Source organism: Aulonocara sp. 'chitande type north' Nkhata Bay, linkage group LG3 (assembly GCF_057382095.1).
Source record: "Aulonocara sp. 'chitande type north' Nkhata Bay isolate Kocher_YH1m ecotype deep benthic linkage group LG3, A_spYH_male_GT1.1, whole genome shotgun sequence".
NCBI lineage: Eukaryota > Metazoa > Chordata > Actinopteri > Cichliformes > Cichlidae > Aulonocara > Aulonocara sp. 'chitande type north' Nkhata Bay.
Window position 1 is genome coordinate 6203211 of NC_141346.1, and position 120637 is coordinate 6323847.

General features: G+C 41.0%; 3 protein-coding genes and 1 pseudogene across 6 annotated transcripts; all 4 read left to right on the forward strand.

Moving 5' to 3' along the window:
* The first annotated feature begins 4263 nt into the window (after nt 1-4263).
* Nucleotides 4264-14472, forward strand: LOC147333669 (polycystin-1-like). Its single transcript, XM_086285822.1, has 15 exons — nt 4264-4395; nt 4485-4806; nt 4982-5093; nt 5186-5343; nt 5801-6003; nt 8419-8616; nt 8698-8852; nt 9797-9997; nt 10432-10606; nt 10703-10885; nt 10959-11063; nt 11145-11279; nt 11359-11561; nt 13112-13223; nt 13324-14472. The coding sequence occupies exons 1-15, from the start codon at nt 4264-4266 to the stop codon at nt 14200-14202; spliced, it is 3273 nt and encodes a 1090-aa protein (XP_086141948.1). The 3' UTR covers nt 14203-14472.
* Nucleotides 14473-22179: 7707 nt separating this feature from the next.
* LOC147333670 (pepsin A-like) lies at nt 22180-26279 on the forward strand (annotated as a pseudogene).
* A 12247-nt stretch (nt 26280-38526) lies between these two features.
* On the forward strand, nt 38527-43252 carry LOC147333671 (PI-PLC X domain-containing protein 1-like). Of its 4 annotated transcripts, none has more exons than XM_086269299.1 (8): nt 38527-38582; nt 38784-38871; nt 39533-39612; nt 40215-41573; nt 41668-41799; nt 42159-42323; nt 42465-42648; nt 42842-43252. In XM_086269299.1, exons 4-8 carry the CDS (start codon nt 41565-41567, stop codon nt 43069-43071), a joined length of 720 nt encoding a protein of 239 aa, XP_086125425.1. In that variant the 5' UTR covers nt 38527-38582; nt 38784-38871; nt 39533-39612; nt 40215-41564; the 3' UTR covers nt 43072-43252. The 4 variants fall into 4 exon arrangements, with proteins under 4 accessions (XP_086125425.1, XP_086125431.1, XP_086125440.1 ...); XM_086269305.1 differs by having other exon boundaries at nt 41449-41573; XM_086269314.1 differs by lacking the exon at nt 38527-38582 and having other exon boundaries at nt 38591-38871.
* Nucleotides 43253-43708: 456 nt separating this feature from the next.
* Nucleotides 43709-101746, forward strand: LOC147333672 (spermatogenesis-associated protein 20-like). Its single transcript, XM_086268526.1, has 16 exons — nt 43709-43978; nt 44954-45082; nt 45173-45237; nt 45323-45477; nt 45570-45713; nt 45891-46092; nt 46209-46339; nt 47437-47541; nt 48618-48692; nt 50031-50243; nt 50446-50638; nt 54128-54296; nt 63805-64013; nt 72765-72964; nt 76298-76378; nt 98798-101746. The coding sequence occupies exons 1-16, from the start codon at nt 43782-43784 to the stop codon at nt 98999-99001; spliced, it is 2472 nt and encodes an 823-aa protein (XP_086124652.1). The 5' UTR covers nt 43709-43781; the 3' UTR covers nt 99002-101746.
* The last annotated feature ends 18891 nt before the right edge of the window (nt 101747-120637 follow it).

Consider the following 120637-nt stretch of genomic DNA (forward strand, 5'->3'; position numbering starts at 1 on the left):
TCTGTTGATTCCCACTCTCTTTTAACTATTTCCCCACCATCTAAGTGCATCTAAGCACAGCTGGGATTGATCTTTATTTTCACTTCTCTTTAAATGTAACTTTTAATCATAAATATTATAGGATAGATTTAAATTCTAGTTACAAAACTGAAGAAAACAGCAAAAACAACAACAAAAAATCTACTGCCATTCACATGTAATACCTGTACAGCCCACAAGAGGGAGTGATACTCAAATCAAACACAGCAAAGGCTGATGGTGACCAGTGGGAGTTCATTCAGTAACAGAAAGGAACTGAGTGGGTAACACTTCATAATGGCCACTGTTATTTAACTGTGAATTATAGGTGTTAATTTAACTTTACCATACTGTATGATACCATCTTTATTTATAAAGCCCTTTAAAATAAAACCAGGGTTCACAAAATGCTGTACACGCCAGCAAAAAAATGTGTTTTAAGAAGAGTTTAAAACTCAGAAAGAGAAGAAGCCTGCCTAATGTGCAAGGGCAGATCGTTCCACAACTTTGGAGCTGCTACAGCCAAAGCAAATTAATGCTTACTAAGGGAGTGGGAAGGTGTATATGGCTGTTGCATCTCAGAGAGGTGGGGGCAGGCTATAAGAGATTTAAAAACAAATAGAGAACTTTAAGAAGGACCCTAAAATGTACAGGTAGTGTCATGGTCTCCGTGCCTGCCCGGCCGGCCCCACAAGACTGCATGTGGTGTTTGGTTTTCTCTCTCTCTGCCTGGGCGGAGCTCACTGTGGGCTCCCGCCCTTGGCCCACACACCTGACAACAATCAGCTGTCATCACCTGGAGCACTATTTGAGGCTGGAACACAGATCCTCTCATCGCTGGATGATTGTGCTACAGACGTTAGTGATTCTCCCAGCTCCTGTGAACCTGTGCTTGAGTATACCTGTGATTCGTGATTTGTGAGTGACTTCCCTTTCCTCTGCTACAGACTTTCCTCCCCGGACCTCCCTGTCGTGTGAGCGTGTGTGGGTTTGGGCAAGAAGACGTGAGCGAGTGTGAGAGCGCTTCCCTGTGATTCCCTGGAGTTTGGATTTTCCCTTCACTGTATATATCGTGCACTGGTGCTGTAAATAAACTGTTTTTGGAGACGTCACACCGCTCTGCTCTTGAGTTCCTACTACCAGTTTGTGACAGGAAGCCAGTGAGTGAAATTAAAATGGGGGTAATGTGCTCAGACCTTTTTGTTCCAGTTAAAAGATGTGCTTCATAACCTGCAGACGCCTAACAGATGCATCACTAACCCCACTATAAAGTGCGTTACAATAATGGAGTCTAGAAAATTCCCACATGTGGGACTAATAAAGGTACATCTTATCTTAGATGTAACAAAGACATGGATTACTGTCTCAAAAAGCTGCTCTGATAAGATGGGCTTTATTTTTGCCAGTTGTCTCAAATGAAAAAAAGACAGATTTTACAACAGCTCTGACCTGGCTTTCAACTTCATCATCTGCCTCCATTTAAACTCCCAGGTTAGTGGTGATTGGTTTAACAAACTGCGCCAGCAAACCAAGATCCATAGTAGTGGTCTCAGAAGTGCCACCAAAAACCATCACTTCTGTTTTCTGCTCATTAAAATGTAAAAAGTTCAAAGGCACCCAGGCCCTTATTTCATCAAGACATCTGAGCAGAGGGTCTACTGAGAAACCATTTATCTTTTAAGTGGGAAACAAATCTGGGAGTCATCGGCAAAACAGTAGAAAGAAATCCCATGTTTCTTGAAAATATACTCGGGTGGTATCAGATATAAGGAGAAAAGAAGCGGGCCTAAAACTGAACCCTGTGGAACCCCACATTGAAAAGAAGCAGCAGAGGATACAAGCTCACCAAGTTTCACAGAGAAAGTTTGGTCTGCCAATTAGGATCTGAACCACTGCAGTGCAGTACTCCTAACACCCACCACCTGCTCTAAACTGCAAATTAAAATCTTATGATCCACTGTATCAAAGGCAGCTGTTAAATCTAAAAGCACGATCATAACACAGTCATGTGATGCAGTTCCTAAAAAAATTATTAAAAACTCTTAAAAGGGCAGATTCTGTACTATGCAAAGCTTTAAAACCAGATTGAAAAACTTCCGAAATACAACATTCTTCTAAAAATGGATATTCATGGCTTGTAAACTACCTTTTCAAGAATCTTTGAGATAAAACTCAATTTGGAAATAGGTCTGTAATTTGCAGTCATTTCAGGATGTGAATTCCAGTAATACTGTAATATTTGCTGACACCTGAAGTTCATCCTTCTTCCGTTTACGTTCAGCTCTCTACACTTTCTTCTGGCTTCACAGGAGCCTTCAATCAGCCATGGTTCAGATATGGCTTTTACTTATCTAAGATTAAGGAATCCCAACAGCCACTTCATAAATGTATGGCACAGCATAGAAGAGCCACCTCCACAGGACAAGACTCAGCAGTCCATCTGCATCTAAAGGACAAAGGTCACTCCTTTGAGGATGCCAAAGTTCACAAGCACAAGTTCACAATGAACTCATCCAAAAACCTTGGCTGATTGTGACCTACACCCGTTTTCACGCCATTGTCCCTCTTGGGGGGACACTCCCACGGGGCTTAAATCTGGGATTTTCCACGGTTCGACCCTAGAACTGAAGAAGCTTCTCGGATGAAACGTCTTCAAGAAACAGCTGTGAGGACAGAGCAACTCCTTGGTAAATAATGCACTTGATGGTGACTTATGAAGGTCCTTGCAGTCAAGTTGATCTTGCGCACTTCCAGGATCCCTGTGTGAGGCACAGAGTCATAGGCTTTCTTGTAGTAAATGCAGGTGGTGCAGATGTTGGTCAGTGTAGTTTTCCTTTGTGTGCCCCACTCACATATTAATCCTTATTCCTCTTTGTTGCTATGCCTAACAGGAACTTATATGAAGTACCGAGGTATTCTGGTGAGACCACTTGCTTCTTCAATTGAGCTTTTCAGGTCTATCTTTTGTGTGTGTGTGTGTGTGTGTGTGTGTGTGTGTGTGTGTGTGTGTGTGTGTGTGTGTGTGTGTGTGTGTGTGGATGACTGGATATGTAACGCGCTTTGGGGTCCTTAGGGACTAGTAAAGCGCTATATAAATACAGGCCATGCATTAATTTCAAAACATTAGACAGAATACTTGTGCCATCAGAGAGTTGCTGATTAGAGGTTGTGTCAGCTGTGCGTCCATGCTTTGTTTGTTAAACACTCTCACGCACATAGCAAAATCGGTATGGCCCGGATCTGGCCCACACAATGTGCTTACACATGGCCCACATACCGCAAAGAACAATGGCCCTTTGGTGGCCCAGATCTGGTTTGCCAGATATGGCCCACACATGGGCCAGCACAAGGCCAGTTGTAGACACACTGCTGGCCCTGTGCTGGCCTATAACAGTTTCAGCTCTGGCCCCAGATGTCAGCCTAATGTGTACCTTAATCAAGCCATGTAATACCAACATGTGCTGGAACATGATAGTGCAAAAGTAACATGACAAAACTCTGTTCAGACAGTGAATGGACTGATTCTTATATAGTGCTTTTCTACTCTCCCAGATTACTCAAAGTGCTCTATACAACATCCCACATTCACACACTTTCTCTAAGCTGAGTTCTTACTAACTACATTCATACACATTCACACTTATAACATGCAGACAGGGATCAAACCACTAACCTTCCGATCAATAGGTGGCCTGCTCTACCACCTGAGCTACAGTCACCCACTGGCAAAGATGAGTAAACCCTCACTAGATTTTGGATAAAGTGTAAACTCACAAACCTGTCAAACCTGCATTTGAAACGTTGGCTACCATACCAGTATAGTATTGCAACATGGCATTTGGGTCTTCTAACTAAAATAAGAAAATAGGAACATAAATAGTGCCATCATTGCCAGACCTGGTCCACATCTGGTTGACATACATCCTGCCATGACACCAGTCAGTCAGAAGTGCCAGCTTGATACCGGATCCCAGCCAGAGCTGCTTTCTATGGGCCTGGGCCACATGAACCAAACCATAATCGTGCCAGATATGGCATGCCATCACATAGACAGTGCCATCTATGCCAGGCCTGGCCCATATCTGGATGACATACGTCTTATCATGCCAGAAGTCCACCAGCAGTGCCGGCTTGATACCAGATCCGGGCCAGACCTGCTTGCTATCTGGGCACTTGTGTGAGAGTACACTCAGAAATGTTAACGCTGCAGGTGTATGTTTACATGTGACTCAGGTAACTGTGGACATGTCAGTCCCTCCCTCTCCTGTTTGTCACTCTGTGGAGATGGACGTATTCCTTGGCCAATCGGAGTTCTCCTGCCCTACTTTTCTGTCTTTGCCAGATTCCTCTGGCCGAGTCACTGACAGTCCTTCATCCGTAAGGACATGCACATACACAGTATACTTGTTATTTTACTCCTGTCTTTTTCTTAGAATAACTCCAGTTGTTATTCTATCTTTCTCCAGTTGCCGGAGAGTAAGGCCTTAGACTCCAGCATCCTGGACTTCTGGGCTGCCTCTGGTTTGGTGCCCAAGAAGTACGAAGCACATCAAGAAGATGGCATCGTAGCGTGGCCATCATGTGACAGCCTACTCAGTCTACCAGTGGGTTCAAGCCCCTCCAAGCCAACCTTAGCCCCTGACCCCTGCAAGGCTTCATCTGCTCGTCAGCTAAAGCGGAAAAAGGCCTTGATGCAGCTTCACTTGACGCCGCACAAATCCCCAGATATGAACTCCAATCAAGTCCAAGTTCACAGCCACAATCTGACAACACTTCTTACTCTTTCCGGTAAGAAACTGTTAAAGCGTAATTAATTTCTGCTATTGACGTGAATGGTCTCCAGCACTTTGCTTCTTGCTGTTTCTTGCCGACTTTCTTTAAATTAAAATGATTCCAAATCTGTTCTGGGAACACCAAGTTTTCTGAATAACATCTGATTCTGTATTCTTGTGTTTGGTACCAGAGGAGGATTTACTCATGTCTATTGAAGCAGCAGACGACACAGCAGATGCTAAAAACAGCAACTCAGACAGTGGGCGGGATTCTCCGAGAACAACATCCTCAGTCTCAACCATGTAAGGAAAATAAAGATTTATTTTTATGATGTTCTTTATTGACAGGTAACATTCTGTATCACTTCAACTTTTTTTTTTTTTTTTTTTTTTAGGCGGAGCACCTCCTGCAGCAGCTGGTCAGAGCACAGTGAGGATAACTCCCAGTATGGCACTGGACTCTATGAGTGTCCATCCGTAGACTCGATGGCAAGCACCTTCCTGCCAAGCACTTCTCCTGACTCCACATGTTCCTTCTACACGACACGCATAGGTACCATAAAAGGTTTTTCTTGTTAATTGTACCCACAAATGTATTGTCAAATGTACTCCAGTACTCCTTCAATGAGTGGATACTGTTTCAATAAAGTGTTTTGGGATGGCTTAAGAATGGGAAACAGATCTGTGTGGGCACATAATTCCTAATGCAACAGCCCAGTAATGGAGCAGGTCCATAGGGCAGATCCGTATCTGCAATCAGTCGCCCATACTACATATACAAATACAATTCACAATTATCATTTTAGCTAACTATATATAAGTTTAAGGCCTTCTCTATTACAAAGCACTGTACTGGGGAGAAGCTGAATATAAGAAACTGAGGTAGTCATCACTATTTCCATGAGTCCCTTTACAGTTAACCCTGGTTTGGAATCTTTTTGTTAGACTATGAGACAAAAAACATCCTATCTAGAATTTTTTATTCACATTTGGAGATTTTATTTGAACAGGTGTTGCTCGGAGTCAGCCAGGCAGGCTACTTCCTCGCTGGGCGCTGCGTGTCATTTATCCTCTGCTCGCTTTGCTGCTTGGAGCGTGTCTGGCTGTGATGGGACTCTATGGAAGCTGCTTCTCCAGGACAGTAGTACTCATGTGGCTGGTATCAGCTCTTTCTGCCTTTCTCACTTCTGCTCTGCTGCTGGAACCTCTCAAGGTGAGTCAAGCATGTGGTCCAGTTTGTTCACCTCTCAGGGTTTTGGCAGATTATAACTACTTTGACTTGCATGACTTGCATTTGTATAATGTTGAGTTGACGAGACAGTTTTTATCTTTCACGCACTCCTGCAGTCACACACTAATCTACCAATGCTGAAGCTGGATCATGTGCACTCACACAAAGTTCAGACGTTCCAACAGTCATTTCAGTCTAATCAGACTTAGGGTTGCCAACTCCCTGAAAAATAAATAAGGGACACCTCGTGGCCAGGGCCGGGCAACCCAGTTCACCCTTCCCAGTGTGGTGAATTTTGTAGCTCTTTTTTTGTGTGTGAAATTATTTTTTAACCATTTGACTTGAATTTGATTTAAGCAGATGCATATTCTTTGTGATATGACCACATGGGAAACAAATGATCATTTAGCCATTTATTTTTAGCTCACAATGACAACATTAACACAATAAAACAGGTCTCTTTCTTAAACAGAAGCCTGTCATGCTTAACTTTTGAGAATATAAGTAAATCTTTCTTTAAAAGCACTCTGTCCTGCTTAACTTAAAATTATATAAATTAATAGAAAACAATAGAACAAAATCATTCTTGTAACAGTGCACATATAGTGCATTTAGTATAATTGGCTTCAGTTGAGGTATTATTTCAGCTTTTCTAAAGCTAATCAGCTGCTCCTGTTTGTAAACCCGCTTGTTCCCATGATTACGCATCTTAAGTCATCATCATTATTCATCTATGTATTACTTTTATGTATTAGTCATCAATTTGTTGTAATCATCTATCCTTGCAGTTGTTTATTACACAAAATAAATTATATTATCACACTTCTGGCCACATAGCGCTGATATTCACTGCACATGCCCATATTAACCTTAACCAGAGGGTTTAAAAAAAACAAACCAGTGTTTACATACCATATCTGCTTCTGCCGTGGCCTGGTGGACAAGAAATTGGTTAAGGGTTCCCCGAGCTTTCACGCCCCTCGTGTTCTTCATGTGCCCACCATTAGAAGCATGCCTATGGAAAAAGTGCGCCGGCACACAGTGCAGTGCGCTTTATAGGTGTTATCGTGCACTTTTCCAGCCAGGTGTTTCCCTTTTCCCATTCCTCCCTGTACTTTTGCAGCCTTTTTTTTCTTTCTCTGAGGGGAACAAACATTGCTGCTCTGATGCTGGGCTTACACTGTGCGATTTTTGGCATATTTTGAGACGATTTTTGAGTCGTGCAACCGATTTGGTGATCGGCCTGATTTTGGCCTTCATCGTGCATCGTGTAGTATACGTGGGGTAACGAGAAGCGATTAACACCTCACGACCAGCTCCCGATCATCAATCGCTCGTGAGGGTGTCACCACAGCCGCTCACACTGCTCACACGTAAACGTCGGTGAAAAAGACGGCGCAGCACGGCTGTGCAGCGTGTGATCTGGACACAAGCGATGGAGGCACAACTGTAGAACTTTGGAAAGCTCATCCGAGCCTTTTCGATGTGGCATCACAAAATTATCACGACCACAACAATCGTGAAAATAGTTGGATTTACACTGTTGCTCAATCACACCTGCCTGATTAATGTTTTTCATTAGCAATTTAGCAAAGTTGATGGTGGTGGTGTGTCTGTGTGAGTGAAAGACAGAGAGAGCGAGCGACAGATTTTCTGTTATAACCTTCATTTTATGGAGGCACAGTGTGAGCACTCAGGTCGCATCAGAGCATCGGGCCGTATAGTGTGAGACCTGCATCGTGACCTACAAACTTCTAACCCCTGTGAGTCAATCGTGCAGTTTGAAAATCACACAGTGTCTGCCCAGCTTTAGGTGTACTGTCGTCCGAGACTTGCACCGCAGTGACGGCGTTTGTTTCCCTGTTGGCCAGGCTTCTTGTTGTGGTCATCTGTTGTCTTCCGGTATTTTCTCCGTAAGCGACCTTTCCTCGACCAATGAGATGAGCGGTAATCTGACTTGTCATACTCGAATTGTCATAAGTGTGCTGTCAGCTCATCGGTCACAAAGCAGGAGAGGGGCTGGGAATTATGTTTTCAAACAAAGCGTTAATTCCATTAACATTTATAGACTACTTTTGATTCTCACTGTATTACGGGACAAAGTGCGTCCCTTATTAGCTCAATACGGGACGTGTACTTTTGTTTCTAAATACGGGACGATTCCGTTTTTTAAGGGACGGTTGGCAACCCTAATCAGACTTGTCCTTTGATTATCTCTTTGATTATGAATAAAGGCGATGTACTGTTAGCAAACTGGAAAGAGCTGATTAACACTCATTGTTAACACATAAGGGTGGATATTCAGACTTTCTACCCTCTCTCAGATGTCCTGACAGGAAGTTGGGGCAAGGACTTCAATCTCTCTCCATCCAACCTCTCTTGACACCTGTTTTTCAGGTGTGCGTGCTGGCCTTGATCTACACAGTCCTGTGGAGACCTGTGGATCCAGAGGTGGAGGAGCAGCTGGCTCAGGAGGCCACTGTGGTGAGGCCGTTTGGAGAGCAGAGCGGGAAGGTCCGACCGCCATGCGGCTACGGCCTGCTGCAGGCGAAAGAGGAGGCTCGCAAAGTCCAAGCACTGCAGTCAATTATGAGGGTGAGGAGAAAATATTTAAGATTTATTTCTGTCTGGGAATTTTTCTTCCCAGACGTCACACTTTTTTTCTTTTTTTTGCAGCAGTGTGTGTGGCAGCTGTTATTTCTGTTGCTGGTGCTGATGGTGAACTACCAGGATGCAACTGAGCAGGGACAGGCCAGGCTTCTGCACGCCACCATCAAACAACGTCTTCACGCGTCACCCTTGGGGTTTCCCAACCTCACCTCACTCAAAGAGTAAGGGTGACACCAAACGCCACACAAACACAGCACACTGTCGCCACACAGTGTAAAATGTGGGGACAAATCTCGAGTTCTTTAAATTCAAAAGGTCAGAAAACATTTAGATGTTTAATGATTGCTGAGCTAATCGACAGAGGGGCAGATTTACTTAAGAGGGCAAAATAGCATGTGAGGGCAATCCCCAAATAGCGCTAATAAATGTGGTCAGTTTTACAGGTGAAATACAAAATTGGTGCTGTTTTTCTAAACAGTTCATTTGAATAACAAGCGAAACAAAAGACGTTTCTTTTTCAGCGTCAATTATTGGCACAATCAGCAGTAAATTGTGCATTTCACACATTAGAAAATCTGTTTGCACGCTTGATTTAAATTTCCTGTTATTTGTGGCTTAAGAAATCTCTGTGTTTCCACCATTTATATGCACTTTTGTAACTGCACTTTTTTATGCAAGTTTGCACTAGAGTAACGTGTTTGCAATTCTGGTCCCAACTCGCTGAAAGAACTGTGTCAGATTTATGCTGTTTATATCAGACATGATAAGAGCTGATTGTTGTGAACTTTGACCTTCTGTGGAGCTCTCAGCCACACTGCTATGTAGCTCCCCGACGACGTTAGGTCAGCTCCAGGTGTGTGTGATGATCCAGTTGGCAGGGCCACACCCACCATGCCTAAAGATGCCCGACACAGCCGCACCCTTACACATGCACACCTACATACGCCTATATATAGAAACAAAGGACAGCAGCACAATACAAGGACACCGTACCCAATATATTATGTAAGTCCATAATTGCTCACCTTAAATTTACTGCCTGGTAATTTTGCTGGGGACTACTTTCATTTATGTGTCAATACACGTTTGGTGGACTGCATGAAACAGTGTTTGTGTTGCCTCCGGAGTGCAACTGTTCAGCTTATTCTACTCTTTCTTCTTGCAGCTGGTTTGACACAGAGCTGTGGATCAATCACACCTTGGTGCCACATCTCCACCAAAACCCCTCACTGCGACTCGTGGGCTTAACGCAGCTGCAGTACACACATGCGCTCGGTAGCCAGGCGGTTCACCTTCAGTCAAACAACAGTGGAACGATACCCGAGCTCCTCACTGCCCTTCACACGGCAGGAAGAAGCAGGAAACAGTAAGTGGAATTGTCAGAGCAACATGAGTGCTTCTCTCAGACATGCTGAGTGTGTTCATCAATACTGTTGAATTGACTCTTTTGCAAATAATGAGGCATGTGAGCCCATTAGAAGTTGCCAAAAAGCAAAACAATGGAACGTTGTTTTTCTTCTGAAATCAAATGGAGCATTAACACGCAAACGACCAAAAACTGTGGTGCACATTTTGTCTGTGGTGTCCAATCATCTTCTAATGTCGTTATTTATCTGTTTGTTTATGGCCCACAGATTCTTGCATAACATTTACCCTCCATCGTAATGATGAACTCAAAGCTTTTATTTACGCATGGGTCACGCTTATCGAATTGCATTCATTTACATATTCAGTCGACAAAAAAAGGACAAAAATAAAAAGGTGAGTTTTTATTTGATGATTTCTTTTCCTTCGCTCCAGGTTTGAAGCTCTTTCTATAGAGTTCACTCAGTACCACAGAGAGTCTGCTTTATTTCTGTGCGTGTACGTAAAACTTGAGCAGACTCGGACACAAGCCATCACATCCTGTCTCTCTATCCATCCACTCCTCATCCCTTTATCCGTGTCAGGACTGGACCTGCAGACGGCACTTCCGGTAACAAATCCTGCAGTCTTTCAAATGAAAATCTTTCACCATAATCTGGTATTTAGAGCTTAATAGTTAATAGAAAGTACTTCTATTGTACCGCAGATTCTTCTGCTCATCTCTGCTCTCCTGACTGTACTTGGGGAGCTGTGGTCTGTGGCCACTGAGCGCACCCAGTATCTGCATCAATGCCATCACTGGTTCCAGCTGCTCCTTGCCTTCTTGTTGCTGACAACAGCTATCCTGCAGCTCCGCTTCCTGTCTTGTGCGTCGTCATGTGTTTCCCAGGTAAAGAATAACATTTTAAAAATCCTCCAAGCAAAACAAAATTAGTATTCAACAACCTTTATGTGCTATTTAGCTGCGGTCCCAACCAGACAACTTCATCAACTTCCACAGTGCTGCCCTTCTGTCACAAAGGTCCTCTCAGTGTGCAGCCACCCTGCTCACTCTGCTTGTTTTAAAGGTGAAGTATTGTCTAACACATGTCCACAGATATTTCACTTTGATTTAAAAACAAAAAAACCCAACTCATTCCCATTTCCAGCTGCTGGGAACCTTACGGTTTGTGCAGAGGTGGGCTGCGATAGGCAGAGTGTTGCACAGAGCCTGGAGGGAGCTGCTGGCTCTGGCTGTCCTACTACTGCTGCTGATGCTGCTCTGCACTCACCTTGGGAATGTGGTATGAGCAGAAAAACATCAGCTTAAGCAAAGATATTTAAAAAGGCGAGATGAAAGATATTTGATATGGTTTGTTTCAGCTTTTTTCACAATCAGTAGAAGGTTTCCTGTCAGTACAAGACACCAGTGTCTCAGTCTTGTCCTTTCTTCATGGTCGGATCGTCCTGCAAAAAATCTGCCAGGTCCACCCCATCCTGGGCCCTCTCTATGGGCTGCTTCTCATGGGAGGAGGTGTTTGGGTTTTGGCTAGACTCTGTGGAGCTGTTCTTATCCATACTTACAGGTACACAACATTACCTTTCTTTAGATGCTATGTTTGCTTTAACCAAAGTTAGGTTTTGTTCTTTTTTCAAAGACAACAGAGTTTTGTAGACTGTCGAAGTTGTTAGCCCTTGAGAAACTGTGTTTTAAAGACAGAAATAGCCCTTTAAGCCCTTATAGGCCTTAAACAAGTTTATAATCTTGCCATACTGACATCTGATGTTTGGCAATTTGTAGCTGTGAAAGTCTTCTAGGTGTCTGGTTACCTAGAAATTCCATCTTAAGATAGAAAGATAATGTCACAGTTCTGGGTCCTTTTGACCCAGCATTTTGAGTTTTGTGTTCTAGTAATATTTTGTATTACGGGTTATGTTCAGCTCATTTGATTATAATTGTTAGATTATAATATTATTTTATGCCATGTTAGACCCCTAATTAAAGATTGTGAATTATTATGTAGTTTTAGTTTGCATTATTCTCCTGAATTAGAAGAAGCTGATAACTATTGCATTAGTTAAACTGATTTGCATTACATTAGACTGCTGATTTATTGTGAATGAATGATATTGTTTATGATGCATTATACTGCTGAGTTATAAGAAATACTGTTCGCAGAAAGTCATCGCCTTATTTGTCTGATTAGAAGAGAACAGAATATACTGGAGAGGTTTTCTGCCCAATCTCAGCAGGAGCAGATAAACAGGGAGCCAAGGTCGTAGCTTAGGCGCTGTGTGAGAGAAAGTATGTGAATGTTTAGGCTTTTTATGATAAGGTGGAGGCACCAGAGGCTATAAGAGTTTGATCAATGCTCCACCATTTTGAGATCTGAGGCTGTCTGCATACGGTGTCCATCTCCCACGCGTGTGTTCATTAAAATCATCGTTTGACTTAACCCGGCCGGACCAGTGTTGTTATTGTGGTTTTTTTCTCTTGTCTCCATCCCCAATATTTTGAACCTTAACATAATGTAAATGGGGAAAAAAAAAAAAGGAAGATGATCTGTAAATCTTTTAAACATCCCAAAGTCAGCAATACCCATGAGATCAGAGATGCAGGCTTTTGAGTGCTGATAGCAAGCCAAACTTTCTTTTTCGATTACGTTATAGATGTCCTGATATCTTTGTTTGAAAATTCTTGGCAGACCTCATAATTCATGGCTTTGTATATGATGTTATGTTATCTTGGCCTAAACTCAGCAAAAGCGCTACCAAACCGTGATGGTACCAACCCCGTGTTTCACAAATGGATAAAGTTCTTTGGCGATGGCAAAAATAAAACCTCTTTCATTGCAAAGAAGTTGCACTTTGTAACCCTGCACAGTATTACACACCTTACTGTTGAAGTGATCTTTGAATTTCTATTACTTTTGTGATAATAGAGTAATGTTTTCAGTAAGAATTTCTGTATTTCCACAAAAATATAAGTGGTTGACAAAATTTTGAGTGCCACATTGTATCATAGGAAGTTTTGTTAAATGGCATGTTGTTTTGAATGTTTTGCTGAAATTTACTGAAGATAGAGCCACAGAGGGATCTTAAGTTTTAATAAACCATCTTCTTTCGTCTTCTAAAGGGCAGAGCAGGCTGAGTTGTTTCATCCAACCATTAAACCTCAGGACTATCAAATGGTGGAGTTCTTCATCAAAAGGCTCAAGCTATGGATGGGACTCACTAAGGCTAAACAGGTGAATAGACTGCTAAATGTGAAGCATTCCATCAGGAAGGCTGAGTAACTAAAAATTGTAGCTGTTGTTGCTGATTCTGCACATTTGTTCCCCTTTCTAGTTCAGACACAGGGTGAAGTTCAAAGGCATGGGCATCCCTCCTTCCAGGTTTTCACAGGAATCTTGTCTCTCCACCTTGTCTTCAACCGTTTCTTATTCCCGCTCCCCTTCTTCGCCCTCCGCATTCTCGTCCCCACGTCCTCTATCCTCGGCTCTCTCCAATGGGTCTAAGGACTCGTCAGTGTCTGAGCTTGGTTTTGAAGTCCAGCAGTACCTAGACAGTCTGCTGCCCCGTGTTACTGCTCTGTTATCTCGTTTTGATCGGGTCAACCAGATAAGTAAGGACATTTACAACCTAGAAATTAAACTCGATGAGGTTCAGACCAGGAGAAGGAAGACATGGATGAATTATGAGAAGAAAAGTGAAAGAATCTTTGGAGAGTTAGGAATACCAACAGGCGCAGATGAAGGAAGGATAACAGGAGAAGTTACTCACAGGAAGACCAGTCTCCATCATCCCAAGCTACCAGTCTCCCTGCCATCTACACTCCAGTCCTCTGTCCCTTCAGTGTACATGTTTCCCAATACATATATCTCCTATTCCGAGTTTGAGTCAGTAGCAGTTCAACCTCAGCCAGCTAGTGTTGTGCACTCTTGCGAAGTTGCCGACCCTACACCTGGAATCAGTGTATTGTATTCAAAAGCTTCTCAGTTTGAAAAGTTCCCCAGAAGAAGAGCGTGGCATTCTGGGAGCTCTCATTCAGCTGATGCTGCTCAGAGGACATTCCAATTGTTGGAAGTTTCTCCATGTGGAAACGGAGAAGAAAATTCTGCTTTTAATCCCAGACCCAAAAGTGAAGAAGGCTTAAGAAGATCTATCGGGGATGGGATTCCAGTAAAGAGGAAAGCTTGGATCTCTGAAGGACCAGAGACTGAGTGAGAAACCTCACAATAGAAGAAAAATGTCTGTGTCTGGAAAACAGAATCATTTGAAAAAAATGACCAAAATGAAGACACACGTTTTTGCTGTTGTCCATTTTATGAACATTTTACTGTACTTTACAACATTCTATAACTCTAAGTGGTAAAGACACTGTGCTGTAGATATTCTGCTCTGCAGATGAATAAAGGCATGACCATTTGATTCAGACATTGCAATATGTTTGAAATCCACTCCAGGAACAAGCAAAAGTCCCTCAGATAGCAATATTAAATTATAAACCAAGAAATTGTTTGGCAAGAAGCAGGAGCAGCAGCAGGTCAGCTTATACATAAAAAAAATTCCAAATAGCAAAGAGCAGGAAACTAGAAAACATCCCTAATTAACAGAATGTTACAGTTTAATTGGACTTTATGCTCCACATCTTTGAACAGAGAAAGTGTTCCCTCATAACATTATGTGTGTACTTCTGTGTGTTTGCTTTAAGTGTTAACATAGCCTAGGACTATTTTACATACACATGTTATATTGTTACCTAACCGAAGGAATAGAGATAATTTAAGGAACAACACATTCTGACATGTAAGTGCTGGAGTGACAAACCCAGTCAGTGGAACCAATGCTGGATAAATGGGGATAGTTCCATTAGGAAGAGCATCTGGCATAAAATCTTAGTCAAAACAAACTTTCAAATTCTGGTTCATAAAGAATAAAATTTCCATACCAGATTAATAGGGGCCAGGTTAACAATGACCGCCTCCGGTACTGTTGGCCAAGAGTGTGCTGGTGGAAACTGTGCTACTGCTGGCAGAAGACAAAGGAAGAAGAAAGGGGGGGGCATGTTAGGAGGGAGCCAGAGAGAAGGAAAGGCAGGAGTTTTTATGTAAGAGTAGGGACTTTAAGTCTAAAAGAGAGAGAGAGCTGACTTCTACCATGGTGTAGATATGAACAGAAATGGAGGATGGGTGATCTTAAAAGAAGATTATGTGAATAGTGAGTATTAGGCATTTAACATCATTTATATTCTGCTAAAGTTTCGTTGTTAATATAAATGCAAATATAATACAAATAAGCCTACAGTTTAACAACCCCTTTATAAAAAACTTACATATAACAGAATAACTTATTGTTAACCTCACTGACCTATTACAGTGTTCATAGAGCTCCACTGTATCTCTCCTCCAATCTGCATATCGTACAATAAACCTGTAGCCTAAGACAAATGAACAACACCGAGTAACACAACTAAAGTTATGAAACAGCAACTACTTTGTCCCAGCACATAAGCAACAGTCACCTGTGTGTGTGAGGAATAAAAGAGGAACTGTCTTATTCTTTTACAAATGAAGTCATTAGTTATAAATCACAGCCTTACTTATTTGTGTACAGGATACTCTCTCAAGTCATCTGGTTTGACCAGTTTTCTAGCCCACGGTGAACAATGTTTGTTGACTTATGACTCAGCTAAATTTGTGCTAATTATATATCTTGTGTTTTAGCATTCATAGTTTCCCTATTGACAAAGGTTTTTTACTCAATTTGAAGATTTAATAATGGGCCCTTTGACCCTGTTCACAGTCAGGTCTGCTGTTCTAGTTTTCATTTTGTCCCACCTTCACATTTGTTACAGTAGTCTTCATCTTTTGATTAAACTGTCCTATTGGTGAACCCAGTGCATGCCATGCTATGAGGCTATCTGAAAGACTTGTTTATGCTTGGTTAAGAAGTTAGATGAAAATTAGTGAGATGCAGTATGGCTTCATGCCAAGAAAGAGTACTACAGTGCAAACATGATGTTTTCTATGAGAGCAAACATCATATGCTTTATCTGCTTTATCTACCAATAAAAAAAGATGGCACACACCAATTTGTTAGACTGCAAAAAAACCCCTCTAATTTTCTGCTTCTAACTTCAGATAAAACTGAGATAAAACCTATTGTAATTTGACATAAAAACAGGTTATCAAGCCAGATAGTTACTCTGGAAGACATTATCTTGGCCTCCAGTCACACTGTGAGGAATCTCACAGCCATTTCAATCAGGCTCGTTTCCTCGGTGAATATTAAACATCCATCCATTCGCTTCCGCTTATCCTTTTCAGGGTCGCGGGAGCCTATCCCAGCTGTCATAGGGCGAAAGGCGGGGTACACCCTGGACAGGTCGCCACTCGCCAGTCTGTCGCAGGGCTAACACATAGGGACAGACAACCATTCACACCTAGTGGCAATTTGGATTATCCAATTAACCTATCCCCACAAGCTGCATGTCTTTGGACGGTGGGAGGAAGCCGGAGTACCTGGAGAGAACCCACGCAAACACGGGGAGAACATGCAAACTCCACACAGAAAGACCCCGGCCTGATGGTGGAATTGAACTCAGGACCTTCTTGCTGTGCGGCAACAGTGCTAACCACCGTGCCGCCCTGGGAATATTAAACAAACGCGTTTAAATGCTTTCTTGCATTTGTGTAGTATCGCTAAGGTTAGAAACACCCTGTCTCAAAGTAAGGCTAAAAAACTAGTTTGTGCATTCATTACTGTGGAATGCTGTCCAAGCATGTGGGATATTCACTCTTCCATGTTTCTTTCCTAATTAAATGTGTATTTTTTAACTTCTCATGTTCCTTAAAGCTGGAGTTCTTCTGCTACATCTCCCTCCTAGTCTCAGTACCATGACTGCCTCACTGGCTTCAGTGTTGGAGGTCACAGCCTGGAGAACCTGGTGATGTCATCAGACAATATTATTCCATCTTTAAAAGAGACCAGACTGTAGTGGGTTTTACCAAAGCTATATAATTACTCTGAAATCACCCTGTCCTTCAAGAACCTGTACATGTTTGTGTTACCATTAATCTGTAGCCTACAACACAATGAACAGCACAGAACAACACAGCTGAAGCTGTGATGCAGCAAATACTTTGGTCACATGTGTCAATGGGGAAACTATAAATGCTAAAAAAAAGACATTTACAAAGCATAATTTCAGCTGAGTCATAAAATCAACAAACTTTGTTCACCGTATACGTTAGACTCGTCAAACCTGATGGCTTAAGAGTATAACAGAGAACGATCTTGATGTACTGATTACAGATGTCATTTATTATCTGTTCACTTTGTCAAGAATGAGAAAATTCCCTCTTTTACAACATCAAAGATTTGCAAGCGTAGGAATTTATCAAAGAGAACATAACTTTATACACAAACACACACACAGAAATATATATATAACATATAACAGCTCAGGTTAAGCAGTTTGGAGACAAAGTTAGAGGCAAAGCTGAGATGCAGACAAATTATAGTGGATATATGGATGAGATGGGGGCAGACGGTGACCCTAAAGCGAGCGGTTGAAAGTAGAAGACATTTGTTGGGATTTTTGTTTGTATGTTCTTTTTTTTTCATCTGCGTGACTTATTTTATCTCACCTGAAAGGGATTTCATGTTCCAAACCCCTTTTCCTGTTTTTCCCATGAAACTCAAATGAAGTCTATGCGCGTTCACAAGACAGTTTAACCTGAGTACACTCAGCCTATGGTGGGGATATGGAAGCGTTGAGCCAATGAAGATGAATTAGTTGTACCACTTTATACTCTTGTATTCTAGGATTGACTCTAGTATTGGCTTTCACTAAAAGCTAGGAAGGCGTTCATCTTGGATGATTTCATACTGAAAACCAAAGTCAGGCTTGCATCTGTAATTACAGTGAAAAGGGGATTACATTTACTGGTATTTATGTAGTACTTTTATACTAAATTCTAGAACTTAAAGTGCTTTCTTTACTGCAAGGCTCATTCACAAACATTCATACAAGTGATTTTTTTTCTACGCCTAAGCACGTTTAACCTAATACTCACACACTCTGACTCCAGGGGAAACACGTGAAACGATTCAGGGATCAGTTTAGTGCCCAGGGATACTTTAGCATTAAGTTAGTGATCACTGATCTGATTGGTAGATGGCCCACTCCCTACCTACTGAGCTACAGCCGCCCTGGAGGATGCACTGCTCTTACACATGTGCAGGAACAATGCTGAACAAACGTCTGCTTGCATTTATGCTTATTGTATGTATTTAAAAACTGAATTCAGCTTTTTCATCACTCTCTTTGTGTATATGGCCTTTATTTATTTGTGCATTTATTTTTACATCAGCCAAGAAAACAAACTGGGACCACCTCTGAGCATTACAAACTCACAAACACACTCCATGTCCCTCATTTGGGATGTATTAATGTGGTTATCCTAGGGAGGCTGCCGATAATAAAGTGAAAAATATTAAGTGACATTAAAGTATTTTAATGCTTTGGAGACTTACATATATAAAATCTATTAAGAGTAAAATCCAGTTTGGATAGTTTTTAATTGTTAATAAACTCTGAAGAGGGGAATTCCAGAAAAATATGAGAACCTCTGTTTTCATCCACATCGGTCTGAGAGGTAAAGATGTGGCAAAATAACGACAATAGCACTAAAAGTTAGTTTAAGGGGATCACTTTTTTACACTTGCTGCAACAGTGAGTTTTATGTTAAGAAACTGATGATATACTGTCCATTTTTATTCTCTGTCTCTTAAGCAGTAAGTGGTTCTTTGTTGTTTGGCTGGTGGCACTGAAACAGGAAAATCCAGCTGTCAGCTGTAATGTTTGGTTTGATAAAGCAGTTTGTAAATGAAGGCTATGTGGAGGAGACCCTGTGTGAGTCAGATGACAGACCAACAAGCTCAAGTCAGAGACTCTGCGTGGCGCAGTCGGCTGGTGCAATCAGCACCGCGTCAAGCGACAAAATAATCATTTTTTACCCAAGCACATCAAAACAGTTTCTACATGCACATCACATCACACCACGAACATAAACAATTTTCTTACTGAAGCACGATCAGGAATCCCATCAGTATGTCCGCAGGGAAAACAGGTCGATGTCTGTGATGGGCCAAAAAGGGGACAAGATGACTCCAAGGGCGAGATGACGCACTTTTTAGAGCCTTTTCTTTTTCTATACTGAAACAAGAAGGCGGTAAACATGTTCTGAAACTTGAAGTGCTTATTTCTTAGAACCAGCAACATCTACGTCAGCTTTTTGGAGCAGGTCTCCATGGTGTGAATTAGGATTTATAGTTCTCTCATGAATGTCACCAAAACTTAACCTCCTCCATTCTCCACACTCTTACAGAACGTAGCCCACAAATTTCAGCTGAAAATCAGAAGCACTGGCTGTCTTTACACTGCGACTCAGAGTCAAGTTGGCCCCACCTTCAAATCCAACAAAAGTGGTGTCACACGTTTGTGCTGTAAAAATCGTTGTTTGTGCTGCTATCATTTAAAAGATATTAATAAAAGTTTCTAGAGGTCATCAGAGGTCAACCAGCTCCCCCCACATTAACGGAAACAAACAAAACTGGTGTCAATCAACTGTGCTATGTTTGTGCTGCTTCAACTTCCCTCTGATCAAGAGTATTTTGTACTCGGGAAGTTGCTGCCACGTGAAAGAATATTTCATTATGATTTGTAGTTTTCTCTTCATAACCTTTTGTTGAGAGGGAAATCCATGTTTGTGTCTTTTTGTGTCTCCCTCTCATGCAGACGAGGGGTTTTCGCACCTCTCCCTCTTCTCACTGATTGTGGTTGCCATAGCAACATAGCTTTTTGGCTATGCCACCCTTTCTTTTTCAGGCTAAAACTCATCAAGGCCGATTCTGTGAGTGTTTAAGAGGGTCAGTGTGCCCTCTGTTTATCAGGACCATTCAAACACAGCTATTATTCATCACAAAAAACATGCTCACATCTTCAAGCCAATACTTCATTATATGACTGTCATTCAAAGTTTTGAGGGCTTACAGGTTTTAAAGGAAGTGGATTAGATATTCAAAATAAAAGCTCCTAAAAACCAAAGCTACTTATCACTGGCCTTTTATCATGCTCCATTTTATCAGAATCAGAATCAGAATCAGAATCAGAATGGGGTTTATTGCCAAATGTTGAGCAGGTTTACAACATTAGGAAATTGCTGCGGTGCTTCAGTGCAAACATAGTGTCATAAATAGCACTTAAATAGACATGAAAAAATAAAAGTAGGGATAAGAATTAAAAGTGCTACGTAGAAAGATATGTGCATGAGATATACATGAGATATATACATGAGAATAAGAATTAAGAGTGCTACGTAGAAAGATATATACATGAGTGCAGGTGGTGATCAGTGCAAACATGGAATGATGCAGTGACACAGCGTAGGATCATGTGTTAGTGGTGGGAACAGTCATACGGTTATTGTTCATGTGTCCAACAGCAGAGGGGAAGAAACTGTTCTTATGGCGAGAGGTTCTGGTGCGAATGGACCGGAGCCTCCTGCCTGAGGGGAGCAGGTCAAACAGACTGTGTCCAGGGTGAGAAGGGTCAGCTGAGATCCGAGCTGCACGCCCCAGTGTCCTGGAGGTGTACAGGTCCTGCAGAGATGGGAGTCTGCAGCCAATCACCTTCTCAGCAGAGCGCACAACACACTGCAGTCTCTGTTTGTCCCTGATAGTGGCTCCAGCGTACCACACGGTGATGGAGGAGGTGAGGATGGACTCGATGATTGCAGTGTAGAACTGCATCATCGTCCGTGTTGGCAGGTTGAATTTCTTCAGCTGCCTCAGGAAGTACATCCTCTGCTGGGCTTTCTTAATGACGGAGGTGATGGTGGGCTCCCACTTCAGGTCCTGGGTGATGGTGGTACCCAGGAAGCGGAATGAGTCCACAGAGGTGATGGGGGTGTCAGTCAGGATGATGGGGGGGAGTGGGGCTGTGTGCTTCCTGAAGTCCACAATAATCTCCACTGTCTTCTGGGCATTCAGCACCAGGTTGTTGTGGCTGCACCAGGACACCAGACGTTCAACCTCCCTCCTGTAGGCAGACTCATCCCCGTCAGAGATGAGCCCAATAACGGTGGTGTCATCTGCAAACTTGATTAGCTTGACAGACTGGTGGGTGGAGGTGCAGCAGTTGGTGTACAGGGAGAAGAGCAGAGGAGAAAGAACACAGTCCGGGAGTCCGAGACATTCTTTCCCAGCCTCACATGCTGCTTCCTGTCCGTCAGGAAGTCAGTGATCCACCGGCAGATGGGATCAGGCACATTCATCTGGGAAAGCTTGCCTCGGAGATGGTCTGGAAGGATGGTGTTGAAGGCAGAGCTGAAGTCCACAAACAGGATCCTGGCGTAGGTTCCTGGGGAGTCCTATTCCTATGGACTTCAGAACAATGATGATGACCTTTAAAAAAAAGGATTGGCTATCGCTTTCACAGAGACTTGGTGAGACTTGGTGCACACATACATATGTAGACTTTGTTTCACTTTTTAAATAAATGTAGTAAATAAAAGCGCTATATATTATGAGATTTATTTATTTTTTAATTATTTTATTGGATTACATAAAAATATCATTCTACCTGTATGAAAATATATGCCACTCATGCTTTAGAGTCTACAGATAGGTCCTTCCACAAAGTTGTACATTTACTATTTTAGTAAAGTTTTCTGGTCTGATATGCATCGTTTTCTACTGCAGTTGAGGGCAGAGTCAAAACAATGAAGTGGGCCTTTGCTGTGTTTGCCATGGTATCACTCTCCAAGTGCCTCGTTCAGTAAGTCAGACTATAAATCATCCATTTACAGCCTTCTCTTAAACAGTTACAGACATATATGACACACTGTCAGGTCCGCTAAAATAAAAGAAGCATAAATAGTAAAACTTTTAAGAGGTTGCTGATATGAAAAAACACCTCTTTACATTTCAATAGAAAGTTTTAGGATTTAGCCTAATGTGAAAAATATGGGTTAGGGTTATGCAGAGTGCATCTCTGTGCAATCATGCTTTAGAGTCTACATACACGTCCATTAACAGGGTTGTACACCTAATATTTGACTACAGGAGTAAAGTGTTCTGTTGTTCTTATATACATTATCTTCTATTGCAGTAGACGGTAGAGTTGAAACAATAAAGTGGGCCTTTGCTGTGTTTGCCATGGTGGCACTGTCTGATTGCCTCGTTCAGTAAGTCAGCCAAACTATATTTCATTCATTTCATTCTTCTTTTTATTTATTTTTTACTTTTACTATTTGAAATAAAAATAGTAATAGATCGACATGGCCATCTATCATATGCAATATAAGATACGTATAGTATAAAATATTTATATATGCAGTTCTAAGAGGGTGTTGGTATGAAAAAACATCTGTTCACAGCTCAATAAAGTTTTCTAAATGTATCCTAATGGGCAAAATGTAATTTGCTCCCTTTGATGACTCCTAGGATCCCTCTGGAAAAGGGTAAGAGGGCCAGGGTGGTCTTGGAGGAACAGGGTCTATGGGAGGAGTATAGGCAAAAATACCCATACAATGCCATGGCCAAGTTTGATAGGAGCTTTGCTGTGGGCCCTGAATCCATGACCAATGATGCTTGTGTGAGTAACATCATCTAAACGTTGAACATGCATATCAACATACAGAGAACATGACAAACGTCTTGAGAGTATACCTTCATGTCTCCTCTTCTTCTCCAGTTGTCTTACTATGGAGTCATCTCAATTGGAACTCCACCTCAGTCCTTTAAAGTCATCTTTGACCCTGGCTCATCTAACCTGTGGGTTCCCTCCATCTACTGCAACAGTGCAGCCTGCAGTATGTAAATCTATGATTACATAATGCATTTCCACACAAAGTCAGAGAGTGATTCTGAAAACCTTTATAATGACAAAAAAATATATATAAGGGTCAAGGGTCCAGTTTACAGTTCCCAAGACTGAGTTACCAAGGTCCCACCCTGGAGTCTGGCCCAGGTTAGGGCCGTAGGGGTTAGGTGACGATGACTGGCACTTCCAATAAACTAACTAGTGGTACATGTTATTTCTCTGGTGGGGAAGGAGCCTGATCTGGTGTGCAAGATTGAGACATTTCTAATAGACACACAATGTAGGTGAACTGTTTCAAGTATCTTCTACAAAGAGGAGACTCTGGTTAAGACCCAGGAGCTGCTGGAGAGATTATAATTCTTGGCTGGCTTGGAGTTGAAGAGGTAGCCAGAGTGGGGAGAGTCTGTGCTTCTCTGCTCAAACTGCTGCCCCCGTTATCAGAACTCAGATTATGGATGGATGGTTTTTATATTTAGGATTTGGTAGTTAGGTAATAGAACTGAGGTACAGCATTTTGCCATAAACTGTGTTTTCTTTTTGACCCTGGTAGGAGCAGCACATACAGACAGTATGGCAGACCTCTCAGTATGACGTATGGCACTGGCAGCATGACTGGCTTCTTGGGATATGACACTGTGACGGTGAGAATTTTAAAACAAGCAAAAACAACCCCAAAACATCAGTCTGTTTAACAGTAAATGTAAAGATGAAAAAACGCCATGATAATCCCTACAAAATAAAAACTATGTTAGCCTGAAAGTATTGCTCCAAAATATTTTTATAAACCAGGGAAAAGAACTTTCACTTGTTTAATAGTAATTGTAAAGGTATTACAGTGCTTTCACAGTAAAAACTGCGATTGCCTCAAAAAGTATTTATGAATGTGAAATCTGAACATATAAAACACAAATGAAGGGGTTTTTCACATGTGATTCTTTAAATAACATTTGGAGTGGTTTTGGTTTTAAATGGAGATCAATAGAATGGTATGAAAAAGAACTTTTCAAAAAACCATCACCATTGGTTTCAAACTGTACTGGCTTCATCTTTGGTTGGCAGGTTGCTGGTCTGACTGTGACAAATCAGATCTTTAGTTTGAGCCAAACTGAGGCCCCTTTCATGCAGTACATGCAGGCTGATGGTATCCTTGGTCTGGCCTACCCAAGTCTGCCTCTGGTGCGTCACCTGTGTTTGATAACATGAATGCAGGCTTGACTGACCAGAACCTCTTCTCCCTGTATCTGAGCTCATAAGTATTATGCGGGATTCTACCTGACTCTGGAAATTATCTATAGATGCCTCATATATTAATTTGTACTCAATTCCACCTGGATTCCTCTCTCCAAAGAACTGTACTGTTAGATCACAGTTGACAGGTAAAACCAAAAGTTACAGCCCTATATTTGTTTCAGAATCATGATAGAGCTATATTGCCAAAGAAGTTTCTTTCCTAATGCATACTGTGTTGTCCATTACAGTGTTTCTGGTAATGGTCAGGCTGTGGCTTGTAATGGTGGTTGTGAGGCTATTGTGGACACTGGAACCTCTCTGATTGTTGGACCTTAAAGTGACATTGACAACATCAATGCTTGGCTGGGAGCAAGAAGTCAGAATGGAGAGGTCAGTGCTAAAAAACAAAAAATATGGAGAAATATGTTGAGTGAAGTACCACTTGGTCTGGTGAAACTGATACTCTTCAAAATTTACATATTTTACAGGCAGCTTATTTTAACTTTCCTTTTCCATCAGTACATGGTCAGCTGCAACAACATTGACCAAATGCCTGATGTGACCTTTAACATCAATGGACAGCAGTTCACTCTCCCAGCCTCTGCCTACATCAGTCAGATAAGAATTCCTTTCCTTATTTACAGTGGGGCAAAAAAGTATTTAGTCAGCCACCGATTGTGCAAGTTCCCCCACTTAAAATGATGACAGAGGTCAGTAATTTGCACCAGAGGTACACTTCAACTGTGAGAGACAGAATGTGAAAAATAAATCCATGAATCCACATGGTAGGATTTGTAAAGAATTTATTCGTAAATCAGGGTGGAAAATAAGTATTTGGTCACCTCAAACAAGGAAAATCTCTGGCTCTCACAGACCTGTAACGTCTTCTGTAAGAAGCTTTCCTGTCCCTCACTCGTTACCTGTATGAATGGCACCTGTTTGAACTCATCATCTGTATAAAAGACACCTGTCCACAGCCTCAAACAGTCAGACTCCAAACTCCGCCATGGCCAAGACCAAAGAGCTTTCGAAGGACACCAGGAAAAGTATTGTAGACCTGCACCAGACTGGGAAGAGTGAATCTACAATAGGCAAGCAGCTTGGTGTGAAAAAATCAACTGTGTGAGCAATCATCAGAAAATGGAAGACATACAAGACCACTGATAATCTCCCTCGATCTGGGGCTCCACGCAAGATCTCATCCCGTGGGGTCACAATGATCATGAGAACGGTGAGCTGGTGAATGACCTGCAGAGAGCTGGGACCAAAGTAACAAAGGTCACCATCAGTAACACACTACAACGGCAGGGAATCAAATCCCGCAGTGCCAGACGTGTTCCGCTGCTGAAGCCAGTGCATGTCCAGGCCCGTCTGAATGGGGCCATGTATCGTGAGATTTTGAGCCAAAACCTCCTTCCATCAGTGAGAACTTTGAAGATGAAACCAGGCTGGGTCTTCCAACATGACAATGATCCAAAACACACCGCCCGGGCAACAAAGGAGTGGCTCCGTAAGAAGCATTTGAAAGTCCTGGAGTGGCCTAGCCAGTCTCCAGACCTCAACCCCATAGAAAATCTGTGGCGGGAGTTGAAAGTCCGTGTTGCTCGGCGACAGCCCCAAAACATCACTGCTCTCGAGAAGATCTGCATGGAGGAATGGGCCAAAATACCAGCTACTGTGTGTGCAAACCTGGTAAAGACCTATAGTAAACGTTTGACCTCTGTTATTGCCAACAAAGGTAATGTTACAAAGTATTGAGTTGTATTTTTGTTATTGACCAAATACTTATTTTCCACCCTGATTTACGAATAAATTCTTTACAAATCCTACCATGTGGACTCATGGATTTTTTTTTCACATTCTGTCTCTCACAGTTGAAGTGTACCTCTGGTGCAAATTACTGACCTCTGTCATCATTTTAAGTGGGGGAACTTGCACAATCGGTGGCTGACTAAATACTTTTTTGCCCCACTGTATGTTTTATAACTTCTCTACATATTCCCTAAATTGTATTTATTTTTTTTCTGTTACATCTCCTCCTTAGTCCCAGAGCTATGGCTGCCTCACTGGCTTCAGTGGTCAAGGTAGCAACCTGTGGATCCTGGGCAATGTCTTCCTCGGACAGTACTATTCCATCTTCAACAGAGGCCAGAAAACGGTGGGTTTGGCCAAGGCTAAATAATCAACCTGAAGTCAAGTCCTTCAACATACATCTTTGTGTTATAGTCAGCTTTGTAACATCAAAAGTCTAATAAATAAATCAAGTTTTTAAAAAGTTAAAACAATTTTGTCTTTGTTTTTTTTGTATTTGTTTGTTTTTTCCTTATTCATGAAGAACAAAGCATTTCAAATCTCCCATTTGTAGGCTGATAACATCTAATTTGATATGATAATTAAATAAAAACACACAGTTCAACAACTCTACAATACAAAACTTACATATCACAGAATAACACTGTCTTAACCAGACTGCCCCATAAACAGTGTGCATAGGCCTCCAGTGTATCTCTCCAACATCAAGCAACACAGCTGAAGTTATGAGACAGCAAATACTTTGTGTCACGTGTGTCAGTGGGATACATGTGAATGTATTAAAAATGATACTCCAGTAGTACAAGTCAAGGAGAGTATTAAAGTTGGCAAACTTTGTCCACTTCAGCAAACAATCTGTTTGTACTGGAGTTAGAATGTGATTTGTTACCTTTAATAACATTTTTTCATTTGTAAAATAATTACATTAATTTTCATCTTTTAAAATGAGAGAAAACATGCAATATAAGACCCTCTTGGCAGTTTTAGTGTTAAATGCTTTGAAGTCTATGGTGTTATTTTTGTGCCTCTATTCTGAGCGCATGTTAAAAAAAAAAATGCAAGCACAATTTTTGCATTTTGATGAGAAAATTATTTTGAGTGAAGAGAATTTTAATTTGAGCGAACAAAATTCATTCTTATGTGCAAGACATATATTTCAGTGTTTGCTATTATTCATATGCACACATAATTACAGCCCCTCTCGCTCATTTGTTCGCATTTGCTCTTCCTCAGATCTCTGCTCTGTGTGCTGACAGACAGCTGCGGACCTGCTCTCAGTGTGTCGTTCGCGCTCACAACATCTCTGCTTCATGCACACTCAACTCTCTGTACACCGTTATAAGTGTGCCACAAAACCAACCAATCACATACTTGGATGCAAAAATTCTGATTGGATGGTTTGGTTTAAACTAGATTAAAACCAACAATAGTCTTAAAAAATGTTATATTTTAAAATAAAATAACTAAACATACTAACCAAAAATAGATTTAGCTGCATTCTGGGCCCTAGCACTATTTATATATTTATAAAGAATTACAAACAATAATTATATGATGCTTAAAGCAGGTTTATTAATTAATATCCAATTTATTTCCAATTTGCATCGAATTTATCAGTGTGAACATGGTGGTGTGAGTCTGACTGAAGGACTAATGTGATGGTAAGGTGTCTGCTGCTCCGCTTTGAATATTAGTAAGAACTTGACATAGAGATTACTAAATGGATGTTAAGAAAAATTGTGCCCAAGTTCAAGACCATATTCATTGTTGTTTGTTGTTGTTGTTATTTTTGGGGGGGGGCTTTCTAATTGTTTTTCACAAGAATTGTTAGTTCCCATAGAGGTTTTTTTTTTTTTTTTTTTTGGGGGGGGGGGGGGGGGGGGGGGAGTGAAAATTAAAAAACAAACAAACAGCCAAAGCAGGTTAATTAATCTTTGGAGTGTAATTTGCTGTTAGTTGCCTTTTCCAACCCCTATTTGTGTGTTTTTCACTTTTATCTGGGGTAAAAGAAACTGTGCTTGAGATTGATTTTTGTGGTCTTTCTCTTTTCCAGCTTGAAGGCTGCTGAAAGACCACAAAGTTTTTCCCCCTGTGCTACTCATGTCAGTGCAGGGGGAACTCGCAGAGAGGCCAGGGTCTAAAAGGGATCCTGGAGAACCTCTGAGGGTGTTATGTGCTGGTTTGCATCCAAGGCCAACATCTGTTTAACTAGGCTGACAAATAAATGTTGAACATTTTCAGTAGTTGTTCGAGGTTATCAATACACTTACGTTTTATATATCGAGTATTCTGGGATTGTAATCTTGTCTCGTATTGAAATTGTTTTTCACTCTTAAATGTCCAGTGCTGTTCGTTGTAGTTGTCTTCTATGAAATAGTCATCAGTGCACAAGCCGGAGTCCAGAACATAATCTGGTGGCTGACCCTGATGTCTATGATAAATTTCAAAACATCATAATCCATATCCCCAGGGCAGAGTGGCACCTCTATAGAAAGCTCCACAGCTACCAGCCCCAGAGACCACATGTCAATTGCTTCATCATATGGAATACCAAGCATAAACTCAGGTGCACCATAACCAGCCATCCCCACACAGTCACCAACTGAGTGGTATAATTACATAAGAATAATTATAATAATTTTCATATACTTATTCTGTAAGTTTTTTATGATGCATTGAAATGCATGAAACCTACAGTTTATATATAGAACTTGAGGTTTTAGTCATTAAAATCATATGGATGTATTAAATTAGATACATACAGTTAAATAAACAATAAACTATGAGCTATGTAGTAAAAGCAAGTTCTTAATTTAGAAAATGGTTATAAATTAAGAAGGTGATAATAGTTAACCCATTAAAAACTTAAATCTAAGTGAATGCTCATGTTGTTTGCTGATATCATCTGGCTAGTTTCTTTCTCAGTTACATGTCAGGCCCAGTGGACTAAATCATAAAGGCAAGGATGCAGAAAGTGTGTCCCGGTAGAAACACAAAGAGGTAAGATAAACAGGATTGTTGATAAAAACAAATTCTAATGTAAAATGTCACAAAATAGCTATGAATATCAAACTTAACATAATTAATTAAGGATCTATTATTTTGTGGGGATTTTGGTGCTGGTAATGTTGATTTGATAGGTAGGGATGAAGAAAAAAATGACCAAAAACGGATCAATAACAGAGACAAAAATATCCTGCCCTATATGGACAAGGACTTCATGGTCAGTGCTTCTTTTTCATGCCAGTGAGTGTTTTGTTGTTGTTCGGATTGGGTGTGGCTCAGTCAAATGATGTCAGGTCAGGCTGTTAATTAGTCATAATTAATCTCGTATTACTGCAGGATGTATGATTGTAGGTTTTATTGTTTACTATGTAATGTAATCAATAAAATGTTCAATAAACCATGAGCTGTGTCAATTCAAGACATAAAAAACCCATTATTAATTATAAAAGCTAATAACAGTAGATAAAGTAGATAGATTCTTAACGTTTGCTGCCACCTACTGGTCATTTTTAAATTTCGCTCTCAGTTACAAGTCAGGCCCAGTGGGGTAAAGGCAAGCAGACAAACAATGTGGAAAGTGTGTTGTTGTACAAACAGTAGTAGCCAACTTTTTCACACTTGTAGCTTTTGTAGTATTGCAGTAGTTCATTTCATCCAGTACAGTGCAGCACGTGTTTAAGGTATCACATTTATTGCATCTGTTATTAGGCATTTACTGAGTGTTTAGGTTGTACAAACCAAAATCAAAGCCAAAATCTTTGGTAAATAGCAAACTTTAGTCTAACACTGGGCATCTTTTTTTCTTCAGTGGTGTGATGTACAAATTCGCATTATTTATTTATTCAATCAAGTTAGATTTGAATCTGACCAAACAGACCACTGCATTTGGCAACAAGTGTGCTTGTGGCTCAATATGTGCACTGTTATATATGATATACACAGCTACATGCTGTTCTGGGTCAGTTGGCTCTCTGAAATTATTTGTATACCTTCTCTGGTACCAAACTGCCCCACTGAAATCTTAAAATGTCACACACATGAAACCATGGATGAAACCATAAAATTCTCCCTGCTGCTTCTATTCTTGAGAATTGGTTGAATCCAAAACTGCTTTCTTCTTTTATTTACTTAACAGATAATAGTCACGTATAAAATATGTATATAAATAAAATAAATCTTAGCCTACAACACAGTAATCAATATTAAGGTAACACTGCCAAAGTTATGAAACAACAACTGACATCAACCTTTAGTTTAACACAAGCACAAGCATAATCAGTGGCAGCCAGCACTGGGACACTGCATAGAAGATGCTTGGCTGAATTAAATTAATCCCAACACTCAGAAGTCCACACAAAAGGGTTGTCAGGGCTTGAAAATCAGTCAAAAGCACAACCACATTCACAAAGTCCTTGCAGAAATAGTATCCAGACATGCCTAGAAACTAGCAGAGTTAACATCATGTGTTGGGCACAGAAAAGTCCAGAATGGCCTGAACCTTGGCCAGCAAGGCACACACATGCCCATGCCCTCATTGTTTCCCTAAATAGGTGACAACACCCTTGCCAAACTCACATTTAACATGCACTTTCACATCTATCAAAAAATTCCTGCAAAATCTGTGTAATCTCACCATGCTGAAGAATAAGTCACAGTGTCACAGTTAAGTACATTGATCAGGCAAACCGTTTTGACGACCTGCTTAATATTTTTCTTTGTCCCTCTTTTGCTACCAAAACAGCCCTGACCTGACCAGTGGTAATATTGTTATGCCTAGGCACTAGACAGTGCAGTATTGATTAGCCTTTGGATAGTGACTCTTAAAGGCTTTACAGTATACTGTAGTAGGTGATCAGGCATCACAAAGAAAGATATTTCAGATGTATAATGGGAAATGAGGCACCTGCCTGTATCCTTTCAGGAGGTCCAGTTTTGTTTGGCCAACCCTACTACAGGGAGTGCAGAATTATTAGGCAAGTTGTATTTTTGAGGAATAATTTTATTATTGAACAACAACCATGTTCTCAATGAACCCAAAAAACTCATTAATATCAAAGCTGAATGTTTTTGGAAGTAGTTTTTAGTTTGTTTTTAGTTTTAGCTATTTTAGGGGGATATCTATGTGTGCAGGTGACTATTACTGTGCATCATTATTAGGCAACTTAACAAAAAACAAATATATACCCATTTCAATTATTTATTTTTACCAGTGAAACCAATATAACATCTCCACATTCACAAATATACATTTCTGACATTCAAAAACAAAACAAAAACAAATCAGCGACCAATATAGCCACCTTTCTTTGCAAGGACACTCAAAAGCCTGCCATCCATGGATTCTGTCAGTGTTTTGATCTGTTCACCATCAACATTGCGTGCAGCAGCAACCACAGCCTCCCAGACACTGTTCAGAGAGGTGTACTGTTTTCCCTCCTTGTAAATCTCACATTTGATGATGGACCACAGGTTCTCAATGGGGTTCAGATCAGGTGAACAAGGAGGCCATGTCATTAGTTTTTCTTCTTTTAGACCCTTTCTTGCCAGCCACGCTGTGGAGTACTTGGACGCGTGTGATGGAGCATTGTCCTGCATGAAAATCATGTTTTTCTTGAAGGATGCAGACTTCTTCCTGTACCACTGCTTGAAGAAGGTGTCTTCCAGAAACTGGCAGTAGGACTGGGAGTTGAGCTTGACTCCATCCTCAACCCGAAAAGGCCCCACAAGCTCATCTTTGATGATACCAGCCCAAACCAGTACTCCACCTCCACCTTGCTGGAGCTCTCTGCCCTTTACCAATCCAGCCATGGGCCCATCCATCTGGCCCATCAAGACTCACTCTCATGTCATCAGTCCATAAAACCTTAGAAAAATCAGTCTTGAGATATTTCTTGGCCCAGTCTTGACGTTTCAGCTTGTGTGTCTTGTTCAGTGGTGGTCGTCTTTCAGCCTTTCTTACCTTGGCCATGTCTCTGAGTATTGCACACCTTGTGCTTTTGGGCACTCCAGTGATGTTGCAGCTCTGAAATATGGCCAAACTGGTGGCAAGTGGCATCTTGGCAGCTGCACGCTTGACTTTTCTCAGTTCATGGGCAGTTATTTTGCGCCTTGGTTTTTCCACACGCTTCTTGCGACCCTGTTGACTATTTTGAATGAAACGCTTGATTGTTCGATGATCACGCTTCAGAAGCTTTGCAATTTTGAGACTGCTGCATCCCTCTGCAAGATATCTCACTATTTTTGACTTTTCTGAGCCTGTCAAGTCCTTCTTTTGACCCATTTTGCCAAAGGAAAGGACGTTGCCTAATAATTATGCACACCTGATATAGGGTGTTGATGTCATTAGACCACACCCCTTCTCATTACAGAGATGCACATCACCTAATATGCTTAATTGGTAGTAGGCTTTCGAGCCTATACAGCTTGGAGTAAGACAACATGCATGAAGAGGATGATGTGGACAAAATACTCATTTGCCTAATAATTCTGCACTCCCTGTATATCCAGTTATCCATGTGAGAGTGGAAAGGAGTCAGGTTTAGTGATGGCGCTACAGATGAGACTTCAAATATCTTGATTGGCTGGCTTATCTAAATAAGACAAATGAGCCTTGGGTTCTTCCAGAATTTGGGAATCTTTTAAAGTGTGAAGGGGAAATCAGTGCAACACATTTAAAATTAGGTAACACACCTGAAATTGTGAAACAGGCCAATGTGTCAATGAGATACGTGTGAATGCCAAAAAATACAAAAAGCACAAACTAATGAGAGTCATAAGGTCAGCAAACCTCGTCCACCGTAGGGTAGACTCCTGGTCAAACCACATGTCTTAAGACTGTAGCAGCATTCTCCAGGTATAAATTTCACAACAGCCCACAAGGAGTTAACTCTATTTGTCATGTATTTTGTTTAAATATAAGTCATTAGGCAGTTTTTAATATGTTCTATGTGTTCCTGGAGCAGCTCCATTTGGTTCTCTGTTAGTGAACTGGGGTAGTTCCAGTTTGACGTGGAAAGCAGGAATAAAGCCACTGACCTCCCAGTGAATTTGGGACATTTCAATCTTCTGGACATTAATTTACAAAAGACAGCATATAATAACATAATATAACATTTTAATATATCTGGGTCCTCGAGGGCCGGAGTCCTGCAGGTTTTAGATGTGTCCTTGATCTAACATAGATGGCTAAATTACCTCCTCAACATGTCTTGAAGTTCTCCAGAGGCCTGGTAATGAACTCATCATTCGATTCAGGTGTGTTGACACAGGGTGATATCTAAAACCTGCAGGACACCGGCCCTCGAGGCCTGGAGTTGCCCACCCCTGGTCTAACACCCAACTGATAAAGACTTGTTTTGTGTATTTTATGTTCAATATAGGTATTTGTTGTGCCTGAAAATGAATAAAAAATTTAAAAAAAGCTTGAAGTGATCCAAAAGCCTACCAGCAAGTATCTGTCCAACTTAGCAAATCTGATTTACTGTCAGAATTTGTTCTGTTGTTACTGTGTCCTGGTTAACTTGCAGACAAGGAGCAAGAACATATAATGACAGCCATAAAAGCACATGGCGCTGTTGAGATATAAGAAGTCATGCTCCTCCAGTGAATCGAAAACATAGAAAAAACACACATCCAGAGTTCATGCCAGAGCCTCAATCCTGTGAATTTATTTTTTATTTTTTTACATCTACCCATTTTCGGTGCTCTTTTTTATGCGTATTGAAATGTGAGGCAGTGTTTGACCATGAATATTTCAAAAACCATTAAACATAAAAGCCCGGACAAAATGAAAAATATCTGTAAATAGTGTACAATGAATAGAACAAAACTGTGGAATTTCCAAATATACTCTAATTATAACTGAGAAAATAATTTAGTTTAATATGTCATTAATATGTTGTATTTTTAATTTTCAAGACCTACTTGACCTATAAGTTTGAGACCTACTTACCCGAAGAACTCTACCAAAGACTTTTTTAGACTTAACTTACAAAACAGTTAATAAAAAAGAAAAAATTGATCATTTCATGTGAGTTATCTTGCAAGGCTGAGCTGTATCTGTAGCCTAATATACAATGATTAACATTAAGCAAAACAGCTGAAGTTATGAAACAGCAATGGGATGGCATAGGATATTTGTGAATGCTAACAAACATGATCTACAAGCAGCACAAGTTAAGGGCAGTCACAAGGTCACCAAATTGTGTCCACTGTAGGCTTGACTACTGGTCAGACCAGATGATTCAAGACTGTAGCAGAGGACAATCTGTGTGTCCCCAAATCAAGAAGGATGTGAATTATTACTAAGGAGTTCATGTTGTCGTTTGCAAAAGAATAAAATTAATTTCCTATTTTAAAACATCAGATTTACACAATAGGAATGTATTTTTGAGTCAGATATGCACCATAAGTAGAAAACAGAACATATGTGGAGGGTAAGACTAACCATTTTCTGTAACGATGTGCTGTGATGTATGGTTTGGAAACAGTGACGCTAACAAAAAAGACAGCAGGCAAAACTAGAGCTGGCAGAATTATAGATGTTAAGTTTTATTGGCACTGACCGTGAGAGAAAGTATTAGAGGTTAGTATAACAGAGGGACAGCTCGGGTTGAGCAGTTTGGAGGCAAAGTTAGAGAGGCAAAGCTGAGGTGGTTTGATGCAGAGCAGCGGAAGTGGATATATTGGATGTTGGATATGTTGAACATGTAGTTTGCAGGCAGGAGGAACAAAAGGAGACCACAGAGAAGATTCGTGCATGTAGTGAAAGAGGACATGTGGATGGTTAGTGTGACAGAATAGGATGATATGGATAGTGTTTAAACAGAGGCCAATGGCGACCCCTAAAGGGAGCAGCCAAAAGAACAATAAGATTGTTATTTTTTCTTTACTTTTTATTTTCCTTCATGGATGAAATGACCATCATTTTTATTTTATCTCACCTGAAAGGGATTTAATGTTCCAGCCCTTTACCTATGGAACGCCAGGACTGCCATAATGAATTAATTAAATACACCATTAAATAATTAATTAAATGTGTCAATAATTAATTAAAATTGGAATTAATTAATTAAATAAATAGTTATGACACATGTAATTAATTAATTATTGACACATTTAATTAATTATTTATGTATTTCACATTTTAATTAATTATTGACACATTTAATTAATTAATTATTGACACATTTAATTAATTATTTATGTATTTCACATTTTAATTAATTATTGACACATTTAATTAATTATTTAATGATATATTTATTTATTTCATTTTGGCAGTCCTGACGCCTGGCTCTCCTCATGAAATAATTTTATCTGTCAGCCTCACCCATCAAACTCAGGGGGCGGGGTTAACGCTGCCCATGCAGCTTCTCTAACATTTGATTGGTTGCCGTGCAAAGTAAGTCAAAACAGGTCGATCCTAGATAATCGATTGCTTGTGTAGACTTGGGGCAGCCAGTTATCCCAGAATGCAGATCAAATCACAAGCAGCAATGGTGGTGGTGTAGTTTTAAAATACCCCGTTTTTCTGTCACCAGCTACACTTTTAACAGTGTTTTAGCCGCGAATGTCGCGCCGTATGTCTGGTCAGGTTGTCAACATAGAACATGTTTGCAAAAGTGCTCAGATGTTTTCAGAGATTTCACTAGCTCTGCTAACAGTTAGCATGCAGAGTGCACCCAGGGGGTTACGTTAACCGGTTTGTTTACATATTCCACTCCCGTGTTCCACATGTTGCATTCGCAGATTCTCATTTTCACCGAACGATCGTCTCTTTCCGCCTGGTCTTGTGTCTCTGTGCTTCTGTAACATAAAGAACGAGCTGACATTTTTCTCACGAAACCAGCGATCAGCTCAACAGACCCTCAGTTTACCTGCATGCATCCTCCTCCTCATCTGTCAGCTGTTTAACACCTGTTGCTAATTCAAGAAACACGCCTAGTTACCTGGTGATAGTCACAGTTTAACTGGGCAGCCGGTGCTCGATATAACGCAATGTCAGCGCATTTTTCTGCACAAGATAAGTAAATATAGTATTTTCCCCGAGCGCAGAGCTGCTGGAGCTTGTTTCCTTACAGAGCACTTTATAGGCGAGCCAGCTTTATCAGCGGCTGATGTCCAATCACCGGCACACAGCTTTCAAACCTCAGCTGAGTTTTAGCTCTCAGTGGTTAAACGCTGGACTTCATTCACTCAGGTTCTGTCTGTCGGGTCACGTTTACTTCGCTGTTTTATTTACAACTGAGCAAATCGGTTTGGCTGAGGTTAAAGTTACGTTTCATAACTGCATAGTTTCACAGACGTTTAATGGTTCACTGGCACATGTGTTAGACTGAACTATCATCTAAATATCATCTGTTTTTTAATAGTTATTCAACTGTATTCTAAGCACCAGCTGTCTGTTAGAATGTGATTTTTTTTTCTCTCTCTGTTGGCAGAGGTATAAAAATGCGCAGGAAAATCTGACGTGCATGGCGAACTTCACCGACGATATTTGGGGAGGAATAAACACACATCAAACATAAATGAACCATTTGTCTGTCTCCATAATTGAGAGCATTTTCTCTTCTTTTGTCAACACTCTCTCTTCTTATGTCAACACTCTCTCTCTCTCTCTCTTTTTTTTTTTTTTTTTTTTTTTGCTTTTTCGGTCATGTTATGTTTACCTGTCAAAGGCTTGTTACAAACTATGAAACACATGGTGCAGACTTCTGGATGTTAGAAGAAAACGAATACTGCTCATGAATGAGACTAAAGGCAGGAAGGTGTCCTTTAAAACTATACATGTTAATAGGACCTCCCTGTTTATATCATAGTTTATGATATAGCACGTGTATTTCAGTAATAGCCTGCTGAGGCCACTATACGTGCTGGCCTCATATCAAATGTGAAGGCAGACTGAGTCTATGTTTGACGTTTGTTTATATCTAATCTTCCTTTTCAAACATTTAAACAGCAGCGAGTCTGCAGCTGAGGGAATACAAATTCAAATTGTCGGAACAGGTTTGCTCGTTTCTTGGATTCATTTGGTGATTTATTAAATGTATAACTGTTATTCTAATCTGCTGCTGAGTCTCTTACACTTTTCTTTATGCTGTATATTTTCACGTCTCTGGAATAGTTGGCAGTTAGATAGTCAGCTGGGAAACTTTGTGTTAACTCATGGAGCTGAGGATATCGTGGATATGCTGACCTCGCTGCGTGGTGTACAGAGCGAGGTCAGCATGATTAATATTCACAATAAAAATATTAGCCGAACATCATGAAGTCTGTATGTGTTTCATAGTGTCGAACAACCTTTGTACAGTTAAAGCCAGCAGTTACTACATGACGGAAACACCAACGTTATCTCTTTTATGTGTTTATACACAGGTCACGCTGATTACTGAACAAAAACCCAAAGATCAGATGTTAAACAGATTTATTTGCTCTCTCTCCTCCTTAAACATGTTTTTAATGTTAGTTATAATTCAGAATTGGCGACTGAAACACGTAGGACACATAAGAACATCAGGAAATAAAACATGATAAATATAACCTCAGTAAAAGAAGTCAGCGGGGGTTACTACAGCTGTGTACCGGGGCCTGCGCTTTGTCGGTGGGATTGCTTGCGAGGCGAGCGGGTCTATCCCACGCTTTGCCGTGAGACTGGGACGACATCTCCGAAATCATCGAAACACTTTTGCAAAGAGGCTGTATCTTGACAAACCGACCAGACACATGAAGATTAAACCACTACATTCTCGGCTAAAAAAATATTAAAACGGTATTTGGTAACACACAAACAGGGTTTTTCAAAGCTCAGTTCTGTTAGCTTTCTGTTGTGTGCTAGAAACAATGGCCACCAGGCCAAAGCAATGGTTTTGACTCGATCAGCGTTAACCCCGCCCCCTGAGTTTGATGGGTGAGGCTGACAGATAAAATTATTTCATGATGAGAGCCAGGCGTCAGGACTGCCAAAATGAAATAAATAAATATATCATTAAATAATTAATTAAATGTGTCAATAATTAATTAAATGTGTCAATAATTAATTAAAATGTGAAATACATAAATAATTAATTAAATATGTCAATAATTAATTAATTAAATGTGTCAATAATTAATTAAAACGTGAAATACATAAATAATTAATTAAATGTGTCAATAATTAATTAATTACATATATCATAACTATTTATTTAATTAATTAATTCCAATTTTAATTAATTATTGCCACATTTAATTAATTATTTAATGGTGTATTTAATTAATTCATTATGGCAGTCCTGGCGTTCCATATTTACCCCTTTGCCCCATTAAACTCAAATGCAGTGGATGGTGTTCACAAGATAGTTTAACCAGGGGCGGAGCGTGGGGGTGGCTTACTGGGCTTAAGCCCGGGTTGTTTTGTCAGAAGCCCGGGGTATTTTGGAGTGTAATTTTTTTCATAGTTAGATGCCTGGCTGACAACTGTATAAAACAAAAAGTACACACAATATTCGAAGCACATAGTGCACACCGTGGGAATTTACGACTGTGCATGAATCCCCCCTCATATTGGTATGATCCGAGCTCAGGCACTAAGCGACTGAGCGAGGGGGCGGGGCAGCTGCTGCCAGCAGTGAGTGCGCTGTTGTAGAGACGGAGCCAGCCATACTAAGGAGAGCTTAAGTTTGACCAGGTACCAAAGCAAATCATTCGTAGCGTACAAATAATGTAAATATGACGGTGCATCACGAAAGATTGATATCAAACTGATCACTTGACCAATATTACGTTACTCGCTCTTCAAGTGAATCAACAAATGGCGAAACAAAAAGCCGAACAAATGCTATTTTTTTTAGAGAGTCTTAGCTTACGTGTGTTTATTTCATATTTTCAGTTCTTACCCTCCCCGACTAAATCGGTTTCAGTTATGTACTGAAATATAAGAATGGACATTAGAGGCTTCTTTCAAAGAAAAAACTCAGGTAAATGTTATTTTATATATTATGCTTTGTATGTTGTTCAGTATATTTCTATGCAAAACAAGAGGGATTTCAGTACACAGCAGGATATTCACATCTGTAACCAGATATTTACACTTTAGGGAGAAAACATAAAACATTTTTACTGTACAACATCAATTTAGAGTAAACTTTTCTTTTAGATAAATATTGAAATATATTTTGAATTAGTTAAATGTCAGAATAAAGAGAGACAGAGCTGTATTTTTTATCACTTTCATCAAATTTAGGAGTACATGTACACTACGTTTATTGTTAACTAATAAGAAAACTGCAGACGATTCCATTCTGAGCTGAAGAAGCTTCTGATAGGTTAGTAGAGTCCATGTGAGTAAATTTTCTGTGACATGGGAAAATCAAAAGATGTCAACCAAAACACCAGGAAAAGAACTGTGGAGCTCCATAAGTGTTGCTCAGTTTGAATACAATTTGGTGCCATTTGCAATTAAGAAATACAGACAATTTCTCTCTTTACTCTTAAAGTTAACAAATATGTTTTTTATATTTATCAATCTAAAAAATAAACATTTAGTCTGATTTGATGTTACAATTAAAAAAGTGTTTGTGTTTTGATCTGAAGAGTACATAAATATGTGGTTTCAACTGTATATTTGATGATTATCAGCACAAAGAGAGAGAGAGAGGAACAGAGAGGGACAGAGAGGGATGGAGAATGAGGACAGAACAGAGGTGGAACAAGAGCAGGTGAGACACACATGTTAGTCACATGGTTGTTTACCAAAAGTATCACTGTATCATAGGTCCTCATGTATCTCGTACCTAGTGTTTCTTTTTAGGTTTGTTATTTTTCAAATTCTATATTTATTAAGTTATGCAGCTTGTTTGTACAACAAGGCTAAATAATTATATAAACTTTTCTCAATCTAAATATTGTACTTTGGTAGAATTAAAAGATAAATGTACTGCAGGTCTATGATGACTTTTAGTGCTACTATCATCTAGTTCTGATTCTGGTTCTGTCTTGGTTAAATCCTAAGTAGTCCTGATTTTGAACTCTTGTAGTCCTGTTTTAATTCCGGATCAGTTCTGGGTCTGGTTGAACTGGGGTTTAGTCCTCATGTCTTGATACAGCCCTGATTTTGTTCTGCCTTGCTGCCTAATTAAAAAACTAGTTTAAGGTGTCCTGCACATGTGATATATATTTTTCCCTATATGAAGTCATTGTTTTTTGAACAAAACTCAAAACAGAGCCAATTAATCTTTCAGTAATTTCTACCCCCCCCCCCCCCCCCCCCCCAAAAAAAAAAAAAAAAAATCCCACATGCATACTACCCTTTTGGGCTAAGCCCCGGGTGTTTCAAATGTCTGGCTCCGCCTCTGGTCACAACTACCATCTGAACTTTGGACAATTCCTCTCTTCAAACTAGCCATACCAGGTAAATGTATACAGTGCAACTGTGTCCAACATCAAACACAGCATGTACAGTGTGTCAAATCGGACCATTTTGTTAACAGAAATACTTTTCTGCAATCTACACTGCAGATTTTTTTGGGGCACCTCCAATAGCATTTAGTGGTAGCATTTATTCAGTCAGAATTCAAACAAACAAAATGAATGAAAAAGGTTGTGGTTTCTGCTGCATTTGTTAATTAATTTGTTAATTATTTGCAAGAAATACAGTAGTTGTACTTGGCTAGTGCGGAGACTGTACCCAAATGGCAGTGTTGTGGAAATGACAGTCTTCACTAGTGGGGATAGTTACAAAGCTTTCTTCGTTATGAATTAGCGTTACATGTTTCTATTGAACATTTGAAGATAAAAAAAAACAGAAACTCTTGTAGAGGACATAAAGTCAGAGATAGAAACGACAAGGAGCAGGTGCATCTAGTACAGGTAGAGCTGCCGCAAAACCCCACAGAGCTCAGCAGCCAGCGCAACAAATTTTGGATCCTTGGCTTTTAGTTAGCAGCTAGCATTAGCAGCACATGCATCCAATGTGAAAGGACCTTTAATTAACCTTTAACCTTTAAAGTAATAATGGTATTTCTAACCACTGATATACCACAACTTTATCCTTTCAACAGCTACTGAAATTTAGGGGACCTAGTTTCTATCGGATATTTATATAGAGATCTTCCAGCTTCAAACTGTATTACCCTTCAAGGACCTGCAGTTCAAAAAAGCGCCCCTCCACAGCCAAACCCATCTGTTCTCTGATTGGATTGTTAAATTTGTGATTGACATGACAATGACCAATCAGATGAAAGGAAGAAAACTAGGGTCAAAATTTGTACTAGTAACTTGAAACTTGAGTGCAGAGTTTCACTTGTATGTTTTGGCTAAGTCCACACACAAATGTTTTTATGCACACACAAATTCTTTTTACACATACAAATCCTGATTTACAAGTACAAAATATTTATGACCATAATTTGTGCCCATACACATTACATTTAAAAGAGGACTATAGAGCTACATGAGAAAAAAAATCCCATAAATACACCATAAAAAAACAACTCCCAAATCTGTACAGCATTTTAAAACAACATTGGTAAGGCATTTGTGTGTTTCATTCGTAGGAAGCCATGACTCTGTGAGTTATGATTTGGATGCCAGCTCTGCTATTATAGAGCCTGACAATCTAAAACGATTCAGCTGGATTTATTGCTTACGCAGAATAGTACGAACATGGGGAATGACCCAGGTAAGGGGAGTTTCTGACCTGCCGCTATCAAATTTATAGGTGAACGTAACAAACAGAGAATGGAATGTTTGACTGATGTTGGTTTTTATCACAGGAATACAACATCACAATGCAACTGGAAGCAGGAGTTCGCTACTTTGACTTGAGGATCGCTCGCAAACGTAATGACCACCATCCCACTAGGCTTTACTTTTACCATGGGCTGTACACAAGCACTGATGTTGAGGTAATAGTAAGCATATTATGTAAAAGTACAAGACTATATATACCAAAGTACAAGACTAAAATATCAAATTTTTTGATATAAAAATAACTGAACTTTTAGCAGATTTTTTTTAACTTAAGAAGACCTTTACTAAGCTTTAGGCAAGACCTGTTTTAAAACTAGTTCAAGTTTTAAAATATGACCAAAGGTAAATAAACACAGGTGTTACTGATTTCCTTTATGAAGTGTCTGTTCTATTTTGGTAATTAGCCTTAGTTAATGTGATTTATAACACATGTGCTCACTTACTGTGTCATGAAGGAACCCTATAAAGAAGATTTCTTTTATCTAATGCCAGCTAATTTTCCCATTGAGTTCAGACTGTTCTCGGGGAAATACATGCCTGGACAGTGGCCCATCCTAAAGAAGTCATCATCCTGGCTTTTTCAAACTTCAATGGTTTTGAGAAAAACATTAAAGATAAACTTCACAACCATCTTATCGGCTTCATTAAGACCATGTTTGGAAGCACACTCGTCCCCCCGGTAGTGTACAGTTTTTCTTCTTTTTTAAAAAATGTATTCATTTATTCTTAGATCAGTAGGTCAAATAAGTCTCATTGTTGAAGTACTTACTGTAACCTTTGCTTATAGTTTCAAAATAAGATATTCATTATCTTACAACAGGGCATCCCCACACTGCAGAACTGCTGGGACCAAGGCAAAAATGTCATAGTTTCATATGACTATCCAGCAAACTACCATCCTGAAATGTGGAAAAAAATAACTTATTACTACGCCAATAGCATGGACCGTGCACAAGTTAAATCAAAAATATCTGAAGCCTTGGGAAAGGAAAAGACTTCCAATTGTGAGTTTTCTCAACTATGCCATGTTATAAGTTATAGACAGCAAGACATTCATCTTTGGTGATCAAAAAACAATATTACTTGGGATGTAAATATCCAAAATAACATCTATTCAGAGAGAAAAAAGTTTTAAACAGCCAGGTTATACACAATATAATTTGAGATAATTACTAAGCTTCAACTTGTTCCCCACAGATTTCTTTGTATGTGGTTTGAACATGACTCTTCCAGCAGATCATAGGATACTCATCTACATCCTTCGTCTCTGCGACAGTTTCCCCAACGTTATTAGGAGGGGTCTGCCTAAGCTCCTGAAATGGCTGAAGCAGCAATCAGGTGTGAACATCGTTGCCTCAGACTTGGCAACTCGCAAGGACTTTGTGTCAACAGTTGTTGAGCTCAATTCTGCACTAATGAAACCATAACTGAAAAAGTATTGTGTTTCTTTAGTTTGAATATGACGGTGTGTGTGTGTTTTATTCTTTAAACCATAGATAACTCATCGGTTCATTGAAAAGATATAAATATTGTACAGTTACTAGAGGCTTAAATATTTTGCTTGTACATAAGTATTGTATTGCTTTTTTAAATAAACAATAAATTGTTTTTAAATTTTTATTTAATGTGTCAAATACAAAAACAAACACATTTTGTGTTGTATAAATTCAAGACTAATAACAATTAATAAAATAAAAAATGTGTAGAAAAATAAGCATATGAACAGGGTGTAATATTAAATTATAAGCCACATACACAAGGAGGTAGGAAAAAAGTGCAGATATATATTTTATCTCACATATCCAATGCAATGCAAAGATGGTTTATAATATATTAGAATTTGTGTTTTATTTCCTTTAGGTAATGTAAAGATTTTATATTTAATTTAAATTCGTTTACGAAAATAACAAACTTGGGAGAAGACGTTACTGCACAGTTTGTCATTTTTATTTTGTATCACCAAAACAAATACATTATCTCCTGTGATCCCCACTCCTGCTTTGTTGTCGCGCCTCCATCTGTCAAGTGAGGGTATTGCAAAAAAAAGTGTTTAACTCATGCCTGGAAGTTTTGACTGCTGTCTCTTCACAAACTAGCTAACGTTAGCTTGCTAAAGTGACGCACTTGGTGGATTAGGATGTTAAGAGTAGCATGGCGTCGGTCGGCGTCCAAACATAGCCGCGCGGGACCTACATGCGTGTTAACTGCAGCTTATTCGGGAGCGTATAGTCCACAGCAGAAATCACAGGGTGACTTAAGGTGTTTCAGACAAATTCCCCACCCACCAAGCGACAGGTCACCGCTCCTCCATCCCCGGGCGGCCTGCTACCTCAGGTAACGCTGCCTCAGCTAATGTGTAGCTAATGCTAGCTGTACGTAAACACTGCTTTGACATTTTACAGCAAGCATAGCGGGCTTAGCATAAAAGTCACGACCTGTTGTATTATGATACGGTTGTTGCTTGTGGCACAATAGCACTAACGAGTGTCGAACCACACCGTACTCCCATATAAAATCATTCATATTAATATGTCCCTAAGGCTAACTCGTGGCCAGAGACATTCCCCCGTAGGAGCAAACATTTGATTAAAATCATAATGCCACGCATTTCAATTCGGTGTAAGTACAAAGGCTGACAATATGTTTTGGTTTCTATTAACTGGTTAGCTTTTCTTGCTGGTTTCTTGGTAACTCATCGACCACCCTCCGCTAACGATGAAAATTCTAGCATTGTGCTTCTAAGTTACACGTGAAAAATCACGCACATATGTGCAGCTTTTCCACCCGAATTCAACAAAAATGACTCATAAAGTGAAAGCTGTTTGTTGACGTTTTCCGGGGTATGAACTTTTATTTTTTAGCTAAGTCATAATAAATTGGAGAATATTCAAATGGAATTCGCCACGGCTGCCAGTCTGGACTAACAGCTGCTTGACAGCTACTGCAGCTTTAATGAGCTGCTGAACAAGCTTGTACAGCCCCAGAAACGCTCAAGAATTGTAATTAGAAAAAATTAACCTATCAATATTAGTATATTATTTTATATATTCTTTTGTCGATATACTACACAGGGTATTGACAGTGTTTCTGTAAGGAACGGGTATGTATAGAGAAATTTGAACTGAATGTTGTAGCTGTATTTTTATCGTATTACTCAAGGGTAACACAATGACATCCTGGGGCTGGCTTAACATTGTGTAAGGTATTTAGTCACTGTATTTGGGCCCACACCGAGGCAGCAACATCAAGATTGCTCTGTTTTGCTAATAAGAATCAGGATCCACATTCATAAGCATCTTGTGTGTCCAGTCCATCTGTCTTCATGAGTATGGCGTCAGGGAGTGAAGGGCCATCATCCACTTCTCACAAACACTCCAACAGGTTAGCTAAGGAGAGGTCACCATACCTGCTACAACATGCGCACAACCCTGTCGACTGGTGAGTGCTTTTTAAACTTCAGATGGACATACTTTCTGAAAGCACGGCCAAATGCCACGTTTTGTTTTTCTTTTTTCCTTTTTTGGTCAGGTATCCATGGGGGAAGGATGCTTTTGACAAAGCAAAGAATGAAGACAAACCCATCTTTTTATCCGGTAAGAGTTAAAAAAAAATCTCCGAGACATAGATTACAGATATCTGGATCACTACATTAAGAATTTTCTTTTGCTTGACCTCCAGTGGGCTATTCCACATGCCATTGGTGCCATGTTATGGAGAGGGAGTCCTTCGAGGACGAGGAAATTGGCAAAATCCTTAGTGAAAACTTCATCTGCATCAAGCTAGACAGAGAAGAGAGGCCTGATGTGGATAAGGTCTACATGACCTTTGTGCAGGTTTGTATACATTTACATTTTCACATGAAAATCTCTTTCAGCTTCACTCTGCTAGTGCCCCTTTATAATTTTTGCCTGGGAATTATTTCCAGGCAACAAGTGGAGGTGGTGGTTGGCCTATGAGTGTGTGGTTGACTCCTGAACTTCGACCTTTCATTGGAGGCACCTACTTCCCTCCCAGAGACCGTGGAGGTAGACCTGGGTTCAAGACGGTCCTCACCAGAATCATAGATCAGGTAGTAAAACTTCAAGAATTAGGGAACATTATTATATCAGATTTCATGCATTGTTAGTGGGGATGAAAAAAAGTCGTTAAAGAGATTTAAATTATATTTTTGTTTGTTCTCTTTACCCTCCTGTGCTGTCTCTGTGGAAGTGTATGAATGACATAAAGTATGACTTGTGTTCTAAAGTGGCAGAATAATCGTCCTGCTTTGGAGTCCAGTGGGGAGAGGATCATTGAGGCCCTGAAAAAAGGCACAACCATCACTGCAAACGCAGGCCAAAGTCCTCCACTGGCTCCAGACGTGGCTAATCGCTGCTTCCAGCAGCTCGCCCATTCCTATGAGGAAGAGTATGGAGGCTTTAGAGACGCTCCAAAGTTCCCCTCACCAGGTCGACATGAGCCCAAGTGGTCAGCTCTGTAGCTTTAAGGCCTGTAGAAAATTCTTTATTTGACTACCTGACAGCAAGTCTTTTCCTGTTTCTCTCTCTTGCCTATGCATCTGTAGTGAATCTGATGTTCCTCATGTCCTATTGGACTGTGAATCGCTCCACATTGGAAGGGGTCGAGGCTCTCCAGATGGCCTTGCACACGCTTCGCATGATGGCACTGGGAGGCATCCATGACCACATTGCACAGGTATAAACAAACCAAACTAGTGTTGTAATTCAGGGTTTTTCTTTCTTGTTGTTGTTGTTTTTTTTTGTAACAGGATTATGAATGGCAAAGTATTGTAAAAAAATTGATATATGAATAAATATTAAACACAGAAAAACAAAATTCAAACCACCAGGTTGAGTGGTAAAGATTCATGAAAAATAGGGAGTAAATTAACTGTCAGAAAAATTTATAAATTAACCCTAAATTCTGGCTGACAGGGCAGATGCTTTTAGTTCAGCTGATGCTCAGCTGATACAGTTTGTGACACTGGCAGCTGTCATGTAGCTTGTCCCCACCATTTCTGCTGACTCTGCATGCTGCTTTGCAACCCAACTCTACCCTGGCTCAACCTTTTTCTAGCATAATTAATGCCACATCCAATGTCCTTGAGGCCTGCTCTGTTCTGTGAGGTCTGCAGCATAACGTACTATATACAAGTATCCATAACATAAAATATTAGAAGCCTCTCATGAAAAACATCCACAGGTCTCTTTCAATCCATTCCATTTTATGATCATTTTAAATTCACTAGTAGAAACTGGCATGTTTAAGTTTAGGTGTGTTTTAATAAAACGCTGTTTTTCCCACATCTGTCAGAACTCATCAAAAAAGCAGTCTTAAAAGGGCATTTGTGCTCGAACAGACAAGGATACCAAGACAACCTGGAAGTTTACCCAGAAAACCAAAATATGTTAGTGCTATTTTGTGCATGTGGTCAGTGATGCCCAACCCATCAAATCATACAGAATGCAGTGGCGAGTCATAGAGATACATGACAGACTGAATCAAAACTGTAGGGGAAAGCTCTTAAAAAGGGCATTTTGTACGGTTAGGACATTTTATTCATCAAGTAACAAGAAAATTAAATAAAAAGTTGTCAGAAGTGGTGCTTCTCTAATGTGCAAGCCTGGTTTGTTCATGTCAGACACAAAAACACACAGATGTACTCTTGGTCTCTTTAATATAATCGTGTTTTTAGTTCAAGTCAGATATACTTATGTTGTAGTACTGATACTTTCAACTAATTTTAGTGAGTAAAATTAAGCAGCCTCCCTCTTTATGTCTCTTTATCTCAGGGTTTTCATCGTTACTCCACAGACTCCTCCTGGCATGTTCCTCACTTTGAGAAGATGTTGTACGACCAGGCTCAGCTGGCTGTTGCCTACATAACAGCTTCCCAGGTGTGTGCAATTGTCTCTGTGTGGCTGTTTGTGTATCTGACAGTGTAATTAGCTCTGATCTTTCTCTCTTGTCTGCATAATTAATGTTACCCCCCAACCTAAAATCTCCAGCATAAGAGATGGCAAACATTTACTTTGTTTCAGAGTCAAATCAAACACTCACAGTGACAACACATGTGCTGTTATTGTGAGGCTTATTGTTTGGGCAATGGCCTACCAGAACATATTCTGTAATTTTACACATTTATTTCTTACAGTTTGAGCCCAAAGAGTTGTGATAACAGATTTCTTTCATCATCATTTATTTATTTATCTAGCACTTTAAAAACACACCTGGTAGACCAAAGTGCTGTACAATACTAATATGCACATAGTAATAAAACCAGACATAGCAAAAAAAAATAAAAATTAATTAATGCGGCAAATGCGCCATCTCTCACTTTATGACATCTGGGATAGGGTCAGGCGCCCTGTGACCCAGAATTGAATAAGAAATGGATGAATTTCTTAAACTACGCAGTAATTTTGATGATCACTATCAAGGGCAGCAGTGATTAAACATCTAGTCATCTCAAGTGGTTTCACACATCGCTAATATAGTACAGTAAAAAAAGTATTGTAGATGTAATGCTGGAATTTTTTTTGCTTCCTCAAAGTCTGTATCAACATAGGTCCTAAAAATCCAGGAGTGGTCAGACTGTACTTTGTAACTTTCATTTTATTTATTTAGCCCTCAGTCAAAATGACTGTACTCTACTGTTTTTAGTACATCACTTCAAACACTTGACAGTGTTTTTCACTGCAGTGGGCAGCACTGAGTTATGATGCAGCAAACAACTTAAGAATCTGAATGCCATAGTTTTCAGTTTTCCCGTGAGTGCTTGCTGGGCTGGCCTGCTTTTAAGTCAGAGACTGAAAAACAAACCCTAATTAGGACACAAACATACAAACTCAAACAAATAGAACTCTCATTGCATACTGCACAGACCACTCCACGTGACAGTACCTGTGAGGTCATGTTAAGGTTAAATCATGTTGCTTTGGGAGGTGACTTGTGTGCGTTTCTGTTTTTCCAGGTTTCAGGTGAGCAGTTTTTTGCAGAAGTGGCTAAGGATGTACTGCTTTACGTCTCCAGAGACCTGAGCGACAAGGTGAGTCTGCCATTTCTGTGTGCACAACTGCTGTGTTGTTTTTGTGGTAATGGGAACTTCACCGTCATTGTGATGGTTTTGTAAATCAGCAAATAAAGAAACTATTTCACAAGAAATAGTTTCTTTTGGCTGCTTCTTTGGCATGAAGGGTCATCACAGCAGGTAACTTTAAAGGTTTAGTTTGGCAGAGCTTTTATACCGGATGTCCTTCCTGATATAACCCCAAAGAGGATTTATGTTTCCAGCTGAGCAAATGTGTAAACCCCTACACTGTGGAGCTAAGGGAGATATTTATGACACTAACCATGTTTATCTTTCTACAGTCCCAAAAAACTTTTTGGGGATTTTCTTACCTGCATGATTGAGCATGTGTCAAGACATCTTTCACAGACTTGGAGAATCAATGCACAGGCATATTAAAGCCAACACTGTATTAAGTTCCTTTCTATGGATTCTTTTTGTTCATGCATCCTCAAGGTCACGAGGTGGGACCCCGTTGATGAATAGCCTCTTAAACTCTTGCTTCTCGTCTAAGGGTCAAGCCTTTTTTCCCCCTCCTTTTGTTAAATGAGGCGACAGAAGTGAATTGGGCACACAATTAAAACCAGACTTGTTGCAATAATAATATTCCCTAAGATTTATTATGCAATTACAGGCTAATGAATTGGTGCTGCAAAGATCATTTTCTACAGACTTCATGCTGCTTTTTTGTAATACAGTGGGTGGGATCTTCCCACAGTGAGGGAGACTCCGTGATTGTCCTCAGGCTAAATTACTGGAGTACTTTTTTACTTCAGCTGGTTCCCTGTGAGCTGTGTGGGTCCCAGTGATCTTCAGTCTCTGTATTTCCTTTTTAACTACCTGAAGCTTGATTTATCTTGCATCATAGGGGTTGAAATTAATCATTATGTGTTTTTTACAGTAGATCTATTAAAACCCTGTTAAACTTTGTGGTTGGCAAATCTCTGTGTTTCCCAACCACATTAATAGGCCAGTTATGATCTTAAAAAAGTGCAGTAGCAGTGCAGTGTTTAAGTCTTCATTTTAGGAAAAGGATGCTAAACCGTCCTGCTTTTCCTCCAACCAACTGCCGCGGTTTTAGGTTTTCATGTGTTTTTACTTTCCGAAGCTTTCCGAATTAATGCGTTTGTGAAATTTCAGTGTCTAAAATAATTTTTTCATGTTCTCAGATAGTTGTTTTTCATCATCATGTCACAGCAACAGAAAGAGTGTCGTGAATACTGTTGCATGTTTCTCAACTGATCTACAACAGTGCATTTTGTCTCTCCCTCTCCCTCCTCCTGCCCTCTCTGTGTGTTTGTGCGTTCTCTGAAACAGTCTGGGGGCTTCTACAGTGCAGAGGATGCAGACTCTGTCCCGGCTTCGGGGGGACCAGAAAAGCGAGAGGGGGCTTTCTGCGTGTGGACAGCCTCTGAAGTTCGGGAGCTCTTACCAGACGTGGTGGAGGGCACCGCTGGTAATGCTACGCTGGCTGACATCTTTATGCATCACTATGGGGTCAAAGAGCAAGGCAATGTTGCTCCAGAACAGGTACTTTTGTTCTAGTTGTGTTGGTCTTGCTCAATGAATGAAAGTGAATATGCACAGAATGATAATGGTTTATTATACTTCAGTCACAGAGGACTTTAAGGTGACTTGATAGTGTCAGTAACCATTAACATGAAAAATGCTGCAGTCAGTGTGGATCAGTATGTGTGAACACCCTCTTATTCCCTGTACTGTGTGTTGCCAGGACCCCCACGGGGAGCTGCAGGGCCAGAATGTGCTGATCGTGCGTTATTCAGTCGAGTTAACAGCTGCTCGCTTTGGCATCACTGTCGAGAAAGTCAATGAGCTCCTGGCCTCTGCCAGAGCCAAAATGGCCGTAGTGAGAAAGAGTCGGCCACGCCCTCATCTGGACACCAAGATGTTGGCCTCCTGGAATGGTAAAGTTTACACTACAGCACTGAAATGGTCACTTCCAGTCATTCAAATGGCTCTTAGGCTCAGCATCATTGATTTTTCTGTTTAATAGATGAGTAATCGTAATGAGTGACAGCAGTAATAGGGCTTGATGATATGAACAAAAACATTTGAGGGTGAATGGTGCAGCTTTATATATATTAAGGCCACTGAGTGTTAAAAATTTATGCAAATTTATAGGGAACAAAAGACCACTAAAAACACACGTTCACTTTAGTCAAGGAACTATATCGCTTTACTTTTCAGGTTTAGGTAGGGAAGAAATTCACATTTTCCATTTTCTGGAATCAATAACTCATGAGGAGCGTTTTTAGAACTCCAACAGCACCTTTTTCAATCATTTTATTCAGGACGTCAACAGACCACAAGTTCTTTTTTATTAAAACGAGGCAGACCTGGAGCAATAATACACATTAATAAGTCATATGTAGCTGACTGTGAGAGGAATGTGCTGCGACCGTCTACAGAGTGCAACACTCAGCTGTGTTAGCTTTGCACTCATACAGTGAAGTGTCACTGAAATCACTTTATCCTTTTTGGGCACACTACAAGTCTTTGTTTGTGAAAACCTGTTCCTGTTTTCTTTCTTTTTTTAATCAATTCAATTATATTTATATAGAATAGAATAGCCTTTTATTGTTAATGTACACATACAACGAAATTGTGGGTGCTCCACACCAACTGTGCTGGAGCAAAATCTAAACTGTACACAGCAGGAATAAATAGCAAACAGGAGAAATATATACAATCAAGAGGGATTTATACAAAACAAGAGAAAGGCACACAATAGAGAACAAAATAGTTGCAAAGTGCTTGGATGTAGAGCAAAGAAAAGACTGCATGTGAGAATGGCCCAGGGGAAGAAGCTGTTTGTAAGTCTGGAGGTGCGGGAGGGCAGCGGGGCAGGAAATTGGTGGTCGGGGTGCACCTGTGATAGATCTGGTTTTCCTGAGATGGGAGGAGCTGGTGATGGGCTCAAAGGGTGGCAGAGGGCAGCCAGTGATTTTTTTGAGGTGGTGTTAATTACCCTCTGTACAGCCTTCCTGATCTCTTTTGTGGCCCCTGGGTACTAAACAGCCAGGCAGCAGGAGAGCATGCTCTCCACTAAGGAGCAGTATATAGCTGTCAACTCAAAACAGTCCCCTGAAGGATCTTTATATTGTAAAGTAAAGAAGCTACGAATAATAGAGAATAAAGCAAGAATCAGACGACCCTCTGCGAACAAGCACTTTGGCGACAGTGGGAAGGAAAAACTCAATTTTAACCAGAAGAAACCTCTGGCAAAACCAGGGTCAGTGAAGGGCAGCCATCTGCTGTGACTGGCTGGGAGTAGGGGAGGAAGATGGGACAAAAGACAGACTGAAAGTGAGCCACAGATTAGTAATAACTAATGATTAAATGCAGAGCATTATTGGAGCACTATGAGCTCTGTAAGATAAGATGAGAAATAATTAGAAATTCATTTAGTAACTTCCTGTTCTCATAAATTTGCCTAAATATGGTCATTTTTTGGACGATAGAAAATTTACTCCCTTCTCAGCCCCCCTCTTTAGTCCTTTAATCTTTTTTTTTTTTTGTACCTTAAATGGACCAAACACTCCTAGAGTGGTGATACCCAATACATATGTCTGCATTTTGTACAAAACCAAATTTGAGATATCAGAAGTAATTTTGCCTGTTTAGCTGGGGATAGATAATTTTATCTGAAGTAAGGCTGGCTGAGGTTGTGATCCACGGTCAGTTTGTTTTCTTCAGTAGATGCCAGTGACAGAAACTCAAACAGACAGCACAGAAACTATAGCCATGTACTGCTGAGGACACAGTCAGCGCCAACATGGATTTCAGCCACAAAAAGGGATCAATATCTGTTTAAGTGTACTTTATGTTTAGGACATTTCCAGGCTTTTACCTGAAGAGAAGGCGGTGCACTCAGTCAGACTCCATTGACAAAACCAGTAATTTTACCTCCCAAAACAGCAGTAAACACAGTTGTTTGTGTGCTCCTACCTTGATTGGTCAGTTAGTGTTGTGTGACTGGTGAGTTAGGGGCCTTTCATCTGAATTTCATCTGTCCCACAGAGTAACTGCCAACCTACACTTTCTTTCTTAACACAAATCAACAAATGTCATCTGTTGTTACATACAAAGTTTAGCCATTAATTTAATATAAAGCTTCAAACTTAGAGTTACTATTTATTGTTGGACCTGCACTGTCTCCCCCTCCATGCTGCAGGAGAAAGTTGGACAGCGACCTTTAGGTAACAGTGCTAGAGTGCACCACTGGAAAAGCTGTGACTTTAAACATCAAACTATGTCACTATGAAGGACATGCACAAAAAACAATGTCAGTGACGTAGTAGTTCAAGCGTTTCACGATCGGTCACAGTTCTGAGCTTATTGCCTCAAAATGACAAAAGTGATGTTGACCTTTGGGCACAGTTTGGGTTAAGACCAATAAGTTGATCACTGTGTGTAAGTCTGATTAAATTCTGACCATTAACACAGGAGGAGTCGCGGGTCTTGTAAATTGTGCACGGCTGTGGCATGAGCTCATCGATCCTTTGGCTGGATTAGCTAAGTATCGATAGACAGCTCAGCCTCGTAATCAGAGGCAGTGATCTGTCTGATCAGGGATTCAGGTTGCAGACATGATCAAAAGTGTAACACAGCGTGCCAGAAAGGAGAAGTTTTTCTGTGGGATGTTCCACAATGTGACCATTAATTCCACAACGGAAACAGACACCTTACATTATATTAGTTGATAGATTATGAGCACTTCTTCTTTTCTCAACAAGACAGTTTGATTCTGATTATGTCAAGTTAGCACAAGCAATTTTATCAGACTGTCATATATTTACAGTAAATACCGCTCATATTCACGAGCACGCCGTTTTTCTGCAGTGTCAAAGTGTGCGTAGATTATTACAGACACTTGTCATTTGGGATTAATGTGATGTCTCCTTAGCACTGTTTGTCCTGCACATTGTCTCAGATTCGATTAATTACAAGAGAGCACACATACACAAGTGCACCCACGAATTTGGCTCCCGGGGCTGACGTCTCAGACAGTGTGTGTTAGTGAGGTAATGAAGCTCGGCGATCCTGAGAACTTTCCAATTAGACGCAAGACTCTCTGTCTCCTCTCTAATGAAGAAACCTTGCCATTAATCACCTGTCCTCTGCTGCAAAACTTTGAAGGCGAGGCTGTGCACTCACTAGGCTTTGATTTACTACATAAAAGACGGGTGGAGGGAAAGCGGGAGGAAGGATGGATGCAGATAGGGACAAGAGGAGGAACAGGGGGACTTCAAAGGAGAGAGGGGGGGATAACTAAATTGGAAGTGTGGCAGGGGCTACATGTTGATACCTAAGCAGTGAGTATGTCATTTTATTACTTGGTGACCTCAATACACTCACCCTCAACGACATCACCGTTACTTTCTCCCTGTTAGGCCTGATGCTGTCGGCCTACGCTCGCGTCGGAGCTGTGCTGGGAGACAAGGACTTGGTGGAGAGAGCAGTGAAGGCTGGGGGTTTCCTAAAGGAGCACCTGTGGGACGCTAAGCAGCAGACCATCCTTCGATCTTGTTACCGTGGAGACCAGATGGAGGTGCAACAGATGTAAGCGAGAGAAAGTTTTGATGGCTCAGTTTTTAAAAGCTTTAATTCAGCGATCATAGTCAGAATGAGAATCTGATGACAGCTGGTTGCTTGATGCTTTTGTTCACATACATGTCAGACTAGACCCACACAGTCCTGCAGTTTTTGAATATTTAACTGTGACTGAAAGCTGTCAGAGGATGTTTGTCCTAACCTTGATTTGGATTTTTGAGAGTCTCAGAATTTTATTCCTGATTCGATGCATCTGTAGTACAAAATTCTCTCAGAGACACTGCATGTGTGCTTTTTTCCTGAAGTTTAGCGAGCCTCACGGGTAGGGCATAGAGTCATTGCAGGTGAGGCGGGAAGGTTATGGAGTGAAACCAAAATGAAATGAATATGATTTATGGAAAGTAAAGGTTTGCTGAACCCACTGCACTAAACAAGTTGTGCTAAATTGAGTCCTCCTCGGCCGAGAGAGTTGTTGAATGTTTTAGTTCTTATGAGAAAGCAGAAGACCACAAAGGAAATACTCCTGTATTTGTCTGAGTTTCCTTCGCTTTCTTGAAGTGTTTGCTAGATTTATAAGGTCTGATCCAGTATTTGGGCCCACAAAAATGAAAAGCCTTAGCTGATTTTGGGTTTGGTTGATTTCTCCTTTAACATATTCCTGTTGTTGTGCCTCTAGACTGTTTTGAGCATTTTGCTATTTTTAGGTTTTAGTGGACACTTGTGCCTTCATCTACTGGATCTTCTCCAGCGGTGATCCTTCAACTTGATTTTCATTTTTGGGTGGCAGACAGAGTTCCCAAGGTGGCCGAGTTGTAATCAACGCGTTGCCAGAAAAAGTTTGAGTTTGCTGGAACACATCAGAGTTCTGGTTGTTTCCGCTGGAAGTTCTCTCAGGGGCCTTTAGACGTCACATCATAACGTCAGGTTTCTAATCTCTCACTCTGTGGTCTAGAATCTCAGTCTTTCTACCTTCAGGTTGATGACTGTGTGGTCTTTGAAGACTGTCCTGTTAGAACTGGAGACCCAGGCCTAATTGCAAGGGATGATCCTCCACACCAGGATTTTTCCAGATGTTGATGATTGAGATGATATGAGGTTATAATCTTGAGCTTCTCAATGCCAAATGACAGACAGCTTTGTCCCTTTTGTACTGTGTGACATTGTTAAATAGGATGTGGAAAATGTTTTTTTTTCCACTTTGTAGTAGAGGAGCGGTACGCAGTAGTTCTGTACTGAGATGGCTGTTTATATGCAAACAGGAAACGGTTATATCTGGATAAATCAGGTTACTCTGAGAAATCAGAGAACATGTTCACATGCATTCTAGTAACCTGGTTATAGCAAAGCCACATTTACATGCTGCAGGTCAGTAATTAGTTTTTCTCTTTTAGTTTCTATCATTTTGTCTATCTGAGACAAGACTGGCCCTGTGTTAACTGGGTTAAAGACGCCTGTTGAATGACTCGTGATGAGTTTTTTTCAGCCTACATAGCAACAGTACAAAATCTGTTTTGTCTTAGAATGACTGTTTTCTTTTACGGGGTGCCGTGTTTGATTTTTAACCTTTTACAGTTAAGCCTAACATGAAGTGGAAGATGGCACAGAGTTAAGCTAATACTGTTAAGCTTAAGCTCTGGTTTTTGTGTTGAAATGGCCAAGACGACCAAATACAAACAGAATTTCTCATCAGTGTGACAAACACAGCGGAACGAACAGAGTCTCTTGTTGATTCTACACCATCACTCCAGGTGTCCCCGTTCTGTTGGCTAGCCCTATGTCCTAGTTACTACGAATGAGTGAGTATGCAGTATGGCCAAATCAGCAGAAAAATATGCCAGGAAGCCCACATCACAGCATGAAATGCATGCAATTTTAAACACACATATAAACAGATAGACACCACGAGCCTCTGTCTTCCACAGCCTGTCTCTCATTCATAATGTTCCAATTCAAGATGGGGTCGGCACTGAGAGTGCTTACCAAAGCCCTTTTCTCAGGGCTGGTTTACTTTCTGTACATTGGTAAATCACTCTGTCACACCAGGCCAGGCACATATGGGCCGTGCGCTAATTTACCAGGAGGAATAGTAGGTGCTCGGGCTAACTGGGTTAATAGGCCGTGGTAATGTTGAGGAGCTGATCATGAAGAGTATCACCAAGGTCTTTAGGAACCAAAGGAAGGCATGACAATGGATCCAGTATAGCCATGGCAAGTGGGTCACTGGTGATGTTGACTCGTTACTCAGGCTGCTGCTGTAGCCTCTTCAGCACTACACTTAGCAGAGATAACTTCTCAATTAGTTGTTTTTTTAAGATTTCTTTTTTGGCATTGTAGAATTATTAGACTGCAGTCTACTCTGTACTATCCAAAGTAGGAAGAAAGGGTGGGGCCAGATGAAATTGTGTGGGGAGAAATGGAGCCCAGACCCTTGTTGGGGCATATGTATTGCCTGGTCAACCAGCTGACCTATAGTGGAGCCCCCTAATTTATTTTATTTTGTTTTAGTTTAATGTTAGCCTTGCATCAGGCTCGCGACCTGTCCAGGGTGTACTCTGCCCGTCGCACTATGGTAGCTGGGATAGGCTCCAAGCCCCACCCCCCCAATGCCCACCAATTTGATTTGATTTTTAATGATGTTAGTTTTAAGGATGGTTTGTTTTCATTCAATGACTGTTGCAGTTTAAATTAAATGTTATTTTCTTGTGCTAAAATGAATCTGGCTTTTTAAGCATGAGCCTGTCATTACTGTGTGGGTCTGTTTGCTTGTTTTTCCAAAGATCACAATAATATGTAGTAATGCAAATTCAAACTTTTTGAGCCAATAATCAAATGTGATTTTGACTGCACTCTAATAGTGTCATAAGCAGTTATTCTTTTTCCACCTCACTGCCGTTCAATTACAGTTTTATACACAATCCCACACACGCTGATGGGCTGGCGCATAAAGAGCAATTAGATGAGGGCATTCAAATTAATTTCAAGGGTCTGCAGAGTATCATAGGCTTCTGTTAGGGTTAGCTACATTGTTTTATTAATGACTCAGAAAGGGGAATCTCCTTCTGTGTGTTTTCTTTTTGTCTCTCCTTTGTTCACAATTGTGTTTTTTCATATGTAATTGACTCCTCAAGCAGCACGTTCTGTGGGACGAGCAAACATATTAAATTAGACTCGAACATAAAGGTCAGTGCTGTTGTTAAAACGATGGGACCCGTTGCCTTTCTGTGACCCACATCACCCCAGTAAGTTCCTCCATCTAAGCTTTATTTAGTGGGAAGTGAGTGCCTGTGTATCTGGGAACCATGATGAAGCCATCATTCTAAAAGTGTCCCCCGCGGTGCTATGATACAGTAGACTGACAAGGTGTTTTATCTTTGCTCTCAGGGAAATGACTCATTTAACACGGGCTGTTGAAGGTGTGAATAAAAAGGCTGTCGAGTATTTCTGAAAGGCTTTTTACATTTTTGTGTTTGTGTGTTAGTGAGGTCGTCTTTAGCGCTCGCCTGTGGCTGGAGTCACCCCAGCCAGATGACATGTTGCTGTGTGACTGAAAAGGCTGTTGTCCTCTTTTGTTTTGTTTTTTAAACTAAGAAAACAAAAATGATTCAGAAGCTGGCTTAGTAATGTCTGTGTGTGAGTGTAGGGAAGGTTGAGATTGTGTTCTATTGAAAAACAATATTTGATGTGTCTGATGTTAAATGTAATTTAAAATGTTTTTTTGTTTTTTTTAAGTTTTCAATTTAAAGACTTTGCACCAGCAGACACTCTGTGCCAATACTGCAGTAGTTTTCTAAATCACTGCATAGTGTGGGTGTTTCTAAAGACCCAGACTTCATGAGGCTCATGCAACAAAGATTTTAGGGAAATAAACTTCTCATTATTATATATCAGGGCTCTAGACTAACTTTTTGCCATGGGCGTACCGGCACAAAAGTTAGGCGCACACAAATTGTATAATAATTGATATAATATAATGTGTTTTTCTGGATACACTGGGCTTTTTCAGCATTCAAAGATTGATGACACCGTGTCAGAGCACTGGCTATGAATTTCAGAAGGATCAGGCCTTAACTTAACAGAAAAGTTAGCAATAGTTCTTTTCCTATTACAGCTACATCCACGTCTGTCGGGCCTAGGCTGCTCACTAGGGCTGGGTATCATCACTGATTTCTATAATCCATTCGATTCCGGTTTTCAAAGTCCCGATTCGATTCAACTTAGCCTCAGACAGTCAGAAATATTATAATTCTGATCATTTATCAGTACTGACTTCATCAGCATTGTGAACATCACAGCAGATGCCTTTGTGTGAAAGTAACTGAGAATAAAACACAGAAAAACATGAAGGAGATTTTCCTGGTCTGGCTTTTTATAGCAGATAACCTTAAAAATATTCTACAATGTTCTGCATATAAAGTTTAAATTTCTTCAATATTGAACAACAGAAAAAATAGGCTTTCTTGTCCGAGGTTATTTAAGTGAAAAAAGAAAAAGACAGCAGCCACAGCGCTGTAAACAACGGTAGACTGGTGGGTAATAAGCGAATGAATAATACAGAAAACAGAGATTGGAGACGGGAAACTGTTCTTGAAGTACAGAGAGAGAGAGAGAGAGCGAGCTAGCTGTGCATGAAGTGTGATTTTAATAGTCGTGGAAGCAAAACAGCAAAATTTGTGACGACATTGATCAAATGTGAAGCGTAGTTTGCTGCTTCTTTGGTGAATTTTGGTTGGAGAGACAAAACCTGCAGCTCAGAATCAGTGCAAAAAGACGTAAACACAGCGCGGACCGGACGCATCAGAATCGCTAAGCTCCGACAGCGTGTCCGTCTGCGGGCCGTCGGGTGAGAAAGCCGAGAAAGACAAAGCTGATTCTGATGCGTCGGCTCTGTGTTTACGTCTTTGTGTAGAATCCGTGTACCTGCTCTCATCTGCTGTTTGGTTGTTGTTGAAATGGTTTTGTGGCGTTTCTGGCAAAACACAGTTATATTTAAAAGTCAGGATTTAATGAATTGATATCGCTTTATTCAAGCTACTCACCTCCCACTTCCACCTGCACTTTCAACTGGACCACGGCCATTCAGAGAGGTCCCGCCCCTGACTATCTCTGATTGGTTTAGTCCACGATAGGGGCAAAATGTGTGTCTGTTGTTGACCACAGGGAAGGTTGCATATTTATTTTATTTTTTATTTTTTTGCTACCCGAACATTTGGTCTCACAGGTGCAACCAAATGTTTGTTTTTTTAGTCGCACCACTGAAAAATTTGGTTGCATTTGTGACCAAATTGGTCGCACTCTAGAGCCCTGTATATTAGGGGTGCAACGATACACAAAATTCACGGTTCGGTTCGGTTCGATACTTTGGTGTCACGGTTCGATATTTTTTCGATACAAAAAAATGTTCATGCATTTTTAATTTGTCATTTATTAAAATTATAAATATATATTTTAACTCAAAAGTACAGTTTTTAAATTTAACCCTAACCCTTGTGCGCGTTTTTTATTTTGACAGCGAATGCGCACCTGCGGACCACTTATGTGCAGCCCTGGTTATGTAGCTCGTCATATTGCAGCCACAGAAATTCTTTTGTCCATGAAACCATAAAGCTGCACTTTCTTTTTGCCTTATAGTCTGATTTGTCATAACTTCTCCGTTTTGTGGTAAGCTTTTCTTTGGCTGTCACTTCTTCACCCCGACCTGTCTTATTTGGCTCAGCAGAACTGAAATATAAATCCTGCTACTTTTACACACGGACTCACATAAGCTCAGCGATTCTCTGCACGATCAACCTCTCACATGTTTAAGCTGCGGGAGATTTCACTTGTCATGTTTGCATAGTAAGCTAACGATTAATAAGACGATGTCAGAGGAATTGGTGCACAAATTATCATCACTCACAGATCAGTGCTGTCGCTCTCTATACACAGGTCGCACGATTGCAAAGTGAAAGCAAAAAAACAAGCGCAAATTCAAACGCGATTTCAATATGTCACATATTGACAGTGGCTCACCGATGCCAATGACATAATTACCCAGCTACATTTCTGAAAGAATGCAAAAGCATTGACATATATTTTTCCTACAATAGCCCGACGGGCAGGGCAGAGAGATTTTTGTAGCCCGACTGGAAAGATCGCTAGCTCCGGGACGTCGGGCTAGCGATATTGCGAGCCCTGTATCTGATTGAGGAATCACTCATCTTTGGAAAAGAGAGTTTATTACAGAGAAATGTCTCTTTCCAAAATAAAAGCTATACTATCCGCTTCTTCTGGGCTATATTCTCAGCAGCATAAGGAGAATCATGTGCTAACAGCTGTCTAAATGACTCGGCTAAAGTTAGTAGCATGCTTGCTTGTTTTTTTTCTGCTTCCACTTGTCTTTGCACTAGGATGATGTCGGCGTAAATGTGCAGTCATATTCGTTGTGTTCCCACTAGTGCTTTCAGGTTAATCTCGTTGAAATGACCTTAACGCCACAACACGGCAAATCTCCGTTAACGAGCTACCGCCGATCGCCCCGTGCATGGGGCTAGACGGCCAACACGTTAACGAGCTAACTGCGCTAACACACTAGTTAATTAAGCATTGCATGGCACATCCAACATACTGTTTTACTTTAGTCCATGACTCGCTTACCTTCAGGGTCATACGTCACATGAAAACCAAAATAATTCCAAACGCCAGATCTGAATGAGGGTGGGGGAGGTCCATCTTGCAAGGAGAGCTTAACTTCTGTCTCGCTAGCTTGCCCTGCGCTCTTCCTCCTGACTATGCTGTCTGTGTGGAGCGCTCAGTGGATCTGCGCTCGACAGTGCAGCCTAGGCGGAGTAGTCGAACGCAGATTCACTGAGCGCTCCACACAGACAGCATCGTCAGAAGGAAAGTTGATAAAATAAATTACAAATGTTGTATTGTTCGATACATATGCGTACCGAACCGAAAGCACTGTATCGAACGGTTCAATATCGATACGAATATCGTTGCACCCCTACTGTATATATATCTGCTTTATAAGCTCAGTACTGTGCAAAAGTATTAAGCCAGTGTAAAATTTCTTTATATTTTGTAAGGAAAGTGGGAAATGAATGCAGCGATTTACTGAAACGTGCAAGCATAAATGGAAGTACAGAATATGAGGCAAAAAACGAGTTTTCACAGTTCTGTCAAGCAATAACTGGAATGACCAGATTTATTCTTCAGCACAGCTTGAATTCTTATGGTCAAGATTTCTTATAATTTCTTTATCAATCTCAAGGAATATTTGTCTGGGCATCTTAAAGGACTTGTAACAGGGTTCGTACGGGTGCTTGAAATACTTGAAAATGCTTGAATTTTAATGTTGTCTTTTCAAGGTTTGAAAAGTGCTTGAATTTTTAGATGTGGCGCTTAAAAGTGCTTGAAAGTGTAACTGTATTTCATTCACCACAAATAACTATCTGATTGAATAGTTTTCTTATCAGATAGAGAAATAATATGAGTCGCAAAATGTAAAAGAAAAATTTCCCCGCCTGGGCTGCCTTGCGTCTGTTTCAACGTGTGACCCCGCCCTTCCCTCGGACAGTCAGGGATGAGTGCGCTAACATACCTGTAGGTTGCTGTTTTAACGAGTGTTTGATGGAAAACGACAATGGCGGAGTTTGCGCTCTCCAGTCGCGTGATAGGTGAGTCCTAGTAAATAATTTTCCAGTACGTGTACCCCATATGGAAAAGATATATAGATACAAACTTTATAAGATTTATGTCTTGTGTGAAACTTGTATGAAAAGTATACAAGAGTGAAAACAGGTATAAGATCCCTTAAAAATTATATAAATGAAACTTGTATGTTTTGGATACTTACTTACATCAAGTTGCTGGAAGGAATTATTTATGTTTCAAACTCAAAAAACAACGGCCTCCTTGTTGACAAAAAAAGAAATCACATTCCTTTAATTATATAGAAAATATAAGAAAAATCATTTATTTGCTATGTGTAAACATAGATCAGGGCCTCCTCCTGGTGGGACATGCCTGGAAAACCTCACCCAGGAGGCGCTCAGGAGGCATCCTTGTCAGATGCCCGAACCACCTCAGCTGGCTCCTTCCAATGTGGAGGAGCAGCAGCTGTACTCTGAGCCCCTCGCGGATGGCTGAACTTCTCATCCTATCTCTAAGGGAGAGGCCAGCCACCCTTCGGAGGAAGCTCATTTCTGCCGCTTGTATCCGCGATCTCGTTCTTTCGGTCACTACCCACAGCTCGTGGCCATAGTTGAGGGTAGGGACGTAGCTCGACCAGCTGCATCACTGCGGCCGCAGCACCAATCCATCTGTCGATCTCCGGCTCCCTTCTCCCATCACTCGCGAACAAGACCCCGAGAACCTTGAACTCTTCCACTTGGGGCAGGAACTCATCCCCGACCCGGAGTGGGCACTCCACCCTTTTCCGGCTGAGAACCATGGCCTCAGATTTTACATAATAATCTATATGATAATTGTAAGTTTACAGGGACTGAAACGAGTGAATAAAGTGGCCAAAGCCACTTCAGAAAGCCTCAGAACTTTTGCTTAAGGCCAATTTAAAAATAACAAGAAATTCTGGCTCCATGGAAACAAAAGAAAAGAGGGGGTGGGTCAGGACTTTTGCAGAGTCCTATACTGAGTTGAGTTGGCTAGAACAAGTGCTTTTGCTCTGTGTATGAGTTGGCTCATGAATCAACCTTTTTTCTGGGGAAGAAAAGCTGCTCTCTGACTCCTCACCTCTCCATGACCTTAAAGTCATGCACTTTATCTTCTCCAAGTGCACCTCCTGTTTTTAGCCTCTTGACTGCCAGCCATCAGCCTCTCATGTCACAGCACTGTCTGGCCTCCTGTCACTGTCTGTCCCCATGCACTCACTCAGACGGGGTGCCGTCATAAGAATTGGAGGGGAAAAGTAGCACGGGGTGGAATAACCCTCGAATTTAGAAGCTGATTTGCAGCGACTCAGTAGCAACATTGTGAAGGACAAGTCTTGAACAATAAATCAGAATCAATTTCACTGACAGAGAATGATTTGTAAAATTGGGAGAAATTGGTAGGACAAAAGAACTCGTCTGAATGAAGTGGAGGAGGAAAAAGAGTTACTTCAAACGTCAGACATCTTATGTATGCAGTTGTGTGCCTATGCGAATGTCTTTGCCTTTACTATAGAAACACAGATGAATAATTACACATTGAGAAAAATGCTTCAGGAAGTGATTATACTCAGCTAACTATGTGTATTATAATGTAGTCGTGGATTGTCCCAAGTATCTCCTTCAGGCTCTTTGTAATGCCTTTGTAAGGCAGTCCCTCCACATTTCTTTAGCATCTGGCTGTTTGTCTTCCTCAGGCAGTATAAAAAAGTAAAGCATGGAATGGAGAAAAAAACAAAGCAAAACTAGTTCACTAAAAGTAACTCATGTCAACGCATCGATCAATAAATTCTTAATGAAAATTGTCCTGATTCCCACTCTCCTCTCCTGCTCCTCTGATTTTCACTTTCTCCCTCTGCGCTCTGCAGATCTCCGTCTATCTCTGGCTTCCTGGATGACTATGCCTTCATCATATGTGGTTTGCTGGACCTGTACGAGGCCACGCTACAAACAGAGTGGCTGCAGTGGGCTGAGGAGCTGCAGCTGAGGCAGGACGTGTTGTTCTGGGATGATCAGGGCAGAGGCTACTTCTGCAGTGATCCCACTGACAGCACAGTACTGCTGCAGCTGAAAGAGGGTGAGGGATGGATGCATTAGCTGCTTTTTTTTTTTTTTTTTACCATAGGAACATTTGAAGATGCTCAATGCACTTAACTTCAATAAGAACTACAATATCTTACCCCCAGCAAAGTCCCTGCTCAGGGGGGTTGGCACATTCTGGAAGTTTAGGGATGTGTGAGTGGTGACTGCTTTTTGTTAGGATAACTTACTTTTTATAAAGATAACATTTAAATCTGGCCCAAGCACAGCTTTTGATTGCTCTGTTTGAGCAAGACAAGAGAGGCTTACACAGCTGGAACGTCTGGTTTGCCATGTTTTTAGAAAGTCTTGTCAGAATAGCTGTTTCTACATCAGTGAACTAATTTGCCTAATCTCTGAGGTTCTTCAGACTGAAGTGGAATCACATATGAACAACAGTGTAAAGGAACCTTTTCTTTCTTTGAAGTTTCAGGGACAGAATAGGTACCTGGAGTGGAAATGTAGGTGCTGATAGATTGGTAGATCATCTCAGTATGGGTGTTGAGGCAAACATGATTTCTTTCTTATAAAATGAAAATAAACTACTTAGATATCTGAAATCTCTGTTATCTTACCTGTGTCTACAATATTAGTAGTGAATTTAAATACATAACTCTGGAAGACATTACCATCATGTCAGAGCATGATGGTAATGTCGCCTGTGGCAATTAGGAATCCGCAAGGAGTGTGATTTTACAGTGTCATAGAGCGGACAATTTGAGTGATTGTACTCTGAGCTATAGTGATTCATACGTCTTTTGTTTCTAAAATATGAAAGCCAACAAAAACATCACAGTTTGTATTTAGCATTTTTTGTGACTCATACTGAATAACTAACTTCTTCTGTTTAAAACTTGCTAGTGTTTTTGAATGTTGTATTTTAACCCTCTAGAAATCTAACTGCTCTGTAAAGTTTCAACATACACTACATATAAGAGATATAATGTAGCTACCTTAATGATCTCACACACACACACACACACACACACACACACACACACACACACACACACCGACCGATCTATAACCACTATATGAACCCTATAGTCAGCTCCTCTGACTTTAAGTCCTATGGATAATATACAGTTTATACAAAGAGGCAAATTAGCCATGGAGTCAAAAGTGTGTTAAATGGAAGTCTGTGGTCTTGAATAGCTTTAAGTGGGTCTTCAAGGAACAACAGTTTTGATATTAGACCTGAAGATTTGCCCAGATTAGTAACTGAAAGGAGCACGAGTGCTCGAATGCAGTGATTGTGTTGTTAGATGAGCACAGAGGTGATCAGGAAAAGTCTTTAACGTCCATTCTCCTGGGCTCACAAATGTCTGTAGAAAACTTAGGGTAATTTTGTTAAGCAGTCATGTAATGTTTTTTTTTAAGCTTCCAGCTGCTCCTGTCAAGCAGTAGAAAAATAAGTCAAGTGATTAACAAACTGAGAAGGGTTCAAGCTTTGGATACACATGGAGTCAAATGTGACATCAGAAAATGATGCCAGTCGACTAAGCAACAGGCCGAAAGTGCTACAGGCATGTACACACATCTGCTGTAATATTGGAAGTTCTGTTGAGCTGTTAGAACATAAATAACAAACTGGTGCTGCTACTGTGGGGCATGTGGCAAGTGTGTTTAAAGATGCAGGTTGGATTGACAAACAGGTGAAAGATTAATAGCACTACTGCAGAATACCGCTGCGGCTCAGGCAAAGTGTGAGGATGTAGCTCAGAGAGATGAATAAATACTAAGTTTGAGATGTGTCTGCAGAATTGGAAATTGGCAGAAGTTGACCACACTGAGTTAAACAAACAGAGGAGGCATGAATGGATGCTGAGTTACTGGATGAGCGTAATCATTAATTGCTCATCTTTTCATGTACCGTCCATCTCTTTCTCGCCTATGTATATCTTCCACCTTATTGATCGATTTGGATCTTAACACGATGGAAGCCTCGTCTGTAATATCTCTGTCAGTCTCCCTCTATTGCTACACTTTAAATGTTAGTGAAAAGGCAAGAAGGCACAGATTGGTGGATAGACTGATGAATAGCTGGAGGATAAAAGAGGGGAGCAGAGGAGTATTGACCTCCTCCTATCTACCTTCAGCACTGTAAAAGCCTCACTCATTCAAGCTGAACCTCTTCAACTTGAAAGCACTCAAAGACTGATGCTCTGATTCTTCGGCTACTTTGATCACCAGGCCTGTCAAATATGTCTTCTTTCTGTCTCTCAGTCCATCTGCTCCTGACAGGCTGGAACAGGACGACAATCTGCAGTGGGAATCTCAAACCCACCTTCTGCTTCTGCCTGCTCTCATCTTGCTTACATCTTCATTCTTTTCCAATTATTACATGTTCTTCCTTGCTGCCCTCGTACTTACCTTTTAGCCTTGTAGGGTTTGTTTCTTTTCCTTCCTCAGTATGGGCCTTTTCATGTTGATTACAAATATAAGCACAATTGGGCCGCAAATAGTTTTCCTTACAAACAGTACTAGAGTGTTGTTTTGTTTCAGGCTATTCGATAAATAAAAATCTGTTTTCTGCTTGAGGAAATGAAACCCAACCCAGAAACAATCCTACTGATTTCCCAGTGACTGAAGTCTTGTCTTTGACCTGGTCCTGTGCCTCAGCTTTACAATGATTTTGAACCTGGTAAATGACAAAACAGGTGGCATTGCATTAGACTAGCATCAGCATGGTGCAGGAAACCTTTGAGGACAATATTTTCAGCAATATCTAACATAATATAAGTGATTGATGGAGCTGTGATGAGATGTGGGACATTTGGGCCAGGCCCCTAGTGGACAAGCTGTGTAAGGCCAGTATTTATGTGTTTGTTCGTTATTTATCACAAATGCACTGAAAATATCTGATCTAATCTAAAATTGGCATATAACTGTAGAGAATAAATTGAATGATTAAAAAGGTTAGAAATAGATTGAACAAGGTACACGAATGGCCACTAAAAATGAAAAATGTTGTCTAACCTTGTTTTCCACTAAGAACTTAAACCTTTCCTGCAGTGGAAAGTTTGGAGTTTTGTAGAAATAATTCCTTTAGATGCCTAAAGTTTTGCTAATTAAAATCTTCTTATGTAAAAGGTAGTGATGAAACAGTGTATTACTATAGAAGTAGAAGAAGTAGCACTGTGCAGACAGACTGACAGCCTGCTGTTTCAGAGATTCAATCCTGAATTGGGTGAATTTTTCCAACTTTTCCAGCTGGATAGTCACGTTCGGGGCACAGTCACTTTGACTGATAGGTGTCCCAAGACAGACAGTTATAGTGTCTACTGACCCCCCCCCCTTAGTGTGTGTGCTGTTGGAGAATTTTTAAATGAATTATGTAACTACTATTATGGGTTGCTGGCCATCCCAGAAGTTTGTGCTTAGTTTTGGTGATTAAAATATTAGTGCCTTCTTAGCTGTTACTTAGAGTGCGGGAAAATATTATTTGGTCACTTGCTGAATTTGTAAGTTTGCTCATTTACTAAGAAATGAACAGTCTCTATTTTTTATGATGGTTTCATTTTAATTAAGTGAGACGGAATATTAACCAAAAGTTCAGAAAAAACACATTACATAAAAGTTATAAATAGATTTGCGTCTCATTAAGTGAAAGTGAAGTACTTGATTCCCTACAGCCCAGCCAGAATTCTGGTTCCCACTGATTGGTTGTGTGCCACGTTACAAACAATCAGTCAATTACAGATACTCCTGATCTCAATGTGTTATGTGTGTAAAGCACACCTGTCCACAGAATTAGTTTCTTCCATTCCAGTCTGGCCGCCATGGTCGGCAAGACCAAATCTTAACTTTCCCATTGAACAGCTAAATAATTCAGAGAAGGCTTGGAATAAGTCAAGTCAAGTCAAGTCAAGTCAACTTTATTTGTCAATTCTGCCACATGTACAGGACATACACAGAATAGAAATTGCGTTACTCTCAAACCCTAGTGATTAGAAAAATGCAAATAAAATAATTAAAAAGTAAAAATTTAAATAAATTTAAATAAATACAATACAATTTTACGTATAACAAAAAAAAGCTATGCAATATACAATATACAATATTCAAGTAAGAAGGCATAGTGGTGCAAAATAGGCAAATAGTGCAAATGGGGATTTAGTAGTGTACGGTAAGAGATAGTGTAACAACAAAGGCTTATGAGGTCCAATGCTTAAGCAGTCCAATGCTCCACAAAGTGACTGGAGCAGGCCAGTGAGTGAGTCAGAGAGTGTGTGTGTTTGTGTGTGTGTGACAGAGTTCAGTGAGACCGTGGTGGAGAAGAGGGGAGAGGGGGCAGAATCGGGAGGGAGTTTAGCTTCCTGACAGCCTGATGGATGAAGCTGTCCTTCAGTCTGCTGGTCCTGGCCTGGAGACTTCGCAGTCTCCTCCCTGATGGCAGCAGCTTGAAGAAGCTTTGCATTGGGTGCGTGGGATCAGCCGCTATGCAAAGGGCTTTTTTAGTGAGACGGGTGCTGTAAATGTCCTGGAGGGAGGGGAGAGAGACACCAATGATCCTCTCTGCAGCTCTCACTATGCGTTGGAGGGTTCTATGGCAGGACGCATTGCAGGCTCCAAACCACACAGTGATGCAGCTCGACAGGTGCTGCGGTCAGATGAAACTCACTCACATCAACCTAACCTGCCATGTTTGGAAGAACAGATATGTTCTTTGGGTCACACTCAACATATCTGTTCTTCCAGTCTCCAGACCTCAGTCCTGTAAACGTCTGTGGAAGGAGCTCAAGCTTCAGGTAGCTAAGCAGGTAGCTAATCTGTTAGCCAAGAAAGCTAAAAGATTTAAAGAGTTTCTGTAAAGAGACTCGCTGCGCCGTTAAATATAAACAAATGTCCAAGAAACCCATCCGCATATATACATATTCTGTACAGTGTCTGAAAATATAATGGTCTATACCAGGGGTCTGCAACCTTTAACACCCAAAGAGCCACTTGGACCCGGTTTCCACGCAAAAGAAACACTGGGAGCCGCAAATACTTTTTGACATCTAAAATGAAGATAACACTGCATATATTATTTTGTTTTGTTTTTTACCTTTATGCTTCAACTAAGGTGTGTTGCTTATGAAATCCATGAAGTGCTACAGAGAAAATTACATTTTATTTATGTAATTAACACATTTTGAACTCTTAAAGAAATATAACAAAAGGAAAGACACCCAGCTGAACTAAAATGATCCAGCAAACAAAAACTGTTGTGAGGCCCCCTTATATCGCCTTTGGGCTTTTGGAGCCTTGACCTGACTTTGAAAAAACAATTGGAAAAAAAGCACTATGCTGCTAAAAGATGAAAAATAGATATTTGCAAAATTCTGCCTAAATATGTATTTTACCAGGTTGATGTGTGTGGCGGGGCATCGTCTGCAATGCCGCTGCAGGGGAGGCGGACGCACCTGAGCGGCACCCGCAATCTCGCCTCGCCGCCTTAACGTCTGTGCTCTCGGCTGTTGTGTTGGTGTGTGTCGGGCTGTGAGCTGAAAAGCTACAGCCGGCTGTATGTGTACAGCAACCGTGTGTGAAAAGTGGTCAATAAAGAGATGCTGAAAAGCATGTTCATGGAAACATCGTCGGGTCTGCGTGGTATGTTTACAATGGGACTTCCGCTCCTGAACCTCCGCGCACAGCGTCTGAAAATCGGGGCTTTATTAAGTCACTTTCATCTTTACGCAGGACTGTAAGCTGTCATCTGTGAGGCGTGAGCGGTGTTTGTTTGAACATAGTTCACGGTGGAGAACAGCTGCTGACATAATGTGGATCCGAAGATCCATAATTGGCCTACCTGGGGTTGAAAGTCTCGATAAATGCACGGCGCTTCGGCGGGTACACCGGCTTCCGCGAGTGTGACGCTTATTTTGAGCGATGAAAAAATAATAAAATATAATTTTATTTTATATTTCAATATCACAATAATCTTCCAATTTAGAGCTACAAGTTAAAAAAATAACTAATCACAAATAAAACACACTTCAGCTAAATACTTCTAATTTATTTTCCCAGACCACACGGAGCCGCAGTACAAGGACTAAAGAGCCGCATGCGGCTCCGGAGCCGCAGGTTGCCGATCCCTGGTCTATACTTTTTGCTTAGCTCGTAAAAAACAAAAAAACTTTTCCTCAAGAACTTCTTTAATGTTGCAAATCTGTAGAAAAAGGAGATTTTTTTTGTACCAAAGGACTGGGGATATAAAAATAAATGGTCCTGGCCTGGATGTGCACTCCAGCCTTTCTTCAGTTGCCAATCCACTTCTGTAACTGATGGCTGCTGGCATGTCAGAGAAACTGACACTTTGTCTACGTGCTGACATGCACCTTTGATCTGCCAGGCTGTAGATTCCAATTTGGATGTAGTTGCCTATTTGTTTTTGCTCCCAAGCTGCTCTGTCTGACAGGGACCATCTATTTCAACAGCTTCCTACTCCCACTTGTATTTTTATTCATAACTCTTTTGTCATCTCGACTCAGTTAATTTTTTTTCTCCTTACTAATACAGTCAGTAGGCTCGTCTTTCTCCCTTCCAAATGGATCTCACGTTACATCTTTTCTTTTCCTCCATGACAGGATTCATCATTTTTCAGTTGGAAATGCAGATCTTTTGGTGATTGTTATTTTTATTATGAAATGTGGGACAGATCAGAGATGATGGCAGCCTGAGCTTGTGTGTTTTGGAGCGCTTGTCCCTGCGCGCCGTCACACCTGCATCTGTGTGTGTTTATCGAAGCTGACACGTGAGAGCTCTCTCATCTGAGAGGATTGACGGAGCCATTATGGTGGCGGCGCTGTGTGGGGTTGAAGCCCATTAGCGACGCTACACCCGCTGCAGTGTGGACGCCGGTCCCAGCAGCGTGGCCTGTCACCGCAAGACGGATTACCCCACTATGCTGCCACTCTACATCCCCTCGCCTCAGCCTCCCTTGTGTGTATTTGTTTTTGAAGACTAAGGTTGCAATTATGCACAATATCCGTCTTTGTTTTGTAGTTGAAAATCAGTTGTTTGTGAAAACACTTTTTGTCTCTCGTGGTCACAGTGCATTGTCAGATGTATTCCCATTTAAAAAGACAGAAAAATACAGGATACATCAACTTGAGACTGCTTCAGCTGTTTTTGTAGACTTTAAAAAACTGATAAAAGTCTTAAGTAGTGCTTTACTGCAGTTTTCTATGTGTGTGTCTGTTTGGAAGCAGTACTGTCACGCCTTCATCTGCCCTCCTTCCATGGGGATCCTTAAGAGATGAGATGTGAAATGTTGAAAGCAAACAGACTCTCAGGTTAAACCTCTGTGTGTGTTTACAGTGTGTGTGTGTGTGTGTGCTGAAACTTCCTTGCTGTGGAGTCCAGAAACATGCAAATCAAAGTATTTCTGCATTTCAGTCACGCATGGATGATGGTAATTCGTGCTCATTATAAAACATATTGAATATGCAGTGTACAGGACAGCTGTGTGGCTGTGTAGGGCCATTTTGCTGTAAATACTTAGAAGTCAGAACTCTACAACTCTACATTTCCAGGTTTTGCTCAAAATGTGCAGTTTAACTTAAAGAGTAAATTGTGTTGGACAATAAAAAGCACACTCACACACATTCAGAAACACAGAACTCAGGCCTGAGAAGCAATCATGTAGCAAGGGCAGAGGTTATGGGAACATCACCTTCCAGGTTCTCATTAGACACTGATATGAATGATAAGGACCAGTCACTGAACAGAGCCATTCATAGGGTTATCTGTTGTGTCCATCACATCACACAGAAAGGCATTGCATCCACATTTGGATTACAAGCATGGCATCATTCTGGATTTAAAAGCGAAACTTTTAATGTTTGTTCATGTTTAGACAAATCACATTAGTTAAAAATAACGTACAACGCATTGCTATGCCATAGAGTTTATAAAACACTGAGCATAATCTGAGTCTGAAAAATTAAGCATGAAATTTCCTAAACCTGCATTCATTTTTTATTATTTTTTTAAAATGATTTTTTTCATTAAAAATAAAATTGAAAAATAAAAAAGAAGCTTTTGTTGATTGATGTTGGCATTTTAAACAAACAAACAAAAAAAAGAGGACAATTTGCTGAACTTAGTGGGCAATACCTGTGTTTCCACAACTGAATGTTCAAACATTCAGTTTCAGTCGGTCACCGACAGCAAAAGACTTCAATGCAGTCACTGGGCAAAAATTGAAGCCAACTTTAGTGAAGAATATCTAAAAGACAAAATAATGCTTAAGTTGATTATTGTTTTTTGTGCACCTTCCCAGGACCTTGTTTCAGATAACAATAAATGAGTTGTGTTGTGAGTGAGTCTGTTTTGTATCAAGTCCTAATCCCCGTCTTATGGCTCAGTCACACTAGAGTAAAAATAGGATGGCAACATCTCTGTAACTAGGAATAATCACTGGTCGCCTGGTAATTGCATTGAAGTTTTTTGCTATCGGTGAACAATTTGCAAGTAGTTGCTGTGAGTATTTTTATTGCACGTTGCCTGGTGAAAAGCAGCCTGTCTCCAAACAACTGAAGTGTATCTTCAGAGGAGTCGTTCAAAGCCAGTGAGTTTGCAAATTCTTTGCACAATTGTGCAATAAATATGCTCATGCTGAAATCTCTGACCACGGTTTTAGTGTGACTATAACTTTATACTCGGTTTCATTTAAATAACTCCTCTGTTTTCTTGATTCAGAGTATATTCAAGGTCTTAGACTGTAACTGTTGAGCATCTTTTGTTTGTCTTTGCGTCTCAGATGAGGATGGAGCTGAGCCCAGTGCTAACTCAGTCTCAGCGTTCAACCTCCTTCGTCTGTCCCACTACACTGGAAGACAGGAGTGGCTCCAGAAGTCCCAGCAGCTACTGACGGCATTCTCTGACCGTCTGACCACTGTTCCCATAGCCTTGCCTGAAATGGTGCGAGCTCTTATGGCCCAGCACTACACACTTAAACAGGTGAGTTTGAAACTAACACACATGATCATGAAGGGGAACAAGTTCAGGCACCAGAAGGATTTATGTTATCCTGTGAGTTCACCGGTTATTAAAGTCTTTTGAGTTTTGCATGTAGGAATCAGGGCTACTGGTGGGTTTTAGTTACTATGACAACCAGATAATACTTTACAATTGGTATTGGTAGGATAGTCAAAGTAGTCTTGATTTAATATTACGCATTTAAAGTGCCACTGTTGATTGGTGTTAGCCAAAGACAGTTGTCCTAAAAGCCAGGTTGGCTTGGAGAGCAGGTGTTTGCCAGGCTGCCAGCCCAAATTGATTTTTGCATCCACCCACTAAAGGCAAAGGTTTCTGCTTGAATGATGTATTGTGCAAACACAGTTTGTCATGCAATTTGCATTTAGCGGTAAACAAAAACTGAAGAAAATGATGTGGCATAGCAGAAACAAAAGCTGAACAAGAAGCTGGTGAAACAGATTTAACTGATTCTCTTGTATACTCAGTAACCATGCAGTAAAGTGAACGTGAATCAGTATGAAACTATTCCACTACATCTCTCCACAGCACTGCAAATAAAGTTTTATTGATTGATGATGTTTGCATATTTGGGTAATAAAGTTCTCTCTTTAGTTGGTCAAACTACAGATGCCATGAAGCAACCAGAGCCTAAAGTCATGTCTGTTTGTTAACTTTTTTTATAATAACAAATATTGCAAAAAGTGAAAGACAGAGATAACGAACGTATACTATTCCTTCCGATTGCAAATCACAGCAAGCAGCCCTACTGTACTGTACTTTACTGTATTGTGTTTCAGCCATTCCTAAACTTCCACGGCACAGTTTGAAATGGGACACACAAAACTTTTAGTCACTCTGATCGTCTCACAAATGAAAAATGAAACGTTTCCTGTGCGTGTTTTGTCATTCATTTGTTTTAATCTTAGTTTTTCTTTCCAAATTAAGTTTCCTGGTTACTATGAAATGTGAGATGAGTTCAAGATCAGGAAATGGTCTGAAAACCTGAATAATAATAATAATAATAATAATAATAATAATAATAAAAAATAAGTTATTTTGAAACCCCTTAAACCCTCAGAAGTTCTTTAGAATCCCAAAACTTTTAAAATAAAAATGTGTTGATTTTGAAACCAATCCTAAAGGATTTTATCCTGTAGGGTTAAATAATAAGTGCATCTAATTTTATAAAGTTATCAAACAGGATTAAGTTGTATAAAAGTCTAAAAGGTGTGACTTTTAAAACGATGCTTTTCTGTGCACTTGAAATGTAATTTGTTTGTAAGAATCAAATAATTTTTTTAGGTATTTATTGTAAATTATGCTGCGCGGCCCACCTGGATCAGTTTGTGACCCACATTTACGTTATCACTGTTAAACATCTTTTACTGAACAAAAAAAAAAAAAAAGTTACGATTTTTGTTCCCTGAAATCAAAACGATTTTTCATTTAATGAAAAAAGATAGCAGGGAGCTTTTTAGTTCAGTCAAGTCCATTTTGTTTTTATATCACATTTGTGTCTGCTTTTAAAGTAATAAGTAACATTGTGTTCAGAAGTTGTTTTTGTATTGTAAATCAGTTTTTGATTGATCTCAGCTCCTGGCAACTAATTTCTTAGTCGACTAAATGAGGGGCTGCACAGGAGTGTGCGTGTGGTGTAGGGCTGCAACTATTCCTCAGCATAATCGACGACATCGCCTGCGCAGAAATTTATTGTCGACGCATCAGACGCTAGTACCACGTAAATGTGTTTCTGTAACTGACCGCAAAACAAGGAGGACGGAAGAAAATGGAAATGAGAGATTAAGATAAACATTAAATGTAGATTGTGCAAAGTGGAGCTTTCCTCCCACAACAGCACTACCGCAGTGCGTGATTATTTAAAGCGCCCGCACCCTGGAGCTGTGACGCCAGGTCTGAATGGGTCCGTTTTAGAAAGTTAAAGAAAAAGGCAAATTAGATCACTACATGAATAATCTTTAGTTACAGCCCTGCTGTGGTGGGTGAAACCTTTCTCCCTCCTTTGTCCGATCAGACTATCAAACCAGCTTGACTAGCAGTGACTTAAATAAAGGATCAAGCCTAGATTTACAGATTTATGGGGGTTTCTACAGCGATCTTGGGGCTGCAGCTCCATCTGGTGGCTCATGGATGCATAACCTTTACGACACAATAAATTGCTGGCATCGATTGAAATGTTAACAATTAGATTAAATGAGCAGAATGTCTGGTACCAACCAGCAGCGACAGTTAGTCATCTAGTCAAGTAGTCACGCACATCCTTAAGCTGAGGAAGTGTTCTAAATCAAATGAAGGATGAAAAATCTTTCACTTTATATATAATGAAACTGGAATGTATGAAAGTTTTGCAGTAATTAAAAAAATAAGAATTTTTTTAAACAATGTTGTATTTCTTTAGCTTCATTGGTAAACCTCGATCCCAGTAATAATCATGAGTTAGACTGTGAACAAAGTGGCTGTGTGTGTAATTTACTGACTAATGAAAGTGGAGTTAGAGCCAAGTAGCCTTCAATATCCTCACCATTCACAATATTTATGTCCTGTGCTGTTTCTCCTCCCGCTGCTACTTTTTCATTATTAACTTGGAAGCTCAGCGCCCATCATATAAACCCTGTTTGGATAAACATTTGTTTACAAGAGTCCTCCTTAAGCAAGCAGCTAATTTGTTGATACATATTTTTCACCCCATTTCATGGCCCGTAGGTCATCTGAGGACAGCACCTCTCTAAGCTCCCTGCACATCTAATCCCTGGACACACAGACTCTTAATCATTTTCCCCTGTTTTTAAACAGGACTTGTGCATTTAAGGGATTATTTCAGCTGTTCAGTTATGTAACTGCTTTGAAATATTAACACCCTCAGTTTAGCCTGAAACCACCAAAACTAGCAGGCACAGCAGGAGTTAGCCCAAAGTTTCTGTAACACTCAAAGAAAATTTTAAGTTTGAAAGCGTGTGAGAGAAGGGAATAACAGGAGCCTAAAACAGGATTAGTTAGGGGTTTGTCTGTCATAGATGACAGGGTGACAGGTCAGGGTAACAGCGCGAGGGTAACAAACTGAGAAGTAAAGCAGGGGAAGGCAATCCCAGAGAAAACACCTGCCTCCCTTGTTAGTGCTACAAATACAGTACTGACCTATATCACTTCCTCTCCATCTCCTCGTCCCACGTGTCACCTTTCCCCCCCATTGCTTTGGTCTTATTATACTTCTTTCCTCTTTCTTCCTTCTTCTTTCATCCACATAATCTTTTTTTCCTCACCCTCCCTCTTCTATTTTTTTTTATTTATCTTTTTTAGATTGTGATCTGTGGCCAGAGGGATGCTCCAGATACCACAAGTCTCCTAGCAGCAGTCAAGTCCCTCTTCCTCCCGTATAAGGTAAGCTTTCAACATCATGTTTGATTGAAAGTGATGCATCATTTCGACAAACTGAGAAAAATATATCACCAATCGCTAAAGCAAAGATCAGCTTTCAGCTTTGTAGACGCATGCTGATTTACTCCAGCGTCAGTGTCTTTAAGGAGGCAGCAGATTTGCACTAACCTTCTAAACGTGCACACACACTGACACACAGAAGCAGAGTGAGCCCAACGTAGAACAGCGCCTGTGGCGTTGGCTGATTTAAGTGTGGTTTTTTAAAGGTCAGCCTGAGCTTCTCTCTTTTCCACTCCTCAGTGTAATAACTTCCCAGCTATCTCTTTGGGGGCATTAGTTGACCTTAAAGCCCGTTGCTGACATTGAAAGGCCCAGTAGGTCTAAATCTTAACTCTGCAGTCGGTGAAGGCCTTACTTGTCTTCCTGCTAGCCCTGATGGAGGCTGGTAGTTAAGAACTGGACAGCTGTCAGTCTGAGTCAGTCTTAAATTCACTGTGGCTAGCCAACATTTTTCAGTGCTTTCAGACAAAAAAGGTTTCTCTGTGTTTCACACTAAATATAATAAATGTTAAAAAAAACAACAACAGCATAAATTGTATATAATGGCAGGTTACCCGTGGTGAAAATCCAGTGTGGGAGTGCCTTTAACCTGCTTTCTTTGTAAACTGAACATGTTAGAGTAAAACCTAAAAGATTGTCAAACAAGCACCAGAGGTTTCCAATTTGTGAGCGTTAAAAAAATGTCTTTTTTAGAAAATTTTGACACAAAAGGAAACAAAGCTAGAAGATGAGCCAGTAACAGAATGTAGATAAAAGAGACCTTTTACTTACTGTAACTTGTTTATCAAAAAAATACATAAAAAATCTCAGGTGAAAATACTAGTTTCTAGTATTCTGTGTCATTCTGTGGGGGGGGGGTGTAATGAAATTGAAAATTTCATGTGACTATTTGCCTTTACGTCTGATGTGGTCAGATCTGAGTTGACTTAAAAAGGCCATGCTTTCACACATGCCTGTGATTTGGTGCCAGCCTCTATCTCAGAACATCTTGACAGCATGGAAGAAAAATTTCTGCGTGGCTTTGACTTTGAGAGGGTGAGGTCGGAGACAGTCACTGTCTGTTATGGATGTTAAGGTCCAGAGTGCATCCACAGGAAAGCTCCTTGGTGTTGTAGCTTTCTGCTGCTTTTGTCACTTTGTGGGTTGAATCAGCGGTCTCTAACCTTTTTTGCACCACGGACCGGTTTATGCCCGACAATATTTTCATGGACCGGCCTTTAAGGTGTCGCGGATAAATACAACAAAATAAAACCAGTACCGGTACCGAAAAAAAGAAGATTTATTCATAACACACGTGAAAAGACCAAGGAAAACCGAGTTAACGATAAAAACGATAAAATAACGCTGAAAACCGATAAAAACCCTGAAAACCACACATTTCACACCTGAGCCTCAACTCTCGTGGCCTGGGACCAAACGACTCACGGACCGGTACCGGTCCGAGGCCCGGGGGTGGGGGACCGCTGGGTTAAATTGTAAAAAGAATCTTTACAAGCTTGTTGAGTAAGTGAAACTCAACAAAGAAAGGGCTCCAGCACAGATTCACAGCTCTCACTATAACACTTCTCTTTAAATTCACTTATTTGCCCAGCTTGCAACCAGAATTAGACTACTAAATTAAAGCAGTGATTGTCCACTCCATCTCTCGCCCTGTCTTTTCTCACACACACACACACACACACACACACACACTCCACACTGCCCTACTGAAATATAGATGAGTTGTGCAGTATCAGGCAGTGGCTGCAGTAACATCAAGCCATTCCAGATCCCCGCAGAGAGACACAGATCAGGACCGAGCTGGATGGAGCCATTATCAGGATGGATGTATTATTAAGGCTGATGTACACTGTGTACTGTCACATGCTCAGCCATGTTATATTCAGGGTAATGACAGTGATTTCTCTGATGGGGTACTGTCTCAGTCAGGAGAAATGGTCACATCAATAATAAAGACAGGTTTATTTTCAAGTTAGGTTCATTTAAATGAGAAAGTTGGTCATGAAAAATTTAGTTTTTATTGCTCATTGATTTTACGCTGCAGCCCCTCAGAATGGTAACCACGTCATGTCAGTGCAGCTGTGATCGGCCCATTCGGTGGTGTCATTTCCTCCTGTGCAATTCCAGCTTCTCTTTCTGTCACCATTTTTTACCCCTTAGCCACGTAAGGCTGATGGGGTATCATGGTCACCCCACCGGGTGGGTGGATAAATGCTGGCAGCAGCAGTGACTATGTAGGCTAAATTGTAGCCTCGTATTGTAATCGCGCATGAGGAGGCCATCTCACAGACGAGCCCTTGTGTAGTGACGTATGAGAAATTTGTCCCTGTTTGTTTGTTTTTCTTGTGTAAAATGACTCAGCTGTCACTCCTGTGCTCTTCAGCACACTTCAAGTTTTTCATTGACAAAAATGCCCGGTGGGGAAAAAGTTAAGGAGATGAGATAATCGAGAAGCTCCGCAAATGCACTGTCAAATTACACTGTGATTCAAAAATCAATCCAACACTCGGAAATGTCCTCCTCTTGTTTTCTTTCATTTCATGATGACTATGATGGATCAGTGTAGCTGCTACATACACACACAAATAAACTTCAGCGTGCACAGAAAACACACAGACTTTATACAGAGAGGTGAACCAGGAGCCTTCTTGTTGTGAGGCAGTAAGTGATCAGCACTACACCACTTAGAGTAAAAGAATAAAATGTTCTTTGGACTGAAAACAGTAATATGGTTAAAAAGAATACAGAAAAGAAGTAGAAACATTATAGTCGAGGAAATTTTATGTGTTTATTTTTTATCTCGAAGACATGGAATAGAAAAAAAGAGGCTTCACTGGTATCTTGTTAGATACTGAATGTAAAGATGGAACAGTTTACAGTATAACTGTGCATTTGTGCTTTTAGAAGCAAAGAAACAAAGACTCCTGGAGTCTGTTTGAGTGACACGTCAGATACAGATTTTGTTCTAATGAGCCTTCAGAGTGAGATGAAGGGGGAGGCTGAGAGGGAGTAAATGAGGCAGAGGACAGAGTGTGTGTGCACATAGTATCTGTGTGTGTCCAGATATAGTGGCAAGAGCCAACTTTAGTGGCAGTAGAAGCTGTCTCAGCCAGGATGAGATTTGATGGTCCTGCACAACAATAAACATGCACATAAACCTATTTTTGGAGATGAGACATCACACTTTGAGAGGAATGGCATCACTGCCTACAGCAGATGTAAAATACACTCACGGACTTTCTGATACAGTTTGTTCACAAGCAACACTTGGAGCACATAAACACATTCTGGGAGATACACAGTTTCACATGCAAATATAAGATAAATAAGTGAGGACAAAAGTTCACATGTACGTGATGTGATTACAAACTAGAGGAAGGGAAAAGGAAGAAATTAAGAAAAAATAAAACTGTGCTCAAGCAGTTCGCCTGTTAATTGATTATCAAGAAATTTAATCAGCAATTTAATCAGCAGCATAAACAGAGAAGCCCACACCTCTCCCTCTCCCCAGCCACCTCCTCCAGCTTGTCCGGGGTAACACCAAGGCGTTCCCAGGCCAACCGAGAGAGAGATATAATCTCTCCAGCTTGTCCTGGGTCTGCCCTGGGGCTTCCTCCTGGCTGGGACATGCCCAGAACACCTCACCCAGGAGGCGCCCAGGAGGCCGCCTTATGAGATGACTGAACCACCTCAACTGGCTCCTTCCAATGTGGAGGAGCAGCGGCTCTACTCTGAGTCCCTCCTGGATGGCTGAACTTCTCACCCTATCTCTAAGGCAGAGGCCAGCCACCCTTCGGAGGAAGCTCATTTCCGCCGCTTGTATCCGCGATCTTGTTCATTTGGTCACTACCCACAGGTTGTGACCATAGTTGAGGGTAGGGGTGTAGAACTACTGGTAAATTGAGGGCTTCGCTTTATACTCAGCTCTCTCTTCAACATGATGGACCATCAATCTCCCGCTCCCTTCTCCCGTCACTCGTGAACAAGACCCCGAGATACTTAAACTCCTCCACTTGGGGCAGGAACTCGTCCCTGACCCGGACTGGACACTCCACCCATTTTCCGGCTGAGGACCATGCCCCCAGATTTGGAGGTGCTGATTCTCATTCCCACCACTTCACTCTCGGCTGCAAACTGTTCCAGTTTAATGGTTCAGTGTTTAGAATAATGCTTATTTTATAGTGAACCTTTGTGAAGCCCTTCACTGCTGTTAGAAACCAGCTTTTTTTAGCGCCTTTCCACTTACTTTTAACATAGCTTTCCTTCTGATTGGTTACATTTTTTAAACAGAGGGATTGAGCAGCAGATGGGTGTGGATTTAGTGCTGACGTACTAAATAACTCTGAACGTAAAGCCTTAGTTTTGGCTTTACAGGGGTTACTTTATCATATGCTTAAATATGGCTTGAAACTTTAGCCATGTCTAATTTGAGCATCCAATTTAACAATCCAATCCAATTTTATTTCTTTTTAAAAGTTGACAGAAGTAGTGTTGTGTCGGTCACGAACGAAATGGCTCTTAGTAATAAAAGCATGTATAACTTTCCAAAAGTTAATAATAAATAAGAAGTGCTTGACCTTAGAAGCCTTAGTTGGTAAAAACCTAATTGAACAAATGAATTAAGAATTGTTTGTTCAGTCTTTAAGTTACAGCCCATTTTCACACCAAGCTTATTTATAATGGAAACTAAAAACGCTACGTCCAGATCAACAGAATCAACCTTTGGAGACATTGGACACAGGTCCAGTTTTGGATCATCGCTGGAACTAATTGGTTTTTATTATTGTAATTCATACTTCTCATTAAAGTAAAAAAAAAAAAATTAAGGTCATTCAGACTTTAATGTCACTTGACAAAATATGTAATACTTTTAGGAGCAGGTAGATTTGGAAATCATCAGCACAGAATTGATACCTGGCAAAGTAATAGAATAGAACCCTGTGAAACTGGTTAGATCTAAAGCACTAAAATAATGCTGTCCACAGAGTCATTAGCTAATAAAAGATCATTTAAAAACTCTTAAGAGAAATGATTCTGTTCTGTGAAATGTTTTAAAACCTATGAAATAATAAAAACCTCGACACTTTCTTGGTACACATTCTTTGATCTGTTCCTTTAAAGTAATTCATTTCTGGTAGCAAGAACAAGGAAAAGTAGAAAACATGATCTAAAACAGATAATGTACAAGATGACACGTAAAAACACCAAATGAACTGGAAGGGAATGGGTATAATGCAAGTAAGGGGTAAAGTGCATGATGGAGTCAGCTGGGTGGGTTATATAAGCATCAGGAGTGGGAAGAGATTGAGGGTTGGTAAATGAGATAAAGGGAAGAAGTCGAAGGAAGAGTAAGAGGACTGTGCTCCACGTTACATTAGGTAGCAGAGAACATGTCTAATTTAAATCCAATTACTCCTTGCCTGTTTTCCTGGTTTTAGACCGCCACAAACTAATTGTGGTGAATGAGGTGCTCAGAACTCAACTCATGCTAATCTAGAGCATGCACGCACACACACACGCACATTTTTATTTCTTCACACTTCATTTAAAATACTTACTATTTTAATTCACCGCAAGAGTCTGCACTTCTCAATTCACTCCAGCACTCGGAGCTGCTTCTTCACTTTTTGCTTGTTGGAATCAATTATAGGCCTCCGTTAAACCGAAACATCGCTCTTGATTGTAATTGCTGCAATAAATTGTGGTTAATTTTTCTATTACACAGAAACATAGCTTGATTAGAGTCGGGTTAGGGTTTGTTGATTGTGTAAGTACAGGAATTGTAGTATGGGGTTTGCAATACAAATAGAGATGCAGTCTTTTTTAGCAATTGGGCCTAAGGATAGGGATAGACACTACAGTGTTACAGTGGTGTTTTGTGACATGAATCTTAGTCTTACATTGGTAGGACTAGAAACAGTTTTTCTAGTGTGCCTCCTCTACTTAGGACATGAGGTCTATCTTGTGGAAAATATGTTAACAGTGTGAAAAACACAGGTATAAATGATAAATTGATGGTGGCTAAATTTTCTTCTTCAAAGCCACGTTGGCACTGAAAACACCAACGTGTGGAATTTCTTTGCTCTAAAAGTGTGCAGTCAGAATGTGTTCTCAAAATAAGGCTAATATTCTAACAACACTTGCAAAGTTGTTGTATCATCTTCATGTTAGTGACCTCTGTGAGTCACTGATTCGAAAGCATTACATCCATATTTGCACTCCAATAATGTTCAACCTGTACTGAGTAATTCGCTTCCTCTTTCTTTTACCATGTCTGCATTTGGGCACATTTGTGAGTCAGAATGGTTTAGCGTCTTTTGCAAATCTCCACATAGTAATGCTTACCGAGACTTTTTGTGGTTTATAACAAAGAGATGACATTATCAAAATGATAACATGTTTTACCCAAGAGGCAACGTGTGTGCAAGTGCCAAAAACTGCCACTTGAGCACCTTCAGGATTAAAAAAACATGTTTCAACCTGGTACCAAAAGGTTGTTTTTGTTGATAGTTTCTCCCTTCATAACAACTCTATGACTACTGAGTTATTTATTTATTTGTTGAATTCATTTTTTAAACAAATCCACCTGGGTGCTGGAGTTAGACACATAGCTGTGTTTATGGCAGATGTCCTAACAGAGGCAGCTGAAACTAGAAGGTCTTCGCTAGGGTCCATTCACTGCTTTGAGTCATTAAACTAAATTTCTTCACTGTGTTTGTGGCTGATTAAACAGGAGTTAACGTTTATTAGGGCTGATGCAGAGATGAGAATTGTCAAAACAAAGTCCAAAAACACCCACGAGATCGTACAGTTCAAACATACTTGGGGAATTTAACAGACCCAGGGACAAAGGAGAAAAGAGGACTATTTATACACTTGGGGCACACTAGACATAGGTGTAGAGTAGATGATCAAGGCAATGAGACAGGATGGGGGTTCAAGGTCAAAAAGCCATTATCAACCTGATGAATGTCTCTCTTTTAAATTTTAAGGTTTTATTGCTATAGAGAAAAATGTTTGGTAAGTAAGGTAAGTAAATGCAATTTAGTTCTCTAGGAACATTACTTTTGAAAGAGGGTTGGAATTGTTGAAAGAAAGCTTCATTTTGAACTGTGTGCTGGTTAATCTTGGTGGTTAAAAAAGAAAAATCAAGATTTCTCCATTGGTCTGTCTGATCAGCATTTTTAGAATACATTTCTAGAAAATGGAATACATTCAACACTAAACATGAAGATTTACATTCATCAAGCTGTGATCTCAAGGCTGCTTAGTAATGTAAGCAACAAAGCATGTTGGCAGTGGCATTGATAGTGGTTCAAATTATGAATTTCTGTCAGCCCAAGATTTACACATGATCTTTTATGAGTTGAATAATGCTTTACAAGAACTGTAATTCCCATTGTGAGTTCCCACTGAGCCCGACTGTGTCTTGTCAGCTCTGCTTATTCATCAGCCTTCCCCCCAGAAAACTAGCCAAGTAACTTTGTGTAACTCTATTATAAGCAAACTGTCACAGAGAGCAATAGAGTTGCTGTTCCTCTCTCGAGTGTATTTAAGTAAAAACTTCAGCAATATGTGTCCCATAATCTGGAAAGTGTTTGTGGCACGTCTTATGGAGGACTGTAAAATGTGAGCGTTAGAAAATATGCTTAGGACAGAGAGATTTTTTATGGTTTAAGAAATACCATGTAAGAATTATTAAATGGAATTAAATGTAGATGGATATATTTCGCATTCCCTGTGCCTTTCGAAAGACGAGAGTGAGGCAGAGAGAATAGGACAAATCGTAGAGTAGAAGGATGGACCGTGGCCTATTAAGAGGAGAGTCCTTTTGAAAATGTCTGCGAACAACTGGGAATCCCTAACAAGACCTTAGAGACATGGGGGAACAGTTAGCAGGGTGATATGGAGTGTGAGTAGAGAAAGGGAAAGGAGGGGATGGGTGGAGATAAGAGACAGTATCTACTAGCCAACTTGCAATGGTAACACGACTGTAAAAAAGAGGATTAGAGTTAGGCATGCCCAGGGTCCTCAGTGATCTTTAAGCTCCGTTGTTTCACTCTGTGTCCTGTTGTGTCTCTTTGTTTCGCTGAGCCTCGGTCACTCATGAAAGCTCCTTAAAAGATTGCATATGTCCGCTAAGAATTGTTTCTTCTGTTCTGTTAAACAGACTCATACTTGTAGCAACTTTCTGCTCACTTTGACCACTCAAAGTGCTTTCTACCACAAGCCACTTAAAAACACACAATTTCAGTGCTTTTATTTATTCCTAAGCACTTTTTAGCCAACATTTATAGTCTAATGGATGCGTCAGAGGCAACTTGGGCATCTTCAGCGTCTTCGACATGTAAAGCCAGGAATCAATCCACCTCCTGATTGTTCGGCAACTCTCTCTACCACCTGAGCCGCCAATACCTTGATGACCTGTTAAGCCCAGTAACCATCCAGAGTAGAAAACAGTCTGACTGACAGGTCTGGGAAAGGCCCCAGATGGCCCCAGATGGTTCATGTAGAGGAAAAGTGCATTTCATGCTTACTTTAATGCATTCAGGTAGCCACTTATCCTCTTTTTCCTGCTTTGTCTCTGCTATTTTGCAAATGAACATCCTTTAGATATTCAGTTTCACATTACATTCACCTCCTTCCATTCTTCTAATATTTGTTAATCTAAAGCATTACACATTCATCCATTAAGTGAATGTTACTTTTTTTTTCTTTTCATCTTCATAAAGCAACGGTGAAGCTGCATGTACACTCATGATTCAGCAGAGTTGACAGCTTTAGTGGCATGTGTGCGATATAATCCTCTGCCCGTGGTATCTTGAGTGCTGTAGCCATGCTTGATGCTTCGTGCTTGTCCATATCTCAGCTCAGTAAATATCCTTATGCTGTGTGTGGATACACATTTACACATACATAAATACAGGCATTTTGCAACTGTATATCCCTTTGGGTCATTCTTTCCCTCTCTATAAGCTGTGAAATTCTTTCTCATGTAATCACAGGTGTAGCAAGATGAAAAAAAAATTTTGTTTGATCGTTCTTATGCTTGTAAAAAGATTTTTCCCACAGTTGTGGACAGAAGTTTGCATATATATATTTAATACTTTCTTTGAACTTTTTTTTTCTTTCCAAAGAATTACCTTTAAAAAAAACAAGTATTGTGTTCACAAGTTTGAATTTATTAAGAATTTCCTCTAATGCACACAAGGTCAAAACTATACTTACATGTTCAAATATATACATGCAATTTCACTCATATTTGGTTAAATCTCCCTTAGCAAGTTTTACTTTGACACTTGATACCCATCAGTGTATCTTTCCTGTATTTAAATAAAACTCAAGATTTGCTTTTGTCTTGGAAAACTCGCAGCATAAATTTAACTTCTGAGATTTTTTTTGAGTAAATGATTCCTCTACACAGCATGCTACGACAAAATGTAATAATTTTAGTTAAAGTTTCCAAACCTGGAACTAGGTAGACTGCAATACAGTTGCAGACTAAAGCTGACAAACACATCTTGTTTGGTGTTACTTACACTCTCCTTTTGTAGTCTAGGTTAGTTTAAATCAATCAAAAATAATGTTTTGAAATGTTGTGCTGAAAATGCTACAACTTTGTGTGTCCCATGCCTCCATATTGGTGACCCTACCTTGAACACGCATCGAACCATGGAGTTCGCCCTGGACGGCCAGCTACTGCCGGCCCTCTAGCTCCTGCTGTGGCTATGTTTGCTGTGGCTACGTTTGCCGTGGCGCTCCAGTTGCTGGACTTCTGGCTCCACGACCCCTCGTCATGGTTTGTCCGCGTGGAGGCTCAGTTTGCTCTCCCCGGCATCTCGGCTGACGACACGAAATTTCATCATGTGGTGGCATCGTTCAACCTGCTAGCCACCCGCCGTGCGATGGCCCTCCTCCGGGACCCGCCCGTGCAAGGGAAATATGTCGCCCTTAAGGACCTACTCCCGCGGCGATACACCCTCTCCGGTGCGGAGCAAGCCAAGAAACTTCTTTCCCTCTCCAGGCTGGGCAGAGGCACGGCTCTTGAACTCACGGAAAACATGTTGTCCTTGCTCGGTTCGGACGACGGAGGATTCCTTTTCGTCCATCTCTTTACCAGACAACTGCCTGTCACTGTGAGAACTGGCCTCGCCAGCTCCCCGTTTCTAGCGGCGCAGGAGTACCGCTCCCTGGCTGAAGAGGCAGATCGCATCCTGCTGGTTTCCCACACATTTGGAGTGCATGCCTCGGCCGTGGATCTGCCGGCGACACCCCCAACAGCCTTCTCCAGAGCGGACAAGCTGGCACTAACGGCAGGAACCGCTACACACCGCGGGAAAGATTTTTGTTTCTACCATCAGCGTTTTGGCGCCAGAGCGCGTTGCTGCCTGCCGCAGTCGCTGACGATATGGAAAGGCTGCTCTTCATTGAAGACTCACGCTCCGGGCGCTGTTTTCTGCTGGACTCTGGCTCCCAGAAGAGCCTCATCACGCCCACCGCCGCGGACCGCTTAGCAGCAGGCCACGGACTGCAGCTGATTGCGGCTAACGGTTCTCCTATTGCAACTTATAAAGAAAGACGAGCCTCATGCTGGAAGACACGCCGGTGTGGGATGGCGGTCCGCGTTTGCTTTGCGACGTGTCTATGGGTCGCCCGTGCCCCGTCGTTCCCCTTTCGTGGCACCGTCGTGTTTTCGACTCCATCCATGCTCTCTCTCACCCGGGCTTACAGGCTTCGGTCAAGCTGGTAAGCGACAAGTTTGTTTGGCCGGGCCTGCGGAAAGCGGTAAAGAATTGGGCTGCTGCGTGTGTTCTGTGCTAACGCTCGAAGGTCCACAGGCACACTCAGGTGCCCCTCGGACCATGTGCACGACAATTTGGTCGGACCACTCCCACAGTCACAGGGTTTCACACACCTTTTGACTGTGGTGGATCGCACCACCAGGTGGCCAGGGGTGGTTCCCCTGGCTTTCACGACAGCAGAGGTGGTGGCCAGGGGGTTTCTTTTGGATTTTGGGGGCCGGCAGGAGGTAGTTTCAGTGGACCAACTTAAGCCTGCACACATTCTGCAGGATGCGCCTGTGGTGCCAGCCCTCCGCCGCAGCCGCCCACCTGCTGCCGGAACGTTGGACTCTGACCCTCCCTCTGTGATCCCACCGTGCCCGTCGGCGCTTGTCCGGCAAGCGGAGGGTTCGGCCTGTCCTTCCCGGCCTGGTGAGCCCACAGCCAGTTCTCGGACTCCGCGTTTCAGTCGTTCTGGACATTTGATTAAGCCCCGGGTCCTGGACTAGTGGACTGTTTGTTTGGGTGTTCGGGGGGCTGGGCATGTGTGGCAACCCACTAGAGGGCTCTACTCACACCCAAGCTTGGCGGTGGTGGATTTAAGTAATAATACATTTTTACATTTTTTAAAAAAACTCAAAAGCCAGTTTAAAAAACTTAATATCACATTTTTACAGTGTATTTCTATTGTGATATCATTTTTATTTTAATTATTTAAAAAATACATCATCTGTGGTAGCATGTATAGATATGAAAAAGTAGCATTTCAGCACAACATTTCCAAACATGAAAACTCAATCTTTCATGTAAACTTTTGAAAGGAACAGTAGAAAACTGCTTTAACGAAAGTTTGTGTGCCCATAAATAGTTGGAAGTACTCTAAGCTGAGCCAACATCTCCCTGGCAGTCAAAGGAAGGAAAGCAGTTCTGAGCATTTTGTTCATTGACAGTGCCAAGAATCAATTTGCATTTAGTGGAGAACTGTGTTGAAGAAAATCCTGCATCAACATTACTCCGAACTGCATGCAAATTCTCTACAAGCAGTTCAGTCTTAGTCTGTCTCTTTCAGATAATTTATTTTCAAAGCAACAATTTGGATTTTGTTCCTGTTGGCTGCCTGTGTCTCCTTCCTGTACTGGTGTACTTCTTCATCTGCCTCAGCCAGTATCATGTAATTTTCACTTGGATCTCTTATCTGAAACTGATGAATGGTATCTAGTATCTGGACCTTGTAACATTCTATCGAGGAGGCAAGGCAAGTTTATTTCTTTAGCACATTTTAACAGCAAGGCTATTCAAAGTGCTTTACATAAAATTTCAAAAGACATCAAAGGTAATTTACAAAAGCAGCGTAAGAGGATATAAAAGAGCATTTAGACCAGGGATGTCAAACTCATTTTCCATTGAAGGCCACTTTGATCGCCGAGTGAAACATACATTGTGTAAAGACATTTAAGTACACATTTAACTACACATTTAATTCCTGAGACATCTTACTATAAAATAAAGAAGTTCAATTTCAGTTTTTCTACACGATAAATATCTAAAAATACAGAAAAGATTCTGGCAGCTCACTGCCCAGACTGTCCCATATTTATAGAACTTACAGCTTATTGATTGATGAAAGTTTTCTTGTTTTAATTGAAACTTCTATGGTAGAAAGTAAAAAAACAGGAACTTTTCTGTCATTTAATTGTTTATCTGTTACTTAACTACTTTGGTGTAGTAAGAATGGCTATAGAGAAGATTTTTATCAGTTGTATAACTTCTAAAACTTTCTGCCCTCTTCATATTTTCCTTGCTTGCTGTCCTTGTCCTTGCTGGGCTGATTGTGGACCCTGGGCCTTATGTTTGACACACTTGATTAGACATTAAAATAGCTATATAAAATTAAAACAGTCATTTTTTGTGAAGTTGCAAGAAGAATGAAGTAGTTATTAGTACTAAAGTTAGAAATTAGTAGTTATTTTCTTTAACCCTCTAGGGTCGACGGATGCACGAGTGCGTCAAAATCACATGACCAATTTAAGACAACAAGATGCAACGATGCACAGCCTCCATTTCAACTTGTCAAAAGTGTGGACTGCAAACTATATACCAGTTTTTGAATTGTGTTGATAGGCCATGTAAAACGAGAGTTATGATAAAAGAAAAATACACGCTATGTTTGTGTCTGAATAAAATGGTATAAACAGTGTTTTCTAAGGACAGCGCTAGCAACCACTCTCCCCTTTGGAGCAAAAATTTTTTTTTTAAAGAAAAACACCCCTTTCCTATTGGTGTTAAAGTGTACCATGTCAACGAATCACAAAATTATATGTGGCATTTGGTTGTTTAGGAAGAGGGGGTAAGTTTTAGGAATGACACCAGATATGAGGTATGAGGGCTGTGCTGAAGAGAATGATACCAAACAAAGCAAGATGAACAGTTTTTAAAGGTGAAATATAGAAGTAAAATCAAAAGTACGGTAGTCAAAAACGGCCAATTATACCCTGGACCCCAGAGGGTTAATAACGCTTGAATAATTCAGTTCTGCTCACATTTTTTACAGCAGTATGAAGCTAAAATCTCAGTATACAAAGATATCCTGTAAACAGAATGGTGTTGTTGGAAAGGCTAAGAAAAATAATTGAAAACTCACTTTGTTCATTTTGTGCTGAAATTAAAAGACATACAAATATGTTCTAGCTGATCAATCTTTCACACACAGAGCTAGTATCCATACACGTGCTGAAATTCACACAATTTCCCATAGTGAATTAGAAAGAAGCAAAATTTTAGACCTTATTTCCAATTCTGGCCCACTGTACGACTGAGAGCTAATGAAACACCTCAGATGGAGTCCAGCAGTCTTTCATCTCACACATCCAGTTAGTGGCTAGTGGTTCTCAGGGGCACAGATGTACTGTTCATCTGCCTTCCAGTGACCCTGAGTGTAAAGCCACCTGAAACAAGAGCCAAGCTCTCTGTCAAGGATTAAATTAGTTACATCTGACAAGAATCTAGATTTCTTTTGGTTCAAAAAAAAGTTCATCTCTATTATTTTTTCTGCTTTTGCAAAAGCAAAACAGAATGTAAATCTTTTCTTATGAGTCGATATTGAGTATTGACAAAGGCCGATTATGATAATATAATATTTTTATTATAATTATTATTATATAATAATAATTTGCAGACATCTGTAGTATTCTGATTGATAATAATAATAATAATGGATTGGATTTATATAGCGCTTTTCAAGGCACCCAAAGCGCTTTACAATACCACTATTCAACAACCACATATTGTTGATGTAAGTTGATACAGATTTGAGCAGGTAAAATTCACCACAATATGCTTTGTTTAATCTATAAATATAATAATTTACAGTATATTAGAATAACCTTCAGTACACTTTTGATCAGGATATGTTTTTCAGTGCACACATAAACAAATATGTTGGACTGATTATCTCTATGCTGGACTATTGATGTTTGTTATTATCAGGTTTTATCGATCTTATAATTCCCTAAAAAGCCCCCAGCTTTGAGAGGATGAGAGTTCATTTTGCTTGTTTCTGTTTTCTCCCATATTAGTTTCTTGTCATTGGCTCCCAGTTAAATCCAGAATTGAATTCAAAATCCTTCTCGTCACATACAACATCTTGAATAATCAGGTCCTGTCATACATGCACATGATCCTAACAGAGCACTCTGGTTCCCAGAGTTTCTAAAAGTAGAGCCTTCAGCTGTCAGCTCCTCTCCCATGGAACCAGCTCCCAGTGTGACACCCTCTCTATTTTCAAGATTAGGTTTTTTTGATAGAGCTTGTAGTTGGGGCTAGATCAGATGTCCCTGAACCATCTTCTAGCTATGCTGCTTCAGGCTCAGAATGCTGAAGGACTTAATAGGATACACTGTGCACTTCTTCTCCGCTCACCTTTTTTACTCTTCACATATTTTTACGCCACTGCAGCATTAATTGTAGTCTCCTCTCTCCCTCACCCTGCTTTGTCCCGTCTCCCTATGTTGTGGTTTCATTTGTCTTCTCTTTTTCGTATCGTTTTCCTCTTACCCCCCCAAATGAATTATTATAAAGGTAAAACAGTGAAAGTTTGTCATGTCTGCTTTTCCTTCAGTGGACTTGTAGCCTCTCTCATTCACCACCACCCACATTGCTCCACCTCAGTCTGCAGCCCTCCTCGGCTCTGCTCCTCAGGCCTGAAATCAGTTCAGCTGATCTGCTGTGTATTTCACTTTTTTTTGCTCTGATTACTACTTTGGACTCTCTGCTCTGACAGTAGAAATCTGCCCAATTCTCTACACTTCCAGCCCCGGGTCAGCACCGTAGTAACCATTCATCTTTTATCTAACTACAGTGCCCTGTGTATTCATCTATCAATCACATCTAGCTGTTTCTTGCTCATGTGTCAACAATGCAGGTGTGCTGTAAATGTAAAGTGCAGCATTTTTACAGTGATTTCTGTTGGGGGTCAAATTCTCTTGGCGGCTTTAAGTAGAGGTGTTTGTAATAATTTGTCATTTTAGCCAGCACTAAAACACTGGATAAGTAATGAAGTATGAGATGATGAGTTTTATACACAGCTACATAAATGACCCTCTTGGTGGTTCTAATATTAACCAAACTAAAGCTAACCGTTGCCGTTTCAAACGTGTAGCACCAGGATGATTCTCCACCCGTGTTGTGGAGCCGTGCTTAACATTCTTCTTTAAATGTGAAGTAGGACACTTATGCATTTTGTGATGTCTTTGATATAATGTTCCCCGTTACATTAGTAAGGGAGGACCTTTGATTGGGCCTTTCCATACAACCAGATCTGCTCCACTGTGCCTCCAGAAAGATCACCCAATCGCTGAAATGTTACTGGAGTAATGAACGACATTCTTCCAAAAAGGTAAAGGTGATTCCTCAGAACATCTTTGTATGGATTTACAGTCATCCTTCCTTCTAAGGAGACAGACCCCCACCCCAGCATAACAGAGCCAGCAGATCCTCTCCATACAGGGGTCAAGGGTTCAAGTCTTTTTCCTTCATTAGTCACCCGCCTGTATATCTGGGATATTTCAGACTACTGGCCTCGTCCTTGTATCACTCATATGTCAGATTTTATCGCTTTAGCATTTCTAACTTGGCGTGACTTTTACGACATTAAAAAATGAGAATCTTCTTTCATCTTAAACACAACAGAAGCTGATGAAGTGTGCCGTAGGTGTCAGGGCCTGATTGAAGAGAGAGGCTGTTAATTCTGCTCAGATCCCAAGGCATTCTCACATCTTGCTGCAGACACAGTTAGATTTAGTGAAGAGGGTCCTGTAGAGACTGTCAGCAGCTGAAAACTGATGCCCAGCTTGACAAAAGACAGAACACACTGCCAGAACAGGCTCGCCCACTCATTCTAACTCGGGTCAGACGGCAAGTGTGTGTGTGTGTGTGTGTGTGTGTGTGTGTGCGTGTGTGTGTGCGTGCGCGTGCGTGCGCGTGCGTGCGCGCAGGCTTATTTTGTAGTTTTTTTCCTTATGTCTGTATTCGTAGCTCTTGTGTCAAGTAATGTGCATAATTTTGGACATTAGCTTGATTCCACATTTTCGTGTCAGTCTTTTTAATTCTCTGGATTTAAAAAAAACAAACTGGGAGAACATCAATGATATTGTCACATTTCAGTAACCTGCTGTGAAACTCCTGATATTCATGCACATGATAAGCTGATTTACACCCCCACCACTGCCACCCACCTAAACATTTCTGCACATTTAACACACCCTTCCTTTGACAGCAGTGGTCTTTGTGAGCAGGACAGTGGGAACTCCACACTGTAAAAACTGTTAAGCGTTAGCTTGAAGAAGACGAAACACCTCAAATATGAGGCGGTCCAAAATTTTAATCCATAGGAAAGCCTCAGATCCTCGTCAGAGCCCTTGTGTGTCATAACTGTTTTTGGAAGGATAAGGAAAGCTTCCAGATTCTTGCTTTTAATGTGGTGTAGGTGATCATATTTGGAGTCTGAGTTTAAACTGAATATTAAGCCTTGCATTAAAATGTGCACTTAGTTGAAGTGTGTTAACTGTTCTGGATATTATATAGTTAAGTGTAGAAAAAGGCAGATTTTGATCTCTGTGAAGAGTTTTAGCTCAATCCTGCTTAATGCTCCCAAATCAGCCGAATCCGTTCCCGTTTCTCTGACCTTCTCCTTCCTCTCAAATGTCTCCTGTCCAGTTTTCTTTCTGGCACACTCACCTCCTCTCATCCTTCTCTCTTGTTGAAAAGATAAATAAATGAACCCAAGGGTAAAGTTAAAGTCACTGGATGACTGGTGATATGAGCAGCACACTGTCACAGAATGTACGTAAAAGCGTGAATTTGTCTGTTTCTGTCCTGGGGCAGAAGTCCAGATGTCAGGTTGCAGTGATGACTGAGCAGCACACAGTGAGCATGCATGCATGTGTGTGTGTGCGTGTGTGCGTGCAAGTTGGACAAAACAAAAGTGAGAGGGATGGGGGAAGTAATTCTCTTCACGCTTGACTGCGTGTAGAACTGTGATTGCTCTTCCTCAGGTGTGACAGCGGCTCCTGAAAGCACGCATTCGATGCGATCATTGTGTGAGTTTAGCCCCCAAGTTGTGCGGATGCTAAGTATGATAAAATGATTTCCGAAGCTGCGTGTGTGTTTGCGAGTTGCTGTCAGCACAGGTACGGCATGTTCTTTTTAAATGTCTGAGCTCTTCTGCTTTGGCAGAATGAGAGATGTAGAGTGGGAGGGAGCTGTCAGTGTAGGGACATTTAACGGGTGGGAGGTGTGTGTGTGTGTGTGTGTATTTGTTTCAGGGTTGCCCAGTATGAGGGGATTAACCCTGTGGGAGTTTGCACTCTCATGTGTAGCCAACTGTGCTGTCTGCTACAGCTTCACACACACACACACACACACACACACACACACACACACAGACTTTGCGTTCAGTCCGTCACATCCACAAGCCTTCGTGTGTACATTCACACGTAATCTGGATCTGTCTGTCTCTGTTTCTTTGTTTCAGCTTCACACACACACACACACACACACACACACACGCACAGGTCGTTTCCAGCACCGAGGGGTCTGTGCAGATCGTGTTGTTGTGACACAGACAGACTACTGAGCGACCTTTAAGTTGAGGCCACGTGGCTGGATGTGGTCTGAACCCAGGGAGGGACGGCATGAAGCCAAAAGAAGAATCAAGTCAGGGTGGAAAAGGTTCAGTTTGGCAGGGAAATCCTCCTCTGGTCGCTATGACAACGGTCACACCAATATGAACACACTCCATCATGCTTCTTCCCAGTCTTCCCCTGATTTATTGCCCAAAAATGTTTGTAGACAGCTCTCTCCGGTGCTCGGTGTGATGTTTCCACAGTTTTCTGTTTTTTTAGTGCCAAAATTATTTATCATCTGAGCTTCTTCAAACACGTAAGCCTGCATGAATTTTGAGAAGATAAGATGTGGGCAGCATCCTTTCATGCTCCCCTTAAGGAAGAATTTTCTTTACCACACAGCATATTTAGTAATAGACACAGAAGTAGTTCAACACAGCAGCACGGTGGCACGGTGGTTAGCACTGTTGCCGCACAGCAAGAAGGTCCTGAGTTCAATTCCAACATCAGGCCGGGGTCTTTCTGTGTGGAGTTTGCATGTTCTCCCCGTGTTTGCGTGGGTTCCCTCCGGGTACTCCGGCTTCCTCCCACCGTCCAAAGACATGCAGCTTGTGGGGATAGGTTAATTGGATAATCCAAATTGTCACTAGGTGTGAATGTGTGAATGAATGTGAGTGTGAATGGTTGTTTGTCCCTGTGTGTTGGCCCTGCGACAGACTGGCGACCTGTCCAGGGTGTACCCCGCCTCTCGCCCTATGACAGCTGGGATGGGCTCCAGCGCCCCCCGCGACCCTGAAAAGGATAAGCGGAAGCGAATGGATGGATGGATGGATTTGAGCGGCGTAATCTATTGATAGTTTTTTGGCTTTTGAAGTGCAGATGGCTATCGGCACAAATGAGCATCTAAATGGCTGAGTGGAGCACTTGGGGAGCTCTGAGACAGCCAGTGAATGAGAAGGCTCATTGAGACGGGGTGAAGAGGATGCAAACAGTTCCGCATGGTGGCCCGGGTGAGTGCTGGCTGGCACGCTTACAGAAGAGGAGAGTCTCCTCCAGCAGACAATTTTGTCTAATGACTAAAGAACAATTAGCGATGAAAGCAGGATCGGGAGTACCTGTGTGCTCTAGTTTATTACAGCCACCTGTACATGTGGACATGTAACAGGGTGCAGCGTTATTGTACGGAGTGGATCACAGTACACGGATAAGCTCACATTAACATGTCCTACACACCCCCACGTGCACTCGCATACTACAGGTTGAATTAATCGGAATAATAACAATACATTATTGATGACTGTGTCAAAACAGCTGTAGATAGAAGACCAAAAACATACATCTGAAAGGCAAAGAGCAGGATTTCTGTTTATATCTATACTGTATATTGCAGTGCAGTGTCAGTGTGTGTATTAGCATTATTAATCAGTGTTAATAATGTGTGAAGTTGATTAATGTGCTTCACATTGCTGTATGCACTTCAGAGTTACTGCCTATTTCAATTTAAATATGGATGTTTCTAGCCACTGGGTAACCCATAGGAAGATGAAGGACCGTGATATTTTACTGTATCATTATTTATGTTTAATCCATACTTCATACTGATCATTATGTACTCTGTGAAGGGATGACATTTCTAATATTCCCAGATCACAGTTCTGATATATTAATGTTGTTTTATCACTGATACCAAAACAGTGTTTCGATCTTTTTATTAAATGCTTTGCTAGCAGCTCTAAGAGTTAGTACTGCAGCACAGCAGCATTTAAGGAATCACAGGGACAGCTGGGTAATGCTGATGATTAGCAGGTTTGTGTTTAACAGGTTTGCCATTAGAGTTGAGCATGTTAGCAAATTTGGACTAAATGCAAAGTACAGCTGACTTTGATGGGAATGATATTCATTGTCAACCATATAGTTGTGCAAAAGGGAAGTGTCGGAGGGTAACTGGACTCATTAAGATGCATCATCTAGGAATTATACATCTCTGTGAATTGTATCAGTATCTGAAAGTGACGACCTTAACAATTAGGAAAAAATCTATTAAAGACCTGACACAATATCAGAGAGATGCATCAGTTGTTTACTGAGCATTCAGCACAATGGTCTCTGTCAAATGGTGGCTGTCAAGAAGACATTCTGAAGGAAGGGAAACTGGGAGAAAAGGCTGAGGTATCCCACATTACACAAGATCTGGACTAACAGGACTAAACCAATGTCGGCAGGAAGTCAGCAACGATGTACAATAGTGAGTGTCTACAGCCATCTGTAAGACACGGTGGAGGCTCTGTCATGGTTTGGAGCTGTTGTTGGAGAACTTGTCAAAATTGATGCAATTTATCAATCTAGGAAAGTACTTTCAGATTTTGACCCACCATTCAATACCAACTGGGAAGGATGTGAATCGCAATGGCTGCATTTTTCAGCATGACAGTGTAAACACACGGTCAGTGCAGGAACAGCGAATCTGGATAGAAAAGCACACTATCGAACACTGTCAGTCATGGATTGGCCTCCCCGCCTGGACCTCAGCACTATTGAAGCAGTGCGGCATCTCGACAAAGAACACAACGAAAGGCAGTCGACCTCCAAAGAAGAGAAAGGGGACGTCTGGAGAACTATTCCTGAAGACCCATAAGACTACTTTGGGGGATTTCCTTACCTGGATGATTTTGCATACATCAAGATGTTCCTGAAGACTGCCTGAACAAACAACAGGAAAGCTTTCCTAAGATAGTTCAGGCTGTGCTAAAGGATAAGGTGGTCATTTGTCTTACTAGCAAACGTACAATTTATTATTGGAAAAACAAACAAGACCTGATTAAGTTCATCTGCTGTGTGGATAAAACAGTGCAGAGGTTTAACCTACCTGGCTCAAGCTTGTCTTAGATGTTTATATACTGCAGATACTCTGTCGATCATTCAAACCTGTAACCAGTGTTTGTTTCCTATACTGCCTCTGGTTGTCAGCTTATTATACCGACGGTCATGTCAGTCTACTCAAGAAGTTTCACCTCTACCCTCCTGCAGTCGTCCGATCTCGTCTCCTTTCTCCTTCCTTTTCTCATTTTTCCCTCCGCTCCTTGTTTGTATTGTCATTTCTCGCTCCGTTGTGAACCAGAGGTGGTGCAGGGCCAGGAGGAAATGACACGTGTCTGACAGGAAACCGCCCAGGGACCAGACAGGGCAGCTCTCTTTAACTTCGCTCTGCTGCCTGTCCAACACTGCAGTGACACACAGACATGCACAAAGACAGGCAGCCGGTTTTTCTCTCTCTGGTGACCTGAAGCCCAAATTCACATTCTTGTGAATACATACTTAAATTATTTGTTTGGGTTTTTGTCTTTTTTTAAAGCGTCATTGCTGCAGGCAGGACTGGTGAACCACGCATGTATCCCCCACACAGACACACACATAATAATTTCTTGACTTGGTGTGGGCATGACAGCATAGCAGCCACTTATTGAAGGGTTATTTTGGGTGAGTGTATGGGAGTAGTACAGCTGTATTAAAGGAATAAAGAGAGCAATCATGATCAGCACGAGGCCGCGCTGTGTGCCGAGATGATGCGTTGACACAGAAATGGTTTAAAGATGTAATTACACTGAACATCTTTCTCCCGGACAGTAACACTCTTCTTTAGTGACTGGACTGCTGCCACACAGATGGAAGTAACATAAAAATGACAATCCAATTACTCAAACCATTTTCACGCTTGGCCAAATGGCGACAACTGACTTTCTTTTTTTTTTTTTTTTGTATTAAAACAAATGGTTTCTATTTACTGTTCCAGCACTCGTTTGATTTTTCTGCTTCTCAGCTGTAATTCCTGTGTCCCACACACAGAATTCCAGTTTTCCATGATGCTAAAACAAAATGTGTGTATGCATTAGGAATTAGCATACAGGAGGGGCTAGCTTCACTGAAATCACTGCCTTTGAGCAGATGCACAATACTTCAACTCAGTTCACTTTTATTAATTTACAAGCATAACAGCATGTCTTCTGTTTGATGTCAGTGAGAGCAGCATACTAATATGGTCATATCAGGCACATGTCAGCATAGAAGCCACACCCCAGAGTAGAAGCCACACCCACCTGCTGTTCAAACCTTTTGTCTTTGAGGGACAGCCAATCAAAAGAAGCCTGATTTAAAGCGAAGACCATAGGAGTTAAAGTGGCTTGTTTGAGACAGAGGATGGTCTACCAAGTACTAGCTGGAGATGAGATGTTAACTATTTTAACTGGAGCTTGGATTGAGTTTAATTAACCTCTCTTAATCCCGATTTGTTAATTAGAGATTCAGCACGTACGCTTCTATATGCAAACATTATCCTAATCTTGAAGCATAAATGTTATCATAATGGCGAACTGATTTATGGTCAAAGAAATGTTTACTGCACCTTGTTGATCAGTTCTGTCCTTGTAATCTGATGCCACATACTTTTTGCTTGGCTCTTTCAGGTCTTGATGCTCGCTGATGGGGACACGGAGAGTTTCCTGTGCCAGCGCCTGCCCGTCCTCTCCTCCATGTCGCAGCTGCGCGGTGTAGCCACAGCCTACGTCTGTCAGGACTTCACGTGCTCTCTGCCCGTCACCGACCCACAGGAGCTCCGCCGGTTACTCCTGGACGGAACTAGGGCTGAACGATTATGGAAAATAATCTAATTGCGATTTTTTGCCCCAATATTGCGATTGCGATGCGATATGCGATTATTTTTTAAGGTCTTTGTCTTCTGTATTATTAAACAAAGACAAGCAATACATCATATAGTATGGCCAATACTATATTACATTAATTTTAAACTGTTCTTTCCTGGAAGACAGACCTCTGTTATGATGACATGAGGTGATGCATGAATTGATGACTGACATTTTTATTTAACTTCTTCAATCACAACAGTATATTTGAACATACACAATAGTTTATTTTTAGCTTACAAACATCTGAGCATAAAGTGCTGACAAGGAACCCTGGTGTAAACATTAAAATGAAAGTCAGTACAATGTGCAGATTGCAGAAATATACATAAAAAAAATCAGTGGCTTTACCACACTCAGTTTTTCGACATCTGTGAACTACTAGACAGTCATTCAATTAAAAAATAATATTAAATAAATAAAACTAATAAATAAAAAATACACACATCTTACTGATCTCTGCAGTCAGTAACATTACACATAAAGTGCAAACATAATAGCAATTGTATAAACACACACACAAACACGCCTTTAAAGTTTAAAGGCGTGAAATTGGACGGTCTAGTTCTGATTAGCGTCACCGCTGTCTCGGTGGAGTTTAATAAACTCGGCCGTCTGCTTCTTGCTATCTAAAATATAACCAGACACTGGCGTAAATTCTCGACTGTCTCATACTTCTGTTTAATAAGTTTTCTGTTTGACGTTTAGTCAGCTGTGTGAAAACCAAGGAGGAACCCACCCGGGGGATTAATAAAGTTTTATTTTATCTAATCTAATAACTTTAATCTCAGCCAAACCGATTTACTCACGAACAAACAAAACACTGAAAAAAGCCCAACAATAACATTTTTAGGTTGTCTAAGTGACTTATATATTACGTTTAACCCGAGCAGCGAAACTCCGCGGTGATCTGAAAATGATGTGCCGGGAGTTGTGCCGTTCTCGGCCGCATCAGTAACCCTCGAGCTCCCGGCTAGCTGTCGAGCTGGTGGGTAGCAGACGCCTCTGAAAACGTCGAAGCACTTTTGCAAATATGGGATATCTTGATAAACCGAGCAGATATTTGATGTTTACACAACTACTTTCTCGCCTGAAAATATGTTAAAAGTTTATTTTGTGACCCAGAAAGATTAGTATGAGTAATTTTAAAACTTAGTAGCGGCCACCATTGCTGGAAACTGGAGTTTGGCTGGGCCGCGCTATGAATTCTGGGATATGGTAGTAATTTGGACAGCCTTCGGCGCGTCGCTGTGACGTAATCGGTCTACAAATGCGGCCTCAGGAGGATGCAGCCCATGAATTGTATAATATAATCGCAGTATAATCGCAGCCTTTGCGGTTAGAAAATTGCACTTGATCATGTCGCGATATTATCGCAAATGCGATATATCGTTCAGCCCTAGACGGAACTACAAACACGCAGATAGAATGACAGCTGAATAAACTGACCGAGCATGTTATCCTCAAAAACTGCTCTTCTAAGACCTGCAGCTCAAGCCTAGTTCTTTTTTTGTTGGATGTGGCTAGTGAGTCCGGCTTTGCCATCACTGGATGGCGGTGCTTTAGCAGCTGATGTTGGTAGGGGTAGGGCTAAGGAATCTTGTTAGAGATTTTCTACATTATACATTATAACCAAATCTCTGTAATACAATATAATCAAGTGTGCCTTATATTCTAACCAAGTATGCCTTATATTTTCTTGTGTTCATATATTTTCACATAACCAAGCCTATTGTTGAAGAATCACCTAACCAAGTCTATTGTTAAAGGAAAACATGATGCATTCCTTACCTCAGTGTCTGAGATGTTTGACAAGCATGATATACTTCTGTATTCTTATCCCAGTGTGTGAAAGATCAGATAAGCTGATTTAATGTTTAACCTCTTCCCTGACAGTTAAAAGAGGAAGTACTATGTAACCCATTTTTGCCTTATAAATAAAGCAAGCAGCCTGTGCTCGTTGTGTGTGTCTTCTCAGAGAGACATTCACCCGTGCGCACATTTTCTAATTACACTCTGAGTCGGTCTGCAGTTGTCTCATTTCTCTTACTTGTGTTTGAACAAATGTCTACCCTTGACAAATCTTGAGGGTGTCGTCCTGCTAGCCATTCCACATCTGTTACTCCAGCCTGTTCTTTATCAGCAATACCAGGTATTACCTCAAATATCAGCTCCAGGTTTTAATTCAAATCAATGTGTAGAAATGCTCAGATGAGCTAAGCAACAGTGGCAATCTGAAAAACCTGTAGCAACTTTGCAAAAAGTTGTAGCTTTACCGTTACCCCAGAAGATCCCTAATAGAGGATAAACTGAGAGCCCTTTAAATGAACTGGGCCGATAACATTTTGCAGAGGGACCTCTCCGGCATGCGTTCCAGCTCCTGTGTTCACGACACACGGATTTGACAGAGGAGACCTGCCTGGCGGCGGTTGATTTGTGTGTAACCGTGTACATACATTTTATGATGCTTTTATCTGTGAGGAGCGAGTCTACTGAAACTGTTGCACAAAAGATCCGCCTTGTGAATGTTGTCTTTACCTTTAGACATCATAAAAAAACAGAGCATGTATATTCACAACCCCCGAATAATAAATCTATTTCTCCTACAAGCAGTGGGTGTTTGATTTTTGGATTGATGCTTCTGTTTTGTTTGAATGTGCTGCGTTATGTAATGCAGCTATAAAGGTGCCCAGAATAAGTGTCATTTTTGTGGTGTTCGTTTTTGTCTGTGACGTCCAAGATGGGGAAATTCCATGAAGGAGTGAGTGAGTCTGTCCCAGCAGCGTTTTTCTTCTCTGTACTATAAATACTCGTACAGAGAGAAGCCGTCAGTTGTGTATTCTCTTGCTGTCTGTTTCCCGCTGTAGGCTGGGCCAATGTAATGTAAACATTGTGTGAAACACTTGGGAGTGTGTGTATTACTGCGTGTGTTTTAGGGAGACACAGATGGACCGCCGATGTCGAGGCAGGCAAGTCTCTGAGGGTCGTCCTCTGGGCTGCGGAAGCAAAGCGAGAAGAAAAAGACGAGAGGAGAAATGCAAAGTTTCCGCAATGGTGGCGGCAGATTCGTGTCCTTCACCTCGCATCCACCGCTGTCCTTTAACAACACGCAGACCATCTGCACTTGTTTACTTTTGTCTCTGTACTTTTGTCAGCCAAGTCTCCGCCCTCCCCTCCTTTTTTTCGTGTCACCTTAAGATTGAGGAGGGATCATATTGGCAGACGGCTGCTTCTGTGGAAGAAGAAGTAGCCAAGAGGAAAACAAGGCTGTGGGGAGGAAGAACATGAGGCAGAGGGAGAGAGATTTGAATGAAATGTCCCAGCATCACTTTTCTTAACTTATCAGATTGTGAGCGGTTGTTCTTTCTGTCTGTTGAAACATTTGGATGCTCCTTTTCTTGTATTTCCACACCGCTCTCTCTCGCTTGCTTCCTTCTCCTCCCTTTCCTCTCATCTTCTCCCAGGATTGGACCCCTCTGTCTTGGTGGCATATACACACTGGCCATTCCACTGCTGTGCCATTGGCATTGAAAGCATGTTGGAGCCTCTGTCTCATTTATTGAATCCTAGTCTACAAGCACACACAGTCCCCCTCCTTCCATCACTCCTCTCATTATTGTTCTCCACTAATTGTTTTGATGAGCTGCACAAGCTAAATTTTAATTAGCACTGAGATTGGTGTTTGACCCCAGCTAACCTGACGGCCCGCTAATTATGAAGTTGTAATCTGCATGCCTCAGATCTTAGTCATGATATGAATGATAAACTTGTACATTTTGAGCAGCACCTTTGTAGAAAGAGGCTAAATGGAGTGCATACGCAAAAGGCATGACACAGTAATACAGCTGTGCACATAAAGGAAGAGATGTTTTAATAAGGTTTTTGTTAATCGTTTTTTTGAAAGATATTTTACTCATTTTTAAATAAAAATACTTAATCTGCACTTTTTAATTAAATTTTAATTGAATTTCTATAATATATCACAATTTATGAGATTTAGTTTCAAATCCACAAAAAAAGAAGACTGGTTTCTAAGTCTGCACATACAGAGGGAGGAAACAATTATGTGATCACCTGCTGAATTTGTTAACTTGCTCAGTCACAAAGAAATGAACAGTCTCTAATTTTTATGACAGTTTCATTTTAATAGAGAGAAAGAGAAAGAATATTGACCAAAAATCCAGAAGGAAAAACACATTACATAAAGGTTATGACACAAAGAGCTCCATTCCCACAGTCAAGCACGGAGCTGGAATAACATCTAAAGTCGGGGCTGTTTTTCCACCAAGGGTACGACAACTTCACCGCATTAAGGGGCCAATGGACCAGCATGTGGCGTAAAATCTAAAGATGGGTCTTCTAACATGACTAAAGAAGAAGCCCATTAAAGTTATAGAGTAGGCTAGCCAGTGTCCACACCTCAATCCTATAGAAAATCTTTGGAGGGAGCTTCAAGTTGCTAAGTGATAGCCATGAAAGGATTTAAAGTTTCTGTAAAGAGGAGTTAGCCAAAATCTCACCTGAAATGAATGCACACCTGGTGGTCAACCTCAAGAAATGTCTTCCTGCTCTGCATGCCAACAATGGTTTTTCCAACAAAAATGTTCACGCGATGTCATGCACATTGCTCAAAAGTTGCATGCTGTTTTGGCCATGATACAGCCACCAGTTGCTAGCTTAAAATGCATATTCCTCGACTGTTTGGCAGTGGTTCTTGTAGGCTTCCTAGAGAGTCTCTCACTGCAGCAAAAACCTCCTAGTCCTTATCTAGTCAAGTCATCTTTATTTATATAGCACATTTAAAAGACATCAAGTGTCGGCCAAAGTGCTGAACAGAGGGATAATATAATTAAAAAGAGTTAAAATAGATAAGATGAAAACATTATAAGACATCCATGTATGTTTGTAAAAAATATGTGTACATGCAAATATGCACATACATGTACAAAAATGTACACATTCACACATAAGCACACATACGTGAACATAAAATACATGTATACGTATATACACATTTCCACAGTTGCCTGTAGATGTTCATGTTTATCTGTAAATAATTGCTAACAACTAGCCTAGCAACAGTAAAAATCTGAGCTAGCAAAGGGCTACAAAAAGGTTTGTAGGACTGGGGCTCACATTGTTGCCATGATTGTCGCACATCCAAAATGACAGATAAGTTAACGTCATGTGGTTAGCGGTTGCATGTCTGCAACCACTTAATAAAAGGGTCGAGCTGCATTGTGGAACAATTTAAAATTGAGTGTTTTATTGGTATGTTTTTTAACCAAATGCTATATAAAGAGAGTTGTAATAATCAAGAGGGAAAGCAGTGAACCTGTAAATATTTTTAACCAGTCTAGCCTCCTAAAAGGTTTATTAGAGCAGGTGACATGCCTCTCCACTGATAAAAGCTGATAAAAGTTTGGATATGAACATGAAGATGGTAAGACCAAGCAGAGCTGAAACCATCTCAAAGATCCTGTTGGAAAATATGATGATGTACATTGCTGCCATAGTTGCGTTTCCTGTTTTGAATGCGATTTGCATTTTCCAAATGTTTAGAGAGAATTGATGTATATCCTACATTTTGTGTGGGTTGGATGTAAACAATGAAGTGAAGCTAAAATTATAGAGCTGTATTTGTCTTGTTATATAATTCCTTATTATTTAGCGTGCATGTGTTTCGTGACTCCGTTCTGGTTTTTGAACGGACATTAAGTGTGTGGAACGATCTGTGTTTTAGATGAAAGCAAGTGTCTGTAAAACAAGGCTCTCTAAGGTTATGTGTGTCTGTGTGTGTGTGCGTGTGCTGTTGTCCTTGCTATCAGACATGGCTGCTGTGTTTCAGTCTGTGTTATAATGAGGCCACAGGGGGCCGGGAACAGCAACACACCAACTTGGAGGAAAGGAGGAACATTCAGCAGAGGGGGAGGTGTTGCGTACTTTCTGTCACCCAGCTCACGAGTCTTAAGGTTTTCTCTCCACTCCTGATGTGTTCTTACAGGACATTTCATTTCTCAAACTGTTTAAGATGCTTTGTTTAAAAGGAAAAGAAAAATCTTTGAGAAAAAACTTTCTTTTTAATAAAAATAAAAATGTTGTTGTCACTTGTAAATAATTAGATACGTGCATTGTGTGTTTATGTGATTCTGTGAAAACACTTCAGATATCTGAAATATGGAATCAACACTGTAAATGTGTGTGTGTGTGTGTGTGTGTGTGTGTGTGTGTGTGTGTGTGTGTGTGTGTGTGTGTGTGTGTGTGTGAGAGAGAGAGAGACAGTCAAAACAGGTATCACAACACTGGAACTTGTCTGATAAGACCTAAACCTCCTGGAGAAAATCAGTACCGCTTATCAGCCCAGGCTGGTACTTTGTTGATTACACAAAGCAAAAATAGAGTTAAACTGGGAGAGCGGGGTCCCAAGGATTCAAACGAGCTGATGCACCATTATTTCACACTACAAGGGAAGTTGCTGAGGTGCTAAGGTTGAGCAGGTAGGGGGGCTATAGCTCAGGCAGCAGGCGGAGCAGGTCATTTACTAACCTGGAAGGTTGGTGTTTTGATTCTGAGCTGCTCCAGTCTGTTTGCCAGAGTATCCTGATGCAAAAGGTGTCTTTGTACAAAATACTGAGCCCTGAGTTGCTTAATGTGTTCTCATTGGAGTATGAATGTAGAAAAGCACTATATAAGAACCAGATCATGTGCCAAGTGAGGTGGACTTGAAAGTTAGTGTTTTTTAACTAATAAAGCTAATACAAAAGATTTTAACGCATTATTAAATTAACATCAACGACAAGCCTTAGCTGCCTTACGTTTGACTCTAAACTACTTTGGTGTAGAATGGAGTTCATGGTTGACACAATGTATAAAGGAACCCCCAGATTCTTTGGCTGCAAAACAAGCCCGAATCGTTATACTTCCACCACCGTGCTTTACGGCTGGTATGTGGTGTTTGGTTTGCACCTAACCTGGTCCTGTGCATGATAGTGACTTATCGCCCCTTTGATCTTGTTGGTCTAAAGAACATTGTTGAAGTTTTGTCATTTGTCCTGCCATATTCTTTAAAGAGAAAAAAAAACTTTCTCCTGGCAACACATCCAAAGCATTAGATGGATTGCTGCAGTCTTTGATTGTACTTAAATAAATGAACTTCATTTCAGTTCAATTCGGTTCAGTACTTCTTTGCTATTCCAGTTTCCATATTTGCTTCTAATTTTTCGTCTTTCAGTGCTGTCTGGATTTCCATGACTTCCTTTTGTTTGCAATTTCAGTTTCCTGGTTCACTTTTACATTTTCTGTCTTTGCTTCTTGGATTTCTTTTTTGGCCTCCTTGAGCTTTCTCTGGAATTCCATCAGTTCTTTTTTTGCGATTTCAGTTTGCATCTTTGCCTGTTTTTATTTCCTTGTCCTCTACTTCCAATTCAGTCTGCATTTCCATCAGTCCCATCTTTGCTTCTTTGGGTTTCAGTTCTGCTACCTCAGCTTGCAGTTGTGCAATTTCAGTTGCATGTTTTGCTGCTTCACTTGCTTTCACTTGCTTCTGGATCTCTTTTTTCTTCTCTCCCAGCACTCTCTAAACTTCTATCATTTGTTTCTTTGTCATTTCTGTTGCCTTCCCTACTGTTTCATTTTCCTCCTTTGCCTTCTGTATTTCCTCTTCCAGAGCTCACTGGACTTTTCAGTCCCTCATTTTCAGTTTTGCCTATTCAGTTGTCTTCTTTGCTGTTTCCTTTTCCCTCTTTGCTTACTGCATGTTTCCCCTTTCTAGTGCTCTCTGCCTTTCCCTCATTGCCATTTTTGCCTTTTCAGTTTCTTTGTTTGCCTTCTTCATTTTCTTTTTCTTCTCATCAAGAGCTCCCTGGAACGCCATCAATTGATTCAATGTATTTTCTGGCTCTTTCTTTGCTTCTTTGTTTTCCTTCATTTCTAAAGTTTTAGTGTGTGGAGCAGTGCTCACTAATCCTTTTGTAGAACTTTGGTTGTCCATTTCAGGATTTCAGAGAGGCTGTATGCAATAAAAAATAATCATACGATAATAACTTTATTTGTATAAAGTTTTTTAAACATAGTTACAAAGATCCTCAGATATAAAATATAAGCGTAGATGTCCCAAAAACAAACACGTCTTCCATATGTTCACACACACACACTTTCATACATTACATACTTGGAGAAATTTAAAGCTGTTGATGAACCTTTCTCTCAGCAGTCCAGCCAAACTTTGGATAACCCAGCTTCCTGTATTTCAGGTTAATTAGTTATTCTAAATTAGCCATAGGTTGAATGGGTGTCTGTATGGGAACTGTGTTTGTCCTGTAACAGACTGGTGACCTCTCCAGGCTGTAAATTTGATAAGTGGAAATGGTTGGATGGATGTTCTGCAATGATGAGTTAGTCTAGTCTAGTGATGAAGAAAGAGTTCTCTGTTCAAAATTCATCATCACTTGATCCAAAGTTCAAGAGGCAGGAGGATGAAAAACATTACATTCAAACACTGAGTTGTTGCCACAGTGTCACCTCCTTTACCTTTCTGTATCTGCTCCTCCTTGCTTTCTCAGTTTGACATTTTAGCTAACTTATGTGCATGACAGAATTGTGTAGGCAGGAGTGTTGGATCATGGCTCAGACTATATCAGAGGCAACAGCATGTCAAAAGCAGTCATGGGCAGCAGAGTGCATCCAGCCAGACACTGTCAGGCCAACTGATGGCTGGGTTGGAGGTGGAGGGATAATAGAGTCATGGACACAGCCTAGATGGGAAACAACATACTTGATTTTGACATTTCAGCACAAACAGCATGCATCCATGTATTTTTGGTTATTTATGGTGTCACACAGTTTGTTTGTTTTTTCCCAGAATGTATGAATTTCCTTTAAACGTGAGAACACAGAACACAACATCTGTTGCAGCACCTAGCTTCTCTTAATAGCAGTGTCACTACTGATGTTGATATGTCAGTGCTGATATTATAGCAATGAAAACTTTGTTACACATTAGTAAGACAAAAGCCAGCCATCATTGTCATTCCCGTATTCATTTGTGTACAACCAAAACAACTTGGACCGCCCATAAAGGGAACAACTGTTAGGATCTGCTGAAAGGTAGATTATCCAAGTCGATGTGATAAATCATTTCCACCAAAAATTACTCGTGCAGTTAGTTCTGCTTTGGTGTCTTTCAAGATCAAACCTGCTATTCAACAGGTTTACGAGCAGAAGTTCAGGTAATTTCCATTATAACTGAATTATGGTGGGCAGAATCCATGGGCTCCATCTTCCAATAATGAGCAAATTTCTTACCTAGACACTAGCATTAATGGTCCCAGCTTTGGGCCCACCATTTCTGTGGTGCCATGCTGGTACCACCAGTTATTTTATATATGGAAATACATGGAACTGACACCACATCTGTAGAAACAGTCTACAAGTATGATGGAGTCACTGCATATCAGGCTAGTCCCACTTTGTAGTCAGCGTTTCAGGTTTTGTGCCCCCTCAGACCACTGTCTCCAAGAATTTAGCATGGTTAGTCCGAGCACCCCACAAGCCTCGGAGAGGTAGAAGTGTGCCAGATCCACCAAGTGTCATTCTCTATCTCTGGGGCTGCGTTAAGTCAACGCAAACTCATGGTAACACCACAGAAGTGCTTTACAAAAACTGGAAATAGTAAATAAATTATTAAGGTGCAATGGAGGACGAAGCCATGTTAAGATTTGCAGCTTAGCTCAGCAAACCATAGTGTGTCTGTGTGTGTTTTGGGGTAACGGACTGGTTCTCATAAAGCCGTGTAAGTTCTCAGTTAGTCAGGTCATTGCGGTCTAAATCTTCTTATATGGTGCATTTCCACTCCAAGTACTTAAAGTGCTTAATGCAACATGGCTCATTCACCCATTCATACAAGCACTTTTTTCTTAGTGCTTATATGAACATTCACACTGTGATGAATCCAGTGGAGAGGAACTTGGAGTTAGTATCTTGCCAAAGAATATTTAGGATGCAGACTGAAAAACCAGGGATCAAACCACAAACCTTCTGATTAATAGATGGCTTGCTCTGCCTCCCTACCCAACAGTTAAGTCTGTAGGCTACTGCTAGACCGTCATGTTGGATGAAGGGTGGAGAGAACAAACTACACGAGAGAACAAACTACACCTACCTGGTCACAGGTAGAGAGAAAGCGAGTGTACCATGAGGTCTTGCACTGCAAAGTTTTTATCAAGAAGTTTGGCTGGCAGCTCAGCTGAAAGACCAGAGGTTAACGGCTACCAGCCTGACGGTGTTGTTTGTGTTGTTCCTACATCACTACAAAAATCCAGGCTCAACAATGCCCATTTTTGCAATGTCAAGCTTTAGAATGTGGAGGAAAAAGAAAAGAAATGCTTTTATTTATATAATCTCTCTTCTGGAACAAATGGTAATCATCCCAGGTGTTTTCTTTATTCATTATCCATTTATACAATGTATAAATAATACTATTATCAACTTAGGTTTGTGGTTAGCCAAATTTAGGTTACTCACATTGGTTTGGTAGTGGTAGCTTTCAATAGCATTAGCTAACTTCTTTGCTAACGCTAACTGATTGCTCAGAAAATGTGGGTGGTCAGTTGAAATGCTAATTCTGGACCAACACTGTTGTGATGATGTCGGAACAACACAGACAGAAGAATATCAGACTGCATGCACAGGATACGCAGAAAGATACTACAGGAAGTAGAAAACTGAGATAAACGTGCCGGCAAAAGTTGAATGAAGAAACACCAGCAAAGTGTACCAAACCAAGAGCGTTGCAGGAGAAGCGCCTACCTGTATAGTTAAAATGCACTTATGCAAACAGTGTAAACTATATATAGACACATGGTGCCTATGCTCTTTTACTCTTTTAACATTCTGACATTCCCTCAGGACTCTCCAAAAACCAGCAGGTTCCTGTTTCCAGCTGGAACCTTGGCAACTGCAGTGGGAACGCTCACAGTTATTGGTACAGTTTCAACGTCCTCTTTAAATGCTGACATTATTGTTCTATTACAAATAATTGCACAGACCTGGCATGTACAGCTTTTATGGTTTCAAGATTCCCTAACTCCATCATTTTTAATTGGCTGGATCAGCACTGGTGGGTCTACAATCCATTTAAAAAGGAATTAAAATATTTCAGTTTTTGTACATTTTGACTTTGACCACATATAGATGTTTTATTGTTGTACCTTAGATTATTATGGTTGGAGTGCTGGGCAGAACACTGACTGTCGTCTTTGTGAGGTGTGAAATTCAGTAACTTGTTTTATTGTTCCCATTCAGTCACTTTGTGTGAATGTTATCACTGCCCTTCTGTTGTTGTGTTGCCTTTTCCAGCTGCTACAGTGCACTATAAAGCTGCCCAGTGGACATAAAGCACGGCTCCAGGCGAGATATCATTAAAGAATGTGAGCAAAGATTCCCTTTCCCTCATGACAGCAAGAAAAACAAATCTTTTTGAGTTTCTACACCAGTCTATAATTTATCTCATGAAACCCCATGTTTCTCAGACAGGGTTCTCCAATGGAAACCTGTTAATGCCTGGAAAAAAGACAATTAATATAAAATATTATTAATAACTTTAATTTATTTGTCTACTTTTACTCATGAAAAAGTTGCCATATGTCAGTGTCATATAACCACCCTAGCTGATATAACCAACATCTGATTAACTTCTTCTGCAGACTGAAAAAGTCTTTCATCGGTCTTCTTGATTAATATGCTTTCATTGAATGTAGGAGCAGCAGAACACATAATCAACCAGTCATCATTCAGACAGAACATGCAAGAGCTGTGAGCAATGAAACTCCTAAATCCATTCTGTTATTATGGGAACGCCTTTGTTTTTCTTCTCAATTACAGACCTACCCTAATTCTTCAGAGCACAGATTCAACAAAGCGCTAATCTCAGAGATTTTGGTCCATGTTGACATGATGGCATCACAAAGTTCCAGCAGATCCATGATGCGACTCTCCCATTCCACCTGATCCCAAAAACTGGATTGACAAGCGGTGACTTTGCAGGCCACATGACAATGATTTCAAGAAAAAGGTCTGAGGTGATTTGAGTTCTGTGACGTTGCATACTGCTGGAGGCAGCCATCAGAACATGGGTACAATGTGATTATAAAGGGACGGACATATTCAACAATACTCAGGTCGGCTGTGGTGTTTAAACACTGCTCAGCTGATAAGTCCAAAGTGTGCCAAAAAATATCCCTTTCTTGAATAATCAGGCTCCATCTTATCTTAAGACATCACAGTGCTGTATCACCCCAATAGAGCACTTTGCTCTTAGACTGCTGGCTTAGTTGCAGTTCTATGGATACTTAAAAGTAGAATGGGAGGCTGAGCCCTCAGTTTTCAGGCCCCACTTCTGTGGAGGCGGCTCCCAGTTTGGGTTTAGGAGACAGACAACCTCCTCTACTTTTAAAATGAGGCTAAAAACTTTTCTTTTTGATAAAGCATGTAGTCAGGGCTGAAGAAGGTGACCCTGAACCCCCCCTTAGTTATGCTGCAATAATCCTAGGGATCTTCCATGATGCACATATTTTTTCTTCTTCACTCACCTCCTTTCATTCACTGTGTGTTTATACACCATCTGCATTTAATCATTAGTTATTATTCATTTCAGGCTCTCTTTCACGGTGTGTCTGTTGTCCTGTGTTCATCACCTCACCTCCAACCACACACAGCAGATTGCTGCCAGGGGTTACTTCCTATTATTTTGTTTATTAATAGGAGGTCATCTGATTGTTGGAGTTTCTCTGTATTATTGTAGCATCTTTACCTTACAATGTAAAGCATTTAAGATGACTTTTGTTATTATTTGGCCCTATGTTGAACCCATGAACCAAATGTTATTGAATTTTATTGTTTGATTTACTGTTGCCTTCCTATCAGCTTGAAGCAGTCTGGTCATTCTCCTCTGACCCCTGGCATCAACAACGCATTTCAGCCCAGAAAACTGTTACTCACTGCACATTTTCTCTTTTTCAGTCCATCCTCTTTAAAGCTACTGATGTTTGTGTGGGTAAATCCCAGCAGATCACGGGTTTCTGAAATACTGAGATCAGCATGTCTGACACCAACAACCTCGCCACAGTCACTTAAATCACCTTTCTTCCTCATTCTGATGCTCATTTTGAATTTCAGTCTTGACCATGTTTGCATTGCTAAATGTACTAAGTAAGCAGCCTTGTGATTGGGTGATTGGGTAATTAGATATGTGCGCTAACAAGCAGTTGAGCAGTTGTGTTAATTTATTAATTTTTAAGTGCTGACTGTTTCTTAAACACCACATAGGAGCAGTTCCACAGTAGATAGTGTGACAGTGGGCCCCAGTGGGCCCAACCACCACAGTAGATATGGTGGGTGGGCCTGAGATGACTAAATTCTCCTCAGCTCATTTGTCTGGACAAAGCCTGTTGCTTGTTTGCATGCCCATTGATGCAAGGCCTGCTGTGCAATCACAGTCAGACAAGTTCAGTTAGAGCTGCTGCTGATTAGAGTTTGCTCTTTTTGAAAACCCATTTTATTAAAGAGACTTTAAATTACTGAAAGTTGACCGCATTTAACTTGAATGCACTAAATGATCCTTTTTTACTCATCACGTGGCTAAGCACACTAAACTCCAGCCATATATAGGGTTAACCCAGGTTTTAATTCACTTTTTGTTGTAAAAGGACAATAAAAACAGTGCATATGCCAGCTTGTGGCTGCTGGTGGGCTGGTAGACAAAGAGTGCAAGAGAAACCAGAGAGAACAAATCGACATTTATTCATTACAACAGAGCAAACTCGTGCTCTCCATCTCCCTCTCACCTGCTCCGCTGTAAATTTATCATGAGGTACCAGGCCTGGTTTGTGCGGCGTGTAGGGAGGTAACTAGAGCGATGGAGGCTAAGCGGGAACAGGACGACTAGTTCATCATGTTAGCCCAGTTAGATGAAAGTGGAAAGAAAGAGGTGCTCATTAAAGCCTCCGTGGTTTCCCATTGTCCTCTACAGTTCTGTCCTCTTTCCTCTTACTCAGTGTCAGGGTCTTGCGTCATACTTGGTAAGGGGGGGAAAAAAAATCAAACTGTTGCACAAGACAGTCTGGTAATTTTCTACTGCCTGCTGCTCATTTCGTCCTCCTAATTGGAATCACTGTCAGTGTACGGTAGGACCTGTCACTTTTGATGATGGTGTGTGATCATTATTGGCTTAAACCTGCCACAGACGAGGGGTCGGCTGAGCTGCTGTAAGCTGAGGTGAGGGGTCGTAAGGGGCTCATGATTTCTTTGTGTTGTCTATATCATATATACTGTCATGTTGCCATTTTTTTTGTTGCCTTCCCAAAAAGATCTCCCTTCCACATTCATGTAGTGCGTACACACACAAACTCAACTATCCCTGCTTGCCTTCTTTGTCTGCGGCCTTGACATTTGCACGACATTTGTTGACATTTGTGGACACATGTCACCAGGCTCTGGCCATCTGTTATCATGGGACCAGAACTGAAGGGAAATGCGATGTGGGACAGTGTGACGCTGGACACTTATGCTGCATTGTGGCTTTAAGGGGCAGTTTGTGACTTTGTAGCCCTGAGAAAGTCTAAGATTTTTTTCCAGATCTATTCCAGTGTTATGGAGTGGATGTGTCCAGGCTTGTAAAATTAAGAAGGGTCAAAAAATTCCAATTCCTCCAATGACCACTTGAGGATGACTCCAAAAGTTATTCAGTGGCAGGATATGCTGGATATTGCTCCCTGTGAGTTGGAGAGGAAGACTGCCCCAAATCAGGGAATTCATGTTGCTCGACATTTTATTTATGAGTGATAGGAAGATGGAGCTTTAGATAGACTAGCAGATTTGTGTGCCAGTAATCCAGGTGTTGAACAATGTCTCCAATATTTGACTTGGACGTCAGACACTGCAGGGAGCTCAAAGTAGAGCTGCTGTTCCTTTGTGTTAAAAGGAGCCAGTTGAGGTGCTTCGGGCATGGATGCAAGACTTTGGAGGTTTTCTGGGAAGAGAGCCAGAATGCTGAACAAAGAACGCTTATCAGGCGTAACATTATTAGGTGAAGTCAGTAGCACTGTTTATCTCTTTATCATGGTACCTGTTGGTGAGTGGCATATTAGAGAGCAAGTGAACTTTGTATCCTCAAAGTAGATGTGTTAGAAGCAGAAAAATGGGCAAGCGTAAGGATGCGAGCAATTTTGACAAGGGCCTATTGTGATGGCTAGATGACTGGGTCAGAGCATCTCCAAAAATGCAGTTCTTGTGCAGTTTTCTTGGCCTGCAGTTGTCAGTATCTATCAAAATTATACCAAGGAAGAAGGAGAGGTGAACCAATGGCATGGCCATGGATGGCCAAGGCTCACAGATTCATGTGCGGAGCGAAGGTTGGTCCGTGTATACACAGTGTATCACAATTTGTTGTGTTTTGGGGCTACATAGCCACAGACCAGTCAGGGTACCATTGCTGACCCTTGTCCACCACTGAAAATACCATCAGTGGGCACATGAGCTTTAGAAATAGACCACGGAGCAATGGAAGAAGGTGGTCTGGTCTGTTGACTTATGTTTTCTGTGGCCAGCTGCCAGGAAAACCTGGCACCAGAATGCACTATGGGAAGAAGACAAGCTGGCGAAGGTAGTGTGAACCTTTGCACAGTGTTCTGCTAGGAAACCTTGGGCCCTGCCATCCACGCGGGTGTTACTTTCACAAGTACCACCTACTTAAGTATTTTTGCAGACCATGTGCAACCTTTCATGGAAACAGTATTCTGTGATGGCAGTGGCCTCTTGTAGCAGGATAATGCGCCCTGCCACAAAGGACAAATGGTTCAGGAATGGTTAGAGGAGCACAGCACAGCAAATTACTCAATCCAAATCTCTATCTAATCTCAATCCAGTCTCAATACAAAATGAGCATCTGTGGAATGTGCTGGACAAAGAAGTCTGATCCATGGAGGCTCCAACTTACATGATCTGTTGCTGAGTCCATGCTTTGATGTGTCGAGGTTATTTTGGCTATACAGGTACACAAACAAGGTTTAGCTGGTTCAGTTTATTTAACAAAGAAATAGATAACTGTGTAATGTGTGTGTGTGTGTGTGTGTGTGTCCTGTCTGGCACTGTAACAATCAGAATTATGTCTGAAGGCCAAGACAAATGCCCAACAGATTTACTTTCCCAAGTGGGCCTTTTGCAATACTGGTCCACTTGATTGTCATAGTTTATTTGATCTTTATTAGTTATTTTTATAAGTTATTGTAATCAGGCCAGACTGGACTCGGGGACGGGAAAGAAAAACAAGAAGAAAAGTTCAGAAGAAAGTTAACAGAAGGAGAGGGAAAGAAAAAGGAAAAGAGAGAGAGAGAGAAAACACGATGAAAATCTGCTTCATCACCTTTTTTTCTCTTTTTCCTTTCTCTTGATCACCTGTTGAGAAAGAAAAAAGAAAACAAGCAGAGGAAGACTAGAGCAATAGTATAAACAACATCACGATGATCTATGTGACTATAACAGTAATACTAAATATTAAACATTATTGTGCAGCACGTAAGATCGACAGCGCACAGTGTGCTTTAAGGTCTCAAACTTAGTGTCAGTAAACAGTCACAGGCCTCAGGTACTTTTTAACGTTCTTAATCGCTTTCTTAGTTTATGTGATAATTCTGGAGTCACTTCTTCACCAAGTATGTGCGATGATATTTTAGCATTTTTTTAATGACAAGATCCTATTGATCAGGGCCCTTGTCTCGTTGTCTGCTGCCTCAGATCAGAGTCTTTCTCCTGTGTGCTCAGCTGTCTTAGAGCAGTTTGATCCCGTCTCCCTTAAGGACTTGACCGCGGTAGTTAGTAACCTAAGATCATCACACTGCCCCTCTGATTGTCTCCCCCGAGCTTGCTTAAAAGCACTTTTAATACTGTTGGGCCTTTTATCCTGAGATTAATTAATACGTCCCTTGCTACAGGCTGCGTCCCATCATGCTTTAAACAAGCTGTAGTTCAGCCTCTTCTTAAAAAACAAAACCTGGACCCAACTGTTCTGTCCAACTACAGGCCTATCTCAAAGCTTCCTTTTCTTTCTAAAGTCTTGGAGAAAGTGGTCTACCTACAGTTGCAGGCACACCTTGATTCTTATATGATCTCTGAAAAATTTCAATCTGGTTTTAAATCCCTACATAGCACTGAGGCAGCACTTTTAAGGATTTTTAACGCTATTCTTTTAACTCTGGACTCTGGCAGCCCTGCTGCCCTTTTATTGTTGGACTTGTCAGCAGCTTTTGACACGGTCGACCATGACATCCTGTTATCACGGCTAGAATTTCATGCTGGCCTAAAAGGATCTGCCTTACAGTGGTTTCGGTCCTATCTGTCAGAAAGGTTTTTTTATGTCAGTATGGGCCCCCACAACTCCAAAATAGCCCCTCTTAAATACGGTGTACCTCAAGGCTCTATTTTGGGTCCTGCTCTGTTCGCAGTCTATTTGTTGCCATTGGGCTCCATCTTCTCGCGGTACAGCATTTCATTTCATTGTTTTGCTGATGATTTGCAGATTTATCTACCTTTAAAAGCAGGGTCAGACCATCCCCAGCTCTTATTACGCTGCCTTGATGATGTCAAACAGTGGTTGTCATTAAATGTTTTAAAGCTAAATGAAAATAAAACTGAGGTTGTCATTTTTGGCAACTTTAATCATATCGACAGCACTCTGGGCCCCTTTCCTCGTATTGTAAAACACATGTAAAAAACCTCAGTGTCTACATTGATGGTTCTTTTAAATTGAATAAGCAGGTGAGTGCAGTAGTTCAGTCCTGTTTTTTTTAGTTAAGACAGCTAGCCAAGGTAAAGCCATACCTTCCGGCTAACGTCTTTGAGCGTGTTATTCACCTTTTTCTTACTTGCAGATTGGACTACTGCAATTCATTTTATTATGGTCTAGATCAGGCCACCATCCATCATCTTCAGATGGTTCAAAATGCAGCTGCTCGCCTGCTAACTGGTACCAAACGGAGAGAGCATATAACCCCACTTTTAGCTTCTTTACACTGGCTTCCTGTCTCCTACAGGATCCAATTTAAACTTTTACTTTTTGTTTTTAAGTCACTTAACGCCCGAGCCCCTCCTTACCTGTCTGAGCTCCTCTCTGCCTATGCTCCAGGAAAAACCACGAGGTCTAGCTCAAAACTAATGCTGTCCATCCCACGGATAGATAGATGATAGATAGGTGATAGATCCTTCTCTGTGGCAGGTCCCAGACTTTGGAATAGTCTCTCCTTAAATATGAGATCTGCACAAACACTTGAGCAATTTAAATCTTTACTAAAGACACATTTCTATGCCCTGGCTTTTAACACACTATGACCCAAGCATTTTGATCTTATTTGAATTAGTTTAGTTATTGTTTTAATTCTTTTACTGTCCTATTATTGTTTTTTATTGTTATTATTGTATTACATTGTTGCTTTTTAATACCATTTTTATATTGTTAAGCACTTTGTGCAGCATCGGCTGTTTGAAATGTGCTATATAAATAAATTTGACCTTGACCTTAAGGTAGGAGCCAAAAAGGGTGTAGTTTGTGTGTGTGATCACCCGTGTGTACACCTGTGAGCATGGACGCGCTTGTTTTTAAAAGGTTCCTTCATGTAATGATCTGCTAGAGGGTGTGGGGGGGCCACAGCCCCGTCCTCCAGGGCATGAAGCAGGTATGGAGGAGATCAAAACTCCAGACATCCAGAGGCCCCCAGAACACAAGAGACCAAGGAAGACCAACAGAGGGGCAGCCGCGCCACTGTCCCAGTAAGAGCTGAGGAGAGTCCCAGATGAGGGCTCACTCAGCAGCTGCGGAGCAGAAGCCAGGGGGAGTTGTAGTGACGCGCCCGTGAGCTCTGCCGGCAGCCAGCTGTGCCTGAGTGACCGAGCCCCAGGCCGAGAGGCCAAGGGCACCCCACCTCCGAAGTGGCCCGAGCGAGCCCCAGGCTCCAGGCCCCGATAAGCACCCACCAAGGAGTGAGCCGGTGTGTACCTGGACGCCCATCCCCGGACACAAAGAACCACCAACGCACCGACGTCTGAGGGAGTCCGCCACCGGATATGAACTTTTTTTAAGACAGTGAATCTTGAAACCAGAGAAAAAATAGAGAGTTTTAACTTGTTCCATTGGCAGATTTTTTTCACTTATTTCAAGCTAAAATATTTATTAGAATTCAAATTTAGACAGAAACAAAGTGAATAATATTATTTTATTATCACGTTGATGCAGCACATGGTTCAGTTAGCTTTGTATAAACACGTGTTAGAAATGTTCTTCAATCAGCTCTTTTTACTCTCATTTCACAGCCAGTACTTTTTACTTTTACTTGAGTAAAGAAGTTGAAACAGTACTTGGAGTATTTTTAACAGTAGTACTTCTACTTCAGTACACACTGTGTGTACTTTTACCACCTGTGTCTGAGACCTCCTTCAGGGTCCACCTGAAGCTCTCAGTCTGCTGTGGAAAAAGGAAATCCAGGTGAGTTTCTGCTGATCACCTGAGGCCGTCATTACTGTGTGAACCCACACACCACTCCTCACTCCTCCCACCCGCTGCACACAGTCACTGAGTACAGACCGGCTGATTCCTGTAAAGGGAGAGGCAAGAAGAGGCGGAGCAACACCTGAAAAACAAGAAGCTCAACGTCATTTTGCAGAAGTGAAAGTGTGAGAGAGCAGCAGCAGAGCTGCAGTCGAGTCCTGTTTGTCTCTAAAAGAAGATTCACTGGAGTCCATCAGGTTCCTCTCAGCAACAGTGGTGAGTGCAGCTGATCACACTTCCTGCTTCTACACAAATCTTCACTCTGTTCACTTCATCAGGGTCTAGAGCGCCACCTCATTCCTCCATGGTGCCACTTAGGCTACGTCCACACTCGCCCGGATAGATTTGAAAACAGCGCTCCGCGTCCACACTAGTGTTTTCAGTCGTTTTCACAGAGTTGTGCGTCCACATTAAGACGGCTGAAAACGCTTACGTTCCAGTCCTGCGCATGCGTGAAACGCAAGACGATTCGACCGGTCTCATTTCTGTCTGCCGCTTATTCACTTTCCGGCTGTTTGAAACGTCGCGGCAAAAGGTGGAGGAAAAGCACCGAGTTTTAAAATGGACTAACAATGAGGTGGAGTTGTTGCTGCGAGTAACACAAAAGTACAAAGTTGCAAAAGCGAGAGAGAATTAAAGAATTTGAAGAAAAGCTCTGTGGAGCATGTGCAGACTGATATTCATCTTTAATAGGACTGTCAAAACTGCTGCTGTATAATGCTCTCCACTATCTTTGTTTAATTGGTCACATGCCTGCATCACATGACTAACATGCATCATTGTTTTAGAAAGTCTCTGTTTTCACTGTTCACTGTGACACAAACGCACCGTCTCCAAATTATTTACTTTCCGGCTGTTTGAATCGTCGCAGCAGAGGTGAGCAGCCTGATAGGAGTGGATGTAGCTGTGGGTAATGAGACAAGATGAAAAGAACGATTGATAACTTTTTCGTTAAGGCCGGTGCTCTGACACGGAGCCATCAACCTCTCAGTGTCTAACACTGGTCTGCAGACGGCATCAGATAATGAGCCACATTAGATGGACTCTGAGCCCACTGACAGTAAAAGGGTGAAGTGTAGACATTTGGAAGAGAGCGGCCTGACCAGTTTCTCTGACTATGATACTGTAAAGCTGACAACATGATGCATTTACTGTGGTGAGTGTGCAAAGACCATGGCAGGTGTTGTGCCAAGGTAGGGATCCCCAACAGGATCTGTTTCCCTGCGTCAGGAACATCGGCTGGGCAGGGAAAGCGGACCCAACGCACTCCGCCTCCATCACGACCAACTAGACGTGGAAGGAGTGATGTTTTAGTGACAACATGAAAGATGAGTGTGACCGTTCAGTTTGTGGGTTACAACAGAAAATTATACATTTATTGTTCTCGTGTGTTATCGGACGGGATCATTTTAACAAACCGAGGACATTTTCCTGATAATTATCTGTATCCTCCTGTAACTTTACTGTTTAAAGAGCTAAAACCTCCAACATTTCAGGATCAATAAGTCCTTATAAGACGTGTTTGTGAGCTAAAAATCAAGAATGTGGGATACTGTTTGTCTGTGTCAGCCAAACAACTTCACATCTTTGTAACGACTGTTAAAAAGATGTTCATCGTGTTGATCCTGTTCATCTGGACGCTGCACTGTACAGCAGACACGACGTTGTTCAGTTTGTGTTTCAGATGAACCAGTTTGTGTCTGAGTGTGTTGCTGGGTCTCCACCAGTTACTCTGACAACTGAAGGTTCAAGATTTTTATTTTGACATTTGCACACAGGACCAACAGTCCATGCACAGTGGAATACTTGTGCAGAGCTTTCCAAGTCAAATCACACTTTAACAATATAAAGACAGAAAAAGCAGAAGGATAGAAATGAAGTCCGGAGTAGGGTAGTCGTACTATTTTCTATATACAAAGAAAAAGAAGAAAATGTACAGAGAGTGTGTAGTTCTCTACCTCTTATCGCACTCACAGTGTTGCACATTTGTTGCACAGATCTGTTTCACAAGT

Bases quoted from the DNA above. Each gene is read 5' to 3' on its own strand.
- LOC147333669 (XM_086285822.1), top strand. From the start codon at position 4,264: ATGTCAGTCCCTCCCTCTCCTGTTTGTCACTCTGTGGAGATGGACGTA. The intron at 4,396-4,484 runs GTAAGGACATGC...ATCTTTCTCCAG, and splicing joins TCACTGACAGTCCTTCATCC to TTGCCGGAGAGTAAGGCCTT. The intron at 4,807-4,981 runs GTAAGAAACTGT...GTTTGGTACCAG, and splicing joins AACACTTCTTACTCTTTCCG to AGGAGGATTTACTCATGTCT.
- LOC147333671 (XM_086269299.1), top strand. The intron at 41,800-42,158 runs GTAATAGTAAGC...CATTGAGTTCAG, and splicing joins ACACAAGCACTGATGTTGAG to ACTGTTCTCGGGGAAATACA. The intron at 42,649-42,841 runs GTGAGTTTTCTC...TGTTCCCCACAG, and splicing joins AAAGGAAAAGACTTCCAATT to ATTTCTTTGTATGTGGTTTG.
- LOC147333672 (XM_086268526.1), top strand. From the start codon at position 43,782: ATGTTAAGAGTAGCATGGCGTCGGTCGGCGTCCAAACATAGCCGCGCG. The intron at 45,714-45,890 runs GTAGTAAAACTT...TGTGTTCTAAAG, and splicing joins TCACCAGAATCATAGATCAG to TGGCAGAATAATCGTCCTGC. The intron at 47,542-48,617 runs GTGTGTGCAATT...CTGTTTTTCCAG, and splicing joins CCTACATAACAGCTTCCCAG to GTTTCAGGTGAGCAGTTTTT.